Source organism: Canis lupus, chromosome 6, assembly GCF_048164855.1.
Source record: "Canis lupus baileyi chromosome 6, mCanLup2.hap1, whole genome shotgun sequence".
Taxonomy (NCBI): Eukaryota; Metazoa; Chordata; class Mammalia; order Carnivora; family Canidae; genus Canis; species Canis lupus.
This window is the reverse complement of record NC_132843.1, coordinates 76,974,490-77,079,498: the sequence shown is the minus strand read 5'-3', so window position 1 is coordinate 77,079,498 and position 105,009 is coordinate 76,974,490. Positions and strand designations below refer to the sequence as shown.

The 105,009-nt window shown below is 38.1% G+C and overlaps 1 long non-coding RNA gene across 1 annotated transcript; it reads right to left on the bottom strand.

Moving 5' to 3' along the window:
* Positions 1–22,565: 22,565 nt before the first annotated feature.
* LOC140634800 (uncharacterized) lies at positions 22,566–87,302 on the bottom strand. The gene is made up of 4 exons (XR_012032179.1): positions 87,050–87,302; positions 63,905–63,994; positions 24,844–24,922; positions 22,566–22,935 (listed from the first exon to the last, which is right to left on the bottom strand). It is a non-coding gene; the product is annotated as an uncharacterized lncRNA (long non-coding RNA).
* Between the last annotated feature and the right edge of the window lie 17,707 nt (positions 87,303–105,009).

The following is a 105,009-nucleotide window of genomic DNA, read 5'->3' as shown; positions in this document are numbered from 1 at the left end:
CATACTAAATCAGACCATTTGTAAAAAACAGTATTCATGACTTGTATTTTTCTCATGGACTTCTGTAGTATTTGTTAATTTTTTTCATGACCCCACATCTATTCTGAACACTTGGAGCATTTCAGAACATCTGCCCAAAGTGTGCCTCTCTGGCCTGTGGACTATTTTAAGCTGAGGGCAATCAAGACCCAGCACACTCAAGAAAAACTTTTACCATTCCCTCAAGTCACCTGAAAGAATCTCGATAGGGGACCAAGCCCAGAAAGAGAGCTATTACCAAGAGGTAACTTCTGTACCTGAATGACCTGTGTGACAGGACAAACATCAAATTACTAAACATCTGCTCTTTTTTATTATGCTGTGAGTCAGGGATCCCTGGGTGGCGCAGCGGTTTAGCGCCTGCCTTCAGCCCAGGGCGTGATCCTGGAGACCCGGGATCGAATCCCACGTCGGGCTCCCGGTGCATGGAGCCTGCTTCTCCCTCTGCCTATGTCTCTGCCTCTCTCTCTCTCTGTGACTATCATAAATAAATAAAAATTAAAAAAAAAAAAGAAATATCCTGTGAGTCACTGTCCTTCCTTTTGAAGACCCAGGTTCTTATCTCATTCCTTAGTTCATGATGGCATTTAAAGAGCACCTGGGTGCCTCAGTTGGTTACACATCCAACCGACTCTTGATCTCAGCTCAGGTCTTGATCTCAAGGTCATGAACAGTTCAAGCCTGGCATTGGGCTCCAAACTGGGTGTGGAGCCTACTTTAAAAAAAAAAAAAAAAAAAAAAGATGGCATTTAAGCCTCAAATGTCCCACTGCCCCTGGGTCTTCTATTCTTAAGGGCCTCCTCTATGTGTGTAATTAAATTTGTTTTCCTTCCATTAATCTGTCCTATGTTAATTTGATTACTAGACCAGCCCAAGAATCAAAAACAATGGAAAAACTCAACACATTATGTTGGCAAAAAGATATGCTGATCTTCAGCATTCTAGATTCTCTGTAACTCACATAGTTTTGCATTCAGATACGGTTTCATATCTTTGCCTAACTGAATGAGTCATTTTTCAAGAGCTCTCACACTCACAGATGGCTGAGCTGCCAGGTTTTACTTTACATATGTAGAAGTTTTTACATATTTCAGAGGCAACTCGCTTATCTATGACAGCTCTCTCAGTCACAAAAAAATGTTGATTTTTTTGCATGTGTACTTATCCTAAAATAATTTTCCTGTTCATACAGGTCTTCACACAGAAATGGAATAATGTGGATGTATTTAATCCTCTGCTGTCCTTGTTTTGATCCTTGGCACAATCAGAAAGTACAAAGTGAAAAATGACTCCATTAACTTCTCACTCATTTCTATTGTATCCGAAAACAAAGCCATGCAGTTTACAGAAATGTAGAAGGGAAAAATGTTTCTTATTTTTTTTCTCTATATTAGCACACAAACACACACAAGTTCAAGAACTGCCCCAATAATTCAGCACTATTACTTTCTAGATGAGCAGAACTAGTAGGATAGAGTTGGCAAGAGGATGAAAACCTGCAAATTTTGAAATGTCTGTCCCTAGAATCAGGCAATCCTCATCATCCAGCCTAAATCAACAGAGCCCCATTGCCTGCAGTGGCCCAAAAACACATGAGAAGAGTGAAGACCATATAAACCACCCAGAAGACCCATAGACTCAAGAGTCATAATAAATTATTTTAAGCCACAGAGTTTTAGCGTGATGTGTTACGAAGCAAGAGTTAACTGATACACCCATTAGCTCTTGCTATAAAAAGGAGAGGGTAACAACTGTCTTGAAGGCTGCTGAGAGTTCAAGTGAAATCACGGATATGAGAATGTTTGACTGAGATCTGTGAAGGAGGACTTCGGGGAGGAAATGCATGGTGAGCAAAGGAGAGATACCACTGCAGGTTAACTATAACACTATGAAAGTAGTCAGAAAAATGGGGCTTCCACTCAAGGGAGGTATGCATCAAGCATTTTTTTTTCTTTCTTGGAATAGGAAGTGTTAGAGCATATTCATAGGCCAACTGAAGTTCTATCAGAGAAGAAAATATTTCTATGAAGAATAGAAGAAAATGATTGCAGAAGCAAAGTCCTCAAGAGGGCAATAAGCAGAGGATTCTCATCCCAAGTAAAAGAGGGCCTTGGATAAAAGTAGGGACACTTACATCAATAGGACAATGACAGTGGGGTTGACCTACAAGTAGGTAGGTAGATTTAGCAGGAGGAAGATGAGACAGTTCCTGTCTGATTTCCTGGGGTTCTCAAAATAAATATGAGGGAATTGATTGGCTGAGAATGAAGAGAAATTTTAGGATTGGCTGAGAGTGAACAGATATTTTAGGAGACTTATCAAGACAAGAGAAGGAGTGCATGACTGTTGTAGAAAGTGAGAAGATGGCTGTGTCGGGGAACTCTAACAAGACTGTCAAGCAGTGTTGCGTGTCCAGCTATGTTGTCACCCTTATAAAATGAAATAAAGTGAGCTGTGTGTTTTTCTCTGGTGTTGGTGAGCTGCTCAGGTGCAGGCTTGGGGAAGGCAGATAATCTGCTTCCACCTCTAACCATAGCAGAGACCTGACATCAGCTGCCTTGTCCTGCTTCTTTCAGCTCTAAAATTGAACTGGGATAAATCTCCTCCAAATGGACACAGCATTCAAAAACTTAAAGAGAGCAAGATTAATGGAAGGAAAGCATGAAAAGAAGAAATATGGGAGCCTAAGCACAGAGGTCACTCAAAATTTAACGATTCTCTTTTATCAAGGGGAAGAAATGTAACCGCTGCTGTTTCTACATGGTTCTCTCGTTTCCCATTTCTCCTCCATCCATCTCTTGGGACTGTTGGATATTGGCACCACAGGGAGTTGCTAGTGTTGTGAGTTTCTTTTCTCACTTCAAGGAGTAGCCTGAAGGAGCTACTTACCAATGACATAACTGCGAGATCTTATATCCTGCACAATAGTAGTCGTTCGTTCACTCTTTCATTTATTCAACTAAAATTGTTGAATCCTACTATATATCACACTTTGAGATTGGTACTGGAAATCCATCCATGGATGTTAGTTAGCAGGTTTGACAAGTCCCATATTCTTACTCCTACTTGCTCCTCTTGTGACTCAAGTCCTTACTTCCAGTTTAAGACTAGGTAAACGTTGAGTGCACGAGTTTCCCTGTGTCTAATTGTTTCAACCAATCAACCCCCTCCATGACATTGTGAATAAAAGCATATTTATTATGACTACCATAAAAAGAGGTAGCGTCCTTAAGCGCACCATCCCTGGGACGAGGCTGTCTGGATTCATATCCCAGCCCCATCAGTTACTAACTCTGTGACCCTGAGCATATTACTAACCTGTCCTGGTTAATTTTCTCATCTGTAAAATGGAATCGTAATAGGGTCACCAGAGAGTTACCCTAAGTATGAAGAATTAGATACCCACAAAATGCTCCGAATGTTACCTGGCGCATAATGAGTGATACATGTGTTCATAATAATAATGTTAGTTATTATTGCTGCAGTTGAAAAAGAACTGCACCAATAAGCTTATTTAAGGATCGAATGCACGAGGAAAGAGGTAGTGAGGTGAGGAATGGCAGAAAATAGCCTTAACTTACTTTTACAGCCACTTTACTCAGACCATTGCCTCATTTTTAAAGTAGAGCAAGTCTAAACCATTTCTATTTGGGTAAGTAGAGTTCAATGGAACAGAAGTTTAACAAAGCCTGTTTTATCATGCTAGCATTTCCATTGAAAAATCATCTACAACTGTTAATTTGCTATCATTTTTATTAATGTGTAATCAATTAATAAGAACATATGTGCCACAGACAAACCCCGAGGATATTCAAATAGAGCTTACAGTGAACATGAGAACCTTGCCAATATTATAAAGATCTGTTGCCTAGTGGTATTCACAGTTTCTAGTCACAGTTCAGAAAGATGCTTTCCTAAGCAAAAATGTAAATATGTCTAAACACCCCAAATAAACCACCAGCACCGAATATAATATACATTTCAGTCTACACAGGAGGCAAAAAGTTTCCCACGGTGACAATATAGGAGTCAGCAAGCTTTGAAAGAGCTGTGATTTTGCTGATTAAAACTTGCATAGGCCACCATCTATGAAACGACTTCCAAAAGTGTCTGTGACCACACAGAAAGGAACAAGGAACTCTCAGGCAGTGAATATCCACCAACACAAGACCACTCCCTACCCTAGCTGTGAAGTAGGTAAATGTGTCGAGGAAAAATTAAACAGTGCCACTCTGTAACTCAAGTGAAGGCCTTGCAAATGGTGAGAAAGCCAAGGCAGCAGTGGCAGCAGCAGTGTTAGCAAGTGAAATAAAAATGTTAAGGCCAGTTACTATAATAATATGATATTCCCTTTACCTAGTTTCTCCTCTTTCCTTCTCTGCCTGGCCAATCCTGCTACTTTTGTCTTCTTTTGTTTTTTAAGTAGGGCTTAAGATTTGTGTGATTTGTGAAGTCTCACCCAGCTTCCCTAGGAAAGGGGGCTGTGACTTTCTCAGTGATGTTATAGTTCTATTAGAACACTTTCCGTATTGTGATATAGTCACGTTTGTCCTCCCTGAACTGTGCAGGGGCTATGTCTTATTCATCTGATCTCCTAAGGCCTAACTCAGTGCTTGGCACATTGTCTGTTAACAAGTTAAATTCTCGTAGTAATCGTATTATTAAGACAGGAGAGCCCCTCGTGAACATTACAACAGGGATCTCACAGACTTAGAAGAGTTTTCAGAATCTCTTATTGGTCTGCCAAAAACATGAGGTTGCTTATGAGCTACCCTGGTGAAAGTGGGGAGGTGCGGGGGGTAGGGGTGCTACAACGGGGGAGCAGAACATGAGCCAAAGCCCAGAGGTGGAGAGAATGTGATGCAGGTGTAGAAAGCTAGCGTTTAGGGAGAAGGAGACTTAAATTGCGCTTGAAGAGGTTACAGGAGTGACTTTTGAAGGGTCTTTAAGGCCACATGGAAGTTTGTTCTTTACCGGAAATGGATGGGGAGACTTCAGGCAGCTGTAAACAGCAGAGTAACATGATGAGAATTGGCTGTGCATTGAGCAGAGTGCATCTGGTGGATTGGAAACAGGGACAAGCCTGGAGACCAAGGCTATTGTAGGGATCCAAGTGGGTGATAAGTAGTTGGTCCTTATCTACAGCAGGAATGGACATAAGAGGATAAAGAGGTAATAAAGAGGTAGGATCAACCTGATGAGAAATGGCTGGATATGGAAAAAAAAAAAAAGAGAGAGAGAAAGAGAGAGAACATGACAGAAAGCTAAAGACTATAAAATATTTTTTAATTCAATTAATTAACATATAGTCTATTATTAGTTTCAGAGGTAGAGGTCGGTGACTCATCAGTTACATATAATTCCCAGTGCTCATCACATCACGTGTCCTCTTTAATGCCCATCACCCAGTTACCCCATCCCCCCACTCCCCTCCCTTCCAGCAACCCTCAGTTTGTTTCCTATGATAAAGAGTCTCTTATGGTTTGTCTCCTTCTCTAATTTCATCTTATTTTATTTTTCCCTCCCTTCCTCTATGCTTCTCTGTTTCCTTAATTCCACATGAGTGAGATCATGTCTTTCTCTAATTGACTTATTTCATTTAGCCTAATACCCTCTAGTTCTATCCACACCATTGCAAATGACAAGATTTCAATTTTTTGATGGCTGAGTAGTATTCCATTGTGTATATAGACCACATCTTCTTTATCCATTCATCTGTCATTGGACATTTGGGCTCTTTTCATAGTTTGGCTATTGTGGACGTTGCTGCTATAAGCATTGGGGTACAGGTGTCCTTTTGGATCAGCACTTTTGTATCTTTGGGGTAAATATCTGGTAATGCAATTGCTGGGTCACAGGGTAGCTCTATTTTTAACTTTTGAGGAACCTCCACACAGTTTTCCAGAGTGGCTGCACCAGCTTGCATTCCCACCAACAGTGTAAGAGGGTTCCCCTTTCTCCACATCCTCACCAACATCTGTCATTTCCTGATTTGTTCATTTTAGCCATTCTGACTGGTGTGAGGTGGGATCTCATTGTGGTTTTGATTTGTATTTCCCTGATGCCGAGTGATGTGGAGCATTTCTTCACATGTCTGTTGGCCATTTCTTCACATGTCTTCTTTGGAGAAATGTCTGTTCATGTCTTCCGCCCATTTCTTGATTGAATTATTTGTTCTTTGGATGTTGGTCTTGGTTTCTGCACAGGATGAAAAAAAAAGTTCTTTATAGATTTTGGATACTAGCCCTAAAATATCTATGCCACATAGAGCGATCTATATATTCAATACAATCCCTAACAAGATACCATCAGCATTTTCACAAAGCTGGAACACATAATCCTAAAATTTGTATGGATTCAGAAAAAAACCCGAATAGCCAAAGGAATGTTGAAAAACAAAACCAAAGCTGGTGGCACCACCATTCCAGACTTCAAGCTATATTGCAAAGCTGTGATCATCAAGATAGTATGGTACTGGCACCGAAACAGACACATAGATCAATGGTACAGAATAGAGAACCCAGAAATGGACTGTCAATTCTATGGTCAACTAATCTTCGACAAAGCAGGAAAGAATATCTGATGGAAAAAAGACAGTTTCTTCAACAAATGGTGTTTGGAAATTGGACAGCTACACACAGAAGAATGGAACTGGACCATTTTCTTACACTATCCACAAAATAGACTCAAAATGGATGAAAGACCTAAATGTGAGACAGGAATCCATCAAAATCCTAGAGGAGAACATATGCAGTAACCTCTTTGACCTCAGCTGCAGCAACTTCTTGCTGGACACATCTCCAAAGGCAAGGGAAATAAAAGCAAAAATGAACTATGAGGACATCATCAAGATAAAAAGCTTTTGCACAACAAAGGAAACAATCGACAGACCAAAGGACAACCTATGGAATGGGAGAAGATATTTGCAATGATCTTCTAAGACCATGAAATTTTAAGAATTCAAAGGTTAAAAAACTGTGAGCATTGACAAGAGACAGTCCCTGAGGACAAAGGGGACTAAACTATTAACAGCCCCCTCTTCCACTCAGGGATGTCACCCTGCAAAGAAACCGAGACTAAGTGGAGATGTCACTAATTTACTGTATACGAAATCCTATTGAATTTAAAATGGTCTGCTCTTACCCACCACAGCTGTCACCCCATCTTCCACCAGAATCTCGACTCCTAGTTTTTTCTAAACTCTCTTCATCTCAATCCCTGTTCACCTCCCAGTCTAGGCCATTACCTCTTTCCCCAGCCCCCAAACGATACAAAACAACACAGGTGGCCTGGAGACCTGGGAGGGTTGGTGGATGTACCAAATAGCTTTGCAGGTACTATCCACACATCATTCCACAGGACGTCTAGCTGCCTTCTCGCATATGTGGGTGGACTCTGCTCTGACCTGTGATAACCTGGAGGCAACTCACACCATCATCAGCTTTCTCAAGAGATCCCACAGCTCCAAGCATCTTATGGTTTTTATACTTTTCCTGATGATTGATGGAGTCAAAGAGATCCTTCATGCCCTTAAATGCAATATTTCCTTTGAAAAATTCCCTTTGCACATGCCTCTCCCCCCAGGTCTCTCTAGCCATTCCTTCAAGCTGTCATAGTTGGCCATCCTCAGTAGCACAGAGACCAGCCACCTAGCTTTCCTTCTTGTATTTCCTTTCTTCAATTGTCTTCCTTTCCTTGCCTCTTGCATATTCCTTGCCTCGCCCTTGTATATTCCCTGTACAACAAGGATAACTAAACATAGCATCAGCTTTTATTTCCAAAAAGCTTTTATTTCCAAAAGTAATATTCCCACATCCATCACTTCGCTTAGCAAAGAATCATCCAGCTACCAGGAACCAATCTCCACTAAGGCAGTGAGGAGATTTCAAATGACAAAACCCCTAACCTTCAAATGGTTACAATATACAAGTTCCCAGGATCATCCATAAAACGCTCTTTCTGCAGGATGCAATAAATCTTAAATTCCAGGAAGGAATGGTAACACTGGGTTTTAAATTTTTCTTCTTAAAAATGTGGATTTGGGGACACCATCATAGAGATTTTGATTCAGTAGGTCTGAGGGGAGGTCCATGAATCTCCTTAACAGGTACTGTTGGTGATTCTGATGCAGGACTCTCTGCGTTGAGAAATGCTTGCAAGACTCAATAATTTAGCAATCATGTAAGTGAAAAGTTTGATTTCCAACTCCAGATGCTAGGAACAATCTGAGGAAATTCAACCCCCAGGTGTGTCAATGGCTTTTTCCCTTTTCTTTCCCTATGATGACGGCAGGACTTCTGAGCATTGGAGGGAGGAAGGAGAGAAAGGAAAAAGCTAGAAACATTTCTAATCTCATTGGGGTGGACATAGAGTTAAAAGCGTGGGCGGTAGAAAGGAACAATGGAAAGGGAATAAACAGCTTCAGTCAAAAAGCATAGAGGAGGAAATTTCCACACATAGGGTTTACATACACCGAGCATTCTTAATTCAGAGAATATGTATATTGGAATTAATTTTTTACTTCACCACACTAGAAGTTGTCATTTTAAGAAGATGAATAGAATTCAAGTCAAAATAGAGAGCACATGATGATGGCAGAGTAAAAATCAGATGCAAAATCTTATGAAAATGCACTGGAAAAGACATCAAGTTTGTTGAGTTTGTCTAAGCAGGGGAAGAAAAATTCTCCATAATATCTAAATACACGATATCTAAATAAAGGCAGTATGAGACAGTGCTGGGCATGTAGACTCGAGCTGGACAGTCTGAGTCAACTCCCAGATTCAATACTTGTATCTGTGAGAATGTAATACTTTGGATTTCTTTTTTTTTTATTTCTTTCTTTATAAAATAAGGCTCGTGATAATGTATCTTATAAGACTGTTGCAATGAGTTGATACATGTAAAATGCTTAGATAGTGCCTGAAACACAAAAATGCACTTTAATACAATACGTGAAAGATATTGCTATTAAACAGTTTCATATCTGGCAGGATTTTATTTCCTTTGAATTTCTCCAAGCATGAGCTTGTGATGCCAGGGAAAAGAGTAGACAGAAAGAAGGAAGGAAGAAAGAGAAAAGGTTAAAGATAAGTTTGAGATTATGAAAATGAGGTTTAAAAACATGAATAATCTGAATCTGGTGTTAACTATGGTGAGAAGTGGCTAAAGATGTTTCATATAGTGTCCCTGTGTAGCATGAAATCTTCATTCACCAGGGACTTCCAGAGTCAGAAGTCTGATAGTTTATCTGATTAGCAGAAGCATGAAAAAAAATTTTTTTTTTAAGATTTTGAAGTGGGTTGTGCCCCGTAGCTGAGTAAAGGGCCCTTTCAACAGGATGGGAGGAGAATGCTTTAGAATTTGGAAAACTAAGAAGAGCTGCTTTTCCTCCAACTTTTTTTTAAAAACCAAATATCATCATCTTGGAATTGTCAAGAAAATAATAAGAGAAAAAGGATAGAAAAGAAGAAGAAGAAATGAGGGGTCCCTAGTGGCTCAGTCAGTCAAGCATCCAGTTTTGGCTCAGGTCATGGTCTCAGGGTCATAAGTTCAAGCCCTGTGTCGAGCCCTATGTCCAGTATGCTGGGCATGGAGCCTGCTTGAGATTCTCTCTCTCCCTCTCCCTCTGCCCCTCCCCACCCTGCTCTTGCTCTGTCTTGAAGAAGAAGAAGAAGAAGAAGAAGAAGAAGAAGAAGAAGAAGAAGAAGAGATAAAATAAAACTTAGATAGTAGCATAATCTGTGTTTCTCTATTCTTGCTCACCTCCTAGTGGGCTACTTCACTGGACAACTATTTGGACTTATATTTTAGATGTGCTATCATATCTTGCTCTTTCCCAGTCCTAGTCTTCAGTATAATTCCTTTTCTCTTATTTACTTGTCTGTTTTTCTTCAACATACTACAAGCTCTGTGAGGACAAGAACCATGTTGAGTTTGGTGATAATTATGCAGTAGAATACGGTCCTGATTATAGTGACAGAGTTGAAGACTATTGGTTATCATGCTTTTGCTTTGGGCTGCAGTAAATTCCATTCAAACTGGTTCAAATAAAAAAGGAGATTTTTTTTTTTTTTGGCTTAAGACAACTAAAACTTCCAATGACAGAACTTAATTCAGATAAGTCTTGATCAAATGAGGACATAAGGGCCTGGTTTCGTCATGGCATGATGATTTTCATTTTCCTCTGCTTGAACTGTTGTAGGGAGGGTTTCATCCTAGGGGTGAGTGCTGTCTGTTTACAGATGATGTGATCTTATATGTAAAAAACCCAAGGATTACCCGCAAAATAACTTAGATCTAATAAATGAATTCAGTAAAGTTGCAGGACACAACATCAACTGTATTTCTCCATTAATAATGAGCAATCCAAAAAGGAAATTAAGAAAACAATCCCAGTTATAATAGCATCAAAAATAATAAAATACTTAGGGATTAACTAATGAGGTGAAAGGCGTGTACAATGGAAACAAGAAACATTTATGAAAGCAATTTAAAAAGACAAATGAATGAAAAGACATTCTGTGTTTATAAAGTAGAAGACCATATTGTTAAAATGTTAAAGTAACCAAGGTGATCTGCAGATTTCATGAAATTCCTATCCAAATTCAAATGAAATCTTTTGCAAAAATAGAAAAATCCATCCTAAAATTTGTAGGAAATCTCATGGGACCTTGAATAGCCAAATCAAAACTGAAAAAGAAGAACAATGTTGGAGGACTTACAATTCCTAATTTTAAAACTACTGATTTCAAAACAACACAGTAATCAAAACAATGCGGAACTGGCAAAAGAAACATACGTATACACCAGTGAAATATATGGACACTCTCTAATATATGGATTCTCTCTATTTAAAAAAAGAAGAAAATAGACAAATTGATCTTCATTAAAATTTTAGAAACTTGTGCATCAAAAGACACTAGCCATGAAGTGAAAAGGCAACCTGCAGAATGGGAGAAAATATTTGCAAATCATATATGTAATAGAAAAAAAAAGTAATACCCAGAATATGTAGAAAACTTCTAAACCCCAAAAGCAAAAAAAAAAAAAAAAAAAAAAAAAAAACCTAACAACTCAATCTAAAAATGGGCAAAGGACTTGAATAGACATTCCTCTTAAGAAAACCTACAAATGGCCAACGGGAATATGCAAAGACATTCTACGTCACCCATCAGGAAAATGCAAAATAAAACCACAGCGCGTTTTCACCTCACACCTGTTAGTATGGCCATTATCAAAAATCAAACAAAAAACATCAGAAAAGGCAGTAACAAGTGTTGACAAGGTCTGTGGAGAAATTAGAATCTTTAGGCACTGTTAGTAGAAATGCAAAGTGGTGCCGGTAACATGAAAAACAGCATGGAGTTCCCTCAAAGCATTAAAAATAGGACTACTATATAATCAGCAACCCCATTTTCTGAGTATTTATCCCAAAGAGTTGGAAATGGGATTTCAAAAAGATATTTGCACTCCCATGTTCATTGCAGCATTATTCAAATAGCCAAGAGGTAGAAATCACCTCCATGTCCTCTGAGAGATAAATGGGTGGAGAAAGTGTGGTGCCCACCACAGTGAAATACTGCTCAGCCTTTAAAAAAGAAGGAAATTCTGTCATGGGCTACAACATAGATAAATCTTGAGGAAATTATGTTAAGTGAAATAAGCCAGTCGTGGAAAAACAAATAACCGCCTGATTTCCCTTATATAAGATATCTAAAGTGTCAAACTCCTAGAAGCAGAGAGTAGAAAGCATTTGCCAGGGGCCACCGATTGGAGAATGGAGAACTGCTCTCCAATGGCTGTGGGGTTTTAGTCTCTAAAATTAAATGAAAAAGTTCTAGAAATCTGGCATACAACAATATATGTATAGGTAATAATACCGTACCGTACGCTTAAAATTCATGGAGGGTAGATTTTATCTTACATGTATGTTTACCAGAGGGGAAAAAAAAAAAAAAACAAGCAAAAAAAAACCTAAGACACTTTGTGAAGAATAATCTTTTTGTAAATTTAGAGACAGAAAAAAAAATGCGTGAGATGCAAGCCCCGTGTGAATGTGTTCAATGTGAGACACTGAGAAGAGAAAGTTAAATAAGAAAGAAATTAAGAAAATTTATATTCTGCTGAATTATTCCTTATAAAATAGATAGCACATGTTTTACATTTTAGAGCTTGAACTTTTGTTTAAAAAAAAATCCTACCAGGATTTATACTTATTCGTATGAACAAAAGCAATTGGTACAAATGAAACCATCAAACAAAACCCATAAAGTGGTCATGGGACTTGCCTACTATTTAATTCTTCTTCTTCCACAATAAGTTTTTATCTTTTGGCCTGTTATCCCTGTGTGTGTGCATGTGTGTGAGCACATGTGTGTGAGTGCGACTAATTTCTTTATTCTTATTCTTCTTCTTATTATTATTTATTCTTATTCTTAAGATTCCATCTTGGTCACTTTCTCCCCCTTCACATCCTTTCCTTGTGCTATGGTGGCCAACTCCTCTTCTTTCCAGCCTCAGTGGTTCCCAAAGCCTCTGCCAGAGACCCTTATGGGGTCATGGTGGGGTCGGGGGAGGCAAAGCTATGGTTAAGGTGGACACCTCGTAGTTGAAACCCTGGCTCTTCAACCCGCACAGGTTCACCCCCAGCAACCCACAGCACCTCTCCAAGGCTTGGTCTGTCCATTTTGAAAAACAAACCACATAACACCCAACTTACAAATCTGTTGGGACCATCAGACAAGGTACAAAATAAGTATCCTTTCCTTGATTTCACCTTCTGCTGAGAAGACAGCACCTCTCCGACCGCAGAGCTTAGATGGTCCACAAGACACCTCTGACTTCCATTTCCTTTCAAATACCTTCTAAGTGCCCTTATTGAGTCCTACATACATTAATTTTTAAAGTACCGAGTTCCTCGGTCACCCTTTGTAGCCTTCCAGAGTTTCCTTCTCCAGGTAAGTTGGTAACTTACCCTGCACCCTGCCTCCCTCTTCGCCGTGTCCTGGGTCACCAGATGCCCCCTTCTTTTCAAAACTTCCTTTTCAACAAAGTTCTCCATTTCTCCTGGTCTTGTTACCTGGGACAGGGAATGCAAAATTTGACCGTGGGTTGTTGGAAGCCTCTCCTTTTTGCAAAGGTGAATCACATCATATTATGAAGCCATTGTTAGTTAGGCTTAGTATTCCCACCAGGTGTGTCCTCCGACCAAGACGTGCTTACACCTGGGCAGGACAACCGAATTGTCTCCTGTACCCCCTCCCTCACACAGAATTATCGTAGAAGCCAGCCTCCGAGGAACGTACAGGAAAATTAGCTTGATTTTTCTTTTTTTTTTTTTAAGAAGAGCAGTCTTTTTATTTTCTCTAATGACAAATGAAATTCTTTTCCTTTTTCTTCCTTTTTTTTACTGTAGTCATTTGAACATTGTTTTTCAATCTCTGTTTGCAGAAGTAATGTTCTTCCTTTATTCTAATTTACTAACTTCCTTTTGCATGGCATTGCTCCTTAATTCAAAGAGTAAAATGTCTCATTAAAAAACCTTCCACCGGGCAGCCCCAGTGGCGCAGCGGTTTAGCGCCGCCTGCAGACCAGATCGTGATCCTGGAGACCCTGGATCGAGTCCCACGTCAGGCTCTTTGTATGATGCCTGCTTCTTCCTCTGCCTGTGTCTCTCCCTCTCCCTCTCTCTGTCTCTATGAATAAATAAATAAAATCTTAAAAAAAAAAGCTTCCACTGATCTCTTTAATAGCATCACATTTTCATTTCTTCCCATCTCTGTGGCTTTAAGAGCGTAATCTATAACTTTACTAGCCAACTATTGCTGAATAATGTTTTCATTTTTTATCATTCACTTTAGCTTTATGCTTTTACTACATTGTATTTATTCCCCAGAATGGTTTTACATGTTTGCTCTTCATTTCCTATTCTAATGAAGAAATGCTATTCTTTATTCGGGAGATTATTATTCTCTCTATTTCACAGGTGAAAAAAAAAAGGCTCCAAAAAGTTAAATATTTTGCAGAAGATGACCTAGCTATTCAACTTGCCGAGCTAAGATTTAAACTCATGCCTACTGAAATGTAGGCCAAACTGGAGGCATAATGCTACAGCAGAGGACAGGTGGTGACACCCCCCGCAAGGAAGGAAAGACACTTCAGGGAAGGTAGCGTTAATCCTCAAAGATTAAGAAGGAATTTGCTGCTGTAAGTGGGAAAGGTATGTCCAACAGAGAAGGTAGGCCTTGTCATCACAGTAGCTCTACTTCGTACAGATTTTATAAGCAGGATCCAACAGAAAATCAAAAAATGAATACTTTGTCATCTCATCAACATTCAATCTTTCTATTCTCTATATTTCCTTTTAATTAAGAGCATCGTTGTCCATCAATTGTGCCAATCGTGTTTCACCTTTTCCTCACTTACCTGCCACTGGAAAATGGAACGGAGAAAGATTTCCCCACTGGAGCTCCACCGTGCAGGGAACCCATTGTGATAACTTTGGACCAGAGAACCTCCCATCTCCACCAGTCCCATCGCAGCGCTGGCGTCCCGACCTGTGCCTTCTGTCCGCTCATCTGCTCCTCCCTGCTTTGATGTGACATTAATCCACATTTCCCCCTCTCTCTGAGTGCTTGTTTCTTGCTTTTGAGCAAGGCTCTAAAGAACTTCTCCATTATTCCCAGTTTCTCTTTCTCAGCCTATCCATTTTAATCCCCTAGACCAATCGCTCCAAATATTCCCAGGATGCCTACAGTCTGGGCCTCTATCCTTGCTGGAACTCTATCTCCGTATGTCACGTTAACCTTGTCTTCCAAGTAGTTATCTCATTTTGCTGTTTCTGATACAATCCATGCATTGAGTATGCATCAACCTGTGCATTCTATTAATCACTCTGGCAGCTCTTCAAGTTGATTTTGCTGGTCGTAGTCATGAGCTTGCCTCCTTTCTAGAATGCCCCCATCTTCATCGCTTATAGCCTAGAGTTCTCCACCACTATTCTCTGGTATGAAAGCATGAGCAAGACTTCTCATCTCTGGATTATTTATTTATTTATTTATTTATTTATTTATTTTTAATAATAAATTTATTTTTTATTGGTGTTCATTTTTCTGGATTATTTATTTTTTGATGTCTTCACCTTCTAGCAGTAATTTGCTCACCTTTCATAACTATCTGCTATGTTTCCAAGTTTTTGAAACATTACTTTAGGGAAGGAAGACTATTCCACTATTTTTATCCTCTCTCTACCTCTGGCCTCCTACTGCTATTAATTACCTGGCCTCCTTTTCCTTTGGTAAGAATATGTTTCAGCCTTGCATCGTAAAATTCATTGTTAGTATCACTGTCTTTGGGGCTCCTGTCGTATTAAGTTTGTCTTTACTCAGTGCCTTTTACCTTAATGCAATGTTTTGTTCAAAATGTTCTGAAATATTAAGCTTCATTTTTGTGCAACAGCTCAACCTAAACATTCCCTTACTGTCTCTAGCAGATTATCGTGAAACTAGTAGCATGGACAGCACTGTGCATATCTAATGAATCATAGATTTGACTCCTGGTGTTCAACTCTGATTTATATGGTCTGGGATACCTGGGATGTCAGTGCTTATCTTATCTTTTATATATCTTTCTACAGACACAACTAAAAGAGATGAATTAGGGATGATTGGATTCAGGATTAAAAAGCACATTTTGAAAATGTGAAGCTTGTCAAGACAAACGTTGAGACGAATTTGGTGGAGGCTCCAAGTGTTAAAATGAAATGAATGTGATTAACTCTCTGATAAGTTGAGGTACTTAGCTATTAAAAATTTGCATTTATCCTGTAATAACTGCTCAGATTTTATTTTTAAAAATTTTTTAAAGATTTTAATTTTTTAAAAAGATTTCTGTATTTATTTGAGAGAGAAAGTGTGAGTGGGGGTAGGGGCAGAGGAAGAGAGAGAATCTCAAACAGATTCCTTGCTGAGCACAGTGTGACACAGGGCTGGATCTCACCACCCAGAGATCATGACCTGAGCCGAAATCAAGAGTCAGACATCCAACCAACTGAACCATCCAGGCACCTCTTTAAGATTTTAAGTAGTCTCTCCACCCAGGGTAGGATTTAAACTCACCACTCTGAGATCAAGAGTCACATTCTCTACTGACTGAACCAGCCAGGTGAACTGCAGCTTCTCACATTTTAAATAGTAATTGTTTGATTTCTGCTTTGTCTTTAAAAATTTGGCAATTTGGGACACCTGGGTGGCTCAGTGGTTGAGCCTCTGCCTTTGGCTAGGGGTGTAGTCCTAGAGTCCCAGGATTAGGTCCCACATTGGGTTTCCTACATGGAGCTCGCTTCTCCCTCTGCCTGTCTCTCTCTGTGTCTTTCAGGAATAAATAATAAAATCTTTAAAAAAAAATTGGCAATTTGTGCAAAATTATGTTGCGTATTTATAACGAGTATGTTGTATTTTGCAATGTACCCACTAGCACATGAACACACACACACACACATACATACTACTTCCCAAACCTTTGTCTTATTTTAACAAAAACCAAATATTAAATAAGTTGAGCAATCTGGAGTAATTATTGCACCCAGCTTTTAACATAGGCATGTAAATAAGTAGCGATCAACCCTGAAAACTGTTAAATCCACAGATAACATTGTGAACACTTTCATCACTATTATTATTTCTATCACTTTTTCTTGGGCCCAGTGAAATATGTTCCCATCTCTTTCAAAAAAACTCCTTCTCACATTCCAGAGTCTAACACTCTCTCATTTTTAAGTCATATATATATATATATATTTTTTTTTTTCAATCCAGGTCTCATACTTTACGGTTTGATAGAAAGAACCCTGGAGTCGAAGTCTGTTCGAATCCTGGTCTGACTCACATTTTCAACAATACTCATTAACAATTGCATCATCCTCGGGTCTACAACTTACCATCTGCCAGTCACAGAATCAAGTTCTTCCTATGCACTATTTTTTTTCAATCTTCATATCAACCTAGGGGGTTGATGTCAAATTTTGCTGTTTCCAGACAGACGTCATAGTCATAGATGTTGATCCTTCGCTGTGCAGCCAGCTGCCACTCTTTCTCAAGTGCTCTGTGAGTGGCTGGAGAGAAGTCCTCAGCTTGCCTCTGCTCTGGGGTTTGGTATGAATGCTCTCCGTTGTCAACTGCTGGACGATGAGAAGAAGGTTGGCAACTGGCCTACAACCTTCATATTACAGACCAGATCTGTTGAGATTGCCTTTCTCCTCGTTTTGCAGATGACAAAGCTAAAGCCCAGAGAGGTTAAATAATGTATGCAAGGTCACAGAGCTAGTAAACTAGTAAAATAGGGACTTAAACCCAAGTGTGTGTAATTCCAAAGAACATCACTTGAATGGTTTCATTAGCTAATATGACTTTGCCGTTTCAATTCTCTCACTCGGAAAAGGGGTACCCCTAACAAAGCTTCCCTCCTCCAACCTACAGTTGAGAAGATCATTGCTTGAATATGCTGGGATCTAGGATATCCATCCTACTATTCCTTAAATGCCTTATGTACGCACCTTATTCTGGCGGTAACTTCCCAAGAAGGGGCTTTTTATTTGGGATCATTTAGAAATCTTAAATCCAGAACCTAGGTCTAAAAGAAATTTTATCCCTTGTATCAATCCTTTGAGTCATGTTATATGAAGACCATGCTTTTCTGCTTTCAGAGTTTCAGAGACCGTATTGTGAGTTGTCATATTCTTAAGTATTAGGATAGATTTCTACTTTAAGCTGCATTAGCTCCATCTTTGTAAAATTTTAGGTTCAATTGTCTGAAGTTTCATTTTCTTTCCACTCCTCAGGCATGAAGCTTCACCCTCCGCTCGGGCTGGGTGGCCGCACCCGCCCCCCTCCTGTCCCGGGCCTGGGTCCCATCTACAGAAGACCTATTATTCTCATTTCCTTTGCTTTTCCCAGCATTCAATTCTGTGATGCTTTCCCTCCTCTGCTTTTCATCCTAGGACTCAGACAAAGCCCTCTCTCATGAAGTGCTCTCTATCTTCATGAGCCATCTTCTTCCTGCTGCTCTCCTGGAACAATCTCTTATTTACCCTCAGCTATTGTGTCCATTTTCCTTTGTTTTCCCACCACAGCCAGAATCCTATATTCTTTCTTTTTTTTTTCTCTAACTTCAAGAAGCCTCTTTCCCATGGGCCCTTCCCCCTGACAGCCCCAAAGGCTCCCCCACCCCCATTCAGGTGAGTTAATGTGACTTGCTCCAGTGTTTTCTATCAGACCCTTTCATCCCAGAGCCTGAAGAGGGCACAGCTGCTTCTGAATCTCTTTTATTATAACAAGCTATGGGGATATTTGTCCTTCTTCACCGTGAAGGTTACAAACAGTATTACTGTGACAAGCGACTCTACAATGTCCTTGCTTCTCACACCCAAATCACTTAACAGCCTAGTGACCCAATGATGATAACCTCTTTCACCCTATGAAAGGCAGAGCCCTTCCCTTGACTTACCTGAAAAGTTACTCGCAATTAGCTGCTTGGTGCTTGTACCAATTCCTGCCTCTTGGCTCTTGATATTTATTTACTCCTCTCTTTCTGAAGATCTCCTGCTATTTTGATGCTTTCTCTTCCAGGTCCTCAACAAACCAAGTACCCCAGGTTGTAGAAATTTTTCTATATCCTTAGACTTGCACTCCTACTGTAATTTTTCCCCCACATTCCTAGGATATAGCTGTTATCAGCTGCATATTAACGGATTTAATCAATCTTATGGCTTAAAAGTCTAAAAGAGGAACTGGTTAGCTAAATCATCCAGAACAAGAACTGTTGAGTATTGCTTTGCCATCTTCCAGAGACCCTGCTTTCTATTTCTTTCGTATTCTGCTGGGCAGTGATGCTGCCCCAGCCATAGGCTCCCCTCTTCTGTTTGTCTGCTCTCTCATATTCCTCAGGACATGGTTGGCAAAATAATTAAGGACTATCTGAACCAATAATTATGACTCTTTGCTTATGGAGTCTCTAGTACCATGCTAATGGAAGGAGGGGGGAAAAGAGAGAAGATAAGAGCAAAGAAATTGAAAGATAGAAATTGAATTTTTTTTCCAGTTAAGAAGGATCTTTATTGTTTCCAAGAGAGAATTTCTTTTCTAATAAGCTGGATTTGATATGTCATCCCAAATGTTTCCTGATTTTGCAGTGAATTGCAAAGATGTAAATGTGACCCCAAAGTACAGCATTATACTGTGACAACTGTAAGTGATAATACAGTATTTTTTTTAAAAACTAGCTTATTAAGGAGACTACAAAGAAAGCAAAAACTGAACATAAATTGTTTTCTAGTGCTTGCTGTGATTCTAGGTGCTATGTCTGCTGCAACATGCACTGTTTAACCATCCCCAGATTGACTCTGATGGGGGAGGATTGGGTCACGTGACTATCTGGGCCCCAATATCTCTGACCAAGGACTAACAGCACTGGTTGGCTGACTTGTGTCAATTTTGTCATCCTTTGAGTTGTGTCTGGAAGGTCTTTCATCAACCACATAGATCTACAGAAATCTGGGGATGATGGGGAGGCAAAGAGTGTTAGATAAGTTCCACTCCGGCAGGTATCCTATAAACACTGGCTGTTCAAACTATATAGTGTGCCTGAAAACTTGGTTAATGCTATCAATTAATCTCTGCATGTTGCCACAAAATTCAATCAAAATGTGTCATTAACTCAAGGAAAGCTTTAAAGGACGGAAATGTTTCACATATCAAAGTGCATAATCGAATATGTTTTCAGGACATTTGCTTCAACAGGAGTTTCAGAACGAGATTGACTGAACAATTATTTGCTAAACCAACTGACTACTTTCAGAGAATCAGCCCACTGATGTATTGCACATGAGATTATCATGACTTGTGAATTTTTGTTCACTACAACTTGACATACTGAGAAACAATCCCATGCTCAGGACTGTTGCAAACCAATGATTTTCCAGAATCTCATCTTAAAAATTTAATAAAGACTTTGTATTTTTAAAAAAAAGCTGCAAAAGCAACATGTAAAATAATTGTCAAATCCTGGTTCAAATTAGGTATAGTTTAAATTTTATACAGTTCCACTATATTCAATTCTGGTTCTCGTGGTTTAGATAAGCTTCATCATTGCTGCCAAATTCAAAGGAACTTTGAAATGATAGATATTAGAAAATTTTTTATGTCCAATTTTATTACATACTATGAATAACCATTAAATATGTGCCTTAAATTTATAATAGGCCTACTTCTAATCATAAAACTTTACACACCCACTGCAGAGAAGTCAGAGGGAAAATAACAAGGAAATCAAATTAATTGATCTTAGTGAAAGATAACTGTTATTTTCATTTGAACATATTTCATTGGCCTTTTCCTAGATGAGTGCCAGGACTTAACAAAATTGAGATCATATTCCCAACACAGTTTTGTACCTTCTGTTTTTACCTCATATATATCCACACATTGTCAATAACTACAAATGGTCCACTATATAACTGTTAGATCCATTATTTTGTCATGTACTGTTAGATAAGTGGAATTATTATTTTTAGTAGAAAAATATCATGAATGAAAATACTATTTAATAAAGAATTCTCTTCAGGAGTCTGAAGAGAGTGGGAAATAAAGCATGGGGAAAAATCTTTCATTCAGCTAAATATTTATCTTAATCTCACTACAAAAGATTGGAAATCAGAACTAGACTGAGTATTAAGAGAAAAAAAGGAAAGATGTTGAAGAATTTTGAGTAATATTGTGTGGCCTTAATACGTTATTAGTCATGACAGATAGAAATAAGTTAAAGATGGCTAAAAGAGAACTTGAAGAAGAAAAAAATTAATGTAATTATCAGGAAAGGAGAATCTAAAAATAGAGCTTTTGAGGAAGATAGCTGTACTTCACACGTACTGAGAGTGAAACCATCTCAAAACAGCCAAGTGGAAATATCTAATAAGCAATTTAAAAACTAGACTCAAAATTAGCTAGAGAGCAAGACCAGAAATAATATTAATAGCTTTTATTTTACCTAGCTCTGACCATGTGGCACTCGCTGCGTACATACTTTCCAGTAACTACCTATATATACCGCACACAAGTTTAACTTGAGAGAAAAAGTCTATGTCTGGTGCAACTCAGCAAATGGAGTAAAAGTCAAGAGATGGGATATCTTGAGGTGTGATGGCAAGAGAAAATGAAGTCACTTTAGGACATGTAGGTGAACTGGTATCAATCATTTTGTGTCCATGTATCATTCATTCAAGATGAAAAATCAGTAGTTCCCCCAAAAGAAAGTCAAGGTGATGTTAAGAAGTTAGAAGAATGAGTGCCAGGCACGAAAAACAACAGACCTCACTACAGAAAATGATTGTTCCAATAACAATGACAGTCAAATTGAACTCAATGAGTTCAGGCATTGTACCATGGTTTATATCCTCACAGCAAATTTCTTCTTTTTTTTAAGATTTTATTTATTTATTCATGAGAGACACACACAGAGAGAGAGGCAGAGACACAGGCAGAGGGAGAAGCAGGCTCCATGCAGAGAGCCCAACGTGGGACTCGATCCCAGGTATCCAGGATCACGCCTCAGGTGCCAACCGCTGAGCCACCCAAGGATCCCCACAATAAATTTCTGATGCAGGTACTCATAGAAGTTTCCTGAGTCTGAGCAACAAATGGTCACAAGCCACATGGCTTAAACACCCAGAAATTTATTTTCTTACAATTCTGGAGCGTAGGAATATGCAGTCAAGATTTCCATAGGCTGTACTCCCAGCAGGACGGGAGACTCCAGGGAGATCCTCCCTGCCTCTTTCAGCTCCTGCTGGCTGGCACTTTCCATGGCTGCCATGGGTTGTGGCCACCTTACTGCTACCTCTGCCTCTTTCTTCGCATCACTTTCTCCTCTACTGTTTGGATCTTTCTTCCATGTTTTATAAGCACACCATTGGATTGAGGGTCCAACCCAAGATGATCCATCTCAAGATCCTTAGTTTAATTACATCTGCAAGGATCCTTTTTTCCAAATAAAGTAATATTCATAGGTTCCAGAGATTAGGATGTGGAAGTATTTTTTTTTTGGAGACCACCATTCATCCCACTACAGTATAATAAGCAACTTTATTGTAATGTTAACTACGTGGAATGTGTGTAAACGAAAGCTTATAGGTTTAGCAACAGTCTCACAACTACACAGTGAGGACAGCCGTATTCAAACCCAGCTGGTCTAACTCCCATGTCTATGGTCTTACCCACCACGCTGTGTGTGATACACAGAGCACAGGAGATGAAATAATGTAGAATAATAGTCAGAATCAAAGATCTAAAAGAAAATGCTTCTACCAATATCAGAACAGAGAAAATGACCACCATGAACTATGGACGTCACCAAGTTGGGGTGAGGATGTATTGTTTGTTACCATCAAGACCACACTGCCTATACGTATTTGTTGCCTAAGTGAGTTGTTTGGTAAACTGTATAAATTTGATTTCACACTATGAGAGTCATAATTAATCTTTTTAAATTAATTTGTTTATTAATTTATTTGTTAATCTTTATGTTAACTTATAGATCCATCCCTGAAATAGATGGGCCTCAGTTGCTACAATTTTAGACAAAAGTTTAGTCCATAGAATAGGAAAACCAGAAAAGGAATTCTCCATGAGAATGGTGCTTGGACAATATAAATCTGTGTCTAAATTAAATTACTTGTTATATCTATACATTTTCTAGAGACATTGCTGGTGCGTTATTAATTACACACAATTACGTTGCAAGGTATGTGTGTGTGCATGTGCATGTGCGCATTTGCTGCTCCAAGTAGACTGTAAGACGGTTGAAGGCGGGCTTCTACTCTCAGTACGTAGGATAGCACCTTGCCTGTAAAATAAAACCAGTAAACATTTTTTGAGAAACTAATTTCTTGACCTATGCAAGTATCTGACCTATCAACATCAGACACACATATATTATTTAGTTAGTATAAAGCTGCCTTGCTTTCTTCTTTTATTGTCCATCATTTTGCTAATAGAAGATGACAATTCAAACCCTAGGAAATTTCCCCCAAGGGATGGTAACGCTGGTTATGATACACGATCCAAACACCATTACTGCAAAATTCTAGTAAATACAACTTTGAAATATTGTTAATAATCAGTGTAGCACTTATAAGAATTGATCACATGAGGAATTCCAGGGCAATTGTTAGCTTACTATATTTGGGGCAGTGCCATTCTTCCTTGTTAAAGATGTGCTAAGACTGTTAGGGAGATCTATGCTGACCTTTTCTTACGTAAACATACCACTACCATAGGTAGCCCATTCTTATACACATATTGATTTTTCTCCTATTTCCCTAACTTTTCAAATACACAGACTATTCCTTTCTTAAATCTCCATGTCAAGGAGATGTTCTTGACCATCCCATCTGAAGTAGCTCCCATCTCCTACCACCTTGTTTTATTTTCCAATATTGTTTTATTATTTAAAATTGTCTTTATCAAAAAAAATTGTCTTTATCAAAAAAAATAAAAAATAAAAAATAAAATAAAATTGTCTTTATCACTTCTATGCTCACTGGCATTGTCTGCCTTCCTTCCACTGTTTCTGTTATTCCTAGAGTGTAGAATAGTGTCAGGCACAAAGTAGGTCTTCAGTAAATATTTGTTAAATGAATTCACGAATAATCAAATTCAAACTCTTATGTATAATTAAAGCCCTGTGTTAGACTAATAGGGTGGTCTGCTTCTTGGCAAATACAGGAAAGACGTATAAGAGAAGAGGAGAGCTCTAGGTAGCTCTCAAATGACACTGCAGTTTTGGCTTTTCTTTCTGGTATTATTTTTTCTATGGGCCACATCTTTCCCTGGAGGTATTTAGAACCTTCTGCTATTTCAGAAAACAGCAGCAGAATTTTTATACTTCGAGAAAATAATTTTCTGATAACATTAGTCATATTGCTTCGTTTGACACTATACATTTAGCTGTAAGAGGTGTCACACTATAACTTAAAATTCCTACTTGATAGCTAGGGTTAACCAAAATCTGTTAGAAATGATTGTCTCGTCCAGGATAATGTCGGTCTCTGCAATCAGACAGAGGCCCTTCTTCTCACTCTCCTCCAGCTCCTTTGCCAGACTACTTATTGCTAATCTAACAGTCGGAGATGATCTGTGACTTTGTCCATGTTATCACTATCACTGTTAAACAAATTTAGCCTGTGTTCAGGACGCACTCTCGTCATCCCGTGGGTATAGGAACCACGGCCTCTCTTCTTTGCAGGGTTATTCTCTGCAATTGCCACAGTCCCTCACGCACAGACGGTCCTTTTTCTGTTGCACAAAGGAATTGTCAGGAAACAACTGCCAGTTCTCTGCTTTGCTCAGGCCTCATGTTTGAGACTCTAGGAAAGCAAATGTGTATAAGAGACAGGGCTGGGTGTCTAGGACAGATGCAGGAGAGAACAGGACTCCCGGGTTATGCGCTACAGACAGAGTAACCGTGAAAATATTCCCATCCATTGTGTTAGGACAGATGAGGAGCATTAACCCAACCCACCCGGGTTGGGAAGTGGGGGCAGGGTAGGTATCAGATAGGTTTGAGGTACCACCTCTGGCTTCTTCACTTCTCCTGAAGAACAAAGTTTTGTCTATTTAAAAATACATACCAAAAATAAATAAATTAATTAATTAATTAATTAATAATAAATAATAAATAAAATAAAATAAAATAATAAAATAAAATAAAAATACATACCAAAAAAATTTAAAAATAAATAAAAATACCTACCAAACAAATCACGTCAGTGGATGTTTGGTGTTGCTTCCTCTCGCCCAGTATGCAGCCAGGATCTTTTTCCTGCCGGTTCCTGTAGGTATAGATAGTGTTTTTACTTATCTCCTTGTCAGAGAATTAAATGTTCTCTTATTCTCCAAAATTCCCTGGAGAAAGGCAGGTTATATTTTCATTTACCTCTGATATCGGTAATGATTTTGTTGAAGGATGATGGACACTAAATGTGTATCATTTCTCATCCCCTCTGCCGTTCAGCCAGGATGAAGACTTGAGGCAGGCACTGCTTAAGACAGGGAGATAGCCAAGTCCCTGATTTCCAGAGACTAACATCCTGGGGATGCACAGGGGGTAGGAGGAGGCTGAACAAATACACAGGGTAATTTCAGCTAGTAATAAGAACTACACGGACTATAAGACAGGAAACAGTGTAAGTGGGAGGTTGAGAAGAGCTACTTAGCTAGAGTGGTAAGGAAAGGCAAAGACCTGGGAACAACAAGCAAGTGCAAAGGTCCTGGGGTCAGGGGTAAGAATACCTTGATTGAGTGATTGAAATAAGACTAGTGTGGCTGGACTGTGAGAGAGACAGAGAGACAAGACAGAGACAAAGAGGGATATGACAGGATAGTGCGAAGGTGGACTGACACCAGTTCTACTTTTTATCCCAAATCCCATAATGCATTACAATCACTTTTTCACGTGTGCATCCTGAAATTCTAGCTGCTGAGAACATATTGACACTTTTTTAAAATTTTCTATTAATGCACACAAAAAGTATTGAAAATATTGAACTGTGCATGAAAAAGAAGCTGTGAATATTGATTGACGATATGCAAAATGTTGGAAAAGCATCAGAGATGAGAGAGAATACTATAAATATTTGATGTAACCGTACACATATGACTCTCGTTCATGTTAGGTACTATGGGCCTTGCAAAAGCACAAACGTTATTAAATGCATCCATAGATCCTAAGTCAACTTCATGAGGTTTTAACTTTAAACCCTAAGTATCTTTCTTCATAGGCACCTCTTCTCAAAAATCACATTCTTAAAATCACATTTAAGGTATTTATTTTGGCTAACTTTTAGTGAGCTCTTAAAATATCCTAGTCACTATGCACACTCTTTATATGATAGCTAATTTAATCTTCCCCACAATCTTATGAACTAGAAATCATTGATATTCCCATTTTGTAGATTATTAGGGAACCAATAATAAGGTTAGGAAACTTGCCCAAGGTTACACAGAACAACACTACGCCTGCTTACACCTTTTAAATCTGTGGTGAGGTCACTCCAATTCAACCTGCAATGTCCAGAAATAAAGTCAGCCATCAAATGAACCTAATGCTTATATTTATAAAAGGAATATTTTCCAGATCTTTCTTCTTTTATAGAGGTTATACAGAATTGCAGGTAACTATTTCAGCTCTCAACGTGTGCAAAGAAAAAAAAAAACACTTCTATTTTTCTCCAATCCAATGTAAATTTAATGTAAACCACCTGTCTTCCTCTATCTATCTATCTATCTATCTATCTATCTATCTATCTATCATCTATCTATCTATTTATCTAATAGGGACAGAGCACAAGCAGGGGGAGTGGCAGGCAGAGGGAGGGAAGAACAGACCCCCTGCTGAGCAGGGAGCCAGATGTGGGGCTCCATCCCAGGGCCCTGGGATCATGACCTGAGCTGAAGGCAGACGCTTAACTGACTGAGCCCCCCAGGTGCCCCTAGTCACCTGTCTTCCTAACAGCATCTGAATCTCAGTCAACCTGGGGTGCTCCCTTTTCCCTGAAGTTAAAGCTAAGTTTTCTCCAGTGTTTAGGCAGTGGGGGGAAGAACATCCCTCAAATTGATTGCATTTGCATCTGTTCCTCAGGAACCCACAAGAGTTCCTACTGAGTCATTTCTTGTTTATGCTCCCCTTGGTGGCTCTAGAGCCTACTCTGCCTGCTGCTCTAATCTTCTGCATGAAAGCATGAAAATCGTCTGCTCCCGCATGCCCTAAGAGGCATGGTAAGCTTGGGTATGGTGCTACCCAAGGCCATTGTTCATACACATTTTATTTCACTGATCTTTAACACTCAGGACACTGGGAACTCCATGAGGTGATCAAGACCCTGGACACATCCTGGAGCCACTTCCTGCCCAGGGTCTTCCTGTACACAGAGCCACTCCTGTCCTGGGTCTTCCTGTACACAGAGCCATTTCCTGTCCAGAGTCTTCTTGTGCACAGAGCTCCACCTGGGAAGGGAGCAACCAAAGTCTCTACAGTTAGACTCCTCCAGACCCCTTCTGGGATATTTTTGCCCTGATCTGGGAAATCAGCCAACACTTGCACGAGGTACAGGGCACTCCTCCTTTCTCAAAGACCCACAGTATCAATGTCCGCCTCTTAGTTTCTCTTTGTCCCTCCCTGAGGCACCCTGTCCATACCTGGTGATACGCGCGGAACTTACATCATGTACTCTCCAGAGTCTATTGTATATTTGGTTTCACGAGTCCCATCAGTTTCTGTCTATGGTCTCTGCTTTGTAAACTCAACAGCCAGCCAAAAAATTCAATGTTAAGATTTTTCTGTTGCTTTACTTTTTCCTTGAGGCAATGCATATCTAGCTATTGAGTCCATGAAAGGCCAAAAAGTAAAAGAAAATATTGGAGAAATTTATCTTTATATTTCAAATATTATATTATGGCATAGATGCAGTTGGTTAGCTCTCCAAGAAAAACCATTAGTGAATATAATGTGAGAGGATATATTAGTGTTTACCAATATCTCATCTTTGGAGAAATAGGAATATTTTTGTTTTATTTTGTTCTAGACAGAAATACTAAATGCCTTGCTTCAATTCCAAAGTGTGTGTGTGTGTGTGTGTGTGTGTGTGTGTGTGTGTGTAGGTGGGATGGTTTCCTATATCCCATACCACCAAACAATTGTTGAACACCAGTAAAGTGTCTTACAATTCAACTCAATTACAACACTATCTTGGCAAATTGAACACCAATAAAACATAAATTTATTAAAAAAATAAAAAATAAAAATAAAAAAATTACAACAGTATCTACCTGTAGATAGCATCGGGGCCCACAGGTTCGGGGCTCAGTCCTACAAGTCTGCTCCCCCATCCTTCACCTTCTCACACACACTTCAGACCACCAGTCACAATTCCAGGTCATCACCTGTGCTTCTGAGCAACCATCTATAGGCTAGAGGTTCCTACAACCCCATTCTTGGGTTCAATTCCTCTGCTAGAGCAGCTCACAGAACTCAGTAAAACATTTTACTTACCAGATTCCAGGTTTATTATAAAAGGATATAACTCAAGAACATCCAGACAGAAAAGATGCAAAGGGCACCATATAGGAAACTTCCATGCCCTCTCTGACTATGCTGTTCTCCCAGCACCCCTCACCAACCCCAGAAGCTCCAAACCTCGTCTTTTAGGGGTTTTTTTTATCACAACATTGTTTATTATGTGAATTTTTTACAATACAAACAAAAAAAATACAGAAATTCAAAATATGAATATAGCTAAATGCAGAATGGTGACTTTTTTTTTCTTTTCAAGAGGCCATGATTCCCATTTCTAGTGAAATAAAGAGACGGCACATAGGTAGAAATAGGTTGGTCGTTAGCTTCACAATTTTGCCTAGAAATGAGCTATAAATGCATTTTTCCCCCTGCTACTTACCATAAAGTAAGTAAAAAGGGAATTAAAGGAAAGTTTCCTTTTTGGTTCCTACCATATGAAAGATGCTACATTCTATTTTAATGATGGATTTAACAGCATGACAAAAATTATTATTATTTTTTTGTTCTTGATGGAGATTAAGATGCCTTGTCTAGGTTGTTGTGTACTTAGAAACTAACAGCTCTAAGTACCTTTCCTACATTTTCTTTCTTTCTTTCTTTCTTTCTTTCTTTCTTTCTTTCTTTCTTTCTTTCTTTCTTTCTCTCTTTTTTTTATTAAACAGATGTCTTCATTTTTTTTTTTAGATGTCTTCAATTTAATGCAAGAGAACATTTTACTGTTGTCTTTTAGGTTTTTATGGAAGCTTCCTTACAAAGGCATGATTGATTAAATCACTGGCTACTGGAGATTGATTGAACTTCCAGCGCCTCTCACCTTCCCAAAGCAGGGGGAGACCTGAAAGTCCAATCCTCTAATTATATGGTTGGCTTTTCTGGCGACCATCCCCCTACCTTTAGGTGACCCAGGCACATTCCAAAAGTCACATTAACATAACCAAGGGCACATTTGTCACTCTCATCACTTAGGAAATTTCAAGGGTTTCAGGGGCCCTGTGCCAGAAAGGAAAATGAAGACCAAACATATATTTCTAGTTTATAAATCACAATATCACAGATATAAAAGAGGACAGGTGACAGTAATACCAATCTCTAAAACAATTTATAAAAATGTATTCTTGTGCTATATTACTTTTAAACTATCCACTGCCTGCTTCTCATCTAACCCAGAGAGTATTTTAAGGAATAGAATATGATCTTCCTATATAGAGTTAAGAATTTACCAATGTTCTCTTGAGTCTATTTCCTTGGTTACAATTCTTAATGCCAAGGTAAATTCATCCTTTGCAAGAATTCCCTAATTCTTCCGTAATCACAATATTCCCTGAAGTCTCCTCTCAGAGTTGATCTACAGCACACAGTCCTCTTTTGTTGTTGTATCAAAGGATGACCACCAACGTAGTTGACAAACCATACTCCTGTGTTTTGGGTCTTTTTTCCTTTCTCTCACAATGAGTAATGAATGGGATTCATGTAACTAATTCAGCCCAGGGTCAACAAAATATCATGTGGGTAGGATGCTTCTGCTATAAAGAAACTAGCATTTACTTGGAAATTTCTCTCTGTCCAGTACCAGCACAGGACCACTGTATAATCCGCTTTCTAATTTAATTTTGAAACCAGATTGTAGCATAGGTATTAGTATCTTCATTTTACCTGTAAGAAAACTGAAGAAGCATATCATAGTTTCATAGTAAGGAGAAAAGTTAGTATTCAAACTCATGTATTTTTTAATATGCATTCATGTTTCTTCCTCTTCACTGAAAAGCTGAATATCTGTTAGAAGAAATAACAAGAAGATATGAAAGAGTGGCTCTTGAGTGATGAAGAGAAATGTCCATAATGAGCAAAAATATGGGAGACTGTAAGGGAACATGAGAAAGGAACTTAAGCATAAATTTGAGTTGGAGGTACCACAGATCTTCAAGCTTATGGGAATTCCTATTATATTATAACAAATGAAAGACAAGAAGACCTGAGCCCAAGGCAGGGCAATGATCGAGAGCCAGGAGAAGGAGGAAAATCCTAGGGATGTCAGTGATGTAGATGGATGTATACTGCTTTGCAAAAAATGGCACATACAGAGCCACCAGCGGGCACTGGTTAACTGGCTTTCCCACGTTGGGTGCAAGAGTCTTGACTAAAGTTTCAGTTGGATCCTACTAGAATGGGTATCCTTTTTTAACCGTACACCTAGACTTTAGTTTTTATTCTTTATCAGATTTGGAAATTTTATAACAGTTTTGTACAGAACAACTAAATTCACGTTTACTAAAGGATAAGTTTAAATGTATGTTCAAAGACCAACAAAAAGTCATTGTTTTTTATTTAACTGTCCAGCTAGAACTCCAAGGTGGTGCTAGTCGCAGATGCCAATCCTTCCTCAATGAGGTGAGGCTCTTAGCCACGTGTATTTACAAAAAGTGCTTTGGTCTCGGTCCTATCCAGGTGCTTCCATTGCCTCTGCGTGTGCATGTGTGCAGGATTGTGTACACGTTCTGTTCTTCTGTGTTTTATGCCAAAGAACTCGTTTCGTCTCAACTGGATGCCTTGCCCTGTCTATTTGGATGTGCTATCAGTCTTGCCATCTGCAATCATCAGCATTCTTCAGCCATGGTATTTCCATAACTTTAGCTTTTTATCTTTGTTTTTCTACGTTCTACTGCAGGGATCTACACACATGTGGAAACCTGAAAGGATGACACACTCTTCCAAACATGCACTGGGAATGATCTCTCCACAAACTACTATTTTAAGCAGGATTTTATATGTTGCCATGAATTACAATAGGAAGAGAACAACTTCTGGATTAATGTTCCCTCCGTAAATCCCTCAGTACAAAACAGAAAGAAAGAGAAGGAAAAAAGAGAGATAGAGAGAGGAAGAGAGGAAGGAAGGGAGGCAGAGAGGGAGGGATGGAGGAGGAGGGAGGAAAACATGATTATTTTTGTACCACTGAAGGTTTCTTACACCTGCAGCAGTTATAGTTAAGGCTGTCTGCATTAATTCATCTGAATTTGCTATTTTACCATCGCACACTAACTAATTTATAAGCTATAGAAGCACACACAAAAATAAGTTTCTTGAACACAGCCATAAACCAATGTTGATTTTTAATTTCCTTTGAAAAAGATATATTTTATTGCCTACTTTTAAAATAAAATTCTGTTCTGTAATAAAATGAACAGTGAAGTACCATCTTCTAAAAAAAATGCAGAGAGCTGGCCATTTCTGATTTTTTTTTTCATTTCTGATTGTTTATAGAAAAACTAAAATGATTGAGGAAGAACAGATAGCCAGGTAGGTACAGGCATAAAACTTGGTTGGGTGCTCATGATGATACTTACACAAATCACACTTAACTATGTTATGCTAATTCTAAAATGAATTTGATCAATATATAACATTAACCTTACTGTCTTCACTTTAATCTTGAAATGTCTCTTTACTATATTGCTAGAGTATTTTGTAAATTCATTCATTCAACAAATAAACCTTTCAACAGAGACTGCATCCAAGGCTCTGTGCTAACTTCCAGGTGATGCAAAGATAAATGATTTCCAGAATCTACGCACAAAGGCTAAAATCACATAAATATCATAGTTTCCTTTATTTATTTATTTATTTATTTATTTATTTATTTATTTATTTATTTATAACATTTTTGAAAAGATTTATTTATTTGGAAGAGAAAGCCAGTGAGCTTCAGCGGTGGGAGGGGCAGAGGAAGAGAACCTTCAAGCAGACTGCCCACTAACGGGGAGCTCCAGAAAGGGGCTCAGTGTCGCAACCCAGGGGATCACGGCCCGAGAGATCATGACTGGAGCGGAAACCAAGAGTCTCACGCTCAACCGAGTGAGCCACCCTTGTGCCCCTATAATAGAGTTTTACATCTTCAGTGCCAAGGTTGGGTTTCATAATGCACTGCTAAAGGTTAGATGAAAAGGAATGTTGATATTTTCAGGAAAGCAGGAAAATGCAATTTCAAATAACTCTTGCTCTTTGTTCCAGAGATATACAGAAATGGTCACCGTATTACCCCAGGGTGGATGGCAAGTTCTTTCTGTCTAATTTCTTGTGGTTGGAACTCATTTGACACCAGCTCATTTTTCCTGCCAGCACAGTCAAGGTGTTCCGTGGGTTGCACTGTGAATGCAAGTTTATGCTGTGCTGGTGGAGTGAGGCTCCGGGCAGGAGGGCTGGCCCACAGAGTGTGGACAGACCTTGCTTTGTGCCACAAAACACAACAGCTAAATCAAACAGGGGCTTTTGGTGGATGATAAAACCTCAATGCAGTCAAACAAATGTGTTCTAACTGCAGTGGCAAATATTTTCTTCCTCCTGGCTGCCAGCTTCTTTCAAAGAGGATTCCCAAAGGCTTTTTGTCTTTGGTTTAGGTTTTGTGGGGGGCAAATTAATTCATGATTTGTTGTTATTAAAAAAGAAGGAAAAAAAAAAAACAAGGCAAATCAAAACAAAACAAAACCCCTCTTTCTCCAACCTTCCTTAAAATACCCACAGGAGCCCACCCAATGGAATGGCCTGAAACAAAACACTTTTGTTCAAAGCCAGTAAGGCTGGCGACCTGCAAGGTCTGCCCATAGCTACCTGTATCATGGGTAGCTGCAGAGAATTATGCAAACTGGCAAACTGGGTACATTTCACTGTTTTTACAACAATATGTTTTATTGTTCTCTCGCTAAGTTCTTTGCCGAGGGCAAGGAGCACTGAAGTAGCTGGCGGTGGCCCAGACACAGCTGTCAGCGGGAGCCTTACCACTTCTGGCATCACTTTTTTAGCCAAGAGGCACTGCGATTGCTTACCAACAAGTCACGATGAGTTGATAATGCAGGTGGACTAACTCATAAATATTTCAGCATTTGAGCATCTTTTTCCATCCATAGCGACCTAATATTACAACGGGTCCTCTCCTATGATGGGCAATTAGAGACAGGTAGGAGCAACTCTTAGAAAATCCAGGAAAATAGAGCTACTCTTCACTAAGCACACTGAATGGCTGATCGACCGGGGCTGGAACAGAACACTACTGAAAATTAAGCTTCGTTTAAACACTTTTCTTAAGTCTATACTATTTGAGTATTTTTTGATTGTGAACTAGTTATTTAAAAACATGGATTTGCTTCTCTAATGATGTTAAACCCCCAAAGTGAATTACCTGAAATGAATCTCAATAGGTAAGAAAGAGGGAAAAAATGGATTGTGTGTGACTAGAGGCAATCCATAGGATGGTACTTGGTATGTTGAAAGAAGTCCCCCCTTGAATTTTCATCAACTCTTCACCATTTGAATTAAGTGTTTGACAATTACTAATATTTTACTTAGGGGTATCCCATTAAAATGGATTCTTTACCATCTTCATAATGCTTTTTCCATTCTTTAAAGAACTATATGGGCTACAAAGCCTCGTGTAACATGTTGCATGAAGAAGGTTCCACAGCCTCTCTGGCACGCAGCTTCGGCCACCTTCTTTCCCTGCCCAGGGCACTTAATTCTTCCCCCCTTCCCTACTCTTTTTCTTAATGTTTCATCCAAGCTTTCAGAACACACTAAGAGAAAGGATCTAGGGCACTTGCAGCTATGGCAATGCCGTGGAGTATGTGAGCCAGATTGTGGATGCCAACCCTGCAGCTCACCGTACATGGGGCTGATCCTACTTCACGGTGCTGCTTGGGGATGAAATAACACATACAAGGCTTCAAAAATTTTAAGGTGGAGAGAAGTAGGTGTTATTGTATTTCAGTGACAGAGAAAATAATGTAAATATGTCACATTTTGTGCTTTGATCGGAAATGCTTCCAAATCCAGAGTCTTCCTTCATTCAATTTTAAATCAAGTGCTGAAAATACCAGAATAATTTCATGCGGGAAGGGAGGGCAACCAAGGCAAAAACTTTTTGGTAAATTGAGGTTGGTTTATGTTCCCGAAGCAGAAGCAAAGTAATTTGCTTTTTCTCTCCAGTGAACATTTTCCTCTCTGGATTTTCATCCCAAACACACTCGGAGACTAGATATTTTCAGAAGTATATAGAATAAAATAATAACTGTCTTCAAAAAAATAAATAAATAAAAGTAACTGTCTTCAGGTCCTTCTATTTTACCACCCTGTTTAGGTGGGACAAGACTTAATTTGTCTAAGGTGGCAACTTTCCTCATTTAGCTTATGCAACACTGTTTGGTTTTATTTGTGGGTTCATTTCAGGCTTAATACTTTTAAAAGGAAAGGGACACATGTGTTTCTGGTTATGTTTGGGGGTTTCTTTTCAAGCTGTACATGAATCAATGATCTCTCACACAAATAAGTGTCATAAAAAAGCAAATACCCGATAAACTGTGAATAATAATCCAAAAACAGAAAATGCTAGCCTGAATCAGCCAAGTAACTGGTTTAAACAGAGAACTGGGGGTATTGTGTTCACAGCCAAAGCCGGATTTGAAATTTCTCTCCCAGTTGCACTGACGATTCTTTCTTGAAGCACTAGATGGCACTATGAATTCACTTAATTTAGACCCAAAAAAGCCCATCAGTAATTTCAAACAGAAAAAAAGATGAGAATTTTCCTTAACTGATGTGATAGTCTGACACATATTCTTAAGGAGATGAATTTATATGATGTAACAGTTATTACATTAAGTTTCAGTGAAAAAAAAAGCAGCATCTTCTTTCGGCAAAGGAAATGTGACTGTTTCTACGAACACACCCCAGTCAAATCAATGCTCAAGAGTCGAGTCAGAGAAGAGTCAGACATGCATGTTGGCTAACTTGACTACTTTTTGACTTTCTTGACTACTTGACAGTCAAAACAATCAGGCCAGTTTGTGTGTCAATACAGCCTGCAGTTTTCATGTTATAAAGTGAACTTCTGTGTTTGGTAGATTTCTTTGCGGCTGCCTTTGTAGTCTGGCTGGTTAGTTCAGTTGGTTAGGGCACTCTACTAATGAGGCCAAGGTCACCCCAGTTTCCATCCTTGCCCGGGGGGTACGTTCTCCTCACAGAGAGGAAAGGCTGTTTCTGGACTGAAAACTATGACCTTAACTCTGACCAGCCATCTCATGAATGCCTGATCTTCAAAGATGACTGCATACGAAATTCCGGATGATCAGAATAAACACATCATTACAAGGAGATAAAAGCAACTCAAAGTGTATATCCTATTAACAAGAGATCTGCAGTGCCATTTTTTTTCTCTAGAAAGGACCCCGAGAGTGCTTCTACAATTAACTCTGTTAACTAGCAAAGTTGTATTCCTTGTCCATCCATTCGAACAGTGTTAAGAACCCTCTCTATGCCAGGCAGGGCACTAGATATTGAAGGACAGGGAAGGAAGAAGTGGCCAGTACCACAATGACTTAGCAATCTCATTAGGAAGATAAATAGGTAAGCAAATGTTAGATAATGTGACAAATACCATAATAGATATTTACATAAACTGTCAGGAAGCAAAAAGAAAATCTGACTTCCAGGCAGTCATATGAACTAGATGGTAAGGGATTGATGTGGACAAGAGCCAAACGTGTACAAAAGCATTCAGATGAAAAAAAACAGCATGTGGGAACGGAGGTGTGTGACACAGAGAAGCATGTTGGAGGACACAGAAGTGTTTCTTGTGCCTAGAATTTTGGGTATGTGTTGGGGAGTGGCAGTAGTTGAGCTGGCAAGGAGTCCAAATTAAATCAGATAAGCTTTACATGATCTTAAATTTAAAAATCGATGAAACCAAAAATATAAATATCCATGAATCCTCATGAACATGAATAAACAGCTGAGTAAATAAGTAAATGGGGGAGATGGGATAAATCTCTCATCCAGAAGAATCCTGAATAATGTATGCAGAGACTACCCCCTCAAGGAGGTGGAACATAATTTCCCTCTCCTTCAGTGTGGTCTGAATATAGTAACCTTCCTTCAGAGAGTACAGTATGGAAAGAGGGATAAAAGAGTGAGTGACCATGGAAAAACCTGGCGAACACCCCTCAGCCAGGTTGATTAAGGTCAACAATGACAGTGAAAAGTCATGTTCGTGGTACTTTAGCACCATGGCCTTCTTCCCCAAAACCCACACCTTCAATTTAACCATGATATCAGAAAAACCCCCATGGAAGAGCATTGTGTAAAATATCTGACCAGTGCTCCTCAAAATTGCCATAGTCATCAAAAATGAGGAAAGTGTCACAGCCAAGAGGAGCCTAAAAAGACATGACAGCTAAGTGTTACGTGACATCCTAGATGGAACCCTGGAGCAGGAAAAGGACAGCAGGCTAAGACCAAGGAAACATGAAGTGTGGACTTCACTTAATAGTGTACCAATATCAGTGCATTAATTTTGATAAACATCATACTATTATATGACATTAATAAGAAACATTGGGTGCAGGATACAGGAGAACCCTCTACACTATCTTTGCAATATTTTTTTTTTGTCAATCCAAAGCTATTCTAAAGGAAAAAGTTTAAAAATCTGAGTAGCAAATTATCATTTTGAATAAAACTAAGGTATTATTTTTTTTCAAGAGCTATTTGTAAATGTGGGAGCATTCTCTACTTATACCTCTCCTCTAAAAGGAAGGAAGGAAAGAAGGAAGGAAGGAAGGAAGGAAGGAAGGAAGGAAGGAAGGAAGGAAGGAAGGGAGGGAGGGAGGGAGGGAGGGAGGGAGGAAGGAAGGAAGGAAGGAAGAAAGGAAGGAAAATTGAACTGGACTTTGGCTTCAAAAATATCTACACATTTTGAGAGCCACGTAACATACCCATGTAACACAATAAAGTGATTATAAAATAACTGATGGAAAAGCCATTGTCAATCCCATCCATGATCAATGGGCAAGGATGGGGAATAGATACACAAAATACTCACCAGAGATTATGAATTGTATTCCCATATTTTTCCCCAGTGGGATGATTGAAAACACACCAGTAAAATTCATATTAGACATTTCAGTTCTCCAAAGTCTTGTTAAAAGAAAAACAATCAAAGGATACCACTTTAAGTTAGTATTACACGGCATACAAAGCCTGGGCTTCTTCAGGCACCAGACACAGGGAAGAGACACGATGGAAAGCATTTAGAAGGAACCAAGAGAGACTCCTTCTTCTTTATGAGCAAACATGGCTCATAATGTTTAAAGAATAAAGACTGTGAACAGGATAAACTTGCTGCTCCCATTTCCAGCTGAGGAAACGAAGGCTCAGAAAACTTGCTCCCACGACAGCAGCAGTGGCAAAAGAATGGCAGTCTCAGGCTTGTTTTGCAAAATGTATTCTCTGTACATTGTGTTCTATGTAAGTGGTATCCCCTGGAATTGTCAGGCCTGGCGGAGCTGTAGAAGTCAGAGCAAATCCAGGTCTTCCGAGCTCTAATTTTGTGTACTTGTTTCTCATTAGGGACAGTTGAATAGGGACTATTTACCCAGTGATATTTTTGTTATTGCAGAAAAGCAATTGTTTTGTTCTAGATTCTTTTTTGCTCACTCTGCAGCTTGCATTGGCAATGAGAAATACCATCAGTGCACCAATCCAAGGGCAAAAACATGATGTGTCCCTTAGTCAGCAATTGAGGGGAAAGAGCATTTATTTCCAGTAATACTTAATAAGCAATGCTTAATAAGGTTCATTAATACTGAGGAAAAAAAATTTTTGACTATCTCTTATTATAACTCTCAGTAGATTTGTGATATTGAATTTGTCTTCCTACTTGATAGTTACTCACTTACATGCTGAGAAGTTTCTTTCATCTAAGATACTTTATGGAAAATTTTATCTTTTGAATTATTTCTTTGAATTATTTTGTGACTTTGAATAATTTTGATGATTAACAACAGTAAGAAACACATTATGTAGTGATACAATAGACTCACACAGGCATACACATACATTTAGCTCAACTCACAAGGCAATATATATGCTTCATTTGTACAATCGCTCATATTCTTTTTTATTTTATTCTCATCCATTTATTAAATTTAATTTATTATTCACTAAATAATGAGACCCTTTAATTTCATATCATGACTTACAGTTTAAAGAATATTACCTTGAATATTAATTCACAAAATATATCCATAATATTACTAAACAAAAAATCTTTTTAGACTCCTTTATATTTTAGGTGTTATACTGAAACAATGCCAGGTATATATTTAGACTCAATGAGTTTTTTCAAAATTAAATAAATTAATTAACTTTCTAACTAAAACATGTTGGTCATTTGCTGTAATTGCTAACCAAATGATTTTAACATGCCTTGGACACTGACTTTTTATTTAAAAAGCACATTAAATATGCTATCAGTAAAGCTGATAAATATAGACATAATTAACAGAGATATATATCATAGACTAGATGTAATACATATCTATTAAACTTCACTTCTGGAAAATTGCCTAAATGGCATGAATCCTAAGTGTTTAGCATCCTTTTTCAAAAGTAAATGAAGTAGTTGAGGAAATTTTCAGTGCTGATAAACAGGTATAATATACATAGAATCTAAATTAAAATTATATGAAATCTTTTCTTAAACATAAACTTGAATCTTGATTTACTTTTTATGGAAATTCCAGAAATGAATGCTTCTTAGATTCAAGATGAAAATATCTGAATTTCTCTCTTCTCCTTCCATCCTATCTTCTCCCATATTTTCCCCTCTCCTTTTTCCTTTTACCTTTTCTTTTTATTATATGTGGCCAGATATAGAAATAAGTATAGATATAGATGTGTGCAAATATATGACCAGTTGTATATACATACTTAACATATGTTCCCTTACTTTTTCCACTGAGATGGCCATGGGAACCGCGGTGTCTATGCTACAATGAGCACACGAGCAGCCAGACGTTGGTTTCTGAATACTATATGCTCCTGAGCTTCCCACAGAAATGACTTATTCCAGGGTTTGGGCAATGAAAATATCAGATGAGCCTGAACATCTGGTTTTACCAGAAAGTAAGAAAGAGCTCCAAGAATGGTGGGAATGGTGGGGACATGCTGTAAGAACCCAAGAATCAGCTTGAAGAGATTTCCACTGGCAAAATCTGAGATAATTTGACCATGAAGACCTGAGAGTAATAGGTAACTCAACCCATTAAATAAAATAGGAACTCAGGAACTCATATTGGCACTAATTCATCAAATTGAGAGACTGATAAGGAATGGGATATTGCCAGAGTCTGAACATACCACACCACCAAATCCTAATTAAGTTACAAAGAAAGGAATATAGCTTCACTGTGAAGAAGCCTGAAAGTCCTTCTTTAATCAAGTGAGCAATGTGAACATGCCCATTAGTGACATGAACTGAGGTTGTAAGCCCCAGACAGATAGAATGAGGGAAACTCAGTGTCATTTCTGTTCTATTCCTACCAAAGATGCAAAAGTTGAATATCATCTGTTAGAAAGACCTGATATATTTCCTTATTTGCTCAACCCCTCTGTATATAAGCCAATCTCCTAACCAAGCCAAGATAGTTCTTGGGCTCAGCCCCGCCACTGGCTCATCAGCTCCGCAGCCACGTTAGCCCTTAACCTCGCTGCTTCCTTCAAGCAATGGGATGGATGCTCTCTCCACTATCTCATGTTAATATTCACTTGGGAGATTTTTACTGCAATTTTAGTTTTATAAAGTGTTTCTATTAAGAGATGGAGATGGTGTTTATTGTAGAAACTTGGCAAAATTTAGAAAGCACCGTCTAGAATTACCGGTTGCATTTTACAGGTAATACAGACTAAATATATATACTAAACATATAGATATATGTACTACACTTATACACTATATAAGTCTATATACTAAATATATAAATATATATAAATATAATACTTCCAACTTTTTTCTATATAATTCTTGTTAGGTAGAGAGGTGTTATAAGGTATTTCATATTATCAAATAACATCTCATAATTTTCCCCTTAATACTTCTTAAATTTTTATACTAATAAATATTCTTTTACAATACTACTTTGATGACTGCATATTATTTCTCATATTAATTTAATCAAAGTTTTGGACATTGGGGGTGTGTCCAAAGTTCTTCTATTATAAATAGTTCTATATGTGTATACTTTGCATGTTCATGATTATTTCCTTATGAAATAAAATTTCTGAAACAAAAAATTCACATTCATAGCATTTTGATATTTATTACCAAAATGCCCTCCAGAAGCATTATAGCCATTTTTATTCCTACTGAGAAGGTATGAGAGATCCTATTTCCCACAGCTTTGCCACATAAGCTACTATATATATTTTTTAAAGATTGTATTTATTTATTCATGAGAAAGAGAGAGGCAGAGATACAGACAGAGGGAGAAGCAGGCTCCATGCAGGGAGCCTGATGCGGGACTTGATCCCAGGACCCCAGGATCACGCCCTGGGCCAAAGGCAGGCGCTAAACCGCTGAGCCACCCAGGGATCCCCAAGCTACTATATTTTTTTAAGGATCTTTAATTTGTAACTTTATTTCTTATAATAATTTGATTTTTGTGAGATTAACCATTTAAAAATGTTTATTGGCTTCTTGTGTTTCTTTTTTATGAGTTATTTTAACCTTTTTAAGCAATCTTTGGAAATTGTCTTTGTTGAAAATTTATATTCATTTTCTGAGTTCAGTAATCCTAATCAGATGCTATAATCCTCTATTTCAACTTAGATTTCCATCCCTGTCCTTGAGAAATTTGTAGAGCAGTGAGAGATGCAGACATGTAACAAAAACTACAACACAAAGTGAAAAGTATTTTATCAGATACTTTTAAATTTTGATATTGGAATACACTCGAAGAAAGCATTAATTCTCTATTGGGGGTCAGAAAAGTCTTCAGAAAAGAAATGACATTTGAGCTGGACTTTGAGGAGAAATGAGAGCTTTCCAGCTAGATAATTGGAGAAAAATATCTAGTGCTGAGGAAGAACCATGATCAGACACTTGAAGCCATGAAAATGAATGGCTTGTTTAGGAAACAATGAAAAATCTGATATAACTAGAATTTGAAATATATATACCTGACTCAACATACTCACACACACACACACAAGCACACACACACACACACACACACACACGCACAGTATATATGTACATAGTTTATATACTCAAAAATTTCCATTTTAACAATATATAATTGTAAAACTCACATTCTACTTTAATTATCAAATGCCATATACAATTAATGAATGTAAGAGATATGTTCCTTTCTAATTTCCACTGAGGTAAACATTTTGAACTGAGTGGTTGCTTTCACTTAGTAGCCAAAACCTTATAATTGGGAATCATTTACTCAAAAAGATTTTTGATGTTGATCCATTCATCCCTTTATTTGTTTTTTAGTTGTTTATAGACCATCTATATGTGAGTAAGCAATTTTGAAATTCAGAGAGCCCCTTTACATTGTTTTTAACAAATGTGTGAAATTCTTATGAATCTGCCACAAATTCATTGATATTAAGATATAGTTATCCAAACAAAACAATAAGTAGTCTTATACTTCTAACAAAAATTTCACCCAAAACAAAAATAATTCTGCAAATTGTGGTGCCTTGGTGACTCAGTTGGTCATGTGTCTGCCTTCGCCTCAGGTCATGATCCCAGGGTCCAGAGATCGAGCCCCACATGGAGGCCCAGGTCGGGCTCCCTGCTCAGCAGGGAGTCTGCTTCTCCCTCTCCTTCCATGCTCTCTTTTGCTGTCTCTCAAATGAACAAATAAAAAATCTCCAAAAAAAAAATAATGATTCTGTCAATGATATTTAACATGTAATGGCCCAAATCTTTTCCTTATGTTTCTACTTTTAAGCATATTTTATTTGTCGTGTCTTTTAAATATCTATTAAGAAACTTAAGTAGAAAAAAAAAAAGAAAGAAACTTAAGTAGAATTTTAATTAAAAATTAAATTATTTTCCTATACATAAAGATCTCAAGCACCTTGTCTTGTGTGTGTTCCTTACACAGGTAATCTCAAACATGTATGAAACATGCTAGCTTCAATAACAAACTATGTGAAACTTGACAAATATATCTTAAACTCTTAAGTTTATATAAAAACACTAAATCATAAATTAAAAAGTACTTAACTGAATTCCTCTTCTGTGAAGGCAGTTGGAAAATGCTGCTGGGAGTGAAATTGGGACACAGCCCCCGTAAGTACAAAAATTTGCAATCCAATTAAAGAGACAAAGTGGATACCAATGACAAAAACGTAAATAACAACACAACAGTTAAATAGTTAATTATGAGAACTACTCGAGGCTTGTAACAAAGCAATATGTTATTAATTGCCAAGTGTGATACATATCCATGATGTATTAAAATTTCAAACAGGAAGAATTCAGAGTGGAGCCAGAATGACTTTGGAAGGTTCTTTCTCCCTAATTTCCAGAAAATGAAACCAATAGCATACATCAACATCTGTTAAATCTTTTTCCCCATCCTGTAGAAGATATTTCATCTACTTACTTTTTCTTTGTTCTCTTTTCCACTGCCATTTCTATATAAAATGTGGCAGTTTAAATGACTGTGAAGTCTATAATGTCCTTTGAAACATAAATCTCTGCCAAGTTGTTCAGATTTTGCTGACCACACAACTGACTCCACCATTTTGGCTGAGTCAACAGTTTCCTATCAATTTATTCAGATGGATGAATTACTTGCATGTGTCACTACCCTGATGTATACTCAGGTGAGATCCTCTGAATTTCCCCATCCAAGCCCACCCACTGGCCATAACATCAGCATACATCCATTTCCCCTGGCTCCCTGACACAAATACTGGCAGGGTCAGGAGGCTAAGGTGAGTTGTAGGTTTCCAATTTGCACACCACCATTGCTGGATATTTTCTCCAACGTGATTCCTTCTCAATGTGAACCCAAACTTGACGTTCATTAATATAACTATAACTGCATTCATTTCCACACCTAGATTAGTCATAAGAGTCTCTCACATTTGTAAAAAAAAAAAAAACAAAAAACAACAATGTAAAAGAACTCTGAATTTCAAACTGCTTGTTCACACATAGGTGATCTATAAACATTTAAAAAATAAATGAAGGGATGAATGGATCAGTATCAAAAACCTTCTTGAATAAATGATCCCCAATAATAAGGCTTTGGCTGATAAGTAAAAAGTAACATCCAGGGTTTGAAAACATCATGTTGTGCAGTCTAAATATACACAATTTTTTAAATAAATAATAAAAAAATTGGGGAATTCTAGTTTGATATATTTCTCTATTTTTTTCACGTATATGCTTGTGTGTATAACAAACATTTTCCATGTAAGGAAAAGCCCCAAGACCACAATCCAGAACTGAATACTAAATAAAGTCTTAACAAAATTGCACTGGATGCTGGCATAAAGGTCCTAAGCAGTATTTTGAAATCAGGGAAGCTGTTATTTCAGAGTTTTAAGTAGCTGCAGCTAGTGGACATCATTCAATTAGATTTAGGTGCCAGGAAAAACTATGACTCTTAATGTAGGCAAATATTTTACAGGACAGTTTGTCTTCTGTTTGCAAACCAGAAAAATGTCTTTCAATCTATGAAGTAATACATGTATCATACAGGAAGGAATTTTATAGCTAAGCAGATTATTCCTTCTCACACCACATAACAATGCATCTAGCTAGGCCAAGTTTTAGATATAATGTAATTATGGGGAATTTTCCTACAGACCACATGGAAGGTTTTTTTAAAAAAAAAAAAAAAACAATTAGCAAAGGTCAGAATAGACACCTAAATATTCTGGGAATGTGCAATCATGAATTTAGTGACTACATACAGAAAGTAAAAGTAAATATCAGCCTACTTGTCTCTCTTATCTACTCTCAGCTGCAGTGCTGGTGCTTGATTGCTGAAGCCATTGGCTACTACGTGCAAGTTTCATTTTTATGGAGGCGGCCTAGTCTAACAAGGGCAGACCTTCTAGCAGTTGGTCAGGGAAACCATGATTCATTTTTTGTTTTACTTACTCAGTAAGACACTGTAGAGGGACAAAAAAAATGAGATTTTTGAGCATCTACACCCAGGAGAAGTAATCTGTTCTTCCCATCTAGCCGTACCCAAAATGACACCGAATTTTAACAAAATGTATTATCAGTTAATGAGATAATAACAGTATGCCTTGCTTCTAATGCAGTTCTCTAGGCTTTGGCTTTTCTTTGTTCTGTTTTGGATGGAGAGTCTTGTTTTGAGTTTTATTTGTGTTCTCTTCTTGTTGTATTCAGAAGCTCACCACCAACAATGTCCAAGTTTGAAGGAGAACTATTATGCCGTGGCATGTAATTGTTGGTCGGCTTCCATAGAGACAAGGTGGGAGGCCATAGAAAAGTCACCACACCTCAATTCACTAGGAACATATTCTCCCTAGTAACATAATGGGAATAAATGCAGACCCCCACATCATTATAATAAACTCAGAAATGTCCGATTCTTTTGTTGTTCTGAAACCATCAAGTAGTAAATGACACTTCTAAAAAATGCGTCATGGATAGAGATTGAAAATGTTACATTCTAAATGTTACAAAATAAAGAAATGAAATATTTTTCGTAATTAGATATGATCTTTTAATTTTGTCAGATTGTTCTTTAGTGAAGCTCAATTAATTTCAGATCTATTATCTCAGTTCCCTTTACAACTTTCCTGTGTAATCAATCCTAAAGATTTTCACACCATTATTTTAAATGAAATGTGTCAGAATTCAGTATATAAATCCATTTGGATTTGTTAAAAATGGTTGAGAGAGACAACAATATATTTCAATGTCATTTTGATTGTGTTTTACATGGTTTGTTATTGATAGGGGTTTTCTCATATCATCCAATTTCTTTCAAAATAATTTATACGTACCATAACATCTGGAAAGTGAAGATTCCTCTTTTTTTCTTCCAACTCTGTTTCTTTGCTAAACCTTTCAACCCCACAAAAAATCCTATCTTAAACATTGATTTGGCTATATTATTTCAACTTACATAGATATGATTTCAATTCCAAGTTCTACTTCCCAAATATGGATTTAACTGCTGATCATTTATATGTTGATCCAATTAAAGATACAATGAATCTGGTTGCATTATCTTCTCTAGACACCTGCAGTCACTCAGTAATACCGCAAAGCCGTCCAAAGCTCTAGAGGGTCCTCTGCTACTAAAAGCAAGACTAAAATGAGCGTCCAAATATCTCCATGGGAACAACAAAGCATACCAGGATACTGAGCAATATGCTTGGAAGACTAAGTGCATTTTGCTGAAAGCCTCCATAACAAAGTACAGCCTTTGGAAAAAAGAGATTCTAACAGGGGCCATATATATAAAATCAAATCAACTGCTTATTTGGAAAAAATCTTTGCTGTACAAAACACTGATCTACTCTGTCTTAAATATGTATATTACGTTGATTCAATTTCTCATAATAAATGGAATATGGTTATTTGTTCTGTTAATAAATGAATTGGTAACTTCATATTTAGAGCATAAACCTTGGCATCAGAGAAATTTGGGTTTGTATCCTGGTACAATTACTAATTGTGTGATTTGGGGCAATGGTCTTAAACTCTCTAAATCTGTCTCCTTTTTAAATCGATAATAGTAACTACTTCATAGGATTACTCTAATGATTCAGTGAGATAATCCATAGAAAGTATTTAGCACTTTTTAAACCTTGGTAAGTACTCAATAGATAACAGCTACATTAGGAAACCTATGCCAATCCCCCCTAGAAAGACTTCTTTCACACATTACTTCTGCTTCGGACCCTTAAATTAACATATAACAGTACGTGGTTTAAGTTTCTGCAGTTTTTGTGGATAGGTGATCACTACCACAATCTTTTCCACTGTAATAGTCCAGTCACCATCCAAGAAGTCAAATTAGCAGCTAGAACTAGCTAGAACGTTCCCAGAGTTACCTACAATGTTTTATTTGTAAACACAATGTTCACCCAGAGCCCTTTGGTTTTATGTGATTAAGTCTTAATACTTTCCAAGCAATACCTGGAAAAGTTGTGAGCAACAAACCAAGAAATTACACAAGTCGCTATTGGATAGGCCCACTACTCATCACCAGCTACTATCAGAGTTGTCTTTTACTCTATTAGCAGAGCTGGTTCTGGCCCAGAGTGATTCCTGGGTAATCACTAAAGGTGTGGTTAGGTAACATCTGCCATAAAATGCTCCCCAGAGAGTCAAACAGAAAAAAGCATAAAATGCCATAATGCAGATCTTTGGTTCCTACAAACCTATGATTCAAGGCTTTAATTCTCAAGAAACCTCGGATGTCATTGACATGAAGCAATTTGTGATTGTTCCGTGGCACAAATTTGAGAACTGATACTCATTGAGAATGAGTTACTAACTAACCAGTAAGCCCAGTGGCAGCTTCAGCATCTCTTGGCTTTATGGTTCTCCCTCCATCCTCATGTATACATTTATCCTTATTAAGGAATAAAGAATAAATAATTTAATAAATTATAAATAAGTAAAAATACTATTTAACATTTTTGGCTATTCTAGTTTCTATATCTTATATAGAAATTACACCACTACATTAGATTTAGTAAGGCTGGGGGTAATTTCCTCGGTAATATTGAATGTTATATCTTATCCTCCAAAAGGTGAGGAACCTTATGAGACACTACAAAATCACTGTTTCAAAAACACTTCTGATTTCTAATATTGAAATACATGATTCTCATGTATGTAAGTGCTGTTACACAGATCATTTTTTCTTTTCATGCATTGATTCCAATACATTGCTAATTCTGTACTATACAATGCAAACTTATGGATAAACGTAGCTAAGACAAGACATTTCTCTCTCATCTGAATAGAAATGCATCTCCCATGTGTAACAAAATCAGCATATCTTAAACTGGGAGTATTCACAATAATGGATGAGACTGAATTCAGCATTTTATAGTTAATTTTAACATAATTTCAAAACCAGATTTGAATTTTATACTGTTTATATATTATATATTATTATATTATATATTATATATGGGATTATGTTGTGTATATTATGTATGTCATATATTATTTTGCTATTATATTTATATAGGCTGTCTTAGTTGGATTGTAGACTGATCTGTATGCAACAAAGACACAGGATGGATTATTTATCCCTCTTATGAGTCTGAGTTACCTTATGGCTCTGTTCCCAAAGTCATGAGAGGCTCATACCCTTTTCCTTCATGATACTTTGCCACTCCTAGGGAGATGACTCCATCCACATGGTCCAAGATGGCTCACTACTAGGTCCACATTTCTTTCATCAGAAAGGGGTAAAGAAGAAGGGACAACATACCCCAGCTCCTTAAAGCATGGCCTTGAAGTTGTTCACACTACACCTGTTGCATCTCGTTGACCGGAACTTAGTCACATTGTCGCTAGATCCATACAGCAAGCTGGAAATGTGATCTCTACTATTACCACAGAAGATATTAAGGGACAATCACAGAGTCTATCACTCTGCATCATTGACTTCTTAAATGTTAAAAGATAAATGGCAGTCAAATTGAACAAATTCGTAAATATTTTATGTTGATAGTTTTTCACTTTATCTTAATTTCAAGCATAAGAGAATAGAAAGCACAGAGATAATGAGTGACTATATTGAGCATTACTGGTTTCAGAATCAGAAATTGTTGGCTCAATTACCTCTATAGCCGTTGGTTAACTTGTTAGTGTCACTTAAGCCTCGCAGCCTCCTCACCCATATGAGTATCATTTACTCTATTGGTCCAGTTTCCTTTTATAATAGTGAAGATCAGGGAAATAGTTCATTGGAGTTAGGAATATGAAAAGGAAGGCATTAGACATATTCAGCACATAAATAAATAAATAAATAAATAAATAAATAAATAAATAAATAAATAAAATGATGGAATGATCCATTGGGTACACATCTTGAATGTAGAGCAATTTGCTGCTCACGTATAACCTAATGATCCATCCACACTCAGCCCTGAAGAAATGACATGAGCTCCAGGCTGCATATCACCAGCCGGAGGTCTCAATATCTGATTCATAAAAGAGAAAGCAAGCATATTAAAGTGGCAATTTTTATCTATACTTCTACCATGAAGGAAATCTTTCCCTTCAGCCCACTCCTCTGACCCAAATACATTTCTGGAAAAGATTTGAGAAGGCTTGAAAACAGGTAAATATATAAAGAATATTTAAAAGTAAAGTATGAAAAAGGAAAAATGAATACAGCAGAAATTAAATATGTAAGTTTTCAAGGCAAGAGGAAAGAAAGAACAATCACTTAGATAAGGGGAATGAATGTGAGTAATAGCTCTACAATTCTCTGGCAAAATACCAGGAACAAAACTTGAACACTGATGGAAATATTCTTAATAAGTAAATTCAGCAAAAGGCCTTTTATTGATTTTAGAACAGACTTAAAATTTGACATTTTTGGTTGTTAATCCACATTATTATGTGTTGATGCTCATGCTCAATAAGGAAGTTTAAACCCTATCCATTGTGCTAATAAAAATAATAGGAGCCATTATTGGAACACAAGAAAAGGCCTTTATATAAAAATATGAACACACGCTCGTGCACAAATTGTAAATAAGATGAGGCAAAATCAGAGGATTCTTAATAATTGCTTTCAGGTTCTTATGCTTTTGCCCAGTTTCTTCATACCAGAAGTCAAATTTATTTTTTATATATTTCACTTTAAAGTGGAAAGGAAAGAGTTCAGGGCGTGGAGAAGGGCTGGTCTCTTCATAGCATTCCATTCACATGAGCAACGCAGATTTGACAAGATGTGACTTCTTACTTACCAGGTGGGAAAAGGTGTGGTAAACTGATCCATTGGACTTGCCTTTAATTATGGCTTTGCTTTTCCTTTTTTTTTTTTTTTTTTTTTTTTGAAGCCTACCCAAATGATTCTAAGAAGAAATCTCACAACTATCATTTATTTTCTGAATACAAGTTGCTTCTTGAATGGTACAATGATGTAGGTTTTACCATTAATTCTGATCCTGAGGATATTTATTTTTATTGATTATTTAAAATAGTAGCCGTGTTTCACATTAGATTGTATTTTTTTTTTTTTTTGTCACAGTGAGATATTCATTGAGTATCCACCAATCAAGCAGTTTAAATTCTCAACCTTCCTTTATTCTTTCTAAAAACATGTTTGGAGAATATTCCATGTACCTGGGCTATTCAATGATTTCATCTTGTATTATTTTTTTCTCTCTTCCCCTATGACCCTCTGTTTTGTTTCTTAAATTCCATGTATGAGTGAGATCATATGACAATTGTCTTTCTCTGATTGACTTATTTCATTTATCAGAGAGAGAGAGACAAATCATAAGAGACTCTTAATCACAGGAAACAAACTGAGGGTCCCTGGAGGAGAGGGCGTGGGGGATGGGGTAATTGGGTGACGGACATTAAGAAGGGCACATGATGTCATGAGCACTGGGTGTTATATAAGACTGCTGAATCACTGACCTCTACCTCCAAAACCAATAATACATTCCATGTTAATTAACTAAATTTAAATATATTTTTTTAAAAAACATTATCTTACTATGTCCCTCAAATTGATCATACATCCTTGAACCTGATGACTTCCCATCCTCTCCGCTGCTGAAACTCTGATCTCTTGTCTGGAACTGTTAGAACAGTCTCCTAGCAGGGCCCCTTACTCCTACTCTTGCTCCCTGTGATGTTATTATTCTCTCAGCAATCTTTTATAGTATAGTCCATCCCCACTTAACACTCTGGCGTTGCTTCCCACTGGAAATGGCATACAACCCTAATTCCTTACGTGCCTATAAGATCTTACAAAAACTAAAATAAAAAACTCCTATCTTTCCGACATCAACTTCCACCATCCCTTTACTTGAATCAGTTTGCTCCAGGTACTTATCATATATATTCCTCAAACACACATATCTTATTGATTTTCATGGCCTTTGAACCTCTTCCTTCTACCTGAATTCTTTTTCTCCAAGATGGCAGCTTAGTTGGCCCCTTTTCCTTCTTCAGGTGTCAGCCCTAAGCTCACCACCTCTGGAAGCCTTCCCTGACTACTCCAGCCAAAGCCAGATGGTTAAGAGTTGGAAGAGTCACCGTTGATAATGTTGCCCATACTATGATACAGATGATCAGAATTCTATCAGAATGCTAAAGAGAATTGATGTTCAGTTGTGTGGACTTGCATGTTAAAAAGATGAGGAGACCGTAATTGGAAATTGTAATGAAGCAAGGTATTGTGAAAAGAGCGTAGGTTTGGAGTAGAATCATTTGGGTTTAAATCTTGGCTCTTTCACTTATTAACTGTATGATGTAATTACTTACATGTTCTGAAACTTGGTTTTCTCATCTGTAAAATGTGTATAAAATATCAAACAAGAGATGTGTTTTAAGAATGATATAATGTGTGTACCTGGACTATAATAGCTGCTCCACCTAATGGGGACAGTATTGTGTTTTCCTTTGTTTCCCTTATTCTCATATGTTAGGCTTACTATGCATGTTGCTTGAGGTATGTTATAATTGCTTCTCTAAAGGAAAAAGTAACTAGTCTATAACATATGGCCAAGTAAATTAGGATAACAATGATTCCCAGTTATTCTAGTAATAGATGTTTGTCAAAAATCACCACGCCCAATTTAACTTCCAGACTGAGTCACGCCTAACATGAACAAAGGAGAAAAGTGTGGAAAATTATCTAATTGGATGGACCAGCATTTTAAATATGGAAACTAATTTGAAATATTCAAGTCCTGTAAGAATGTGGCCATTCATTTATCCTTTCAACAAATATATATGAAGTATTGGACACTAATCCAAGTGCTGCAGAGGCTGCATTATGACAAAAGAGGGGACAAAGTCCTCTGACCTGTGGATCTGGAACTATACACCACCTCATCTTAGAATCAAATAAGATTTCATCTATTGCCTTGTATTCTTGGCTTCAAATGATAAACTTGGGCCCAAGGGACTCAAATTCTATTGTCAGCTCCATCCATCATTCATTATGGGATAGGGGGCTAGTGACAGTTTCTTTGAACCACAGTTTCCAAATTATACCTGGCTCTATCTACCTAAAGTGCCTATAGTTCCAAAACACTATGATTCCATAATCATATGAAAATCGGAAGTTAGAAAGCTTGCCATCAAGAACTACTTCATTCCTTAATGTGTATGAATTTGCTATAATATTTTTGCATCTATTTCCCACATTAATATTTAGTACTGAGTTAAGAGGAGATGAAATGTATTTAATTATCTTAATTTTTTTACTCTAAATTATGGCCTAAGATTCTATCCACTAAATCTTACATTTTCCTTTCAGTGCTCTAAATGCCAGTATACATGTTTGTCTAAGCTTGGGGGATATTGCAATATCAAGAACTTTCTTTTCTCCAAAAAAATAACCAAGAAACATTTGTGTAAGGGCCAATTGTCTGGGTTCAAATACTACCTTCATGTAAATAAAAGACTATTTTCCCCCAAACATAGACTTATTATCACCATTATGACTACCTGCATTGATTTGCCAGATGATTCATTTTTATACAGTTCAAACGTATTAGCCATCATAGTGATCATTGTCAAGCAGATGCTATGGCTTATTATTTTATGGCTAAAGAAAACTTTTTTTTCTTTTTTTACCCAAGTAACAACGTGGTATCCAGGTTACATCTTGATAATCACTTTAGAACTGAGAGTAAAAAATGGCAGATGGAATTTTGTTTTTCTTTTTCCTCCCCATCTTCCTTTATTCCCTCACATTGTCAGGACGGCTCCCTCCATTCAGATGGCAAGACTGTTGTGAATGAAGGCAGACCTGCACCTCCGGCAGTCTCTCTCCAGTTCAATTATGGTGCTTTTGCGGGACTAATTAGCATTCCTCAGAGCTGGAGCTCTTTGAGTGACAGGTAACCATGGAGAGTCACACTCCTGTAGGTGATCAGCAAGAGTCTAGCTCTTCTTTTTAATTAAAAATTAGAAAAGCCTTAAAGAAAAAGCATAGCATTTACTGATGTATGCCGTTAGCCCAAGGTTGCCATGCTAGAAAAAGAAAAACAGTAGTGTCAGAAGAAAAACTGATGCCATTTCAAAAGGAATAGAGGAAAATAACCATGATAGATAGATACAAGAAATATGTTTATTGTCTTCCCCGAGAATGGATACCCAAAAGGAAAACACAAAAAGGCAAAAGCTCATCTCTTCCTGACAGTCCATTTAGATAATAATGCTCTCCCCTTCAACACTGGAAAAATAATACTATATTTATTAACAATAGGAGATTTTTTTGGTCATTTACAAAGTATTAGAATGGGGACTTTGGAGTAACATAAGCAGTTCATGCTGGATAATTTATATTTGATATCTGGATATATTGATCCAAATGTGGATTGCTGCTGATGAGAAATATAATAACAAAATAAGAAGGTATTGGTAGCCTATTTCAAACCTAAGAAATATTGGAAAAATTCCCTAAGTACACAAATATTGGATCTGATCTTGAGAATTGATGTCAACGTACAATGGTGGATCTTTCCAACAAAGTGAATATTCTAAGTAGGGCAGAGGAGGGAATTAAATATTGTCACCTTGGCTTGGCAGCCTAGGCTTAGAGAAGGGAAAAAAAAAGAAAGAAGGAATAGAAATTTTATAATATGCTAAGGGAATATTGGTATAAATTGCTTATTCAAAAATAAGTAAGTTAATAATTTATATAATCAGAGTCAATTTTAATTTCCCCTGAACTAAAAGGAAACTTCTCTGTTTTTCTTCTGGTTCATCTTATAAAATATTTAATTTTAATAGGCCTCTCCCTTTCCTGTTTTTACCCAAAAGCAGGATTATTGTAAAAACACTCTGTGCTGTTATTTCTGGCCAGCATAAAGCCAGGAAGCTCTTACAGTCTTGTGGGAGTACCTAATCTCATGAGTTTACCAGTTTTATTTCAACTATGGAAGTAGGGAAGGTTACAAAGCCACAGTGAATTCTTCAAGAATTCTTTTATAATAATTTCTACTATGAGAAGAATTCGCTAAAAAAAAGAATGATAAAAATCAGTTTTGTTGTAGTCATAACTTTTCTTTGATTCACATTCCAAAAATTGGGAATTTTCTTCTAAATTGTGGGTTGAATGAAAAAAACAAATTTTAATCCCAAAGACTTTCCACAATATGTGAGCAATGGTCAGTGTTCATTGTCCATCAAATCACTCATAATTTTCTATTTATTTGAATGCTATTTCTTAATAAGCACTTTTTCTCAACTTTCAAATTTTCACAAGAATTTTTCAGAAAACAGATTCCTACCTCAAGTTTCATAAATCTGGCCTCAATAAATTCAGTGTGTTAATTACTCTTTAATTTGAAAATACAAAGAAAGATTTATGTCTCAAGAGTCTCAAAGTTTGTTTTATTTTTTTCTGAAATTCTTTTATACCCAGAAGGATTATGCTACAAGAGTAAGAAATTTTTAGCATTTTGTTTTGAAGTATATTATATTTGAACCATAATGGAGGAAGTAGCTGTTGGTTCCATAGTCACCTTCTTTGATATTTACTTCTTCCATGCATAATGTGTATAAACGTTCCTTTTAACAATGAAATCGAATCTGTAGAAATACTGAGTTGAACAGTTGAAGAAATCATTGCACATTTGAAAGCAGTCTCTTAACAATCAATGCCCAATAATACTGCATGGATTTGGAATGTTAACTGAGATTCATGACAATTTCCAACTAGTATTAAAACAAATAGATAGAGTTATAGATATTTAGAACTGTTTTCATCTATATTCAATCACGGATTTTCACAGGCTGATCATTTTTAGCTCTCTCTCTACATTTTTATGTAGATACTGAATGGAAAAAGAAATTTTGCAAGTATGGACCCCTTTATATAAGAGATTTATAATAATGAGAGGGAGCCAGAAATGCTCTCATGCTCAGAACTGTTGGCATAGTTGATCTCTTATCTAATTGCTTTGCATCTTGCTTCATGACTGAGTCTTCCTTACTACAAAAGAGAGAAGAAATCAGCTGCTAACAAAGGTTATTAACATTTTTAAGAAAGTGCTGGTGACCCAGAAGCTTGCTATTGTCCCATCATGGAATATTTCTGTTTGGTTTTCCTTCTGAATGTAGTCTTTCAGATTTCCCTAGAATCACAAAAGGTCAGAAGCATAAAGCTGCCTATTGATGTAGTTTAATCTTCTCATTTAATAGACAAAGAAACGGACACAGAGAGATTAACTGGCACCCAGCTAATTGGTTTCAGTACTAGAACTGCCACTGAAACTCAAGGTTCAGATTTCTCTCACCAACAGACTTCTCCAAGGCTAATTCCATTCCACTAGACAGACTTTCTCATTAGATTCCACATATACTTGTCATGAGTTGACTCATGAAATTGAGTCACAGAATCAACAAATAGCATAAAAGCCATGGCTTGCAACATCTTACTTACTATATTGCACCCTTCACTAGGTCCAAGACTTTGCTTATTTCAATGTCATTAACCCATGAAGATGTTGAAACCATAACTTCAGCTGGTATGGTGATATTCTTTACCTTTGTGAAAACCATGACATTTTCATATGGCTTTTAAATATATGGTACATTCACTATTACTTCACCATAAAACATTGGTCTTGGAATGCCTGGGTGGCTCAGTGGTTGAGCGTCTGCCTTCGACTCAGGGCATGATCCCTGTGAGGAGCCTGCTTCTCCCTCTGCTTGTGTCTCTGCCTCTCTCTGTGTGTCTCTCTAAATAAATAAATATTATAAATAAATAAATAAATAAATAAATAAATAAATAAATAAATAAATAAATAAGTTTAAAAAAAACATTGGTCTTTTGGGTGGAAAGGAAGAAAAAAAGAAACCACTTTTTTGACCATCTAAGATGCTATTATTTTAGATGTCTCTACATTACTGAAAAGAAAATTTTTTGATTAATTAAATTAAAAAATAAAATAGGCTAGATATTTCTTAAGAAAAGTAGATTTTTCATTACAAATCAATATGAAAAATGTGCATTTGAAAAATAATAAATACCCTTAAAAACATATTTTATTTTTGTGTGTATGTTATGTTTAGAAGAATAATATGCTAGATTTTCTTTTTCTCCACTCAGTTAACACAGTTAGGTCAGAAAACCCACAATATAAAAATTGAGATCCCATTCCCATTCTGTGTAGAAAACAATTATATTTTTATTTAAGCCATTTTTTCTATTAAAATCTCTTTGGTTCAATTTTTAGTAACTATCATTTCTTCTATTAAGAATAGAATTTCTTCCATTAAGATTGGATTGCTGTATTGTACCATGGATAAGGATTGTATGCTAAATGCTATCTAATTTGAACATATGATACAAATTCGGAGAAGTCAGTACACATACAACTGAATCACCATCAAATAAATTTATCATTTTGTTTCCATTCTAGCTGCCACACTCAAATAACTTTCAAAAGACAGTAAAAGCATTAGCAAAGAAAATAAGAAGCAGGGCCTAAAAATAATTATTATATGAGAAAAAGGTTGAAAAACATGTATCTACATTTTTTAAAAGGTACTGGAAAGAACTTAAGGTCTTCTAAAATAATAATAATGATTACAATATTGAATCAAATTAATATATAAATATGTATGCTTTAAATCCAGTGAGTCATAATTTTTAGAATTTTCTCCCTCATCTTCCAGTCTTAGTTCCATTCCACAAAAGTAGTCATTTTTAGTGGTTTTCATGTACCCTTCTAGGATATTTTATGATAACATATTTAAAACGTGAAGTGCTTTACTACTGAAAAAAAAAAGTTGACTTTTCTAAATGGCTGCAAAGGGGAAAAGTGGGAAAAGTAGGAAAGGTAGAATGGGGAGCAGAAGACAAATGTAAATGAAAATTGAGCCTTAATACAAGAATGGAGGGTTTTTGAGGAGAAATATGGGGAGAAATCCCCATCACATTGGAGATACTCAGGAGTCAGCTGGATTATCAACCCATGGTAGCAAGGAGAAAATTCTGCACAAAAGGACTCAAACATTGTATGAAAGCTTTTATGTTCTCTCTGACCACACTGTCCTATGGAAATTAAAATAACACATACATACACACACATTCACCATAAATAATGTTATAGAAGAAAATGGTGATCTATACCATTTTAATGGGATTAAATCAAAAGTTTCTTTTGTCTTAAAACAAATGTTTTTAATATAGTAAATTACCTGAAAGCCTAAAGAAATCAAAGCTATAAAGAACATTTCCAGATTTCCTTAAAAATAAAGAAAGAAGGAAGAAAGGAAAGAAGAATAGAAAAAGAGAAGGAAACAGGAAAAAGAGAAAGGGGAAAAAGATTGAAATGTCAAAACAACTGCTTTGCATTTCAGTATTTCTGACATTAATATTAAGTAACATTTAAGTGTCACTGGTTTGGGGGAGAGTAGGATAAACTGAAGAGAAAAATGAGTTTAATGAGAAAGAAAAGGAGGATAGAGTAAGAAGATAAAGGGATAACTAGAAAGCAGAGAGGGAAGGAAGACAAAGAAAAGGCAAAAGAGAGGTGGTATGTTCTGGAAAACTCCCATGGCCACTGATGTCAGTATCCCTCGGCAGGACCAGTAATCTTTCTTAAAGATAAAACAGGTCTTTGATACTTTTTCATTAAGAGTCATCCAAAAACGTTTCTTTTCGAAAATCAGCTCAAGTAAAAGCAAATATTTTCAAAAGTAAAGTAGCAAATGTGCTGTTCTCTTTCAGACTGTAATTTATTAAATTTATAATATTGTTCTGTGAGGTGAAAATAGCTCAACATACTGAATCATGTTTTTCTTCCGATAAATTTTTCCAAGTAGTCAAAGAATAAGATTATGATTATACAGAAGTGCTGTCACTTAAGATACTTAAATTACTGTACATGGCTAAATGTGGAGCCGACCTGCAACCTATGCAATGCTTTTTACCAGAAGTCGAATAACGTCAGCGTCTATGAAACTACTGAGTTCAGCTCCTTAATCTCCCTGCTGCCGAACAGCCCACTAAATCTGTCTGTAAAATTCACACGTGCCCTGCGTGTCAGCTGCGTCCTAGTGTATCCGAGGATGGATTTTCCATTGAATGTTACTGCCAAAGCACTTTTTCTTCTGGCACCAGTAGAGAGACTGAAATACACCTAGAAGCTTAGAAAATAAAATATATGATGAACTCCAGTAATCCAGGATTATGTGGCAAAGTGTAAAAAAAAAAAAAATTGAGATGTATGGACGTTTGAGGAGATCAAATTCTATTAATTTATCCGGAAACAATTATATGAGATTCATCAGGCTTTTCAAAGGTGAGGTAATAGTTACTGAAGATTGTTAGATCTATTAGAGCCCTTTTTTTCCACCACGTTTGCCCAAACTCTTACTCAAGTAGGATCTTTTCTTTAAAGCAAACTCTTAAGTGTTGGCAATTTGAAAAGTGGTTTATGAAGGTCCATGGTTTTGTTCTGACCATAATTCAATTGGAAAAGTAGCTTACTAATTTCTCTATTTCACACGTGACGTATCAAGTGAGATGGTTCAAGGTGATGCGCTCCCTAAAAAAAAAAAAAAAAAATCTATTTACAATGATATAGTACTCTCTCTCTCTCTCTCTCTCTCCCTTTCCTTTCTCTTTCTCTCTTTCTGTTTCTCTCAACTAGAGCAACACTCAGTTCAAAGCACTAAGCTACATTCTCCCAGGAGGAGAGATTAATCAAATATATTTATTTTATTTTTTTAATCAAATATATTTAGATAATTCCCGTTGTCTAAGATCTTAAAATTTAGTAATGAGATTTAAGTACATATATACATATGTGCCTACACACACACACACACACACACACATATACATACACACATATATTTAAATATATATATACACACACACGCGAAAATATAATCTAAATTCAAGAGAGAAGTGAGGAATGGTATAAAGAAAGCTAGAAAAAAAGAAAGTATTTTAAAATCACAACTGGGAAAGAATATGTTTTCTCTGAAAGCAAAACAGAGAAGTAGCTGGAATTAGCAAAACCTTTATGGAAAGGTGGCATTTGAAATGAGGAGGTGGAAATTCTAGGCAAAGGGCACAGCGCAATAAACAATATAGTGTCATCTGGGAAACAGTGACTTTAAGAATACCACCATTTGCTTCAACGTGGATGGAACTGGAGGGTATTATGCTGAGTGAAGTAAGTCAGTCGGAGAAGGACAAACATTATATGTTCTCATTCATTTGGGGAATATAAATAATAGTGAAAGGGAAAATAAGGGAAGGGAGAAGAAATGTGGGGGAAATATCAGAAAGGGAGACAGAACGTAAAGACTGCTAATTCTGGGAAACGAACTAGGGGTGGTGGAAGGGGAGGAGGGCGGGGGGTGGGAGTGAATGGGTGACGGGCACTGGGTGTTATTCTGTATGTTAGTAAATTGAACACCAATTAAAAAAAAAAAAAAAAAAGAATACAATACGCCCAAGGGAACAAAAAGGGGACGACAAGCTATTCGCTTTGAGCTAAGGGGTTAGACTTGATTTTGTTCAAAGAATAAGCCTCAATGAAGGCTTTAGAAAGGAGCAGTGAGATATCATATAAGTCAAAGATTTATAGTCAACACACCCCCTTTATTATTCATCTCTGTAAGAAAAAGGGAATGGGTTACAACATGGTCTCCAAGGTTTTCTGTGAGTCCGGGTCCTGCCCACCTCAGCCATCAGCAGCACTATCTTCAAATGATCCTCCCCAGTTACCCATTCTACTTCCCAGCTCTACAGATTCTAGAAGTTCTCAAGGCATCTAAGACTGGGAATTTAACGTCTATGATATCCCTTCTTTCTGGAACACCCTTCTTCCTTCTTCCTTCCCTTCTCCCCCATCTTCTTGTCCATCTGGCTTATTCCAATGTACTCTTTGAGCTCCACTTTGACTGGACCCTCTTGCTCTCTTCCACCACTTTGATTATACCTTGACTATAACCCTACTGTGGCACTTAGTCCAACTCTACTAAAAATATATTAGTCCAACAAATACATTCTCGTTATAGCCAGTGTCCTAATTCAACAGCAGGGGCCAAAATTCTTTCTAAAACCTTAGGTTTCTGTGTTTATTTCTGTAAACTCATGTGTGTTGTAAACAGAAAAACTAAAATCTCTTTGTAACACATTGAAGTGTACCTTTAGAAACGATAATTATTATTTATCTCATTAAAATATCAGCTGTACCCAGGATGTTCACCACACAAGTTCTTATTCCATATAAAATTTCTGAAATCGGTCCTTACACAGTGAAAATATACAACTTATGCTGAATAATTAAAATGCTTCTTTTTGGTTGAAGGGAGGGAGCTGAAACATCGAAAAACTTTTTACTTCAGTTTATTTCTAATTCTCTTCATAATCCTCAAGTTCATACAAACAGCCAGTGGCAAACTGGAGCTAGCACATCTTTTAATTATTTCAGAGAAGACACAAGATTCAGCTTAAATGATTCAAAACTATTACTGGCTTCAAAAACAAGCCTGTCTTCAGCAGTCATTAAAATAAGCACTATCTTATGTTCACGAGGACTAACAGACATCAAGGCAGGCTAATGAATATCAGAGTGTGAGTTTGATAAAAACCAGGTGGCAGCTCAAAAATCTATTTAAAATTCCCTACTTCTCCTTCCTATTTCCCTTTTTATTAGGTGTTTGTGGAGAAATACTGTCTACACAAAATTCTCAAGGATTGGGAAGTGGGGGGAAAAAAAAAGAAGTCAATGATTAGGTGCTCAGAGTTTCTCAAAAAACATTCTGTTTCAACCTGGATCCAAGCTGCCAACACTACTATTTCTCGTATTCAATAAAACTCCAACCAATTTGAAGAGTCTTTCCTCTTTTTTTTTTCTTCTGATCCTCCTACCTGGTTGGAAACGAAATTTTAAACAAAACTGATGACCACTTAAATGGAGCACACTTGTACACTTGTGCAGTGTCCACAACTTAGGAAAGCAAGACCAATGAATCATACGTTTTAACGTAAACGAGAGTGCATAACTATAAAGCTACAGCAATTCTGCTGTTGCCTACAAATGAGTTCTCTAGTATACAATGTTGTTCTCTTCCTGCCCTAATCTCTCCTTTTAAATAATTGCATCCAGATTTGCCATCCGGAAATTCCTGTCTTCTAACTTTGGCCCACGAGACTCAGGCAGGATTTGAACCCAGTCACCTGGCTTCAGAGATGGGCTTATAATCAGGTCTAGCTGATGAGAACATTCTATCACCTGGCCATAGTGGTTGGTTCATGGATAAGTACATGACCTGGGCCCTAGAATCAAGATCATTCCTAAGACTTCTGTTAACTATTTGGAAAGTTAACAGAACTTTCTAATCAGACTGCCAAACTTAGCATGGGATAAGCCTAGAACTTTTAAACTTCTTGTAGTCACCACACAGAAGGAATCATGAAGGAAGCCAGTGAGAAGGAAAGAGAAGATAAATAACGGGGAGGACAGCTGCCTAGAAGGGGACGGAGGAAGTAAGAAAAAGAGAAAGATGATTATGTCATTTTAGCTTCTGGATCAAGCCCTATCTGAATCTATCCTTGTATTTTTAAATTACAGGTCTTAAAAAGTTACCTTTTCTTTCAACGATTATCTGAATTGGTTTACTATCACTAGGAACTGAAAAATTACTATGAATACAAGCACTAGAAACAGAAACAGAGGAGAAAATAAGCCTGACCGTTAAATCAATGAACAATGTAGACTTATTCTGACAGATGCTTATCTCTTCCAGACCTAATTGCATAGATGGCCATAAGGAAATGAGTATAATTTGGTAGACTTATTAGGACTTCAGCCAATCAGATTTTATAAGTCACATAACATTTTTGTGGATTATTTGAGTGTACTTAATCACTTGCAAAACTAGTCTACATTTACATTTATTTATCTATGTCAGTTTTAAGCTAGAAAATAAAAATACAAACTCAGTCAATGAAAAACACACAAGCTTTGATGCAAATATCTGGCAACCCAGGTGACAGCATATCATATTCATATTTTGTTTGTAAGAAACCAAGTTATGGCATTTTCTCTACATTTGTATTATGTTAATTTGGTCCTTGTCTGGCTGTGATGCTGCTACGCATATTAAAATTCAACACAGATAAAGTAAAATAAGAAAGAGTATCTTCAGTGGGGAGAGGAAGGAACAGAAAGTGAACTAATGGAGGTAGAATGATAGGCAATGAACCTGTTTTGACTCTCACACTTTTCTTCCACCAAGAACATTAAACTTTATTATCTTATATTTTGATGGGGATTGATGAGAAATTTTATTTTGCAAAATTTAAAGTAAATTTTTAAGTACTAACTTTTTAACATATTGAAGTCTGTACTTTTCTGACTATGAAAACAGTGAGATTCCATTAATTACATATTATGGTATTTTCTGGCAATTCTTAGTACCGGAAATACTATTTTCAAATGAGAAACTGCATTGTGATGACACCAGCTTCCTTTTAAATAGGATTCACAATAACAGCAAAAAGATGACTTTCTCTTTCTCTCTTTCTCTCTCTCTCTGTGTGTGTATATATATATATATATATATATATATATATATATATATACTTTAAAATATATTTTATAGCAATTATATATATAATCTCAATGTTTTGAATTGAGAAGAATAAAACATATGCAGAACATAAGGATGAGTTCATAAAGAAAATGTTGTCATATTTTTCTCAGGCATTTTTGGTTACCTATCTGTCCAATGGGGGAGGTCTGGGATGTAAAAAGAAAAAAATAACAAAAAAGCAGAAAATGGGAAACTTTCTTCCCTGACAAGAATCAATTTCAGATCTATTTAAGCAGAGGACTTGGGAAAGCTGGTGAGTAATATAAATAAGGCCTTCCTTGTGTTTAAATATCAAAGATCATTTCTGGGTTTGGTCCTGGCTTGGTGTCCAGGGACTCCGCCCCAAAAATGACACAAATTTTCCCATTTGTGTATTAAATATTTTTAAATGAACTAGAGTAAAAGGTGGTAATCAAAAAACCAAATGTTTGAAATCAGTTTTGTGGAGGAAACAATCGCTACTGATTACAGGGCCCAAGATTTGGTCACAGACGTTGGAAACTAAAATGCACAGGAGAGAAAGAACTTTGAAGGGGAGATTAAGGAATTGGGAAACCAGTTAAATTTATTTCCTATGCAGAAGTTGACATTTCTAAGAATGATGATGGCAACAGAACAGAAAAATAAGGCAGTGAGTGAGAGGTGAAAGTCAGGAGGAAGGAGGACGAGTGGCTTATAGTAGATAGATGAAAACAATTAAGAAGAGATGGTGGAAAAGAATGTTGTGGCCTCCAAAGAGCCAGGATGTTGAAAGAGGAAGGAGATAGCTATAAAACAGCAATGAGGAACCAAAGGCCATGCCTCTTCCACCCCTAACCTTGAAGTAAAGAGGCAGGAGATGCCAATTCACCCCTCTTTGGTAGATTCTCCAAGGAAGAAGATGCTCAGGCTACAAAGTTTCAGTTGATGAGTGAAATGATATTCAGAAGAAGAGGCCGATGGTATAGACGAGTTTGCTAATCCCAGAGTTGGAGTTCCAGAAGGTTTGGGAAGGAGGGAGGACAAGTGGAGGATTGATTAGATTACCGAGTGGTTCAGAGCTGCAGTGAAAATGAGCAGCCCGTTGGAAATGGACCCGTGGGCTTCTGATCAGAGATGTGAGACATGGTAACTCAACTGGCAGCAGGAGGCTGAGGAGGTGGTTCGAGAGATGAGTTCTTGTCAACAAGAATTCTAACTGAATCAGGGACGCCTGGGTGGCTCAGTGGTTGAGCCTCTGCCTTCGGCTCAGGGTGTGATTCCTGGGGTCCTGGGATGAGTCCCACATCGGGCTCCCTGCATGGAGCCTGCTTCTTCCCTCTGCCTGTGTCTCTGCCTCTCTCTGTGTGTCTCTCATGAGTAAATAAATAAAATCTTAAAAAAAAAAAGAATTCTAACTGAATCAATATCCAACAGGTCATTATAATTTAGTTGCAACTGACATGAGCTTCTGAAATCTTATAATGACAATCTCTCTTTCATTCTCTTCAAGTTTCCTGAATTCACAATATGCCTTCCATTCTGGCTTATTCCAACTAGAGTTTATAGCCTTGATCTTTAATCCTACAAAGGTTTGTAAAGTATAATGTCAAAGAATTTCTGGCAATCCAATTGCCTCTGTCCCTTAAAGGCATCTAGAGATCATATAAAGCTTACATATCAGCATCAGCATGAAAATTTTCCTTAGCATCTTTACGGGAGAAGAAGATGATGACACAACTAATGCCTGAGTTTTAGTATTAAATCCACAGAGATAAAATTTCCACCAAAAGTGAGGAGGATATTTCATGACAGGACTAAAGGAATGGAGTGAAATTACCAGTGTTGGCACAGGCTCCTGGTAATAAGATAGGCAAAAATCTTGGCTCACAGCACACGTGTTTGCCTCAGCCACCCAAATTAATCAGGAGCGTAAACCAAACATCAAGTACCTTCAGTAGCAACAGCTCTAAGCTACCAGCAACCAAGGAGGGACTGAACGAGAAGAAAATTCTGTCCAAGATTCACATTCCACACTTAATTGGCTTTCCTTTTACAAAAGGAAAAAAGCAATACCTTCTACGAGAACACACGTGCACACACACACACACACATACACACACATACACACCCCCAAGATGCCACCATTACCTCCAAGTTGCACCACAAAGTGTTATTCTCAGTTGGATCTGTGATTTGTACTGTCCCCTCTGGGTTATCTGGAGGATAGAAACACAATCCCTGGAAATGAAGATGAGAATGTATGAGTTAGTCTTTATTAGTATATTTGAAATTAGTTATGGGCGTGTCTGGGTGGCTCAGTCAGTCAAGTGTCTGACTCTTGATATCAGCTCAGTTCATGATTGCAGGGTCGTGAGGCTGAGCCCAATGCTGGGCTCTGCACTGGGCATGGAGGCTGCTTGAGATTTTCTCTCTCTTCCTCTCCCTCTACTCCCCACCCCCAGGCCCTCTCTCTCTTTCTCTCTAAAATAAACAAATATAGATAAGTAAATAAATTCAGTTGGAGAAAGGAAGTCCTAGAAATAAGGTAATATTATACCTGGAATATAGTTATTATCTTGTGAAGGTAATTTTCTAGGAAGAATTTGTGGGATTGGAAACATAAGAAATTTAAAATCAGCCTTTAGGGCTTTTTTCATCTAAATATATTTACATTTTTCTTGAGTAACTGACCAAAGAGGTGGGCTTTTTCTAGTTTCTTTCCATGCTTCAGATATAGTTTATAGTAATAATGGAAGTAAGAGGTTTGATGTTAATGGGCTTTGAGAGAGGGCAAGGCTTTTGCTTGCCCAATGCTTAGACAGTTTTAACCTTTTGTTGTAAATCTAAGAACCTCACTAAATGAAGTGCATTTTAAACAGAAGCTATTTAGAAATTACAATGTCAGGCCTAGGGTCTGTTTTTATTTCTCGTTATTTTGATATTAAAAACTGTCATAAGGGGATCCCTGGGTGGCGCAGGGGTTTGGCACCTGTCTTTGGCCCAGGGCGCGATCCTGGAGACCTGGGATGGAGTCCCATGTCGGGCTCCCGGTGCATGGAGCCTGCTTCTCCCTCTGCCTGTGTCTCTGCCTCTCTCTCTCTCTCTCCCTGTGTGACTATCATAAATAAAAATAAATAAATAAATAAAAAATAAATAAATAAATATTAAAAAATAAATAAAAACTGTCATAATTAAAATCTCATTTATCTGCCCTATTATTAATTTCAAAGCACCTTGTATCAGTAACTTCATTTGATTCATAAAGCAATCCTCCAGGTTGGCAGGGGAGGCTTTATTATAATTTTCTTTGTATAAATGAGGAAACTGATTTTTTAAAATGATATAACTACTTCAAAAAGTTTAACCTGGAATGCAGATCATCCGAATTCAAATCTAGGACTTGTAATACTAGGTCTTGTGACTTTGTCATCATGATAGTGCCTGATTCACTCTTCACTGTTTCTTTAGTCCGGTAAGTATAATAGTCAAGAATATGTATTCATTGCATCTGTTATTTTTAAAAGCCTAAAGGTCACATGCACATGATATTCATTTCTCAGGGCTGTGGTAACAAATTCCCACAAATCTGATGGCTTAAGAGGACATCAATTCATTCTCGTGCAGTTCTGGAGGCCAGAAGTCCAAAAGCAATGTTACCAGGGCTGCCCTCCTTCTGAAGGCCCTAAAGGAGAGCCCTCCCTTCCCTCAGCTCCTGGCGGCTGTCAACCAGCCTCACAACTGCCTGCCCCAGGCTCTGATTCTCTCTTCACGTGGCCTTCTGCTCTAGAGACCTTCTCGACAACTCTTTTTATAAGGACATTTGCCACTGGATTTATGAGCTATCCTAGTGCAGATGATCTCTCGTCTCCAGATCTTTAATTACATCTACAAAAACTACTTTTCCAAATAAGGTCACATTCACAGGTTCCAAGACATGGACATATCTTTTTGCAGCACCACCATTCAACTCACTCCAGACGCTTATCCACAAATACTACTAAATTAAGATGAGACAGATAGGGTTACTATAAAATACCTGATAATTATAATTGAAAAACTTTGAGTAATATTTTATAGTGTCTATTTTTTTTTTCTTAAAGAGAGAAAAGAGACACAGAGAGAGAGAGAGAGAGGCAGAGACACAGGCAGAGGGAGAAACAGGCTCCATGCAGGGAGCCTGATGTGGGACTTGATCCCAGGACTCCAGGATCATGTCCTGGGCTGAAGGCAGGCACTCAACTGCTGAGGCACCCAGGTGTCCCTATAGTGTCCATTAATTTTTATTTATTTATTTATTTATTTATTTACTTATTTACTTACTTACTTACTTACTTATTTATTTGACACAGAGAGAGAGAGCACCAGTAAGCAGAGTGGCAGACAGAGGGAGAGGGAGAAGTGGGCCCCCACACTGAGCAGAGAGCCTGATGCAGGGCTCAATCCCAGGACCCTGGGATCATGACCCGAGCCAAAGGCACATGCTTAACCGACTAGTGTCCATCTAGAAAGGAAGTCAGAATCTGAATAACTAAAAGATAGAAGCCATTCATGGAAGTTATATCAAAACTTTTAAATACTTAAAAATTTTAAGACATATATAAAATTTGTCAGCTAGGTTTATAATAATGATTCTAATAAAGTAGAAATAAAATGCCTATAGTGGTAAGGGTTCAGAAACTATTGAACTGATGAATGGTGTTCCCATTCATCAAGTCACAAAGTCAGGGGACTCGGCAGTCATGACCTCTAATCCCTGACATCCAATTCTCCTTACCTTCCAGACACATAAGATAAATATATATCCCTGCCTCTTAGGTGTTAGGAATGACAGAAATTATAATTGTCACTTCCGGGGAAAACCATTTAATTACTGGCACTTAATTCTGTACTTCACTTTGTCTCTGCGATAGCTATTGAAAAACCACATTGCTAAAGAAGGGCAACATAGAGCCATGCCATGGAGAGTAGTTCAGCTGCCCTGAGAATTCTCTGGGTTCATAGTACACCTGGCATGAAAGAGAAATAAATCTTTGTGTTTTAAGCTACTGAAATTTTGAGTTGTTTGTTGGTGTAGCCCACCCTAATCCATGTTGACTAAAACAGTTATTTATACTAGGAATAGATGCTGCCATTGCAAGAAATCTAAAATATGTGACATAGGTTTAGTGTTGATCCTACAGGGGTAGCAGTTGTGAATGGCCACCTTCTGTGAAGGCTAGGAGATGGAAATCAATCATATGCAGGGGCACAAAATAGCAGGTCTCAAACACTGAGAGCTATGATGCATGCAACACCTTAGAGCAACCCCCTGTGCATGCTTTCTGAGCATCAGAAGCAAGAAGCAAGGGGATACAAGCGAATGAGTCACTGCAGGGTCACCAGTTAGAAGTTATTCACCAATCCCAGTTCAGTGAGGCTGTTTGGGAGCCTCAAGAAGTTGCAAACTCTACATACTAATGAAAATCCAAAATGAGTGCTCCTGATCTCCATCCAAGAAGCCCTGAGCCAGTCTACAAAGGCTGTCCCTTTTGCGCTTTCTGGCTGCCTTTGATACTGTAGTGTCAGGCCCAACCAACCATTTCAAAGGGAGTATTTCTCTAGTGAAATGCACCCATAAAATCTTGCTGCTGATTCCAAATTAATTACAATTTCTGGCTAAGTCATCCAGATCTCAGGTCCATTTCCCATGGAATTCCTAGGAATTAGGATCTCCCCACTGGGGGAACAGCCCTAAGCCAATGGCCAACTGTTTCAAGGAGACAAAAGTTGGTTGCCCTGTCTCAGAGTAGGACAGCTTTTGATGTGATTTATCCTCCAGAGCTCCCCATGGGATCAAGCTGAGGCTAGACCTCAGTTAAAACCACATCTTGGGCCTAGATTCATCCTGAATTTTCTCATTTCCTTGAAGATTTCACCTGTGAGTGGTCCCTTACTAAATACTTGTACCAGAGTCCCTCTCTCAGGCTCCGCTTCTAGAGAACCTGACCTAAGTTACCCCCAATAAAAACTTCAAAAAAAAAATCATATACAGGGGCAGATCATTTGGTAATATTATCACCTATGATAATTTATAGGATAGATCTTATGCCAAAAAAACTTGTTGCTCTAGAAGAAAGATTAAATATAAAATTAGAGTGTCTGCAGATTGATGTCAGCTGCAATTGGCAAGGTATCACAAAAAGAAAAATAGATCATCTCATAAAATAATAGACGATTGCAATTAGAAGCAAAAATAAATATAAGAATAAAGAATTTTGGGGATTAGTAGGGTTAGAAAACGCTACTGCTTCTCAAAACCTACTTTGTGCAAAACAGAGCAATGAAATCTAAATATTAAGGGAAGGATCAAATCAGGGATGGCTACTGCATCATATTTAAATCTGGGAATGGATTAGGTCATCTCAGAATAAAGATATGATTAAAAGTGGGACACCCCATCTAACCTTTCAATTGATTAAAAATCTCTAAGAAAAGGAGACTGAAAGTATGACTCTCCCCTGAACCACAACATACTTAATGGAATTGCAAATATGAAAGGGGATGGGGAGGCGGGGGGGGGGGGGGGAGTTGAAAAAAAGAGAAGAAGAGGAATGGGGAGAAAATAAGAAAGCAAATATTCCAGGAACCAAATCTCAAAAAAACCTTATGGGTGTGGAACTGGTACATGAAACTGTGTAGAATCAAATAGATAAGAAACCTATACAAGTTTTGAGAGAATTTCACTGCCAAAGGAATCCCATGACTGGACTCAAAGAGACTGTAGCTGTTTATAAGTTAAAATCACCCTTGGTACCTAACCCAAGGTAATGGGCCCAGAGAATTGCTTATTTCTCAATTTCTTATTCCTTATTTTCCCCAATGCCTGTTATTGATGTGACAAACAGGAATAAAGAAAGAATGAGCTTTCTTTAAAAAAAAAAAAAAAGATTTTATTTATTTATTCATGAGAGGCTCAAAGAGAGAGAGGCAGAGACACAGGCAGAGGGAGAAACAAGCTCCCTGCAGGGAGCCCAACATGGGACTCGATCCTGGGTCTCCAGGATCACACCCTGGGCTGAAGGCAGTGCTAAATCGCTGGGCCACCCGGGCTGCCCCAAGAATGAGCTCTCAAGTGTGAAGTCACGTATCAGCAAGAACAATAGACTGGGATCCCCGTCAGAGAAGCTGGGATCCCGAGGAACATTCCCCACCTCCCAGTCTAGAGGGTCCTCACAGTGACTGTCCATCCGCTTCTCTAAATTCCCATGTTGAAGTTCAGTATCATCCTTACTCCTTCCCAGTCTGTGGATTGTGAAGGGAGAAAACAACTTTTCCTTTTTAAGTTTCTGTGTCTCCATATCAACAAGAGCCACATTCTTCTCTGGGATCATGGACTCCATGCTGGCCGAAGAGCTTTTGGATCATCTCGCTCATGGAGGGCTTGAGTGTAGGACTGGGCCAGAAGAGAGGAAAGAATACTTGGGTATCAAGAGAGCAGTTGGGCTATGGCTGATTTCACAACTGTTCACTAACACCAACTCCCACTTCCAGGCTCACGAGAATTGTATTCACCCCTACAAGTTGGGGATAGCCCCGTGACTTGCTTTGGCTAATTAAATATGAGCAGAAATGAGGTTCATCAGGTCCAAGTAGGAGCATTTAATTGCAGGTACTTGACCATCTAACTCCTGTTCCCTGTCATGACAATTTGGAAGCACAGGGTGATAAAGTGTTGCCATATTACAGAGCAAGTGGAGGAGTACTGCTCTTTGGGGTGTCCCAGACCCATAGAAAACTTATGGGAGAAAGTATTTCTGTTTTCAGCTACTAAGGTTTCTTTCTTTGTCACTATAGCATTATCTAACCCATCTTGACTAACTCAGTATCAATACTAAAATTTGAATAAATGTGTTCCTTACTGTTATTGAACCGATTTTTTCAACAGCTGTTATATATGCTTTTGTAAAGATTTTATTTTATTCATGAGAGACACAGAGAAAGAGCCAGAGGCAGAGGGAGAAGCAGGCTCCCTGTGGGGAGCCCCTTGTGGGACTCCATCCCAGGACCCCGGGATCACGACCTGAGCTGAAGGCAGACGCTCAACCATGCGCCCCAACAGCTATTATATTATAAAATAAAGTATCTAATAGATGATCTAACAAACTAGAGCTTCAAAGTGATACTCGATAATACGCTGCATTATGTTATGCCTTGTTTATCTTTCCTTCAAAACAAAAGAATAATTTTAATTATGTCAAGAGCATTTAAATAGTTTGATTTTTTAAAAAGATTGCATTCTAAATCCTTATGTTAAGTGGCACTCCCTCTCAAAAATCCAGGTAAGAATAATCTTTTTGAGTTTTGTGTTTTTGTTTTTGTTATGTTTTTAAGACTGACCGTGCTTGGAACTTTAATGTCATTAGAGTCTACTTTTCAGCATGAATCAACCTACCTCAAACCCCAGGCATTTCACTTGATTTGGTGAGTAAAAAAGTGAAAAAGTTTCAGAGACCAAAAAAATTACTTAGCAATAAAATATGTGAGAAACACGTTGACAGTTTCTCCTCTCTCTTTTCCCCTAGCTATAAAATGCATTTCTTCTCCTCCCCAACTCTGCTATCACTTTGAAAGCCATCCAATAAATTGGTCATACCTACCATAGTTACCTGGAGGCACAAAGGAGAGGGAGACATCGTTTCATGAATTGAGATTAGGGTATCTTTGCCAAAAACCAATACGTTCTTTAAAGCCACATTAACACTTTCCAAAGCCAAATAAAAAATGCAAAGAAAATGCAAAGTTACCTTCTTATTGGTGTCAGCTATTTGAAACAAAATCTGTTACCGTCAAAATGTCCCCTGGCCTGCAAGAGTAGATTCCATGGAGCCTTTGCTGACAAAGAAAACCCTCTGTAATGTCATTTGTCACATTTGCTTTCCTGCCTCTGTGTCGCTCAAGCCAAGAGTCTAGGCAATTATCCCTTAGCTGATCTATGGGCATAATCTGTGGTACATGTCTTAGTTAGAGTTATATTTTCGGGCAATTTACCTATGGGAGCCACCAGTCACACCTGCTAATAAAGGTTTTCAAGATGCCCCAGCTTGAGCCTGGCCAGCTCCCAAAGGAAGGGTATTTCCACCTCTAAGGACAGCCTTACCCGGAAGGCTCACATACGGGTCACACATTGCCAGGCGTGCATGTGTACACCAGGTCTAGTGTAGACCATACAAAATCATAGCCCAGGCCTTTGATTCTGTGCTGTCTTGTCCGTGTCTGGATGACTTTTCAGAAGCTGACAGAGCTTTTACAATTTAATTGGCGTTGACACCCTTTGAAGCCATGCCTTGAGGCACTAAGGGTCATTGTATGCTTTCTCTGTTTCTCTCCAATGGCTCCACTTGGCTACCTCACAGCCTGTGGTGCCTGGCTGGCCCCTGCACTTTTTATTCATGTTCATACTTGTTCGGGGTCCTGTTACAAGAGCCCTTGTTAAATGCCCAGCAGGCAGCAGTGAATGGAGATTTTGACTATGTGGGATTTGAGGCCTCTGGCAATAATGGAGAATAAACTATAAATATGAAAGTATCCCTGTTGTGGACTGTGTTGTTATCACCAAAGATTTATTCCAGAGGACCTCAGACCTAAGGGACTTTCTGTGCCTGCTCGTGGCTGTAGGTCTTACAATTAGGTTTCTGCCTTCCATGCTGGGGATTCTCTAACTATGACTTTTCCTCTATCATCATTTCCAATTTGGTGCCTTCCTTCTCTTAGCAACACTCCCTCCTAACAGTTGTTGGAATAGCATTATGATTCTGACTCGCCTTCTGACTCTGTTCCCTCCAAGTTTAAGGAAGAGACAAAAAGATTGAATCCTGCATTGTTTTCAGGCTCAATTCTGCAAAAGCGTCTTTTTGTCCCTTAAGGGTCATGTTTAACTTTGTTCCTAGTTCCCAAGAGTGACAAGTGGAGTAACTGTCATCTTTTATGGAGTTTTGCTCAATTTGCTGTATTTAAAAAAAAAAATCAAGACTTCCAGAGTTATCAACTGCCTATAAACTTACAGGCTATCAAAAAATTTTTCTTGTTCACAAACCCCATTAAAAAATATTCTTATGTATGGAAGTGTTAAGATCTCTGGAAAAGCTTTTGTTTCTCCCAACTATCAAATTTATGTGGTCTACAGTGACTATATTAAACAAGACAGATGTTTGAATTTTTTGAGTAAACTACAAAAAAATAAAGAAAAGACTATCAATTTTCATATTAGGCTGCTGTTCTACAGATAAAATATATCAGAGACAAAGGGCATTCTGAAAATATTTGTATGGATGATTTACAGGAAATAACACGGATTAAATAAAGGACTGCCTTAAATGTTCCTTTTTTTACATAATATAATTCTACTGAATTTCAGGTCATTATAAAATCAATAAAGAAGAAAATAAAAATAGTAATACCATCAGTCATAATTTTCTAGTGAACTGTGTAACTAATTTCCTCCAAATATGAACACACTTGAGGAAATCTCACAACAGACATGATTTCTATTTAAAACCATATTTCTAGCACAAGATTTAGGTAAAGATCCTTTGTTTCAGCAAGAAATAATTAAACTTCTTCAAAACTAAAGAGACAGCTTTTTAAAAATGAGCTCAAAACATCAAAAAGGATTATTTAACTGGGTAAGGAGACATTTGAAGGACAAGTTAATATTTCCACCTGTGAAACTCTTCCAAATGAAAGATGACCTGCTGTTCTTCCAATACACCAAAGCTGGGAAAAGATAAAACTATTTCCAGTTTTAGGTAGTAACAAGGAGCAAAATTAAAAACAATTATGAACTTGCCAGTAATGAGAGATAGATGGTATTAGAATGTACAAGCAGGACTGAGATAGGACTCAGGTTTTCAATTTTTTGCAAAATGTCAGATGTAGAGGAGACAAGCAAGAATCATCTCTGTTCACCTGCCTCAAGGGCCAGTGTTTCCATTGCCACACTCTGACAGTTGTAAATCCCGTGATTTAGGGAAATCACTCAATTTTGTGGAGGTGAGAGGTAAAGTGGGTAATATATGTGCCAAAATCTATGACAGAACAATGAAACAACAATTAGAATTTTATTAGATTTTGTTTTGTTTTTGTGATCTTTGTTGGTATTTTGAGACATGGTACCCCCATATTTTATCTTCTGTATTACTGAAAGGAATCTCCAGAGAAAGAAAAGTGTTTAAAAATGCCAGGTATGGGATTATAAATAATAAAATACAGATTGATATCGAGAGAAATACACCATGTCGGGAACAGTAGAATAATGGATAAAGTAAATCAGTAGGACTCTACTCTCAACTCACTAGCATAAATAGCAAGTGTGACGTCTTTCATATATCTAGTCATCGCTTTCCTTTGAGTACCTATTTGCAGGTCCTGTGCTGGGGATATTAAGAGGAATAAGATCTATATAATGTTCTTAAGCTTATACTTGAGTAAGCTCCTTCATCCTGTTTATCCCCTACTGAGACCCATATAGGTATCGACAGAGATAAATTACAATACTAGGGGCACCTGCGTGGCTCAGAAGTGTAAGTCTCCAACTCTTGATTTGAACTCCAGTCATGATCTCAGGGTCATGAGATGGAGCCTTGCATTGGGCTGCATGCTGAGTGTGGAGTCTGCTTACGATTCTCTCTCTCCCTCTGCCCACGATTCTCTCTCTCCCTCTGCCCTTGTGCGCATACACTTTCAAATAAACAAATAACACTTTATTGAGCTTATTTGCTTATTGATCTAGCTCTTCACTAGACTGTAACACCTAGGGACAACAGAGGATGTGTTTTATTCATCTTCTCATCTCAAGCTTTCTCATACCGACTAGTATTTAGTGGGCATTCAGTAAATGCATTCAAAATGAGTACTAAGGAATGACAGAATGGATGAAAATGAGTACTAAGTACTCATTTGTACTAAGTGAGTGTACTAAGGAATGACATGAGTACTAAGGAATGAGTACTAAGGAATGACAGAGTGGATGAAAAAAATGAAAAGTACGGATGACTATAGTTACTCCTTTTTCAGATCTCAGAGAGCCATTCTCTGACAGCAGTAAAGTGACCTCTGGTTACACGCCACCACGTAATTACTTTATGTATTTTTTACATTCACTTGTTTATTCTTTGCCCGAAAGTTGCATACCATCAGGAACCTTGCCACTCTTGTCCCAGCACCCAGCCCAAGTGCCTGTCACAATAGGTGTTAAGTGAGTTAATGGGTTTATTATGAAATAAAGCAACTATATGGGAGCACCTTTCAGAAGAATTAGAAAGGACTCAGTTGGAAGTATATAGACTTTGATATAAAACCAGCACAACAAGGTGGAGATATATCATGCAATTTGCTGTAACATTTGTTTGGGAACCAAATAAAGGTCAGGGTTGGGAGTCACAGATACAGATCTGGGAGTCAACTCCGTTAGGTTCAAGACTTGACTCAGAGCAAACATTAAATAAATGTTTGTTGAAAAATTGCTGACGGCAGAAATCCTTGAGAGAAAGGGATCAGGAGAGCAAGTGAAGGAAAATGTTTTATTCCTCATTGTCACATTTCCTTTTATTACTGTAAAAAAAAAAAAAACAAAAGTCCAGATTAATAAGAATCCAGAGAAAACTAAATATATAGAAAACGTGAAACTTTGCTTCCATAATCACTGAGTCAAGCTCTGTGTATGTATATAGGATATGCAACCAATCTTCCATTTACCAAAAAGCTTGGTCAAACTACTGGTTATTTTTAAATAATCACTGGTATAGTAAAAGCCTTGATGAAATTTATTAAAACCACTATTTTTTTGTGATTGTTTAACCTGTATTAATTTAGAGACCAACAGAATTCAGAGCATCTGGGCTAGCTTATATTATTCCTTCAGAGAAAGACCTTCACTCTGCCCTGTCCTATGTCTTTATAGATGATTACAGTAAGAAATACCTTTCTATTTTATTTTATTTTATTATTTTATTTTTGTAATATTATAGTTGAAGCTTATAAAATCATAGAGCAAAAAAGGAAACTAAGAGACTACCTTGCATAATGTCTTTATTTTGAAAGAGAGACATTTAAGTCAAGGAAGGAAAATAACCATTTTTACAAGCTTTTCAATATATTTTTTTCCTGTTGTTAAAAAATAAAAATCAAATGATTTGATAGATTTTCCTTTTTGCCTCAGTTGCTAAAAACCTTAGAGCCACATTGTCCACTCATGGTTCTTAAAATACTCTAAGCATTGTGCTTTCCTGGTGATCTTTGTCCTATTTTTTAATAAAAACAATCATCCTAAATTATAACTTAATCCATAAACCACTCCAATCTATTTCAAAGAAAAGGCAAGGCACTTAAAATAGTAATTATTTGTAGAATAAAAATTTTATTCATAAGTGAATTATTATCATGTGCTCAGCTAATAGGGGCCATACTCTTAAAAAAACTTTTTTCTTGTGATGCCTGGGTAGCTCAGCAGTCGAGCATCTGCCTTCCACCCAGGGCATGATCCTGAGGTCCGGGATCGAGTCCCACGTCGGGCTCCCTGCACGGAGCCTGCTTCTCCCTCTGCCTGTGTTTCTGCTTCTCTGTGTGTCTCTCATGAATAAATAAATAAAATCTTTTTAAGAAAATTTTTAAAAATAAATAAAAAATAAAAATATTTTTTTTTTCTCTCAGGGCACCTGGGTGGCTCAAAGTTTGAGCATCTGCCTTCGGCTCAGGGCATGATCCTGGTCCTGGGATCGAGTCCCACATCGGGCACCCTGCATGGAACCTGCTTCTTCCTCTGCCTGTGTCTCTGCCTCTGTCTGTTGTGTCTCTCATGAATAAATAAATAAAATCTTTAAAACAATATTTCTCTCCAAAATAATTAAGAATTATTCCAAATCAAAGGCATCAGCCAGAGAACAGTGAACCTATTGTTAATGTCATAATTGAAAATATTTTGGCTTAAAAGTTGTTGTAAACAGTATGTTAGGAGAGAGGACACAGGCACATTCCTTTCTGACAAATGAGCATCATCCAACGGACCTCAAACATTCTGGATATCAACTGAAAGGTTGGAAGAGAGTTCAATGTCCAGCTTTGGCCCTTTTACCCAACTTCTCTAGCCCAGTTTTCTTATCTTTAAAGTGAGAATAAAACAGAACTTATTCATAGGGTTTTCATGAAAATTCATAGCCTTTTAAACAGTGTCAATAATGATATTGTTATTCTTATTCTGTATAAGCATCAATTATGTACGAGGCATTGAGGTTTAATAGCCAGAAATAGTGTAAGTCCTTGGCTTGAAAAGATAACACCTCCCAAAAAACCCATTAAGTTTATCTAAGAAGATGAGACTTTTGATTTTTTTAAATTTAATTCAGTGCTATTTTATCTCAATGAAATCTAACTTTCAATTTAAAGAGTGACATCACCAAGATGGCAACGTAGATTATTCCTGACTTCACACTCCCTCACAAGAAAAATAACTTACAGCTCTTCAAGAACAAGACATTACTGAGAAAATCCTAGAGCATGGTGCTGAGGCTGAAGCACTCCTCTTATACCACAGAGACCAAAACAGATTGCATTAGAAGAGTGAGTGCAGGGACTCCTGGGTGGCTCAGTAGGTTAAGTGTCAGATTCTTCATTTTGGCTCCAGTCATGATCTCAGGGTCATGGGATTGAGCTCCTGAGTTGGGTTCCACACTCAGTGGGGAGTTTACATGGTATTTTCTCTCTCTCTCTCCCTCTGCCCCTCCCCACTCCAGCCCCCACTCTCATTCTCTTTTTCTAAAATAAATAAGTCTTTAAAAGAAGAAGAAGAAAAAGAAGATGATGATGATGAAAGGTTAGAACAGCAACTGCCCATTGACCAGGTCCCAGGACAGGACAGTACTACTTGGAGAGGTCTCCCCTGAGCTGCCAGTTACTCCAGGGGAAAAAGAGAACAAGGTTGGGGTGGTAGGCAACGAGCCTCCCCCAGCCCTATGGGTCACTTTGTGGGAGCCCCTACTTTGATTCTGCATTATGGGAATTGCAGGAACCTGTGGGGCTCAACCACTGGGAATCTATGACAGAAAAGTGGGGTGGGGCAACCAGCACCAGGGTCTTGGCGGACTGAATTCACACCTGTGCTGGCCACGTGGCCATCTTAGCCAGCAGTCTTGCTCATCTGCCAAACTAAAATGAGGATGTCCTCACACCAGGGAACTGGGAGGGATACAGATCTCCCTGATTCGGACCCTTAAATGAGACTGTTTGCCAGCCCTATAGCCTCATTTGCTCCCACCCAGGCAAGGTGCTAAATCACAGCCCCAGCCACCATCAGAGATGCCTTCCAGCTCCTCTGACCAGAAGGGCTGGAGACAACTCCTGGAAGCCCTGCCTGCAGCCTGGCAGAGAGGTGGGTGAGCCGAGCTGATTGCCCCAAAGCACAACCAGTACCAGGCATGGAGGCATCCATGCTACGCACAGGTGGGAGAGTAACTGCTGGCAAGAGCTGAGGTAGGAGCTCAGTCCTGGTTCAGCCAAATGGAGAGCCCGCTTGGGAAACTGAGAGCAGCTGGGAGCATTTCCTCCTCCTTTCCACCCAGGCAAGGGGGCTGAGCCGTAGCTCCACCCACTGTGGAGAGTGTCTTCCTGCCCACAAGCACAAAAGCTGGCAACAATCCCTGGAAACTATGAAGCCCAACCGTGCTCAAGTAGGGAAAGGGCAGACAGTACTTTTCTGTCAAAAAAGATAAAAGATAACAAATGTACATGGGTGTGGAAAAAGAGTACCCTTATACACTGTTGGTGGGATTATAAATTGGCATAGCCACTATGGAAAACAGTGTGGAGGAGCCTTGAAAAATTAAAACTGGTACTACTATATGATCCAGCAATCCCACTTCTGGGAATATATTCAACCATAATGAAAACACTAACTTGGAAAAATATCTGCACCCTCATGGCCACAGCAGCATTATCTACAATAGCCAAGACATGGAAAAAACCTAAGCGTCCATCAACGGATGAATGGGTAAGGAAGTGGTGGCATAGACTGTAATGGACTATTATTCAGCCATAGAAAAACAACAAACAAGGAAATCCTACCACTTGCAACATGAATGGGGCTCGAAGATATTATGCTGAGTGAAATAAGTCAGACACAAAAGACAAATGCTGTATAATCTCACTTATATGTGGAATCTAACAAAACAACAACCGCCACCACAATAATAAAAATACCAAACGAAAAAGAGATCAGATCTGTGTTTACCAGAGGTGAGGGGTGGGGGATAGAGGAATTGGAGAAATGTGGTCAAAAGATAGAAATTTCCAGGTACAAGATAAATTAGTATTATGAATCTAATGTACAACACAATGACAAACACACACACACACACACACACACACAATGACTATGCTTAATATGGCTGTGTGATGCATAAGAAAGTGAAGAGAGTAAATCCTACAAATTCTGATCATGAGAAAATTATTTTCCTTTCTTCTTTTTTCTTTTATTTTATTGTATCTATATGAGAAGGTGAATGTTAGCTGAACCTATTATGGTGATTATTTCACAATATATGCAAAGAAACCGTCATGCTATATACCTATGACCTTATACAGTGATGCATGTCAATTATATCTTAATAAAACTGGGAAGAATAAATTTAAACTTATAAGAGTAATGCCTACCCTCTACTAGAGTAGTTACAGTAGTTTCTTAAGAGAAATAGAACTTAATATGAATGTGATAGAGAATATTGAGCTATTGTTTCATGACTCATTCATTATTTGCTGATTTTCCTTTATTTTAGATTTTCAAGAAGACCATTTATTCAAACTGAAGCTTTATTAATACTAAGGTAAACAAGTATTTGTTTCACATAGTAAACATGAAATCAATGATGTTTTATTCTCTTTAATACAAGTTTAAATTTTTGAAGTTTCATGATTAAAGATGTACTACTAGTTTACATTTCTAACCTTTAATCCTAATATGTTTCTTTAAATAGTAAACACATCAGATGGTAAATACTGGGTTTTTTCTTTCTCATTAAAAGAGGTCAGGTTAAAAAAAAAAAAAAAAAAAAAAAGAGGTCAGGTTAGAATATGAAAGACTCCTAACTCTGGGAAAGGAACTAGGGGTGGTGGAGGGGGAGGTGGGTGTGGTGTGGGAGTGACTGGGTGATGGGCACTGAGGTGGGCACTTGACGGGATGAGCCCTGGGTGTTATTCTATATGTTGGCAAATTGAACACCAATAAAAAATAAATTTATAAAAAAAAAAAAAAGAAAGAGGTCAGGTTCTGTAGTATCAGGCTTCCCGTGATGAAGTTCAGACAACCTATGTCACTACAGCAGGTAGGGGAAGGGGCCTTGCCCATAGAAATTACCTCCAGACAATGAGGTCGGAGATGGGTTCATGATATTATTAAAATATGTCATATTAGTTAATTTAAAAAATTATTATTGAGTCCCTGATATGCCAAGCCACCACTGTAAATAAAATTATCTTTTTTTAAAAGATTTTATTTATTTATTCACGAGAGACACAGAGAGAGAGAGGCAGAGACATAGGAAGAGGGAGGAGAAGCAAGCTCCATGCAGGGAGCCCGATGTGGGACTCGATCCCGGGACTCCGGGATCATGGCCCGAGGTGGAGGCAGATGCTCAACCACTGAGCACCTAGGTGGCCCTGTAAATAAAATTAAAAACTCGATCTCATGGGGCTATTTTCCATCAGAGAGCAAAAGTGAATGAATGAATGAAATGCCAAGTAAAGATAACTGCTAGAAAGAGGATAAGAAGCTTTTGCACAGCAAAGGATACAGTCAACAAAACTCAAAGACAACCTACAGAATGGGAGAAGATATTTGCAAATGACATATCAGATAAAGGGCTAGTTTCCAAGATCTATAAAGAACTTATTAAACTCAACACCAAAGAAACAAACAATCCAATCATGAAATGGGCAAAAGACATGAACAGAAATCTCACAGAGGAAGACATAGACATGGCCAACATGCATATGAGAAAATGCTCTGCATCACTTTCCATCAGGGAAATACAAATCAAAACCACAATGAGATACCACCTCACACCAGTGAGAATGGGGAAAATTAACAAGGCAGGAAACAACAAATGTTGGAGAGGATGCGGAGAAAAGGGAACCCTCTTACACTGTTGGTGGGAATGTGAACTGGTGCAGCCACTCTGGAAAACTGTGTGGAGGTTCCTCAAACAGTTAAAAATATACCTGCCCTACGACCCAGCAATTGCACTGTTGGGGATTTACCCCAAAGATACAAATGCAATGAAACGCCGGGACACCTGCACCCCGATGTTTATAGCAGCAATGGCCACTATAGCCAAACTGTGGAAGGAGCCTCGGTGTCCATCGAAAGATGAATGGATAAAGAAGATGTGGTTTATGTATACAATGGAATATTACTCAGCTATTAGAAATGACAAATACCCACCATTTGCTTCAACGTGGATGGAACTGGAGGGTATTATGCTGAGTGAAGTAAGTCAGTCGGAGAAGGACAAACATTATATGTTCTCATTCATTTGGGGAATATAAATAATAGTGAAAGGGAAAATAAGGGAAGGGAGAAGAAATGTGTGGGAAATATCAGAAAGGGAGACAGAACGTAAAGACTGCTAACTCTGGGAAACGAACTAGGGGTGGTAGAAGGGGAGGAGGGCGGGGGGTGGGAGTGAATGGGTGATGGGCACTGGGTGTTATTCTGTATGTTAGTAAATTGAACACCAATAAAAAAAAAAATGGAAAAAAAAAAAAAAAAGAAAGAGGAAATAAGTAAAGTGAGGGGACAGAGAGCCATGAGGAAAAAGGGGAGTAGGTGATAGAGAGAGAGAGAGACTTTAATTCCAGTAGTGTGGGGACACGAGCCTGTAGACACACGGGCAGGAGGCAGGAAGCAAAACCTAACAGAGGGTAAGTTAGAATAAGCAAAAGTTACAAAGCAGTGGAAACAATGACTAAACAAAAATAGAAGAGAGGACTCTTCTACTTTTCTATTTTATGTCACTGTGGATGGTGAGCAGTGACAGAGAGGTTCTCAGTCCCTATAATGATGGGGATCCCTTACCCCTCGATGCTTAGAGATGCTAAGATTAGATCATAACATTATGGTGTAGCCAGAACAGTTTCAATTCTCCAACCTTGACTATGCAACTGTAATGGGAATGTTCTCCCATTACTTGCGAGGCATAAATTCTGTGCTTATTAAGACTGTTAACTGGGACGCCTGGGTGGCTCAGTCACTTAAGTGTCTGCCTTTGGCCCAGGTCGTGACCCCGGGCTCCTGGGATGAAGCCCCACGTAGGGTTTCATGCTCGGTGGGGCTTCATGCTTCTCCCTCTCCCTCTGGCAGTTTCCTCTGCTCCTTCTTTCTCTCTCTCTCTCCCTCTCTCTCTTTCTCTATTTCCTTCAAATAAATAAATAAAAACTTAAAAAAAAAAAAAAAACCTTTCCGAGTCTTATGAATCTATCTCATGAATCATCAACCAGGTCCTATAGAAATGTTAACACTCTCTTTTCCATCTTAAATATCCACATACCCCCAATGTCTTTATTTACAGAATCTTCACAACTTTTTATACTCGAATGTGTGTCATTTTTAAAAGATAGAATATGATGGTGATATATATATATGTGTGTATATATTTTTAATATTTATTGAGTACACCCTTCTTCTAACTCTTCTTCCTTAGGTTCTAAGGTAGCCAACCTCCAAGATGGCCCCCAATGATCAGTGCCTTCTGGTATTCAAACCCTTATTGAGACTCACTCCACATTGAACCAGGGTTAGTTTGTGTGATGAATAATAGTATATGGAAGAAGTAATTAATTACTATGGATGTTGGGCTTGAAGACTCCACTTTCAGTCTTATGCTGTCTCACTTGGACATTTTCTCTTTCACTCTCTCATCCTCTCTCTCCCTATCTCTAACTCTCTTCCATCACAAACCATGGGGGAAATCCAGCTGCCAGGTTGTGAGATCATTCAGACCACCCCTGGAGAGGTTCACACAACAAGGATCAAAGGCCTCCAGGGAACAACCATTGAGGAACTGGGGCCGCCCTCTGAGATGATTGCAACCCTGGCCAACATCTTGACTACCACCTTGTGAGAGACACAGAGCCAAAACCACCCAGAGAAGCATCACCCAGATTCCTGATTCTCAGAAACTCTGTTGAATGTTTATTGTTTTAAGCTGCTACGTTTTGGCTGTAATTTTCATACAGCATTAGATAAGCAATAGATAACTAATGCATCAACTATGGCCTATCATCTTCTTGACTTGCCTCTCTAAATTCCATCTTTCCACTTGCCTCTCTAAATTCCATCTCCATCTTCTGTAAGTGTCCTTTTCCTTTGGGCATTATTGAAATGTTGATATTCAGCAGAAATATTGTCTCTGACTTCTCCTTTTCTTACTATTTCTGAAAGTCCCTATTTATACGCAAGACTTAGGGTCATCGATTCACTGATGGTTCCCAAACTTCTATTTCTGGTGCTGATCTGTTTCCTAACAACTGTCAACCAAGCATCTCCTCTTGAATGTCTTTAAGACACATCAAACTCCGGGGACCCTAAAACTAAACCTATTATTCTCTTCAGACCTTTTCTATTTTTTTTTTCTTACATCAGATCTTAAAGACAATTCATGCAATGGCCCAAGTAGAAAAATTCCTCTTCCTCAGCATTCACTTTGACTCACTTTCTAAGTCACATAATTTCTAGTTTTATCCTTTCACAATTCTATCTCTTCATTTTCATCCTTATTACATTGGTTCAGACATTCTCTCTCTCTTTTACTTCTCTAGCTCTTTTCTTTACCCTAAAGCACTGAATAGTTTTTCAAAAACACAAACTAGAGAAGTCACTGTAAGAAAGAAAAGAAAAAAGAACAATTTATGTATCAACGAAAGGCTAAGAATTGCCTAGAGGACACTAGTCAAGATTAACCAATTCTAATTTTCCATTATCTTGAAATTACTTCTAAGTATTGTAAGTTTGAGATGGCTAATAGATATACAAATGATGGCCTGTCTGATAGTAACTCAATCTATTTCCCCTGTTCAGTGTGGAAAAGCCAGTTTTAACTCTGTTACACATTGATTTCGACATTCCTTTACTCCATATAAATTTGTGTTTCTTCATTTATGAATCAGTTTTAACATCTGCCTGGTTCCCTCATGAGTTAAATACTTAACATGTGTTCATTTTTATACCTGTACAAGAATAATGATTTTACTCTTTTTTTTGAAAAGTATCTTTTAACACCTCTTCTTAGATAATGTCCCTAGTACATATGGGGTCAAGTCCTAACTCCTAACTGTAACATCCATGGCCACTGACAAGCTGCCTCCTATTGAAATCCCCAGTCTTCTCTGTGGCTACTGCTATATGCAGCCTATGCTCCAGCAAGAACACTTGCTACATCTTGAATATTGTACTGTTTTACTGGTTTGACTTTTCCCCACAGTTTTCCCTGCTTCTTGGTCTGGAGAATCCTGTAGAGGAGGAAAACATTTTCCTCTAACTTCTTAGGGTCCCAGGCTGGGTCTGAAAATTGAGCTGACGAAGACAGATTGACAAGAGAAAAGCATACCCATTTTAGGGCATTTTTACAAGTACATGGGAGACTTTACAAGAGAATAAAAACCCAGAGAAGTGGGATGCCTGGGTGGCTCAGTGGTTGAGCATCTGCCTCCAGCTCAGGGCATGATCCCGGGGTCCTGGGATCGAGTTCTGCATCAGGGTCCCCACAGGGAGCCTGCTTCTCCTTCTGCCTGTGTCTCTGCCTCTCTCTGACTCTAATGAATAAATAAATAAAATCTTAAAAAAAAAAGAAGTGATCAAGCAGGAAGCTTTTATAACTCTTAGACAAAGAAATAATACTTTTGTGAAAAATTGACAAGAAAGAGGTTTGGGCTAGGGATAGTTGATGGTGAAGAGGTAACTAGGAAGATAAGAGTTAGTTTGACAAGATGTGTTTATCAGATTTCCTCATCCCAAACTCCCTGTCTCTGGTGATAAAAATATCTTCCTTCCTCTCGATACAGGAATGGTCCTTTCACATGAGAGCTTTATGACCTGCTTCAGGGAAGAAGGGGGAGGAGGACAGATTGATGTCCTTGCTTCTACTGTTCTCTCAAATTCTTTCAGCTTAAGATATTCAATATGCCAAAATGCCATATTTTCAAGTAGTGTTTGCTGAACCCCATCAATGCCTACTGCTCTGTCAAGCCCTGCCCACCTCTAAGCAGAGATTAACCGCTTCCTATTTCATGCACCAGGCACTCATTCTTTCTGTTGCTGTTTACAAATTTCTCAGTCTCAATAGAATACTTATAGTCAGAGAAATTATGCTCAGTTTACCACAATAACCTCAGTTACCACAGTTTCAATCAACCAAAGACCATTTATTGAACATCTGAGATATGTAACGCCTGTACAAGATACGGTCACAGTATAATAAGTGAGAAATAGCCCTTGTCCCCAAGGAGCTCAGAGTTTAATTGAAGGCAGGACCCAAATTTCGTGTTTGTAGTTAAATAATAATCAATGGCTGTCAAATATAAAAACATATCCTGCATTGTCTTATTCTTTCCTTTAATTTCCCATTATCACTACGGTACCTTTCTAGCCTACACTAGGTAGCCATTTTTAATTGTTCCCCCAAGAAAGAAAAGACATCCTTTGCCTGAAGTAGAGCATAGAAGCCCCAAGGCAATTACTTCTAAATTGGGTTGAGCCACACATGTCTTTTGACAAACAAAAGAATGGGACTGCTTTTTGAAGATTCAAGGAAATGGAACTACATTGGCTCTCCCATTCTCACATCTAGTTCCAGAGAACTATAGATCCTCAGGAAACACAGTTTGCTCAAATAATTAATCAATTAATTATTGGATGGATGAATGGATGGATGGATGAATTAATAATGAGCCAGTTGAGTGCTGGGCTATTACTTTGCATACTCTACGATATACTTCATTAGCCCAACTCAAAATATATTAGTTTCTATTGAACCATCACACATTGCTGCTTTCATGAGTTACAATCAAATGAAGTATTAAGATTTGGACATGGCTTCTCCCCTCTCCAGCCTCAACAAATGAATTAGCATTAAGTCAGATCATCTTTATTCTATACTTGTACGGTTCACTTAACTTTGCGTTTGACTGGTTCGATTTCACTTTATAACTTTCAATCAAGCCTAAAACTCCTTTAAAATATCTTCATTCCTTCATTTAATATAGCATAGGAGGTTGAGCTTCAGAATAAAGGCCATCTATAATCTTACTCTCTGTATCAGCGTGACTTGACTATCCCACTGTCTGCATCAACATAATTTTAAGATTCCAGGGATCTCTTGCTGAGAAAGAAAAGTTGCAGGTAACTCCTTTGCTAATGCCACAGACTTCCTAAAAATTCAGCAATTTTTGAAAAGAAAGCATCAATGACAGTTTCTATCCCAAAGCTCTTTGCCTCAAAATCCCTATCCAGCCACGTCCACTAATCACAAGCTATTATGTTCCCTGCAGAGGTCTAACTAAGCCTCTGCACAGAAGACCTGCCTCAACCAGACTTCAACATCTCCACAAATGCCCCAATTTTATCCTCCCCGCTCTGAGAGAGTACCGATGCTCTAGCTGTTCAGGTAGTATTCTCTCCTACTGAACAAAAAATAAATTCAGTTTTGCCTCATCACAGACTGTTTTGGTGATATTTTTGTAGAACAAGCTTTTGACACTCGAATCATGCATAGAGCTCCTACGGACACATATGGAACAAAAGAGAATATGTTCGCATGCATAGATAGCCAGGTGAGCTGCATTATTTCTAATAGAGAGGAAAGTCCTGCCAAGTCCCCCTGCCAAGTCTCCTTCACACCCACAAACCACCAGCAGGGACTCTTGAGTTGTTCATTTTCTTCACAGTTGACAATCATGATTTCTTTTCTCTCTCTCTCTCTCTTTTATTTTTATTTTTTTGAGAAAGAGAGAGAAAGAAAGAAGGCATGCACACAAGTGGAGGGGGGTGAGGTCAAGGGAGAGGGGGAGAGAGAATCCTACCCATGTTCAGCTGGGAGCCCATGTGGGGCTTGATCTCACAATCCTGAGATCATGCATGACCTGAGCCAAAATCAATATTGGAGGCTTAACCAATGGAGACACCCAGGCACTCGATAATCATGATTTCTAAATGATGCTCTAGTTGTGATTAAAAGCATCTACAAACGGTAGAATTTATCTATACATGGATGAAATAATAATGTCTAATAATAATATCTATTTCTTAGGGTTGAACCAGGATTAATTAATAGATGGCAAGTGCTTAGAACAAGACTAACACATAGCAGGTGCTTAATATATTATGTAAGAAGTACTTTATCTTTATTTAACTCATTAATAAAAATATTGACTAGGACTACATGAATACAGGATTTTAGCAATGTTAGGAAAGACTTCCCTTAGTTTTATATAGATCTGTTAATCAACACTCTTTCTGTTACAGTATTCAACAAATTGCAAATTTAACTATCACATAGTTTAATTGCTCTAATTTATCTGCCAAAATATCTAAACATAGAAATTAAATTATCTAAGCATAGAAACATAATATTTAAAGTATTTTCCTTTTTCTTTTCTTCTCTTTTTTTGTTTCATTTGTTTGTTCATGAGAGACACAGAGAGAGAGGGGGGAAGAGACACAGGCAGAGGGAGAAGAGGCTCGATCCCAGGACCCCCAGATCACAACCTGAGCCAAAGGCAGATGCTCAACCACTGAGCTACCCAGGTATCCCTAAAGTATTTTCCTTTTCTTAAATGTAATAACCCTATCCAAAAAGAAAAAAAAAAGGAAACATGATTTGTGTTTAATTGAATTATTTTTATGTTTGCTTTCACCTTGGAAGATTTTCAGGAAGACTGGAATGCACTGTTAGCAAAAGAAAAAACTCAAGCAGTGGGAGAGAAGGTGGACAGAACAAGGAATCAGGGGCCTTGAGGCATGAGGACTGAGTAGAGTCTCCTTCTGGGGGTGTGAGGGGGTCTTCATTTACCTAAACTTGGGTAAATTAGGTAACTTAGCTTCTTGGCAAACACTGGAGATAGCCTTTAGTTTGCCACTTTTTTTCTTTTGTAAAATTTGGAGTTGGGAGAGAGACACTAGATCAGCATTCCTCAGGGTTCTCATGTTTCTAAATCTGTCTGAACAACCCAAAGGCAAGAGATCACCAGCCTGACCTATGGATTTATGAGACTCACCTCACCATCTTGTGGCTGGGACTTCAGAACAGGCTTAATTTCCTCCTGGCTCCAGCGACCTTCACACAATCTCTGAAATTTACTTCCTTCAGGCTTCGTTTCCAAAAAGGATATTGAAGGAAAAATATGGGGGGAAAAATGCATGCAAAAAGTTCCAGGAAGTTCACAGTGCCTGCAGGAGGCAGCTGCGTTAGACATGCAAACCTGCAGTCTTTGCTGTGTATCGCCACCAAATTTGGTGACATTTCTAGTGGGATGTCGCTACAATGATGACCTGCTTTTTTCCATTTCCTTATTGAGGTCTCAGCTGGAGCATAATGTTATTGCTTATGTTTAATATTATTCCTAGGCCTTAAGAAAAAGGAACTATTTTCTTTTTATAGAAAAGCTGTCTCTAGAGTAGCTATATGAATATTGTGTTGCCTCTTCATGATGCTTTTTTAAAATACTGTAAGTATGAGCATAACACACTCAATCCATGGGAATCTTTCAGTCTTGAGCGTGGAAATGTTGGTTAAGGCTATAATGGGTCCCACGAATATTTTTTTTATTACAAATACTCATTTTCATGCAATTCTACAGCCCTTAAAAATTAGGGAAATGAGTCTTTTAGTTAGGAAATTATTCAAAGCTTTACATTTAAAACACATGTGAGGTCATGGGGTTCGATTTTCATTTACGCAAGGCAGACTGAAATTTTCTTGTCTGAAACATAAAGAAAACCTTTTCTCTCCCTGTTTTGGAAGTTACTTAATGAACAGAATAACTTCTCTCCCTTGTGAACCATTTCCTGCTACCACTGAGGAAAATGTAAGATAAAGAAAGAAGAGCAAGAAGAGAAAATGCAATAGAGAGAGGAGAAGGACCCCAAATACAAGTATAATAAAAGGACTTTGAAGACAGCAGGGATACAGAATTCAAATCACAATGTGAAACAAATAAAGTTACCTGTTTATGTTACACTAGGTGGAGGATGGGAAGAATTTTTTTTAACAACGCCGCTGCAAAGCTATCATTTCTTATCGCAATTAGATAAATAAATGCAATAAAGCTTTCTCTTCTGCCTCAGTTTATACAAAATCCTAATACAAGAATAACTGAATCTGACTACCAGAATGCCAGGTAAAAAATATAGAACAGTGGATAAGTGTACCAAGCAGTACCCTCCTACCCAACATTCCTTTTAAGACAAGCAAATTTTCCTCAGAAAATTAAATTGTTTCTAATTGTGCATTACGAGTGTTTGAAAAGATACAAATAAAATGCCCTAGTTCCAAATACATTTGTTCCAACAGCAAAAATAGGATGAGTTAAAATATTATAGTATTAAATTATAAGTGTGTAAGAGAGAATCATTTGATGTTAACCTTTTAGCTTTAAAAAAAAAAGGAAACAGTTTGTTTAAGCTTATTTGCCATTAAAATTAAGCCTTGTCATCTTATTTAGACCATAGATTAATTTATTAAATCTGTATAAGCAGAGGAACAGTGCATCTGAGTCTGGCATATTTGAAATATTGCATATTTTAGATTAATGGAATTTGATTCAATAAAGTGCTACTTTAATCCTACATGTGACCATGTGGAATTAACTAAATTAGTAACTAGTAAAAGCATGTAATAGCATTTATTCACAGAGAGAAAGTATGAATTTTTTTAAAGACTTGCATTTCCCAATTGCTTTCAGAAATTTTGCTTGTCTACAATTAAATTCGAATTTTACCAACAGCATGAGAGAATGTCCATCTTGCAACATACTTATCAACACTGAACATTATTGTTTTATGAATCCTTACCAGTTTAAATCCTTCCAATGATACTGTTGTAACTTTAATCTATAATGCTCCAATAAATACAAATATAGACATATACAACTATTTTCTATTTATTTTTAGACTTTTATTATGGCACATTTAAAAATATGGAAAAGTAGGAAGTCCAGTGTGTTGAACACTGTATATTCCAAATTCTCATCACATGAATTTAACAACTGTTAAGTTTGCCTTATTTTTCCATCTACTTGTTTCATCTTCAAAAGATAAAATCCTTTTTCCTCAATGCCATTTTCAACACCTCCCCATAAATTACAGTCATTTTAATGCAATCTAATGCACATACTCCATTGTCCCCAGTTTCTCAAAAATGTCTCTTAATACTTGGTTTGTTCAGATCAGAATCCAAAGTCCACACATTCTGTTGATATGCCTCTTAAGCCTGTAACAGACCATTTGAATTAATGCTTATTTGTTGAAAAAAACTGGTTCATTTGTCCCATAGTAATTCCACGTTCTTGAATTTGGCCGATTATGTCCTCATGGTATTGTTTAACGTGTTTCATTAGTTCCTGTGTTGCTCGTAAACCACTCATTATATTTAAAATCTTGATTAGATTCAGGCTGAACTTGGCAAAAATGACTTCAAAGATTGTGCTGTGTAGTGTACATATTGCATCGCATCAGGATGTTTCTGTTGTGAGTGCTCCATCTTGAGTGCTTTATTTTATTTTAGCTGCAATTCTTTTATAAATAAGAACGTTCTCTTCTTAGCTATTGCTTACACTGAAAAACAGTCCAAGGGAAAGGTAATACCAATGCTTGAAACTTTCCCTTTATTTATTATGTTTATAACTTTATTATCTCACCAAACACTAAACTTGACCACTTAGATTTTGTTTTGGTTTTGAGGGTTATTATAAATTCATACACTTCTATATATTTGATTTGGTCAATCCTCTACAGGTAATTTTCTTCTTGGTGATGACATTGCCCATCTTTGGCAAGTGAGAGTCCCTTCGAGTTGGCTGTGTGTCCTTTGTTTTGTATTGTCCTTTGTTTTGTGTGTCCTTTGCTTTCCGTTATCGCAATAGTTGTTCATAGCTTCTTTGCTATCAAGCAGGCTTGTTTTGTGTACTTCCTGTTCCTGGTTTAGAATCAGCCATTTTCCCAGGAATCCTTGGTTTCCTTTCATGTGAAATCATATTAAGGGATCATAATCTCTGCATTAGAGCTATTTACTGCTATGATTTTGTTACTAATTATAGGTCTTTCAATGTACAGAAATAAGAAGTACATACTTTTGATAAAGACCAAAATAAATTCTAAGTTCATTCTAGTATTTTCAATTTATATCAAGTATCATATTTTACTTAAAAACTGCATTTTATAATTGATCTTGTTTCTCTTATTCTGAAAACCATGATTCCTAAAAATATCACAGTAATTATTTATCACGATACATAGTTTTCCAAAATCATAGTATCAACACCACTACTAATAACCCCTCTGAGTGCAATTTAAGAGTTATTGTTTTTTTTTATTTTTGTCTTAGGTTTGTACAGTTAAAATGCTGTTTTAAAATAACTTGAAGCAATCATTCTATGTGTAGTTATTTTAGCAACTTGCTATACAGTTAGGTTCATTTGCTACAATGGATTTTTGATTTGGAGGAAATTTTTTTATATGATTTGATTTGATTTTAACTCCATAAAACATTAAATGGTCCCATTCCCAAAGCTACAAAACAAAGTACAGAGAACTCTAGCTTTCTACTTTCTGTCTCTACATTCATATCAGTTTTATTACTATTTGGTTTATCATTTCATTGTTCCTTTTGAAAGGCAGACAAAGATATATGTATGTTCATATTTGCTCCCTCTGTTTACACAGACTACAGTATTCCATACAGTCTCTTCTGCTTCTAATAAATGTCTTTTTATAGTTGCACTGGTTGAGTTACAAAGTCAGTGATCTCATTCCTAGGTATTTATTCAAAGAATTATAAACATATGCTCACATAAAGATTTCTACACAAATGTTCTAGGCAAAGTCATTCATAATAGTCAGAAGCTACAAACAACCCATATGTCCATCAACTAGTGAAGGGATAAAGTAACTGTGGCATATACAAGTGATGGTCTGCTACTCAGCAGGAAAAGGAACAAATATTGGTACATCCAATAATATGGTGGATCTCAAAAATATTTTTGCTAAGTGAAATTTAAAAAACAGGACACATCATATATATATGATCTCATATACATAAAATTACAGAAAAGGCAAAACTCACCTGTAATATCAAGGCAGCAGATCAGGGCTGGGAGCAGAAGGAAATGACTGCAAAGAGACATGGAGAGCTTTTGGGGGCAACATAAATGTTCTCTTGACTTCAGTGTTAGTTATATAAGTTTATACATGTGTCAAAACTCATCAAACTGTATGATTAGAATGTGTACATTTTATGTAAATCACACCCCAACCAAGTTAATTTTTATTTATTTACTTTTAAAGATTGTATTTATTTATTCATGAGAGACATGGAGAGAGAGGCAGAGACACAGGCAGAAGGAAAAGCAGGCCAAAGGCAGACGCTCAACCACTGAGCCACCCAGGTGTCCCCAAAGTTAATTTTTAAAAAATGATTTTTACTCTGCTGTTATTTGTGTCATTCTCAAATATAAGCTGAAGGAAACAAAACAAAACAAAACAAAACAAAGATACTTTAATTCTATAAGGACACACCCAAGATGGTTGAAGAGTGTGGATCTCCGATTATCTAGCTTAAGGTATGAGATAACCTTTTTTGGAATAACTGCGGAATTTTTCTTGTAGGCAATGCCCCGAAGTATTTTTTTTTTTTTTATAACTGAGCTTTGGAGCTTCTGGAACCATTGTCTGATGGTCACACAAGAGCATGGATACGTTGATGATTAAGCACAAACTCATTTTCTTTAGCATTCAGCAGAGCTAAGGGTAAAATCAATATCTACTTATAAGAAGATATCAATAAAATGCACTAACTTCCCAAGTTAATCATATGTTGCTATTTTTGTGTAGTTTATAATCCCTTAGGTCTTCTTTTATGGAAAGAGAGAAAGAAGACATAGTTTTCGAACATCTATTATGGAACAGATGCTCGGTTAACCATTGTCATACTATGTGTTCACACAACAACCCAGCATCGTGCATGATACTAGCCTCATTGTATGTAAATGCAGCACGATTATTTTATCTGACAACTTCAAAGGTCCTAATAGCTTATTTTTTTCTCACAGTACCTAATGCCCATTCCTATAAAATCAACTTTAATGAAAGTTTTGGGTAAGGGCCAGACCTAGGCCTAGACCATGAGTGGTGGCCTAGTGCTGTGGTTAGAAGGATAGGTTCACCTTCAGAGAGTAGCTCCACCACTCACGAACCGGCCGCATCGCCCTGGGCAAGTCACTCAACATCCCCGTGCCTCCGTTTCCTCATCTATAAAATGGGGAATATTTCATTTCAAAGATGCCTACCTTCTGAGGCTTTTGTGAGGAGCAAGAAAGTTCATACGTGGAGTGCTTGAAATGACACCATAACAAACAGAAAACTCTGCAATCGTGAAAACAGACTGTGACACAGAGCCACGATGGAGAGAACACATGTGGCCGCTGCAATGTGCACCTAAAGTGAGAACATAGTGTTTTGTTTTGTTTTGTTTTAATATTTTATTTAAATTCTTTTTTTTTTTTTTTTCAAAAAAAGTGATGGAAGGCGGTAAATGACAACAAGAAGCTAAGCCTTCAGCCCACGTGCCTGAGGATTGGCTGTTTCTTTCCAACTTTTTGCCTGACCCCAGTGTAGAAGGTTACAGCATTTTTATCACAAAAAATCTTATCACTGTGCTTTGGGAGCATAAGGTGGTGCTGTTAGGTTGATTCCAGTTTTCTCCCCTTTTTCTGCCCTGTAAAAATGTTCTGCTAGCACTGCTAGTTCTGGAGCACTGCTACCTTGGCCTGGAGAAACTGCATTTTCAGATCTACTTCAAAGCTAAAGCTCATCAGAACCATTGGCACAGAAGTGAAGAGCCTGAATCTGGGCAGCAGTTCTGAGAGCTTTGGCATAGTTGGGTGGTGGACAAACCAGACAGCATTTCACAGTTGTTGTGACAGGTGACACAAAGGAAGAGCTAAACACAAGCTTTGCCAAGAGCAACTTCCAGCTGAGACACACTTTACAGAGTATCTACCAGCCTCACAGAGGAAGGACGCCGTTTTGCCAAATAATGATAAGGACTTGTTCACTCCAAATTATAAGGGTCTCAACAGAAGGCTTTAGTTGGGGTGAACAGTTGTGTGTGTGTATGTTTGCAGGCTTGCTTAGCAAGATCAAGAACCATGTGGGATAATTTGAATGTAAATTAAGTAAAATAGTCTGATTATCTGACCAGATTGTAGATGCGAGAATGAGGCAAAAATCATATCCAAATATAATTATTCAAAAGATCAGGTCCTAGAACTCTGTACATGCTTCCATCTCACTAAATAACTAACCTTTGTATACATTGAATTGATGGAAGTGATCTCCACTGAGCAACCCCAGTGTCGTGTTGTTGCTTTCCCAACTCTCGAACCCCTGGTTCGTAACATTATGGTTGACAATCTGACTAGTGATACTAGCAGCTGCTACTAGTACGGGTGAAAATCCAGGCAAGCCCAAAAGTTCTTTATTCAAGTCCCAGAAAGGCAGGGACTATTTTTACAAATGTTGGTGTTAGCTATGACAACTGAGAATTTATTCAGATCAAAGCTGTGTGAAATAGGCAGAGTTTTCTGTTTTGAGATCATTCTCGTTCAAGGATTTTGTTCTTCCTCCTGTGGAATCATTACCCACTCATTTAATGCCTTTATGCTACATCACCCATGTGCTGAGTCTCTGGGGCTCTCTCCATGCCCCACTGGAGGCTACAGGCATATCCCGCCTATTTCTCCCACTATTAAAACTTAACAACCATAATTTGTATTCTATCACAATCCTGAAATGCATTTGCTGACATGTAGAAAGAAATGTCATCCATTATATCGTTCCATGGCTGATAATATTTAATTTGCCGCCTCTCAGGAATAGTTGTGATTATACAAGGAGCTCTGGATGCTGGAAAATGCAATGTCTTCATTATTATCAACTTTGGTAGGAACTTACTGTATGCCGGCCATGAAAAGATTTAAATGCATTTTCTCCATTTCTGAACGATTTAGAAAATAGGATTTTGTAGGACCAAGAGTTTGAGGACAAAGATGGGCAAGAGACTGGAGACCATTCATCTGCGGGCATGGGGCCAGAATTGGAATTAATAGGCTGTGCTCTGGCATCAGAGAAACATGGCATGGTGCCACCTACTGGAAGTCCACACAAGTGCCTCAGGACTCTTGTCATCTCAAGAAGGTCTTGTGTGACCACCCTGCTCAAAAAGTATAACCCCTACAGACCTAGTCTCTCCTTCCTTGCTCTAGTATTTTTCATAGTTTGCCAATATCAATTACAAAAGTGAGAAGGATCTGAGATGTTAACCTCTTTTCACAGTATGGATGTGTATATACACAGTATGCGTGTAATTGTGTGTGTGTGTACAGATTTATAAACACACACTAACAGAATAATGACGTTCTAGATTCAAGACAAACTTTTACTTACTATATGAGTTGCCTTGCATTTCCCATAACAAATTATGCTAAACTTGTTAATCTAAAATGATGGAATTTTACTCGCTCACAGTTTGGAGGTGTTGGCTGGGCCATGATCCCTCTGAAAGCTCTAGGGGGGGAATGTGTTATCTGCCTCTTTCAGCTTCTGATGGTTCCAGGCATTCTTATCTAATGACCAGAGGACTCTAATCTCTGCCTTCAGGTCACGTTGCCTCCTCCTCTTCTCTGTGTGTCTGTCTCTAAACTCCCTCTGCCTCTGTCTTGTAAGGATACAGGTGACTGCATTTGGGGCCCATTCAGGCAATCCAGGATAAATTCCTCCTGTCAAGATCCTTAACTGAATCACATCTCTTCCCCACACAAGGTAATATTCATGGATCCTAGGATTAGGATGTGGACATAGAGTTTTAGGCCATAGTACTCTACCCACTACGCTCACAGAAGATGTTGTGTATGCGCCCCACAGGGGGACCTGATCAGTCTTCATGTTCTCTCATGCAAATCGGGAAATATAAAAATGGCAGCTCCTCTAGGGCAGCAGGCACAACTGCCTCCTCTTTCCCTTCAGAAATGGAGAGACAGCAATCTCTGCCCTGGAGTGCAAACAAGTCCTCTCTGGAGAGTAAGAGGGAAGATTCCTAGGCTTATACTACCCTAAAGTATAAGTGAGTGGGTCCAGGTTGGTTTCATTGTCCAAAGAATATAAATCAGTGGCTTCAAGGAGACAAGATAAGGAGTTCTATATCTCTCCAGAAGTCTCCATCTCCATACTTGCTATTCCACTATGATTATTTTTTTTAAGATTTTGTTTATTTGTTCATGAGAGACAAGGAGAAAGAGGCAGAGACATAGGCAGAGGGAGAGGCAGGCTCCCTTCAGGGAGCCTGATGTGGGACTCGATCCCGGAGTCCCTGAGACAAAGGCAGACAGCCGCTCGACCACTGAGCCACCCAGGCATCCCTCCACCATGCTTTTAAGCCAGGTTACCAGTAATTTTTGCTAAGAATGCCCTGAGAGTACAGAAATGTGAAAATACTCACAGAGCATTGTTTCCTGAGAGTCGACATTTAACACATTAGATATATTCCTGCTTTGGTTTATAGTCTAACTAGAATATAACTACATGAGGGCAGGGGTCATGTCTGTTTTGTTCACTTCTGTGTTTCCAGAATCTAGGACTGTACTCAGCACATACAAGATGCTCAATAATTTGTTCAGTGAATGACAAAAGTTTTGCAAATGCCCAAGGGAGTACCCTGAGTCTAAGTCACAAGCCAGCAGGTCCCCTGAAAGCTCCACCTGCCCACACAGAGCCTCCAGGAGACGGCAACCTGCCCACCCCCAGGTGTATTCATGTAAGGAAGCAATATGACGAGGGTAATGCTTACCACAGCTGTCATATGAAAAAAAAAATTTTTCTTCTCCTTTCTCTCCTAACCTGGGTTATGAAAGAATCATTAATATACTTCCTAAAGCTACTAACAGCCTCTTGGGATTATGCTCACTAAACCAGAAATATAGAAGAAAATTGAGATTAGCTGAATAAATTGAGTTTTCCAAGGCCCTATTTTGTCATAATCTATAACTATTATTAGCCCCTACAACTTATGTCTGTTCTTTACCACTGGTTACATTTACCAAATAATTATTATCTCCCAATTATGTTGCACTGAAAAGGCATGATCTCCAGGGATGATTTTTTTTTAATGACATTTCTTTTGAACGTATTGAGATTAGGGATCAAATGTCAGGCAGAAAGTGCGTCAAGATTCCATGAAAGCAACGGAAACCCTCCCAGTAGGTCTTTTTCTACTCCGAGTTTTACCGGTGAACACACAATCTTCTCTACTAAATCCCACTTCAAGGCATGACTTTGAGATTCTAAAAGACTGGACACCTACAGGTGGGCCCAGGTGACAGTTCTCAGGAGCTAGTAGGTCACTTCTCTGATTATATAGCACCATGTTCTGTTCCTCTCCTCACAACACGTACCACAGTAATAGTTCTATGTGTATTTGTGAATATTTTCTTAAATATGTCTTCCCAACTCAAATGTAAGTGCCATGAAGGCAAGGGTCATCTCTATTTTCCTATTACAGGACCACATACCTAGTCCTATGCCTGGCGCATAACAGATGTTGAGGAAATCTGTATCAGACAGAAGGAAAGATGGAAAGAAAGAAGGAAGGGAGGAAGGGAGGAAGGGAGGGAGGGAGGAAGAGAGGGAATGAGGGATGGAGGGATGGAGGGAGGGAAATCTTGTATGCCCCTGTTGTCTTCTGGTCAGAGACAACTATAGCTAATTCCTTTAAGTCCCAGAGATCTGCACCATTGCATTCTTTCTGTGGATATTTGCTTCCTCGCCATGGCAAAATCTGGGTTGAAGTTGGATATCTACCTAAGACCCTAACAGGCCCTCCTTCCCCCAATCCTATTGCATTGGTCTTCCTTTAAATCCAGGTATCCCAGCCTACAAGGTGAAGGAGGAGAAAAAGGCCATCTGCTCTATAAATTAGAAGTTCATAGCTTTTAACACTCGTGATTGATATAAGTGCTGCGGTGAACAGACTGAGGAATGTGGAAACATGGTTCAATTTCTTTTGCTACTCAGCAGCCAGGTCTTGCTATATTGTTCTTCCAGAAGTGTTCTTTGACGAATAGTACCCCAGTGATACTAAGGAGGCAATGGTAGCCAGAGCTGTAGAGGCAGTAGCCTGCCCTTCTAACTGGTTGATGGATCTACGAAGTCTGAGTGAGAGGGACCCAGGGTGGTAACTGCAGCCATCTTTCTCTTTTATGATTCCTCTTTCTTTTCATTAGGTTTGACATTTTTGAGATTGAGCTTTGTAACTAACTATTAGCCCAAGGCAAGGACTGGGAAAATGAGAATTTGCTGAGAAAGTGACCCCCATCGACAAACACGAAGTGTGAACAACTATACTTATGACCTGCCATGAAAGGAACTCAAGCTTGGATTTATGGGCAGATATTGCAGTTGATTTGATAAAGTAAAATGAAACCAGCACCTTCTGCATCTGCAGGCCGGCTGGGGACTTTCAAAAAGAAATATTTCTATTATTTTTATCTTTTTGTGTTACAGGATTTGAAATGAAAGTCCGTGTCCAGTGAGTATCCACAGAAGACTATCAATGATGAGCTGGGAAAGTTGGATCATAATAAACAAGACAAGAAGAAAAGCCAGCAAACTAAAGTTATCTGTGATGAGGCCGGGCTATGTGTCACCCAGTATCCCCGTGCCACTTGCAACCCCGAGTCAGGCGTAAGAACCCACCAAAGCATCATTCTGTCAGGGACAGATGTCTAGAAAGCAACCGATTTGCCACTCAAGTGTCTGTTTGTTTGGAGTCCTCATTCGTTTTTTTTTTTTAATTTATTTTTTATTGGTGTTCAATTTACTAACATACAGAATAACCCCCAGTGCCCGTCACCCATTCACTCCCACCCCCCGCCCTCCTCCCCTTCCACCACCCCTAGTTCGTTTCCCAGAGTTAGGAGTCTTTATGTTCTGTCTCCCTTTCTGATATTTCCCACACGTTTCTTCTCCTCCCTTATATTCCCTTTCACTATTATTTATATTCCCCAAATGAATGAGAACATATAATGTTTGTCCTTCTCCGACTGACTTACTTCACTCAGCATAATACCCTCCAGTTCCATCCACGTTGAAGCAAATGGTGGGTATTTGTCATTTCTAATAGCTGAGTAATATTCCATTGTATACATAAACCACATCTTCTTTATCCATTCATCTTTCGTTGGACACCGAGGCTCCTTCCACAGTTTGGCTATCGTGGCCATTGCTGCTATAAACATCGGGGTGCAGGTGTCCCGGCGTTTCATTGCATTTGTATCTTTGGGGTAAGTCCCCAACAGTGCAATTGCTGGGTCGTAGGGCAGGTATATTTTTAACTGTTTGAGGAACCTCCACACAGTTTTCCAGAGTGGCTGCACCTCATTCGTAATTGTTACCCTTCGAGGTTGAGAAAGAATGACCCCGCTTCAGTGCTTCAGCTTCAGCTCAGAGGGTGTTGTCTCCCAACTACAGCAACTGCTACACCCAGGGTTAACTCCGAGGTCGGGAGAGCAACACCTTCTCTCAAGAAATCCCCAGGAAAATTTCTTACTGGAACATTTTTAGTCATCACTTCAGAGTAGGGGTATTTTTTTTCCTACTTACTTTGTGAAGGGATAGAATTTCTGCACATGAGACACTTTTCTCTCCTGCTCAGAAAAAAAAAAGGGGGGGGGGGGTTGCTGCTGCCACACCAGAAAAATCTAAAGGAAACAGCTGAAAACAAGAATTCCCAGCCCTGAAGGTCTGGGGCTCCAACTGAACAAGAATGCAGTTTTCTTTATTAAAATAAATTAATTAGCCTAATAAATGAGGGAAGAGGACAGAATGAGAAAGAGAATTTTCCCTGTTTAATGTGTCTATTCAGGCCCTGCGGGACATGGAGTCTATAAAAATTCTTAAGGGAATTAAAACACATGTGCACCAATGATGTGTTGTTTCCTTCTTCCACCAAAGGACCAGAAATCTCCAGAATTTCATTCAAAACATTAATCTACAGAGAATCTCTGAGAAGAAATCAGTGATTTCTCTATTGTAGTGTTTCATTGTTTATCTTTCTAAAAAAACAATAAAATATCCTTGTCAAGAATATTACTCTAGACTTTAAATAGACTCTTTCTCTCTAGAGAATTCAGTTTTGTCCTTTTTTGGAATTAAAAAAAAAACAACAAGTCGACATAAAAGTCTCAGATGAAATCTTTGAAAATGATTAAGGATGAGTGTGTATTGAAACTAAGATCTGAGTGAGCTCAAAAACGTTTTTAATTGAACGTGCTAATATCTTGGAAGCTCGGGTTATTGGGGAAGAAAGGAGGTGGTAAGATTATTTATTGTCACTTTTCTTAATAATTATGCCAAACAGTCAATGAGCTCCTTATTATTTTATTTTTAAAGGTTTAATTAATTTATTTGAGAGAGAGAGACAGCACCCATGCTCGCATGGGTAGGGAGAGGGGTCAAGGAGAGAAAATTTCAAGCAGACTCCTCACTGAGCATGGAGTCCAATGAGGGGCTCAATCTCACAACCCTGAGATCATTACCTGAGCCAAAGTCAAGAGTCAGATGCTCAATTCACCGAGCCACTCAGGTGCTCCAATGAGATCCTTTTTAGATGAAAAAATTATAAAATACTCTCAGTAATCAATGATTGATAAGAAATATATACTGAATATCTACATTACACCAGCTCCTGGCCAGGCTTTAAAGAGTGAATAAAGAGGGGCACAATGAGCGCTTGCCTTTAACAAGTGTATCAACTAGTAGTGGCTTAAAATTTCAACACATTGAAAAGTAACTTAACCTTTGTAGCAAGTCATGTCGAATAAGACATATTAAAAGTAAGATGGATGGCATGTCAAGAAGCACGCCTTCATGTGGACTGATCAACTGATCAAGGAAATGTTTTGTGTAGCAGTTGGAACTAAAGTTTGGTTTTAAAGGCAGAGTAGGCATCTAGGGGGTGCTCTAGCTCTCTCTTTCTGTGTGAAAAAAAATCCTATAACTTAGTAGATTAGAATAATAATGATCAGTAAAAATAGCCCGTAACTCCAAGGGTTGACTGGCTGGGCTCACATAGAAAGTTCTTCTGCTCCATTTCATGTCAGCTGGAATTATGTACTCAGTTGCATTCAGTTGGTCAACAGACCAGGTTGAAAAATCCAAGAAGGCTTCCTTCACATGGCAAATATCTCAGTGTTTCCTCATACGACCTCCCCACAGGGCTAGCTTGGACTTCCTCACAATATGGTAGCCTTGGACTCTTTACGGTACTTACACAGATGGCTTGTAAGAGTGAAGAGGTGAAGGCTGCCAATCTGCTTCAAGGCTAGTCCCAGAACAGGCACAGTCCTACTTCTGCTACATCCTAATGACAAAGAAAGACACAGACCCTCCCAGACTCCAAGGGGAAGGAAATAGATTCTACTTCTTTATTGTTGGAGTGGATAAGAAGAACGTACTGACAACTCCAGGTAGCTTTGAGGAGACTCTATTAAGCAAAGAGAAAAAGAGAAGATAGAATATAGATCCTCCTTTACAAAGTGACCTCCAAAACTAAAAAAAAAAAAAAAAAAAAATTTTAATTTTTAAGAGGTTTCCTATGTCTAGTAGTGCTACATGCGGACCATAGAGACAAAAAGAAATCTATTGCTTGGCACTAGAATTCAAAGAGCTTTCAACCATTTTGCTGTTTTTGTGGTTTGGGGGTATTTTTCACACTGGTTCTTGTTTCCAATAAGAGACAGTACAAGAATAACCAGAAAATAAGCCTTCACTACTCAAGTAGAATCAAGAATACAATGGAAATTGTGTCTGAAACATGAAGAGTATAGAAAAGTAGAAAAAAAAAAAACGATATTCAGAACCCTATGCAGAAGCCTAAAGATATATTTTATTCTTAAGGTAAGAACTTTTCTTTGAAGTCCAGGTGCTTTCTGGGTGTGTTCCAGTTACCCTAATTTAAGTAACATTTAAATCCAAGTGCATGTGCCTACCCATTATCAGGAAAATGCTGCCATGGAGATAAATCCAGATTATCAGCTGAATGGACAGAATTATGTCCATTCTGCCCTGAGCCTCACCAATTCTCTGTAAATGGCCATTATTAATATAGATGCTGTTGGGGTTTGAAGGAAAAACAATAAATAACTTTACTGTTTCCCCCACTTGAATTCTAAGTCAGCTCAACAGTGGACCAAGAGTAATGCACAAAGAAATAAAAATGGAAGTGTTACTATCAATGGAAAAAGAGGCAGAAGGCACTGGCTCCCCCGTACAGAGCGAGCTTGTCTGCCTGGGATCGGGCCTCCCTCGGGTGCAAGGCCTGCATTCTGCAAGACATTCTGCGCCAAAGATCAGAGCAGAGCAGGCAGCAGCTTGCTGGGAAAGGTGGCCTCGTGGAAGGAGAGAAGAAGGCCGGGCTGAGGAATCATGGCTACTGGCATACCCACCTTGACTAATTTGCTCTCTTCTCCAGAGAGAAGTGGGTGAGAAGGCAGGGCAGGGTATTGAGAGAAACACCCTTCACAGAAGTGCGGTAAATAGAGCTGAATTGTTCCCATGAACAGTTCCTTTGAAATTTATTTATTTATTTATTTATTTATTTATTTATTTATTTATGTATTTATAATATACAATTTATATATATTAGCATATTAGAAATTTCTAATGTGTGTATATCATATACACACATCTTGACCAGCCAAAATCAAAGAGAGACATATTGAGGCCCCAACTTTCCATAGGGCACTTTCTTCCATTACTTTTTTTGAGCCAAGAAAAATCTCCAGAAGTTATAAAATTTAGAGATAGCGCCAAACACATGCACATAATGTAAAAATTAAAAGAAAACAAGAAAGCGTGAATTAAGAGAAACTTCCCAGGGGTCAGCACTCAGTACAAAGAGCTGAGAGAAGAGGCTAATTTCCCTCAATCCCACCTCGGCCTAATCAGAATTTGCAACATGGAGAGGAAGATAATATATGTGTGCTTTTAAGAGAGTAGGACCGGTTTGTGTAAAAAAAAAAAAGAAAGAAAGAAAGAAAGAAAGAAAGAAAGAAAGAAAGAAAGAAAGAAAAGAAGAGAAGAAGGGAAGGGAAGGGAAGGGAAGGGAAGGGAAGGGAAGGGAAGGGAAGGGAAGGGAAGGGAAGGGAAGGGAAGGGAAGGGAAGGGAAGGGAAAGGAAGGGAAGGGAAAGAAGGAAAGAGGAAAGGAAAGGAAAGGAAAGGAAAGGAAAGGAAAGGAAAGGAAAGGAAAGGAAAGGAAAGGAAAGGAAAGGAAAGGAAAGGAAAGGAAAGGAAAGGAAAGGAAAGGAAAGGAAAGGAAAGGAAAGGAGAAAAGAAAAGAAAAGAAAAGAAAGAAAAGAAAAGAAAAGAAAGAAAAGAAAAGAAAAGAAAAGAAAAGAAAAGAAAAGAAAAGAAAAGAAAAGAAAAGAAAAGAAAAGAAAAGGAGCTCTTCTCTTTCGCATCCTGTGATAGCAAATGTGGCTTTTAAAACTAACAAAATAGGGATCCCTGGGTGGCGCAGCGGTTTGGCGCCTGCCTTTGGCCCAGGGCGCGATCCTGGAGACCCGGGATCGAATCCCACATCGGGCTCCCGGTGCATGGAGCCTGCTTCTCCCTCTGCCTGTGTCTCTGCCTCTCTCTCTCTCTGTGACTATCATGAATAAATAAATAAAATCTTTAAAAAAAAAAAAAATACATAAATCTTTAAAAAAAATAAAAATAAAAAAAAAATAAATAAAACTAACAAAATATTCCAAAATGTTTATCCTTAATGAAGATGGCAATGAATGTTCTTCAAAATCTCATTATTGGTTTCTATAAACCCGTTTATCAGATCTTAAAAATCATGATTCTTCAGCCCTCTGGATGCCACAAAGTAGAGTTTACGGGATTGATAATCTCCGCCAGTCGAGCCCACTGACACAATCCCAAATTTACACCAATTCCATTGTGGGATTTGAGCTGCTGGTTTTTCTTCTTTTCTTCTCGGGCTGAAGGCTTCTGTTCCCACTCCCAGAATTAACCTGTTAATGCCCAAGAATATGCCGCACCGGGGTCTGCTCCTGCGTTTTACAGGCTGACAGATATTCATCTCCGGCTCACAGCTTGCAGGTGGGAGCCTCAGCCGAGGAGCCTTGGTGTCAAGAAATCAGCAGCTGCTCGTATATCACACTGGTCATTAGTGGAGGATCATTCTGGACCTTTGCCCACAGCACCTTGCTATGGCAGGAGAAGGGCTATAAAACCCTAGGCCCTGTCAGCCGTTGTCACTTAGGTGAGAATTTATCAGGTCTCCGAGTGCCCTCTGACTGGATTATTATGAATAATGAATGAAGCTTTATGCTACACTGAAGCATTAATAAGATGGGAACGGCTGGAGAAAGCCCGCGCACCCCGCTCACGGGCGCTCCCCGGGTTAGCACATGGGCCGCTGCTGGGCCTGCCCGGTGGCCGCTGAAGCTGGGACCCAAGTGGGGGCCTCCTTTCCTGACACAGCCAAGCTTCCCGGCCCCACATGTAGCCTGTGGGTGGTCATAGAGACCTGGGACTGAAGCTGGGTGTCCACGCCAGTAAAAGCAGAAGCAACAAATTTTAGATTCTTTGATGAAAACGGTTAGAATGTTTGATGTCAACCATACATTTTACTATCACCTTACAGCAAGATTCTGCTGTTGAAACAGAAGCCCTGTAGGAAATTTCTAGCATATACATGCAAGTGCCTTCCCTAAGATACTTGGGGTTTGGAGAGGTGAGTGTTGCCACTTTTCTCCATGTGGCTGCTCCTGTGCAAGTCTCAGAAAGAACGTGGACTGAAACGAAGGAATATTCAGGAAACAGAGAGGCAAAGTGAGCCACTGATGGGATGGAGAACAGTGTGTCTCGGATACATCCGAACAGAAATCATTTCCCAAAACCCTTGGAGGGTTAAGGGCTCTTCCAGCAGAGCCAGCCTCAGAGCTGGCTGTCCAGCCTGCTCCAGGCTGTCATCGTGGCAGATATTGCAAGACACTCCATTTACTTCCTTTCGGCCTTCCCAATTTTTACTAAAAAATAAGGCCATCTGAGTAGCTTTCTCAGAAAACGTTGTCTGATCGGATGTGGTGAAGAACAATCTATGCAGTGTTGATTTTCCTTTTGAATCTCTTCCTGGGCTTCAAGGGCCAAGGACTAGACAATGTGTTTGTTGGTCCATCTTCTTCAAGAGACTCACTGACCAGCTCCCTCTTGATTCATTTCCATTCTTCAAACATTTTCTGAGACCCTAAATTTTTTAGTACTGTAGGTAGTTATTTTCTAAGATTTTATTAATTTGTTCATGAGAGACAGAGAGAGAGAGAGGCAGAGACACAGGCAGAGGGAGAAGCAGGCTTCCTGCAGGGAGCCCGATGCAGGATCAATCCCAGGACCCCGGGATCACAACCTGAGCCAAAGGCAGATGCCTAACCACTGAGCCACCCAGATGCCCTGGAAATTATTTGTTTTAAAGACATTCATTCTACATAAGTGTATCGATACTTGAGATTAAAATCACTTTCTTAATGTACCAGTGGTAACCTGGACATCATACTTCAGGTCTCTAAGAAATCCTGTGATGATGTTCCTCTTCCAGGTGACAAGAATAGGAGTTGCAAAAAGTGGGTCTGTCTCAGGCCATGTAGGTACAGGGTGATCTGGAACAGCCCCTTCCCTTCTCCTGTCCTCAGCTACCCCATCTGTAAAGTGAGAGAGGTAGAGGCTACTTCTTAAGCTCTAGCCAGGCTAGAATTCTAGGACCCATTATTGACTTAGAGAGACTCAGAATACAGGCACTCCACTGCTGTTGCAACCATGAGAAGGAAGAAGTCAGAGCCTAAAAAACATCAAAAAAGTGGATCCCGAGGGAATCTTCGCCTGCTCTTGGTACAAAGGAAG